The sequence below is a fragment of the Aythya fuligula genome, chromosome Z, assembly GCF_009819795.1.
Source record: "Aythya fuligula isolate bAytFul2 chromosome Z, bAytFul2.pri, whole genome shotgun sequence".
Taxonomy (NCBI): Eukaryota; Metazoa; Chordata; class Aves; order Anseriformes; family Anatidae; genus Aythya; species Aythya fuligula.
In genome coordinates, this window is record NC_045593.1 from 67000411 (window position 1) to 67144589 (window position 144179).

At 36.8% G+C, this 144179-nt stretch overlaps 1 protein-coding gene across 1 annotated transcript; it reads left to right on the top strand.

The window, feature by feature from the left end:
- Nucleotides 1–1962: 1962 nt before the first annotated feature.
- On the top strand, nucleotides 1963–90331 carry DTWD2 (DTW domain containing 2). Its single transcript, XM_032206321.1, has 7 exons — nucleotides 1963–1977; nucleotides 2422–2498; nucleotides 32111–32201; nucleotides 37304–37398; nucleotides 60239–60428; nucleotides 86955–87083; nucleotides 89816–90331. Exons 1-7 carry the CDS (start codon nucleotides 1963–1965, stop codon nucleotides 89984–89986), a joined length of 768 nt encoding a protein of 255 aa, XP_032062212.1. The 3' UTR covers nucleotides 89987–90331.
- Nucleotides 90332–144179: the final 53848 nt, after the last annotated feature.

The window sequence follows — 144179 nt, forward strand, 5'->3', positions numbered from 1 at the left end:
GCACCCTACACTTGTTGCTGGAGCCTGTTCAGGCAGTTCATCCTGCTTAGCTGCTGGCTTCTGGAGCAATTCTGTGAATGTATAGTTATGTATGGGGGTGGTTGGGAAAGAAAAAGAAGCCTGAATTCAACACCTGTGAGCCACCATGAAAGCATATTCTACGTGAGGCTGTAGCTTTTGCAAAAGCAGGTCATAAGCTCAGCAGAGTTTCACACGCCTTGTGTTGGTACTTGAAACCATGAGTTGAGACCGGGAGTAGGAACGTGGTGCCTTGCACCGAACTGGCTAAAGCTGCTGGGGAATACCTGCCATTTGAGTGTGCTGCCCTCAAAAAGTGGCTTCTTCACATCTCCTGGAAACAAATATATGTTAAATTGAACTTATCCAGGGGACTTTTCTGGGTACTCTACTGGTAACAGCAAGAAGTGTAACTTGTTCTTACTTGGTATGAGCAAATCCTGGAATAAATGTGAACTGATTTATATAAGAATACACAAGGGATTGGACATGTAGAGGAATGGTACTTTCCATAAAATGTAATGGACTTTTCATAATCCGGTGAGTCTATAGTCACCAAACATGTGATCACTCACAGTCCCAAAAAAGGGAACAATGCAGTACATGAAGGAGTATTAAGTGCAGATAAGAAGCTCCCAGTCATGGTGTCAATTGGGAGTCAGTGAATTTGTAGATTGCAAACATAGATCCAAAGAGATGCTCAGGTCTCCAGTAGGATGGGGAAGGTGTTAATTTGGATTTATGTATGCACAGCAAATACTCAAGGTACACATTAAATTTGTAGTGTAGTTTCATACTAGCCTGCAAAAGAATGATTATCAGGAAGTCATAAAAAATATTGAGACATTTCTCTTAAACTTGTTTTAGACTCTTTGGCCTAGAACTTGTGCTTCTGTGCTTCTTGTTTTGTTTTGTTTTTAATAACTATTTGGTGTCAGATTCGTAGTTTGCTGGCCTGTAATTACAGAAGTTACTGGTCTGTTAAGTTCTGGTAAAATGTGTATATAGCAAACACTAACTCTGTCACCCACAAAAACTAGGGTTGGACTGGTTTTAAATTCCTGTTGCTTTTGTTTGTAGTCCAGAACAGCAGTGTTCTGAAAACAGGAACCCTATAAGTTCAGACATATGTTTTAGGCATGGGCAGTTTATCCCAGCTTGGTCTTGTACCAACATTTTACTTTGTTTTAAACTGCCCACTTTGTTCTTCAGATGGATATATACAAGAAAAGCTATATTTGTCTGTTTAGCCCGTGGCTTCTCTCTGCTACATTTGCCCATTCCCTCATCAATGAAGTCACCCCATGTACCTTTATTATTACATTTCTTTTACGCATCTGTCAGAATATTAATTTTATTCTGTGTGTGTATCAGACTAGAAGGGTTTACATTGGTTTGTTTTTAAGTTTATGACCGAAGCTGATTATCCTCACAAGACTTGCTATTTCTGGACTCCCATGGGAAGCTGTGAAGATGTGTCCAGGCTCCTGTCAGTAGCACTGCACGGGGACTCCTTTTGGCAATTGGAAGTGTGAAGATGACCCTGGGCTAACTCAACAATCCTGTCCACTACGATGGCCCTACTTCCAATAATTAGCCAAAATAAATTCTTCGCAGTTTATACCAACGTGTCTTGTGACAATGCCATCTTTCAGTTAAGGGAAAACTGAACCTTTTTTACATCTGTTGTCCTCCAAGCCCATATTAGGTAGCATATAATATTTGTAATAAATAACTTTATAATTTTAAATTCGCAAAGCAGTTTATTGCACTCAAATTTTACAGCCAACTGCAGAAAACCAATTCTTTTGACTAAAACGCATTCTAGTAGTAAGAAAATTAATTTATTTGTATTTTATGCAACTACAAAATAAATAAATACACAAATAAATGGAAAACATCTTGTGTGTGTTACCTAGTACTATCAAGTCTAAACTATACCAAATGGCTCTGAAGAACGTAAATATGTGAAAGTGATGTTTAACATGCACAACATGGGGACAACTCGAAGTCGATACTTTCAGGGGAGGACCTTCTGCATGCAGACTCGCTAATTACTGCGCTCCAGCTGCTTTCTGGGGTCAACTACAACAGCTTTGGCGACAAATTTTATTTCCTTTACATTTGGGGCCGGCAGCCCCAACCCTTGGCTCGGCTGCACTGGCTGAGGGCACGCGGAGCTAATCCCACCTCACGCTGCCCGCCATTAGGTTTGGGCGGCGAGGGAGAGGCGGGGCAAATGGCGGGCGGCGCCGCGGCGCCTCTCCCCGACCGCCAGCGCCCCCGGGCGGCGGCAGCGGGCAGCGGCCCCCCTCTACCCCTGGCATGGAGCGAGGCGGCGGCAGCAGCGCCGCCGGCCCGTCCCCGTCCCCGTCGCGGTCCCCGTCCCCGTCCCCGTCCGAGGACCGCGAGTGCTGCGCGGGGCTGTGGGAGCTGCCGGTGGAGCGCTGCGAGAGGCGGCCGGAGTGCGGCCGCTGCAGGTGAGGCGCGGCGCGGCGCGTAGCCGGCGGCAGCGGGAGGGCGGCCGGAGATGGCGGCGGCCGCTGCGGGCCGGCCCCCGCCCCGCCCCGCCCCGCTGCCCGGAGGCTGCGCCTGGCGGCGGGGCTGGGTGCCCCGCGGGGCTGCTCCCCAGGCAGCTGCTGGGAAATGGCGTCCCTGCTGCTGGCAGGGAGGGCAGCGGGGTTTGTAGTGGATTTAGGGGCGCTGGGTGAGAGCTGCTGTTGTGCTTTCATGGAATCGTTAGGGTTGGAAAAGGCGTCCGAGATTATCTGGTCCAAGCATCCCCCAAACAGCACTATCACTCCCTAAACCATGTCCCCAAGCACCATGTCCAACCTCTCCTTGGCCACCCCCAGGGACGGCGACTACATCCTTCTGGTGGAGGGAGTGGGCAGTACCTCAGTGGCTGCTGAGGCAAAAAGTTTGTGCAAAAAACACCAAATAAAATATTATTTAATACCTCTATTTATTTGATGCGTTGCTGTTGATTGGCAAAACAAATGGGCATCTGATTTTACGAAGTGTAGGTGTTGTCACTGTAAAATAAAGCTCTTCGAAACTTCAGGAGATCACTTCTGGTGAGGTTCCTGTAAACAGGTCTTGTAAATGTTCCTTAAATGAAGGCTGATGAGGCTTACTAGCAGATCTGCCACGTAAACATTCTGATGCTGTATCCAAATTCGACTACATTGCAAAGGTATGCATAGTGTCAGTCATACCATGTGTAAATATAAAGTTAGATATTGAAAAAAAACAAACAAACATGGGTAATGGTTGATGGCCAAGGTGAAAACTGGACAGATACATGACTTCCCTTTTGCTATTCTCATTGTCTTCAAGTAGTTTTAGCTCAGGGGGCTTCTTGAGCCAGATTTGGCTTTGTGATTAATATGTCCCAGTTAATAGTTTCCGTGCCGCGGTTTTCTCTGAACCCATGTAAAATTATTGTTTCCGCAACATCTTGCTGGCAAAAAGACACCTCAGGCCTACAAAACCCAAATTGGAAGAATTACCCTTTTTAGTTTATTTTGATTCTGGTTTCTACCTTCTTCTTTTGCACGCAGCTTTCAAGGTGTAAGTGAGCTGGAGATTTGCACCTTGGGTAATGTGTTTCTGTTTATTTTGGTGAGGACTCTTCCTCATGCTGTGACTGCATAGTTTCTTGGTAACCTTTGGGTAAGGGATTTTGTTATATGCCTTTTGGAAGCTCAAGGTTGGTTTTTAAGAAGTAGAACACCCTCTTCTACATGTGTGTTGACCGTTTCTGAGGTCCTCAGTAGTCTTGAAAAAGCAGCATTTCCTTTTGCAAAAGACACGCTAGTTCTTCCCATGTAAATCACAGAATTTTGTGAGTGTTCCCTAACTGTATTTTTAATTATAGTTTCTGCTTGTGTGAAATTTTACCTGTGGTAGGTTTTTAAGTTGTCTCACATTTGCTACCTCTAGTCCTGAGGGGCCAAGGAACTGTGAAATGAGAGTTAACCTACTGTCATTCAGCCATTTAACCTTGAGTTCTTCTGTGATGCCTGTGGGGTGCTGCTGATTGTTGTTTATTTTGTCAGTGTGTTTCACAAGCTCTGCTGTGTTTTCTTCAGTGCTGGACAGGCTCTCTGATGAGTCACATACAAAAATGGTTTTCAGAATAGGAGTCTTTTTTTTTTTTTCATAGTAAAAAATGATTGAAAGTATTTACTCAGCCTGTCATCACCATGTAGTGTTAAAACACTGGCTTTCTAAAGAGCACTAAATGAGATCTACTTGTTGCAAAGAACACTAAAAGAAGTGCAAGGACAGAAAGAAGGGAGGATAAAGAGACCACGTGCTTTTTAAGAAACAAGGAGAGTGATGAGTGTAAAATTAAAACAAAAAAAAAGTTTTGATGGGTATTGTGATGACAGACTGCATTGTGCAATCAGTCTCTTTGTGTTTTCTCTCCATCATCTACCCCAGGAACAGTTTAACTAAAACATGGTTTTCATTGAGCATAGCATTCTGAGGCACAGCTTGGAGTAAAAGTGAACACTTAGGCAACTTAGGCTATGTCATGGGAAGACATATTGTGAAATGTTATTTTTACCCTGAATATTACCATGAACGATAGTTGGGGGCAAGTATCTCTAAATGAATTCCTAAATTTTCTGAAAAAGTAGATTTAAAATAGATTTTTCCTGTAAAGCACCTTAGTGGATGTGATTTAAGAGTGTTTGTACTCCATACTTGTAGTGGTGATAGTCTGAATTAAGCACAAATGCGTAGAATAATGGGTTTTCTTAAGCATGATTTGGTGATCCCTCATGGAGACTGACTTTTTGATGTGGCAAGACAATTGACTTACAGCTTCCTCGCAAGTACTCAGTCAGTAAAGATGTGAAAAGGAGATGTAGGAGGAATAAGGTAGGTAAGTTTTCAATTTAGATAAAATGAATTACTTGTAAATGTTGAAGGAGTGGAGTGTTCGTAAGTATTATGCTTTAGAGAGCTTTTTTTTGGTAGCAGAGAAAGTGGTGGCATTAGTGATAGCTTATGATGGTGAGTTTAAAAGAAATATTGTAAAGAAATTTTACATTTTGAAAGTATTTTTTTTTTTTGCGGTGTGTGTTTATGTGCAAGTGTGTGGAATGGCTTGTTTACAAAAAAAAAGAGATTGTGAGAAATGATCTTACTCTTCAATGGTGTTAGAGATGGCAAACTGCTGGTGCAAAAGAAGTATGTGCAGTGTACTTCAAGCTGGACTATTCTTAAGGCTACAACTTGATAAATATTCTGTTTGCCTGCCAAAACCAAAAGGTGAGTGGTGATTAACTTTGAGTCACTGATGGCTATCTGGTCAGTTTTTAAGGCTTCCTTGGCAGACTTAGAGGTTGACTTTACCTCCAGGAGTTGAATCCCTGCTCCCATATATTTTACTTTGAAAATAAGCTCAGAATAGCATCCAAGTTTCTGCTAGTATGTAACAAAATAAAGCAAGCCCCACAATAGAGTCCATACACAATTTGGTGTGATGTGACGTGGTGTGACAGTCTTGGAGCCACATAACAATTTGAAAGCGTGGGTCAAAGCTTGTTCTTTTTCTGGATGCCTGTTGTGCTTTTAGGCAAAAAAAACATTTGGTTGTGCAAGAGTGATAAATGTAACTGTGAGAATTATTTACGATCTATGTTTGGGCATTGCTTGGTCTCAGTTTGTGGGCAATCTGAAATCTCTACTGGAAACTCCTGTATGTTTGCAAGACTTTTTTGTTGTAAAATTAGGGTAACAGCTGGTGGTGTTTTCTTAGGTTCTACTATGATACATGCTGTGATACAGTATTTGTATTTCAAGTTTAAAAAAAAAAAAAAAGAGAGAGAGAGAAGAACTTTAATCCTTTAATGCTATTGCTCCCTGTGCCTATATCTAAAATATTACATATACTTAAAATTGGTGTTCCATGTGGTCATGTGTTAATCTGTTAAGGTCAGTAGACGGATAATGACATGTCTGGATAATGAACAGTCTGACTTCATACTTTGAGAAAAATATAACGTTCTTACATAAGTATCCAATACTTACTAATAATTGTATTGAGTCCTACAAATACTGAGTGAGAAAAAGTAATGTGTTCGTTCTTCAACACAAGTAAATATATGCAGCTGCTTTACAGCACATCGGTAAGGTATTTAAGTGTAAACATGAATTTTAATGTTTAATTAACAATATCAGAGAAAGCGAAATAAGCATGCATTAATTCTTTTAGTGATGCCTTGTGCATAAATTGCTTCTTAGCCTTTGATTTCTTTGATGTTCTTAAAGTATGAGCTGTAGGCATTTATTTTCACTGCTCTAAGCATATTGCAATTTTTTACTTCCTGAAAATACTGGTTGCTTATCACTGTTTAAATAAACTGCTTATGTAACTAAACCTATATATTTTCCTATGGTTCTTGACTTGTAAGACGTGACTGACTGTTTTGCAATGTAAGATATTTTTCAAAAGCTTCATGCATTTCCTGTTATATTTGCTTTGAGAAAAGGAAATATGCGTGGTGACAGGCATAACTTGAATGGATTTTACTATGCTAGGTTCTTAAGAAGTGCATTGAGGGTATTTTATATTTTATTTTATTTTATTTTATTTTATTTTATTTTATTTTATTTTATTTTATTTTATTTTATTTTATTTTATTTTATTTTATTTTATTTTATTTTATTTTATTTTATTTTATTTTATTTTATTTTATATTACAACTATTAGTATTAGCACTTTCAAAAACTCCTAAATCCGGACAGTATGTATTTATGCTGTGATTATACATATCCTTTTTGCCCCACTTTTTTGCCAGGTTCTTTTAGGGTCCTGAACTCTGCCATCTCATGGTCACTGCAGCCAAGGCTGCCTCTAGCTTTCACACCCCTGAGCAGTTCTGCCTTGTTTGTATCTACAAGGCACAGCAGCTTCCCCTGTGGGCTTCTCAATCACATGAGCTGGGAAGTTGTCATCCAGGCACTCAGGTCAGTATTGCTTGAGCCTGGCTGTAGTCCTCCGGCAGATACCAGGAAATGCCCAGGAGGACCAAGACCTGTGAATGTAAGGCTTTGTCTAGTTGTCTGAAGAAGGCTTCATCTCTTTCCTGATCAGGAGATCCAAAGCACTACAACAATGCGATAAATATTGTTAATAAATTAATTATAAAATGCAGTTATTTATAAAAATATAAATAACATTTACTTATAAAATTATTTATACAGAAAGTTTTTGATAACGAGTTTTAAATAATAAAATTTAATTCTGAGATGAAGTGAAAAACCTGTAGAGATAGCCCTTCTAAAACATGAAACTGACCTCCTAGCTTTCCTGATTCACAGTCAGAGGTTACGTTACGATGATGCCACGTACCAGAGTTTACGTGGCAGTGTCTCAGAAATGTCTGCAGTGTCAGCATTTGATGGGGAAGGTATTTTGGTAGATTGTATTCTGCATTTGGTGATATATCTTAACACAGCATGTGTGAGGAGTGATCATGTTGAATTTAAATCTCAAGTCTGCATTTGGACATGTGTGTGGAAGATTTGCTCACTTTTCCAGTGGGGAGGAGGGCAGCGCCCAGCAGGAAGACACGGTGGCGAAGTTTCCTTAAAACAGCTGTCCTTAGCTGCAGCTGCTAATAGCAAACAGGCTGAATTGTTTCGTCTGTTGCATTATAACTGAAGGAATCCACAAGTATTAAATCCTCATGGAGTTTTGCCTCTACAGCTTAACTTCATTTCTTGTAACTTTTTCTGTGATTCTGTGCTCTTCACCCAGAGGGTGGTCAGGCACTGGGACAGGCTCCCCAGGGCAGTGGTCACAGCACAGAGAGTGACAGAGTTCAAGAAGTGTTTGGACAACGCTCTCAGACACATGGGCTGATTTTTGTGTGGTCCTCTGTGGAGCCAGGAGTTGGACTCGATGATTCCCGTGTGTCCTTTCCAGTTTGGGATGTTCTGTGATTACTTTGCAGAAAACACAGTGCATTTGCAATTCGGTTGTACATTTGTGTTGATCCAATATCTGCATGTGTGATTTTTTTAAACTGTAGCCCAAAATGTGGGCACAGCATTCATTCCCTGAAGTGGTGAATTGCTAATGCCTTTGTGAACTAGTTTCAACACAGATAAGCATGATTAAATAGTTAGAGAAAATATAATCTTGCCACTCACAAGTTGTGTTTCTTCAAAAAATAGCTAGAAGTGTTGGCAAAGATTTCTCACCTCACTATTGTGAAAGTAAAATATTTATTTTTTTATTCTTATAATTTAGTTATTCTTGTGTACGTAAATCGCTTTAAATATATATGTAATTTAATACAGAGAGGTAGAGATGTGCATGTGTTCCAGTTTCCATAAGCTTAAGCAACTGAGAAGAGATCTCGGTGTAAATTGTGCCTGACCCTGGTCTGGCTCTTTGTTGACCCTGTAGCTATCACGAGTGGCATGGGGAAGCGCTCTGTTGCCATGACAGCTTTCTTTTTGATACCTGATTTATGTATTTGTAGCCAGACCTGAGCCAGCCCCCAGACCTTGGGCTGATTGTGCTGTACTGGCCAGCTGAGAATCAACAAGTTATTGTTGTCTCTTGCTTAAACATTTGCGCATTTAAGCAAAAACATTCCTTAAAGGTTTTATAGCCTAATGCAGGGTAGTTAAACAATAAACACTTATTTTTACAAATGCAAAAAAAAAAAAAAAAAAAAGTATTGTGAAAACTTTTTATTTTTTGGCCTTGCAGTGATTTCAACTTTAAGTGATTATGTAGGTTTTCCTGTCATTGGAGCAATAGAGGTATTTAGGCAGTAAATAATATGTCAGCTTTTCTGAAGAGGTTAAGAAATTTTAGTGGAGTTGTAGGTGTGGAAAGGAAGCATGCACAAGCCTGAAAGTCCCTACCAGTTAAGAATTACCTTTATCTTTCTTACATTAATATGTCTCAAGTTTTTATTTTTTATTTTTTTAGTAGAAAACTCTCAAATAAAGGAGTTTTAAACCATGCTAGGAGGGACTCCTGGAATTACTTACTGAGAAATAAAGTACATGTAGAATTTACCAACTACAGGTAAAGTTGAAGCTGGACTGAAATTGATGCATACACCAAGATACATGTAATTTGTATCACATTTTAGGAAGAGATGCTATAGGTAAGCGAGAAGAATGACCAAGCGTTAGTACAGTTCCCAAGTTCAGTGCCCGTGATTTCTTTTAACCTTGCCACACTTTTATTAAAATGACTGTAGTGTGCATATTAAAATCTGTGGCTTGTATTGGTTTGAAATATAAAATATCAAACTAAGCATTGTTCAGTGGGTTTCAGTTTATTTCTATTCTGCAATTAGTAGTTAATGTATCTATAATAATATATCATGTTGTTGTTTCCTTGTCCTGAATTAACAGTAATGACTGGTGCCAGTGCTGTTGATGAATTGAAAATTTTACTGACTTGAATGCTACTTCTTTCTGCTTGGCTAAACTTCGAAGGCATTTATTCATTTCCTATTATATTCTGAACAGACTAATGAGTACTGACCTTTTTAGGCCACTTATTTTGTGCTTGGCCAACTTAGTAGGCATACATTTTGATCTGCTGGAATTAAAAAAAAAAAAAAAAAAAAAGCCAGTGTCAGGCTGGCCACATCCTTTTGACTATGGATAACTAAGTGCTAGTAGAAGCACAACCAGAGACAAGAACTGCAGCAGAGAATAATCTTGTTAATTAAAGCAACTGTAGTGCCTTTGATCTGCTGCTTTTCTGTAATTACATCAAGAGTAACTTTGCCTTGGGGATGGTAGTTTATTGTAAGAGAAGCCAAAGATGTTTCAACAGTGATCAAACCTCCTCAATTTAATCATATGGGATACTAAAAATACAAATGGTTCCTTTACAAGAATTGCTATTGATTTTTATAAACATAACACAAAGCAAAAAACTAAAAACCAGTATGTATTTTTTTCCTGTTATGAAAGTAAATATGATGGTTACGAAAGTAGATGAGAGCTGAAGACTCTTATCTCTATACCCAAAGGCTTGGTTTAGGGGCAGCCAATTCTTTCATTTTTCTTGCATTTTATGAGGGAGAATTTGGCAGAATTCTGTATACCCAGAATATCTTTTTTTTTTTTTTTTTTTTTTTCCCTGCCTTCCCTGAGAATGAATTTTCAAGATCTTCTGACTTCTTCCACCTGTAGTTTTTTCTCATGCCTTTCGTTTATGTATTTCTCTTGTCTTGTGTTTCAGTTACAGAAAGTGGTTGTTGCTGTCATCTCTCCTCCCAGCAGCTGTATTTCATTCCATCATCTGGTCCCTGTTTCAGATTTACCCATTTAATGTTCATGTTTGTTACTTCTTCATTTTTTGAAGTCAAATACTGTCTGCACTGGATTTGGTTTTCCCATGGCTCTTTTATAGCTTTAACTGGATCATAGTTTTGTTCCATGAGCTCTGCTGAAATGTTTTTTGTCAAATTCTTTAGTATTTTTCGCTTGGAACAAATAATCAACCTTTGGATTCCTGGATGTCAGCCTGGTGCTCAACTGTGTTGTTACTGAAAGTACAGATTTCCTTTGCCTTTTAAAACATTGTCCTCAACTACATGTATTTTTACCTCTGTCTTCCTAGGTACCATTTCCAAGTTACACCAATTAGGCCTATAATTTCTGTTAAGTTTCTATAAATTATTTTCCTCAGTTCATAAAGCTATTAAGCTTCTAAGTCAATAATGAGGACCTTCAAATTGTCTGTAACAGGTGGTTTGGGTTCACTTGTCTTCTCACAAGTGTCCAGCTGCATCAGCTTAGTCACATAGAGGAGGATGTGTCCTTGCTGCACTTCGTTTTTGTATTGCTTGGCCCGATGTAAAGGAAACAGATAAAGTGTGTCCTGGGAGTTTCTTACTATGGCTCTTCTAGCACATCATTAGTAATTTATGCTGTAAATGTGAATGGTGTTTCTTCTTACCTAATAAGTAGTCAAATACTGTCCTGGATCTTTACTTCTCTCTACACATTTTTCTTAATTGCGACCATATTAGTGATTGACAACACACACAGATATACATATATTATTTTTCAAGCAGAAAATCAACTGGCATCCAAAAGACTAGACATTTTACATAAAATTCAGTGTGCATGTTCCTTAGGTTTTGGAAGGAGCATCTTAAAAGGCATATCTTTTGTACATTTTTTTTTCAGTGTCTAGCAATACACCCTTAGAATGTCAGTTACAAAATAATTTAATTTTCTTGTGGTGTTGTTGAAATTGGCATTCTTTCCAATACTTCTTTCTAGTTTCCGACCTTCAATACTTCTATTTATTTCAAAAGTTCAGTTTAATGAAGTTGAAAATAGGGGAATCATGTGAACAAGCGATAGAATAAATGGACCAAATTGGAATGAATGTGAAATGTTCAGGAATGATGTATTCAGATGTTCACATCAGAAAGTGGAAAGAAAATACTCCTTAACTTATATAAAACACCTATAGTTTGTGGGTTTGTTCAGGAAGCCAAACAATCTGGAGAAATCCAGTGCTGGAAAAACTGCCATGATTTTCCATGTGAAGAATAAAAACAAGTTACTTTAGATACTAGATGTCTGTTTACGTTTCTTCTATATTCTAAAAAGAAAAAAAAAAAAGCATTTAAAATTGTAAGAGGAATACAGGATATTTGTTTCAGATGGTAGCCTTTCCAGCAATACTTTGAATGCATGCTAAAATGGCAATTGCTAAAGCTAGAGGCCTGGATAACCTTTTTTATCCAAGATATTTCAAGAGATGTCAGTTTCAAAATTTTCTTTTGGTATCTAATTTTTTTTTTTGAAGTCTTGAGTAATGGGGTGAAGAGTGGAGGAAAGCTAATGCTGTGATTACGTGTATTTAATTTCAACTTCACAGTGGTTACCAGCTTGACATAATTCTTCCAGACTTTAATGTTAAAAATCCTACAGAACTTGACATAGAACCATATTTATTAAGAAAACGCTTATTAGCAGGGGATTTTTAATTTTCTTTTTTATAAAGCTTGTAATACCTCCTTACCTTCTTAGATATGATTACGTATTGAGTCAGTAAAGGTACTGATATAATTCCTGTGAAGAAAGAAATATCAGTGCTGAAAAAATGATAGAGCGAACATTAACATTGAAAATTAGGTAGTCTCAGTGTAACTACAGTCAAGAAACCTAAACCCGCTACTTCTTCAGTTAATCACCAGACAAACTTAGTTTTGGTCTTTGTGAGTATTTCTTCCTTGGGTGACAGGGAAAAGACAATGATTAATGACTGTTTTCTGATCTTAGAAGACGGATGGATAGTAAGAATTGTCCTTGAGTAATCCATCTATGGGAACAAGAGCAGAACTCAGGTATCTAGCAGCAGAACCACATGGTGGAAGCTGCAGTTTTTGAGAGGCAAGTGGATGTTCCCTGGGTAATGGCAATCTGCAGCTTAACAGATGGGAACAGAGTTCCAATACTTTTCATAAGAAGAACTTGATTTTATAGGAGAGTTTTCAAAGAGCAGCCCAGACATAAGGTCAGGCTGTTGAGAGGACTGTGACTAGCAGTGACTAGTTTTGTTAACACTTGTTTATATTCTTGACTGGTAGAAAATAGTAAATCAAGAGGGTGGTGTTTTAGAAAGAAAGGTTCTCAGAAAAGCAATTTTGGCATTTCTTTTGATTTATTACTTTTATGGGACAACAGTGGTGGTCCTCTTCAGTTTCATAATATATGGAACTTGTTTTTTTTTTTTTTTTTTGGTAGTTCTGAAGTCAGTATTACACTTAAGTAGTTGGGGATTAGTCCCTTTAATGTTTCCTTTTGTATCTAGTGAGACTTCATTTAGAAACTTGGTAACTGCTTTCTCTTTATTAAGTGTGTTTATCAGACTGAGCTCTTAGTCTGTAATATCATTAGGATTTAAATGTGTTTTGCACTTTGTAATATAAGTACTTCTTAATTGTACTCTCTAATAGGGAATTTCTTCATTAAAATACCAAAGAGATGAGCAATTAAATCCAGATGTGGTGTTTCTCTTGGAGACCTACACCTATCTCCAAGTTCTCTTGAACTTGGAATTTGACCGTTTAAGTTCTTCTGAAAGCCCTCATGTGGGTAGAAACAGACATTTAGTTGAATGATGCAGTATGCAATGCATTAAGTTGCTTTTAAGTGCCTCCTTGAAGGCTATCTCCAAGTTGATTAAAAAAAAAAAAAAAGGCCATCAAGTACAACAAACTTTCTTCTGCATATTTGCATCTGCGTGCACTGTGGAACTTAAGCAGAGGTGCCATACCATTGCTGAATGGTATGTATGCATTTTAAACTCAAGCTGTTTCAAGGGATTTAGAAATCTAAGTATCTTAGAGCTTCAGTCTCTAAAACTACTTTGTTAATGTCTTTGACATTTATAACAGTACAGTGGTTATAGTCCCTCAAACCCTATTTAGTTATTCTTTAATGCCATTCTGTTATGAGCCACTGCTTTGGTTTGGTATTTATTAAATGTTTGCAAACGTAGGTTGTGTAGCAATTTTGAGGGTGGGCAGGGGGGAAAAATGAACACCGGCAGTAGCGGAGGGCTAGTGAAATGTACCACAAAATCAAGTGGGGGAAGGAGAGAAGGAAAAACAGCAAACCCACATTCATAGCAGATTGGTTAACAGAGCTAATAGTATCTAACCTGGATGACAGGTTTTGCGGCAGTGATGGTTATAGTTGAGTGAAAAATTTCGGAAACTCATTTGACGTCTCTTGACAGTATCCCGGTAGCCAAACTGAGAAGATACAGATGAGGTGAATGTGTCTACAAATTAAGGAAAGAGTTGGCTGACTGTGGAGATCCAGTGATCAACAATTAACAGCTGACATGACAGCTGTTTAGGAGAGGCTTTCTTGGGGATTGATGCTGTATCAGAGGCTGCTGGTCATGTTCCTGTTAACCTGGTTGACGGGGTGGAAGGCGTGAACAGCAAGGCTGCAGGTGACATGGGCTTGGGAGGAGCAGCTGCTGTACAGCAGGAGGGTAGAGCTGCCGTTCAGGGAGATGTTGAAAAATTGTCATTAGGAACCTCACAAAATTCAGCAAATTCAGCATCATACACTCAGGGCTGACCAAGACCTGGCAGCACTGGAAGCCTGCACAGGGGGTGGTTTGGGAGCCACTTTGCAGCAAGGAACCAGGGCACGTATGTGGTCAGCAGGTTGAGTGGGAGCCGCAGCAGTGTGGCCCAGCAGCAGAAATGATCCAGCTCATGCCAGGCTGTTTAACTAGGCTGTAGCAAAAAAAAAAAAAAAAAAAAAAAAAAAAAAAAAAAAAAAAAAAACCAACCAACAAAACACAACATAAAAAACTCGGAGTGAGAGTGGTGTAGTACTGGGGCAGGTCGCTTGTTAAGGCTGTGAAGCCTCAGTTTATGGAAGTGCCCAGGTCAGTTTGCTCGGGGCTTTTGAAATTATTCCTGCTTTGATTGGGAAGCTGGCCTAGATGACCTCCAGAGGTCCCTTCCGATCTGAACTATTTTATGAGTCTGTTTATAGCTTTGCACTCTGTGCTCTGCCTGAGCTCTTACCTGTGGCCTCTCAGAACAGGCAGTGCTAATTTTCTCAGCACAAAATCTCACTGTTGCGGTGCATGCCATTCCCATCAGTCTTCTAATGACGTATTTAGGTGCTGTCTATCCTCGTTTTTGTTGACTTTTATGAGAATGCTTGCTAAATACAGAATGTTAGTTACACAAGTTGTATTTTCAAGTTGCACAAGAAAGGTTCATTTCTGCATTGGACTTTCTTATTTGAAAGGAGGTATTATTGTAAGGAGCTTTTCCTCAGGAATGCTGTTAGCAGGGTGCCCTGAGTTCTCATTAGGTACAAGTTAATGTGGTTCCATTTGTTAATGGGTTTGTTGGGGGACTGCTATATACAGCATTTAAAAGCATGTGTGCTTAATTGGTTGTATACCTTAAAAGCAACATCTTAAAGTATTGCCAAAATCTTTAGAGTAACTTAATTAACTTGATGTCTAGATATATACTTAAAAATGTTGTATAATAAGTAAAAAGCAACATTTTAATGACATCTAATAACTGTTGAATAACAGGTTTATTATTTTAAAATACATTATTTATTGTATTACACCATTAAATCAGCTTCTATTTGATAAGATTTATGTGGAAGATTGCTAAATCAAAATCAAAATGAAAGTATGTGCAACAGAAGTGCCTGCTATTTAGAAAAAGGACACTAGAGTGTAGTATAGCATTTATGTACTTGTAGAGCTACGAGGTATCAGAAAGTCGGCCAAACAGGACATTAATCTGCTTGCATACTGCCTTTTTCATACGGTTTATAATTTATAGTCAGAGAACTTGAATATAGCTCTAAACAAAACTCCATTCTTCTACCACCTATGACAGAAGTGAATAGTTCACTAGAATTAATTGAAAGTTGTTTAATATTTAACCATTTCCTAGCATTGTTTATTCATCATATAAAGCTCTGTTAACTGTTTTTTTATGTGGTTGGTTGGTTTGTTTTGCTTTCAGTTGAAGATAAACTGCAGTGAATGGTGGATTTTCATTTTAATGTGAATGTGTTCTGCTTTTTAGAAGGCATCCACTTTTATGTTCATGCTAAATACGGATTGGAATACGCTTTCTGTTGTGGATTCATCAGTTTTACCAAAAGAGAGTATAGCAATAAATTACTTTCGTTTCATTGCTTTTTTGTTTGTGAAAGGAAAAAAAAAATAATTCATAGCTCTAAGAGATTGGTTAGGGCATTGTGGCACGGATTGGGAGAAACAAAAACTTAGCTCTCCTTTTAACTTACTTCTGAAAGATGTGTGGGTTCTGAGCCTGCTTTCATTTAAAATGAATGGTAGAATTCACTTCTGAGTTCACTTGGTTCAAGACTGAGCTTCTAATTTAACTTCACTTTCTCATCTGCTGTGTTTCAAGCTAAGATTTGGACATGGTTTGCTATTAGCAGACAGTATACATGGCAATAGACTCTGTCCTTAAAGTAATGTATTAAGTAAGGTAATGTTGCATAGGTAGGCCTAAATTTCAAATGTTAAGAGCTATTACTTATGTGGAGATAAAGTTACTTAGAAAAGTCAGTTGTATTAATTATGTGGTCTGCATTTTTTTTTTTGGTACAAGAGAATGTTGTGAATGTAACCTAGAAAAACTAACTTCAAAACAAAACTGAAAAATCTACATAAAAGTTTTGGAAACTTAGTGCTAGAAGTATTTATTCTTGTGTAGATTCTTACAAGGTTTTCCTTACTGGCAAGCTGCAATTATCCTTTTTAAATAAAAAAAAAATAAATCCAAGCTGGTTATAATTTTCACTTCTGCTTTTAGACCAGCTTTACACAGCTTCAGGTGCATTTTGGACCACTGGAGGCAGCCGAAATTTCCTGTCACGGGCTTATTAGGGCAGTGTCGTCATCCTTCCCTTTCTCCAGCTGCCCTCTTCCACACAGGGTGCAGGAGAGCCTGTGCTCCCTTGCTCCAAGATGCCAAACTGGGAGGGAGAGAGGGAGAAGGGCTGGTCGGCTCCAAAGTGTGAAGGCCTCGTGCTGCGGTGAGGCGCTTTGGGCAGGTACGTGGGGGGCTGGCAAGGCCTGAGGCTGAAGAGTGACCCGGCCCGCTCATCCTGGCTGGTCAGAGGGGTTCATCTGCTGTACAGCTGCTCAAGAGCCACGTGTAATACATTTTTGGTCCCCTTCTGGATTAGCACGACAGCTTGGTGCCAGCAGAGTCAGCTGTGTGTGCTGTGTCTGGTGGCTTCCCTCACTAGGGAGGAACTTTTCCCTTCTGCTCTGCAGGCGGAGGGGGAGGCAGACGCAGACCTCCCTTGGTCTGCACTAAGGTTTTTCTAATACATCAGTTTGTAAGTTCCTGTGTGTGGAGCTGCAGGTGTTAGCAATGCACTGGACTGGATTGTCTTCCAAATCTATATAAAAACATAACAAAATTTAAGAGTAATTGTGTCAGCTGCAATTTAAATTTACATAGCTATTATTTGTTGCTAACTTAAAACAGGAACTGAAATACATCTAAAAATAAGCTTGCTTGCGAATGTATTAATGCTCACTAACATGCCATTCCTTGGTGTTAAACAGCATTTATTATTGGATGAAATTCTTTGTTTCGAAGCCTGCTGAAAGTGGAGTGGCAGAGGGTGTTGCAGGTGCATCAGTGGGCGTCAGGATCCATGGGTGCCTGGTATTGGGTGGCAGGTCCACCCGAGTCAGGTTTGGGCTTGGTAGCATTTGGTGGAGAAGCCACACAGCAGGTGCTTTCAGTGTTACGAACAATTTAGTTTCTCTGTGCTGTTTTATAGCTTAATGGCTTCTTGACCTGCTCCAGCCCACGTCTTTAAGATCACTTTCAGCTTTTTATTTTCAGTACTAGTGAAGAAAGTAAGATAATGGAGATATTTCCAGCCAGGTTAAGGCAGACCTGCCCAGTATATCATGTTGTTGCAGGTAAGCAGAAAAGGCAGCAACACCACTTCCAGTGAAATGGCTGCTCATGACTTTTCTTCTTTTCCATGTGTGCACATGGAGTAGAAGAGGAGTAGATCAGATTCTTTATCTGTCAACAGACATAAATTAAAGAAGGTTTGAGATGGAAACTTCAAGAAACTCTGAGAGCATTTTTATAAACATTTTGCGTTCTTACATTGGAAATAGTTTGCTGCAGCATTTAGCATTTTCAGATGTAGGCATTTCTTAACCAACTTTTAAATAAGCTACACGTTAATTTAAATAAGCCATGGCTGGACCCAGCTTTATCACTTCAGGCCAATAGCACAATTTCTCATTTTTTAATTATTGTTTCAAAGGCTGAAATAGTAACAAGCATTTGTGGAAAGAAAACTCTTCAGCTGGAAACAAACATTCAAACACGTACTTCTGTAGTCTCGCAAAAAAAAAATCCTTGGCTAATGATATCCACAAACCTCATTTAACTTAGGAAGCATTAATTTAGGAACTCGATATGCTCTTTAAAATATACTTCTGTTTTTACTTTATGCTGTTAACTAGTTTGTTCTCTGCATATGTACAAATGGGTGAAGTAAGATCCTGATTTTATACTGTCAGATTTTTTTTCCCCCTTGGCTTAGTGAGATCCTCTGTTTCCAGGGAAATTCTGGGCTTTTTTTGGTTACGGAATTTTGCTCGTCAGTGGCAGCCTCTAAACTTAGGAGGCAAATTTGGAATTATATGGCTGGCAGTGTAAACCTTCAGTTTAACTTCCTAATCTTAATGTCTCAACTGCTCTGTTTAAATGCCCTTAGTGCCTCACCTCATTCAATAAATTTAAGGCTCTGCTAACTGTCTGGCATCAAGCTTGTCAGGATGCCAGCTATTTTGCCAGACTGTAGAGCCAAGATGCATGAAAATGTCAGCGATTTCAGGCTCATTAGGTTTTGGCTTTTCTGGCCTCTCTGTAATGAGTCCAGTGCTGCATAAGCTAAATGCTATTTTTTTATTTACTCCTATTAGTTATTGTGGAAACCACAGCCAACTTTAATATATACAGTTGAAATAGTTGCAAGGGTGTTCTATTGATTTGTTAATCTCAGTTATTTGTAAGGAAAGCTGCCTGCCAAGGTCTGCTTCCATATAATAGGTTAAGGAAATATCCATGGTGGGTGTTTTGTTCTTTGCTTCTTAGTATCTTTTTTCTGTTATAGCACTGGAAGATATTTGTTGTTTTTAATATGTTCAGTTTAGCCTTATAAAGCTGTCATGAAAATCATAGGCTAAAAAACCTTGAACTTAGTTGTTTGTCCTGTATTTATGATACAGTTGGTCAGGCAAAAAAGCTATTTGCCTTGGAAAATGGTCATGTTAGCAGACTGCAGAGCTTAAAGTCTTTCATACAGGTGGTGTGGACCTTGTCCATGTTTCTATTATATGAAATATATTTATTGTTGTCTATATAGCTTTAGCATGAGAATATGTGAAAGATCACTTGATGTTTAGCATTCATACAAATGCTGTACTAATGAATTTAATAAATTTGTTGGATAACCCATTCTATTATAATGCCAAAGCCTGGAGTGAGGGTCCAAATTAATTTAAAATGCTTCTAATGTAATTGCTTGTCACTGTGTTATAAATTTATTCATAAAACCCACTTCACCCTTAAGAGTCAATTCTGTAGGATCAAGTGTCTTTTCAATTTTAAAAATAAATAAAGTCTGTTTCACAGTTTACTTAGTGTTCAAGACTAATATGAAAACTATGATAATGCTAAACAGAAGGGAAGCCTGGAATGATGCATAAACTACCAAATACCTGAAAGGTTATTTCTTTACTAATTTCACATATTTATACAAATCCTTTTTTTTTTTTTTTTTTTTTTTTTTTTTCCTGGAGAAAAATACTCACACACACACAGATACATTTACTTATTTGCCTATTGTTTCAAGAAACACAGTAGCTGGTGTTGTTTTCCAAAAGACCAGAATGTTGTCCTTAAGCAGAACTCCGAGCTTGTCATGACATAAGTGACTGCTTATATCCCTCATCTCCAGAGAGTTGCCTTTACTTGTCCAATTCTGGTCTTAAATCTAGGAAGAATGACACCTTGTAATCTTTGTAAGTAATGCTTTTCAAATGTTTTGCTTTAGTTGTTCAAATCCAGCCTAGCTGAGCTTTGACTGGAAATCATTACACACTGATGGGTGTTTGGTGCTAAAAAGGAAATGAATTGGTGATATAAATCCCTTTTCCAATGGTTGGGTGCCAATAGCAGAAAACATCAAGATCAAATTCAGCACTAACAGAACAGCTTCTCTAAAACATGCTTTGAAGATAGTTTGGATGATTTTGCTTTTCTTAGATATATTTTGTTGCTTCTTCTTCAGTGGGAGCTAAGGACATAGCTCCTAAAATGTATTGGGTTGCTCTGAAAGTAAATAGTAAAATAGGACTGTGCTCCTGTGTAAAAGTATAGTCTGTGCTCCTGTCCTGAACACTTACTTTACTGAATGTTATTTTCTTTGCTGGTGTGTAGGAGCTGGACGTGGTCTATTGCCTCACTTTTTTTTTTTTTTTTTTTTTTTTTTTGCTATCTGTGGCTCAACAGCTTGTTAATGTTGTTATTCAGTAACAGTACAATACATAGTCATGCTGATGAAGACTGAAAGACCTGAGAGCTGCTTGTGCGTGGCCTTACAACTATTTTCTTTTAAATATGTATCTGTGCCAGCAAATCATACTGACAATGAATGGGTCAGACCCAAGCTTCATGTGGTGGAGAGTTGAACGGTGGAGAAAAACAGGTGCCTGGGGATGAGGATAAATACAGGGCAACTGTAGAGTGATGTTTCCGGGCTGATAGGAATAGTGGTTCTGGGATTTTCTGAGCCAAAAAGCGTATCTTCATGCTTAAATAGCTCTTCATGATGGATACCTTTTTTCCTGTCGTGAATCATTTGTTTCCATGATTGTGTGATAAGATGTATAATGGAACTATTCATGAAACAGATGCAAGTAGGTGTTTCCTTTTGAACTTAGTATGTGTTGGTATTGTTTCATGCTTCTCTCAACTGCTTTATTCTTTGTTTAGGTTTTCTGAAGTCCTCTGCCCTGGGCAAAAGTCAAGGAGCATTTCAAATTTGTAAGATGCGAACAGTTTTCAAATTGATTGAGAAACTTCAGTTGAATATAATGGAAAACACATTCTGTGTTTTTGTAGGGAGATTTGTAGCCCATGTTGTTGAGACTGAAAAACAGAGAAGGAAGGTGGATGTGTCTTCTCACCACAGTGCTTAGGAATAGGAGAACTGCTGACAACTGGTTCCAGGGGAAACCCAATGCTTGGAAATAGTGCTGTGATCTTTTTGCTGCTCACAAGTAGCATGTGTGTTGTCTCTGTTGCTGTACCTCTTTTCTTGTCTTTAAATTATCTCTGACCATATCCCATTTCTTCCTCTGGGAGAGAAATCCCCTGCCTGCAGTAGTTTCAGTGATGGAGTACTGAATGGTACTGAAGGTTGGCGTAAAGGCAATTTTTGTGTAAATTATTGTATTGCTTTTTAGGTGCCTCTGTAGTGTATCATGCCTCTTCATTCCTTGTCAAAGCTTGGTGTATTTTTAGTGTTTTGTGGCAAGAACAGATACTATATTGTGTCGACTTGTAAGAAGTATCAGAAAACTCATCTGGAAACTAATTTATCAAATACAATGGCAGTGCATATTTAATAGGTTACTCACATGCTTAAGTTGTATTGGAATTACCCCTTACGATTCATGGTACTATCCTGAAACATAGAATGGTTTGGGCTGGAAGGGATCTTTAAAAATACCCAGTTCCAACCCCACCAGACCAGGTTATTCAAAGTCCCATCCAGCCTGGCCTTGAGCACTTCCAAGGGTGGGGCATCCACAGCTTCTTTCAGCAACCTGGTCTAGTGCCTCACCACCCTCAGAGTGAAGAACTTCTTCCTCATATCTAATCTAAACCTACCCTCTTTCAGTTTAAAGCCATTACACATTGTCCTGTCACCACAACTCCTTGTAAAAAAATCCCTCCCAAGCTTTTCCGCAGGCCCCTTTTAGATACTGGAAGGCTGCTATAATGTCTTGACAGAGCATTCTCTTCTCCAGGCTGGACAACCCCAACTCTTTCAGCGTGTCTTCATAGGAGAGGTGCTCCAGCCCTCTGATCGTCTTTGTGGCCCTCCTCTGTGTCAGGTCCTGTTATGTTGGGGTCTCAGAGCTGAATGCAGTGCTCCGTGTGGGGTCTCATTAGAGCAGAGTGGAGAATCACTTCCCTCAACCTGCTGGTCATGCCTCTTTGATGTAGCCCAAGACGCGGTTGGCTTTCTGGGCTGCAAGCACATGTTGTTGACTCATGTTGAGCTTCTCATCAAACAACACCCTGAAGCCTTTCTCCTCAGGGCTGCTCTCAATCCATTCTCCCCCTAGCCTGTATTTGTACCTGGGATTGTCCTGGCCCAGGTGCAGGACCTTGCACTTGGCCTTGTTGAACCTCATGAGGTTGAGCTATTAAACACAACTCTTTGAGTGCAACTGTCTAGACAATTCTTATCCTCTGAGTGGTCCATCCATCAAGTCCATGTCTCTCCAGTTTGGACACAAGGATGTCATGTGGGAATCTCTTCTGATACAGCAAGCTAAGCTTATTCTGGTATGTTTTAATGAATCTAAAATGTAGTGCTGTAGCGTCATTTCCTGGAACTAGATGGAACAGTTTTCAAACACACAATAGAAATATCGGAGGTCCAGATAGATCCAGTCTGATCATGCATCACTTCTAGGAGGACACCTCTCTGTTTCTGCCAGGTACTCTGGAACAATGGAAGCTGCCATTAATAGGCATTTTCATGCAGCCATTGTAACACAGAACACCTCTACCTCATTAGCAGAGGTCATATGTCCTATATATCTGAAAATGATCTCTCACAAAATGTAAAGACATCAAATGACTTATCAGCTCCCTCCTGCTGTAGCGATAGAGCTTTTTTGTGTTATAAGAACTTGTTATAAGAACAAGTATTCCAAATTTCTGATTGGATGAGTTAATTTATTACTGGCTCAGATTGTTTGTAATGCAGTTGCTGTACGTTGGCTGGTAATATAGAAATACATGTTTTTTTCCTGTTGTGCATGATCTTTTCTTTGGGTAGAATACCTTTTCTATATGCATTTTTGTACAGCAGGTTAGCAGAATAATTAGTCTTGTACTCTTTAAATATTTCCAGAACTTATGAAGAGGTTGAGAAGCTGAGGTGGAGAAGTAGTATTTGCATGTCTTTTCCAGTAATGCAAATTGGTTAATCAGCAAATATGATAATCAGCTTTGAAAGCTGTATTTTATTAATACAGACATTAATATATTGATAACAATACATTTATAATAATAATAAAGTTAAATATATTTGATATAATAAATTAATAGCCCTTTAAGTTATATATTCAAAATTAAAAATATAAATAATTTTTGCTGTGATTTGCAGTAGATGCTTGTCCATATAAGTGAATAATTTTTTTCAGGAAACTGGGATATGTTCTATTAAATTAACTGAATAAATCAATACACCTTTTAAAGCAAAACAAACAAGCAAAAGACCCAACAACTAAAAACCATACACCTGTTTTATTTCCTTTAACTTTTCATGGGAAACAAAAACTCAGCAGTTTGCTTTTTTTTTTTTTTTTTCTTTTTTCCTTCAGGAAGCTGGTGTTATATGAATTCACCAAGTAGAACAGGAAGTGCTTTGTTGATTGATGCCAATACTTTCTCCACCACTGTTTCTGATTCTGTGTTTTTTCTTTATGTGGCTGTTGACTTTTATAATGTTTTTAAGAATTATAATTGTTTGTATGTCTGCGAGTTGTGAGTCTTTTGACAGCGGTTGGAGGAACGTAGTGAAGACAGAAAAATCTCCGAAGCATGACTTTTCTCAGGAAACACTGTTAAACTAAGGCTTGGAAGTTTTTCTTGGGTAAAGAATGTGCAAAATAAGCACAGAGAAACCTAAACGGTGCTGATGGGAGCAGTGTTTCCATGAGAGCTCTAGCACTTCTCAGAAAGATGGCTTTCTAAGACTCATTCTGAAGAGCAAGTGAAGAGCTTTGTGGGCATGGAGTTAGAAAGATGAAGCTAAAAAACCTGTAAGCTTTGATCACATTTTACTTCTGATACATTTTTACTTCTTGATTTTTGTCTGTGGGAGTCAGTCTTCAGTAGGCTAGTTTGAACAGTCACGAGGATGGAGTTGCATTAAAGGGTAAGGAAGTTTGGTAGGACCTAAACCCCCTTTTGTGTTCCAGCTTCAGAGGGACTGGGGGGTGGCTGGACTTATATTCTGAGTTTTGCCCAATTTGGTGCTGTATGTCTGGTCACATTAATCACAATCACAGATGTGCAAATAGTGCAATACACTTTCAGTCTAGTAAAACAGTTCCGTAGTACCATCCAGGTACCCATCCCTGCAGTGATAGCACAGAGCTTGGCTGTGGTGTCCTCACTCTGCTCCACCCTCCATGCTCTATCTCTTACAGTCAGCAAACCAAGCTCCCCAAGCTCCCCTCATGTCACCAATACCTAAGGTTGCAGGCGATATTGCCAAAGGGACTATCGTGGAACAGATTCCTTGCATATCTGCCACATCTCGCTCTGGAAGTTTCCTCAGTGTTGAACCTTCTCTTAAGATGTGGACGAACGTTTAGCCTCAATAAGTCACCTCCAGCAATTATTCCACAGATAGTAATAGGCAATTTAAAAGTGGAATAATGGAAGCAGGGTAGTCAAAATAACAAAACATGATGGACATGAATTTCATAATTTAATCTAAGGTATGGTAGAGATTATCTTTGATTATTTTTGTGCTCCAGAGTAACTAAGCATGAGACTGAAGGACTACTAGTATCGCCTTCACTTAAGAAATATTTACACGTTAGTATTACAGAGACATCTTGTAGTGGCTTGAAGTCATGCCACATTACCTGCTACAGACTACTTCTACTGAGAAAATAAGGGCAGCTAATAGTAACTGAAACAGTGGCATTAGATGTATTGGCACATCCTGTTCAATTATAAAGCAAAGGAATACAGAGAACTCCTTCATTTATCTTTTTCAGCATTAAAGTTCACAGTTTCCCTCTTGTACCATAGTTTAAAAGCATATGTGAGCTTCAATTAACAGAGCAGATCAATAGAGCTTGTATATGTGGAACACCAGCTATGGAGTTTCTAGTTTAAATAAGATTCATATCTATTAGGATCAGGGGATGGGCAAGTTTTCTGAAATCTCAGGTATACAATGAAGACTTTGGTCTAAACTTCACGCTAGCTGTCTTTAACGTACAGTTCAGCTGGTGACCATGGCAGTTTGGCTGCTTGTGCAGGATCCATGCTTTTTATCAGCAAAGATTCTGGGAATACCAGATGCTCCTGCACTTGCCCTGGATTTCACACGTGGGTGATGGGTCTCGGCTATGTAGAGGACAAACTAATCAATTATTTCACCTCCACTCAGTGCGCGTGCGAGAGAGGTTCTCATTTAATCAGGGTGGCTTTTTATCCTCCATTAATATTGGCAATTGCATCAGATCACACACTGTATATATGGAGAGTGAAAGCAGAAATACAATGTACCCTGCAACTTCTCTTTAAGATAACATTAGGTCCTGTCTCTTACAGAAGGCTATCCAGATGGAGTTGTTACATTTTGCCCAGGGAAATGCAGAACTGTGAACAAATACATTTTAGAGATAAAACGCAAAAAGTAAAAAGTTGCAGGTACGTAATCCCAAGCCACTGCAGTTGGCGTTGCATATTTTGCTTTAAATTGTGCAGAAGGATTAAGAATAGAAGAACGGTCAGAAATTGAGTTTGTCAGAGGTCCATTATGCCTAGAATGATGCCTCCAACCATGAGCAGATACAGTCTTGAGTATGTACCTCACAGCTAAGGAAGAACAGGGTAAGCATATGTTGCCACTTTTCTCCTTTCTTAAACTGCCTTTAGCTCAGGGGACTTTGAGTTGGATGCAGCTATGTACATTCATTACTGATGTTTGCATATTTCATGGATTTTCATTACAGGAATGCTTCCAGTTTCCCCTCAACCTATGTAAAGTTCCTGTATCCGCAGCATCAGTCAACATGGAGATTGGAGGCTCTTGGCACAAGGAATAACCTCCCCATGTTTGTTTTTAACCTGGCTTCTTCAGACTTCTTTAATGCTCAGAGTACAAGATGGGGCTAAACCAGAGGTTCATGTAGTGGCGTAATAATGTTTCACCTTGCTGTGCAGCTAAACATCATCACAACCATTCTTTCACTCTGCCTCCTCAAATGGAGAGAAAATACTATGGAAGAGAGCTCAAGGTTTGAGATAGGGAGATCACTCTCCAATTATTATCATGGGCAAAACAGATTCAGAGCAGGGAGATTTACAAAATTTATTGCCTATTACTAACAGATTAGGCAGAGAAAACTAAAACTAAGAACACCTTCCCTCCCCCATCTGCCCTCTTCTGTCTTCTACCCCCAACCCTGAGTGGCGCTGGGGAATGGACAATGGGGTTGCAGGCAGTCTATAAAACTTTGCCTCCACCACTCCTTCTCGGTCACTCTGCCCCTGCCCCCCCATGGGGTCCCTCCCAGGGATGCCGTCCTTCCCCAACTGAGCCTGTGTGGGCTTCCTGCAGGCAGCAGCTCTTCAGGCACTGCTCCCACATGGCTCCATCCCACGGGGTCCATCCATCCATCCATCCATCCCCCAGGAGCAAACTGCTCCAACATGGGTCCCCCACGGGTGGGCGGCAGCTCCCCCCAGACCCCCTGCTCCTGCGTGGGCTCCTCTCCACGGGCTGCAGCTCTGGCCCAGGGCCTGCTCCTGCGGGGGCTCTCCATGGGCCGCAGCCTCCTCCAGGCCACATTCACCTGCTCCACCGGGGGCTCCTCCACCCATGGGGGGGCTGCAGCGTGGAGATCTGCTCCATGTGGGACCCATGGGCTGCAGGGGGACAGCCTGCTCCACCAGGGGCCTCTCCCTGCACAGCCCGCAGGGGAACTGCTGCTGCCTGCCTGCAGCACCTCCTGCCCTCCTGCTGCACTGCCCGTGGGGGCTGCAGGGCTGGCTCTCAGCCCTCTCTCCCAGCTGCTGTTGCCCAGCAGTTCTTTCCCTTCCTTAACTTTGCTCTCCCAGAGGCCCAAGCAATGTCACTCATTGGCTGGACTCCAGCAAGCAGCAGGTCCCTTTTGGAGCAGCTGGAGCTGGCTCTGATCTGACATGGGGCAGCTGGGCTCCACTCGCAAAGGACTGTGCAGCCTTGCAGCCCCCTGCTACCAAAACCTTGCCACATTAAACCAATGCATCCGTTTAATTCTTTCAGTCTTTCCTAGTAACACTTAAAATCTGATAGGCATTTCTGAGAACTAATAGGCTGCCATTTTTACAGAACTGTTTCTTATATTTACATAACTATTTCTTATATTGTAACTGTTTATTACTCCTGAATGTCATGCTATTTTAATGGGCACCTCAGACCCTGGGTTTTCTATTGTTTTCTTCTAAGTGCATCATTTTGTTTTTATCTATGTTTAACTTAATCCACTTACTCTTTTAAAATCCTTCTGTAACTGTTGTGGTTAAGGTGGAGGATGCAAAATATAGTCTTAAAACCATTTTTAGTATGTCTGTCCTGTAGCATAAAACTAGCAAAAATATTGTTTGTTCTCAAATTTTATACAATTTATGGGCTTATGACGCTAAACTTACAACATAACATAGTAAAACTCTTGAATATTTTTTCAATGTATATGTGTAATGGACTTGTGTTAGTATAAAACATGTATTAAAACATTAGTACAGAACAAACATATGGTAACTGTGTGGCTTCCCTCCAGACTTTTCAGGTGGATCTTGACCTTGGAACCCTTGGTGTTTTGACCTAAACAGTAGAGAAATCTAATTAGCTTGAAGCAGCTATTTCTGTTTGGCCAGGCATGTTTCTTTGAAAATAGAGTCTGGGGCCTGACCTTGGCAATATGCGTTGTAAGATGAAAATGCTGCCACAATTGTTAGTAGTTCTAGTTCAAAAACATCAGCTTCCTTTTCATTCTAATATTGCAAGCATTGTTCCTGTAACATGTGTTTGGCACACTTAACCTCTTTATATGTTTCCTTAGAAAACCTACTAGTGCTGAGCATAAACATGTAACATAATTTTTCTTTGCTTATGGTGGGCTAAATCCTTGCTTTACCTTTAGTTTTCTGAATGTAGATGTAAGAGTGCACTTAATTGCCTTCCTGGAATGGTGTCTGTGTTCAGAAATACAGCGGACATGTTGTAGGAAGGTAATGGACCTGATGCGAGTACGGACATTTGTATTTTGTATGAAAACTGTAAAGGGACTCTTGGAAAGAGTTTCAGAATTAGTTTGCTATTTTCCAGGCTGCCACCTATTCACTTTTAGACTATCTTTTCCCACAAACTAGTAATCACACTAAACCTGACACTGCAGCAATGCACAGTCCACTGTCTTGAATCAGTTCTGCTGGAAAAAAAACAAACAAAACAAAAAACAACTAAATGTTATTCTGAATATGAACATTACAGTTTAGTTGTGAAGAATGAAAGGAAAGCTATGAGTTCTGTGCATGGCTGTCCGTTCAGTATGTGGCTATATATGAAGCACTTCTACAAGACAGCGTTATTTTTCAGTCCCACCAATGTGACTGGTTGCTTTGTCATGAGTTTTTGAACTAGAAATGCTGTATTGAAAAATGGGTAGAAACCTGTTGAGTAGCTTTGAGCAATAGTGAAATTGCATACAGGTGAATAATACTATAAAAATCGTCCCCCTTCAAATCCTACTCCCAACCCCCAGGCTTTTCCATAATATTTTGAATACTGCTGTTCTTGCCTGGAGTCTGGTGTAGATTGCTTTCATTTCCAGAAATGGATGAAAACTTAGGGTCATTAAATAAGTTCCCTGGTGCTGCCCCTACTCTTCTTTTACAGCAACATATGTAGGGCAAGTCTGTACCAAAAACTTTAAACAAAAGAAAATACAAAAAGCCTTTTCTTTCTAGGTGACTTTTCTCAGAGCAAAAGCAGCCTTTGTGGCTGTGGAACAGGACGTCTCTTGTTTGGAAGTGTTTCCTATCTGACTGCTCTAGTCACATAATGTAGGTTTCATGTAGGGATAAAGTTTTTTTGTCTCAGCACAATAACCATTAGGTATCAAAGTGAAAGTACAAAAATAAGTCCTTGTGCCCCCAGGATGGGGTTGTAAAAGTACCTATTCAACATAATTAGGTACCTAATTGGGTTATTAAAGTTAAGTAATGTATATACATATGTAAGTAATTAAATTATATTGGAAAGTATTCTATTTGTAATAATGTGTGCTCTGCTCTCTACAAATCAAATTATAGGTAGAATTGATTCTGTGACAATTTAAAAATACTTGCTTTTTGGGTAATTTCCTTTACTTTTTATGTAACATTAACAAAGCCTAAAAAGCTACCTATGAAAAATATAAGCCAGTGTGGAAAATACAAAAAACATATACAAAAGTGAGACTTAAAAATAAGTAAATTGTATCTGGCCAACTTTGTTATAGTAAACACCCTGAGGTCAGAAATCATCAGAAACTGTTTCCGTCTGCTTATAAAAGCTAGTGAACAATGCAGCTCTTTGAATCGAAGTCACCAGTTGACTGTTTTGGAATAGCTTTATGTAGTAGATTTTCATGCCTTAATCTCTCCTTAGTAGAAAATGCAATCATGGGGAGAACTTTAACAATTTCTCTTGTTAATGAAACCAGCCATGTAATAATGGGGAGAAACTAAGGAATCAGAGTGCAAAACTTGAGTTCCCAGTAAATTTGTTGATCAAAAATAGGATGAGCTTCTATTTAACACTTTGGGCTCAGGCAAGAAACAGCCAGTGGGAGTATTTGATGGTTCCAGGTTGTGAGGAAACTGTTTTCAGAAATTTTTGTTTAAATCAGTTACATGTGAAGAGAAAAAAAATGGAAAAAAAAAAAGACCGTGTTACGGCACTGGAAAAAAAAAAAAAAAGTGTTACAGCTTTGGAGAACTGATAAGAGATTCATCAGACCTGGAAGTGAGGCTGGTTTTGGTAGGTTCACAGTGAAGGGCCCCGTTACACCCCCCTGAATATCGAAGTTAATGAATGCTTAATTTTAGGCTCAAGGCCTGTAAATAATGGAACAGAATATACTGTATTTATGGAGGAGTAGCAACAGAAAAATGTCAGCACTAAAAGGCGTTGAAGAAAGAAAAAAGGCACTGAAGCATTATTTCTGGAGTGCATGAGAATAATTTCCATTTTGTCAATTTTTTGGCCATGAGATTTTTAGTCTAAATGTTTTAAAATACTTGTTCCAGTTCTTGTTTTGAACAGTACCAATTCCTTCCCCTGCCCCCAGACTGGATTTAGATTGTTGTTAGCTAACCTTTAACTGTGTACCCCGTGGAGAAGGGAAATAATCTCTGTGTCGCAGTAGTTAGGGCTAGAAGTAGGGGGCTTAAATTAACACAACCTGCAAGCTGTTAAAGAGCAATTTATCCACTGTTATTGCCTTTTTATAGTGCTGCCATTTGCTGGTAAGAACTAATGTTTTGTTTTAAGATTGACTAGGGAACAGTTATGCTGGTTTAGATCACCAAAACATTTAGTGAGCTTGACTGGGTGCATGCTCTCATAAACAAGCATTACAGTGTCTGACAGTGGGGCTGGACACAAACTTGGTCAGGGCCTAACCTGAGAACTTCAGTAAATCACATCTGCGGCAGTGTTTGATTACTATGTCTCATGAATGATCAACATACAAGCTTACTTTATTTTATTAATCATGGAGAGCTTTGTTAGCAGACGCTGTATGATTTTAGGTGGTAAATACTGGTTCACCATTGCTTCAGAGTTCAGGAAATCCATCATTTTTTAAGTAACTAAATAATATACACTAGTAGCTGTTGTGCATCTCTGTGTGTGCATAACAACTTCAATTACTCCTTGTCCATCTTTAAGCTTAATTCTTTGCTCCTGTTTATTCTTGGCCACCCAGCATATTAGTTTAATGCCAAGTAATATTTAGGTTAATTTATGTGTTCTTATGGTTCCACTAGTAATTTTAACAGCTGCAGTGCAACAACAACAAAAAAATCAAATATTTTTTGTTTTCTTTTTTTTTTTTTCAGGCTTTAATTATCCTGATAAGTTTTCTTTTTTCTTGTCTACTATATGTTTCTGCATAGATGGAATTATAAAAAATGAAACTGGTTATAAATATAGTATGTTTGGGGTTTCCTGTGTATATACTTTTAAAATACTCTATTAGAAATAGTCTATCAATTATAATTATTATATATTATATTCTAGTATTGTTGAAACACTAAGTTGGTATGAAATGCAGTAACAGATTTGTAAAACTGGGGTATGGTTGCTCCTCTTGAAGACGATGAAAAGGTTTTTATAGTGCTTTAGTCCTAACCAAATCACAGGAGGGGTTTGAACACTTCTTGAAACTATCTGAATGAAAACCTTGCCTTCTTTTACATGTATTTTTAGAAGCAGTAGAAATCTCAAACAGAAGTTTATCACAGAATCCCAGAATTTCTAGGTTGGAAGAGACCTCAAGATCATCGAGTCCAACCTCTGACCTAACACTAACAAGTCCTCCACTAAACCATATTGCTAAGTTCAACATCTAAACATCTTTTAAAGACTTCCAGGGATGGTGACTCCACCACTTCCCTGGGCAGCCCGTTCCAATGCCTAACAACCCTTTCGGTAAAGAAGTTCTTCCTAAGATCCAACCTAAAACACCCCTGGTGCAACTTTAGCCCATTCCCCCTTGTCCTGTCACCAGGCACGTGGGAGAACAGACCAACCCCCACCTTGCTACAGCCTCCTTTGAGGTACCTGTAGAGAGCGATAAGGTCGCCCCTGAGCCTCCTTTTCTCCAGGCTGAACAATTCCAGCTCCTCACAGGACTTGTTCTCCAGACCCCTCACCAGCTTCATCACCCTTCTCTGGACTCGCTTGAGCACCTCAATGTCCTTCTTGTAGCAAGGGGCCCAAAACGGAACACAGTACTTTCGTATGCAAGCCAGGATGCTGTTGGCCTTCTTGGCCACCTGAGCACACTGCTGGCTCATATTCAGCCGACTATCCACCATCACTCCCAGGTCCTTCTCTGCCTGGCAGCTCTCCAACCATTCCTCTCCCAGCCTGTAGCTCTGCTTGGGGTTATTGCGCCCCAGGTGCAGGACCCGGCACTTGGCCTTGTTGAACTTCATGCAGTTGACCTCAGCCCATCGGTGCAGCCTATCCAGATCCTCCAGCAGAGCCTTCCTACCCTAATATAATATATTAGGGTAGGGTATACCTACCCTAATTGTAGTGTATGACAGTGTATTTTAGTACACTGTCATAAGGAGGAGTTCTTAGTGTGCCTTCTTGGATACGGTATATATTTGTACAATATATTAATGCCATCTGACATAAATTGCTGATTAATTTTGCTGTTCTCCTGCTCCCTTTTGTCTTGTAGCCGTCCTCAGAAGGTGTGTTTGTGTCCATTCCTGCCCATACATCCGCTAAAAGTCTCCACCTGCTTGTATATAATTCAGCATCCAGCAGAGGTGAGTAAGGCTCTTGTAATTTTTAAGAGTTCATCTAGAATCTTAATGAAGCAAATGGCATACAAGAGAAAACAACCATGTTTTTAACATGATATAATGATTTTGCCTTTTAAACCAGATAATTGAAATGTCACTTCATCTGAATTATTGTGTCTTCTGAAATCACAACTGACTTCTGCAGTTTTCTTACACACAAGACATCTTTTCTAATTTGAATAGGCATACTAGAATTGGACCTTGCCTTGGCTTGGCACAAACTGTTCCAAGAGTGAGTATTGATACAGTGGCAATGGGGCACTTGTAATCAAGAGGAAGGAATATGCTTTATTTATATCTGTTCTCTTTCATTGCTGTTAGTCTTCTGTTATAAAAATATGAGTTATGCAATGCATCTTAGTGGTGACCTTAAGTATTTAGCCAATGGAAAACTGTGGGTTAGCTTCAAAACATCAGGTGTGTGTGTGTGTGTGATTTAGAAGAGTGCATGAGAGAACCACCAAAGCAGCAACTTTCTTTGAAGTTTGAATTGTTTTTTGCTTAAGGTACTTCTGCTTTTCAAAGATGCTAGGTGGTGGTGTAGTGTGTCCTATACTGGACATGGTACAGGGCATTCTATGTTTTTGCCTGTTCTGTGTCTTCAAATATTGAATGGACCCTTAATTTTTGGTTTAACTAATAGGGAAATTTATGTTGGTGTTTTCTTGTCTGTTAACAATGGAGTATGATGGTGGATCACAAGTATTTTAGAAGCTGAACTGCAGTTACAAGGATCTGGATAGGCAGTGTGTTTACAAATTAGACTGTGTCATTCAGAACCTGTATTCTTCTGATCCAGCTGTTTACTTACAGTAGCTCAATCTGCAGGCAGAGTCTTTGCCTGAAGCAACTTCAGCAGAATATAAATGACCAAATTAGAGAAAAGTGTCTAGAGAAACAAAACAGAAGTCATGATGTGTTTGGTCCCTAAACAGGAAAGCTGTGATTTTTAATTGGCTACTTACAGTAAAAATACTGTTTTGTGTTACTTCTTTTCTCAAAAGTTCTTAATTTTACATTAAGTCACTTGATGGAAAAAAAGTTTCAAAATGTGCCAGAGAACTTTGAACTGGCATTTGATTTGTGCTGAATTTCTTGTTCATGGTGGAAGGTATTTGAAAAAGTTTGCACATTCTCTTTAGATTCCATGCACCATTTCTGTGTCTTTCTGAACAGCAGTCTACACTTTTTATTTATCAGCTATCACAACAGTTGTCCACTAAAATGGGATGCAACTTTTGTTATATGGTATATGTAACTATTGGTATATGTTAATGGTGACAACTGATCCAGGCAATGTGATCCAAGTTATGATAATTCATATGATAAACTAGTAGTGGAGGACCACTTTAAGTGAAGACAATCTATCTTAGAGGAAAAAAATAACTCTCTGACTATACAAGGGAACTTGGCTTATTGGAGATGAATACAAAGAAAGACTGAGAAGCTAAGAACGTGGTATATAAAGACCTTTGGAAATGTTTTAGATTATTACAGGTGATTCTTTTGATCTCAGAACGGCAGAGGCATGATTGCCAAAGGATAGGTTTGCTTTGCTGTAGCTGTCTACTCAAAATGCAAAAAGTCTTGAAGGCAGATAAGCCTTACGGATTTAGTATCAGTAGCTTATCCTTGAGTTTGCCTTATCATTACAGTTACTTTTGAAATGGACTGTGGGGTATATCTCATTAAACTAACCAGACAGGCAATGTATTTCTCCTACTGCACATCAGTGCTGACTTGACTTTCATTCTCCACGTGCTTCATTATTTATTGGCTTTGGAAGTCTGCAGTGCAGCAAAGTAAACCACCAGCTGTGACCAAATGACTATTTAGACTTGTATTCAGGCAAGATGGTAATAGAGGAAGGTGGAAGCAGCATTTCCTGTGCTCTTTGATTATGTGTGATTATTTGTGACTGTGACTCCAGTCCTTGCAATTCAGAGGGCATTCTGCCAGATACACACGTGAGGTGCTTCAAAAGAGAGAGGAACCTCTCCATGCACAGTAGTAAGGATTCTCTAAGATCCCAGATTAGGAATCCTGTCATCCAACTTCCACCTTTGCATAGGTCCGTTAATTTTTGAAGGAATTTTAAGAGAATATAGTATTTCATGTCGAGGGGTAAATACTTGTTTTCTGAATAGTGTTAGTGTACCATTGTTTATAACGAGAGTACTTTAAAAACAAAGTAGATACAAACCCACTATCCTAACTAGCAGGAGTAGTGGAAATGTGAAGAACTTATTTGCATAGCATAATTTCTACTTCTCTTCCTTCTTTGCACATATTTATTTAAATAAATAAATAAAACCATTTTCTTATCTTTCTTCTCTCATGCCTACACTTATGGATCTGATGGTCAGTGGCATAGTCACGTGTACAAACTCGTGCGCACATTTTTCTTACCTTTGTCTTTTATTGTCCTTGGAGTGACCTCCAGCAGAGCCTAGGCCATTTTGTACTTTTCCAAACCTGGGTGTAACTCAGGACAGAAGCCTTAAATCACAGCAGAGAGTATATGTGTAGATTGATTTGTTTCTCTGCCTTCCTTCTTTGCAGAAGCATAAGAATTTTCATTGTTAAGAAAACTTTCATTATAAAGAAAACTTGTGTGTATTTAATGAACTTATGTACTGATCTCATGCTAGTAATTAGCTTTTACTTGCTCATTTTAATATTTGTTTTGTAGAGTAGTCTTTATTGAACAGCAAAAATCAAATATAATTTGCTATTTGTCTTAGCAATTCTTGGAAAAAAAGGGAGGAATTATATCTGTGAGCTTTAATAAATATTTGTATTTGTTAGAACAGTCTGTTCACTGTAGAAGGACAATGCTATGTTAACAAAATATACCATGGATTCCCATAAAAGTAAAAGAAAAAGAAACAAACAATAAAAAACAACCTGAAAGCCAATCAACTCCTCCAATCCTATTTCTACTTCTGTACTTCAATAGTCTAATAATGAATAAGCAAAGAATTGCAAATCACTATTGGGACACTAAGAAGAACAAAGTTGAGAGTAACTGTCCACTTTCAAACCAGAAAATGGAAACTAACTGACCTATATATAAACTATTTAAATGCAGACATTTTTAAGAAGAAAATTCTAAACAAATGAAACCTATTCTAATGGTAGTTTTGCTTAACCATTTTTAAGCTTCTGTTCACAAACAATTCTTTTCAGCTTTGAATTTTATATTTTATCTTTTTGTAAACATAGATTGTTTTTTAGATTGGAAAGCTCCAACTTTTTCTCTGCTAGTAAGAAAATGTGTTTCTTTGATAGAAAGGTAATTCTGAAATAATGGTATGACACTGGTTGGAATGGTTGAATGACTTTTCCTTGACTGATGATAGCTCCTTTTGTTTTGGTTATCAGAGACAAATAATTGATTTTCTTCCAGTTCCTTTATTGCCATTTTTTACATTCTTATGAAGAGAGTCTTCTGACTAGTGAATTGGAGTGTTATTTGATTATGATGAAATAAGGACAAATAATCCTGTACTACAATGATGACTTGTTTAGCTTTGCAGAGATAGATGGAATGAATGGTAGATTGAAGGATATTTCTGCCTCCCTTTGCTAGCTCTTCATTCACCAGGTACTTTGATCTTCATCTATCCCTAGGATACATCATTCTGCTGCTGCAGTGCATAATGGTGGTGTGTGTAGCAGGACTACTTCAGATCCATGATGTTTTATTTATACTTTAGTGAATCAGTAGGTATGGAACAGAAGAAGCAAAATTAATAAAGGTTTTAGGCAACAGTGATAAAGATACTCACAGAACTAATTTAACAGCAGTCTGGTAGGCAATGAGAACTGTAGGCAGCAGCACATTGATACTTGAGGAAGGTAACAGCCACCTGGAGAGAACTGAGAGAGCTAATCAAGGCCTTACTTGTTCACAAATACTGAATTGTTGATATATGACTTATAAGTAAAAAGATGCCTCCCCCCCGGAGGTTTTACGTTAATTAATCTTGTGGTTTAGGGACTGATCTTTGGTTTTCATTGGCAGAATCCTAAGACATTGAAACTGAGAATACTGTAAGAACTAATTTTTTATTGGGTTTCAGACTCTCATAATCATAGCTCAACCTGTAGCGTCTTGACTCCTGCTAAATTCAACTAATGTCCATCCTTTGTTCCTCATGTGATTAAAAAGACTGAAACCACTTTCATCTCAGGGTTTTCAGTGTTGGCTTTTTCTTTTCATCAAATGCGAGATAAACCCACACTCCCTCTATTTTGCCTGGAAACCAAAACTGACATTTTCTCTGTACTCTTTAACATTTACTCATGAGATCCTAAATATTCAAAGTCAATTTACAGTACTGTCTGGATAGATATTAGTATGTTCCCAGCTGTGTTACGTAAAGTACAGAAACAAATACTTTCTTCTTCCTCTATTTTCTGAAGCAGGTGTCCCCTAGTCCAACACAGCCCTCTTGCATGCTCTTTGAGATCTGCAGAGCCCCTGACCCCCTTACAGTCACGGTAGTCTTCTCCGCATGTGCTGCAAAGATGTAGGCAGATGCTTGGTCTGCACAGCCTGAGTGGCACAAGGTAGAGCACTTCTGGCAGCATTGGCACTGTTCTGCTGGTTACTGTGAAGTGACCATGGGGTGGAGATACTTGTATTGCACATTGTTTTGACACACCCAGTGCTCCTATTTTTAGCACCCACTTGTGAAAATCAAGCCCTCCCGTTATTTTCCAATATGGAGACATTCTATTATGTTAATGCTAACATTTTTTGCCCTACTTATTACTATTCAGTGAATTGTTGTTAATTTTAATACCGATAACCCAGCTGAAACTTTTGCTAACGATGATGAGTTAGGACAATGTTGAGTTTAATGTTATCAAAACAATATGGTTTGAATGTATCTGAATTGGATATTTTTTGTGTAGGTCCTTTTCTATTAGCTGGTAAGATTGTTCTGTGTCTGTAGTCAAAATAACTTGAAAGTAAATTGAAACATTAATAATTCACAGAAGCCCTCCTTGATTTTTTATCAAAAGTAACTTTTTCTTTTTTTTTTTTTTTTTTTCAGGAAAGTCGAGTGTTAAGGACAGTACCTTTGCTAGCAGCTTGTCTTCCTCCAGACAAATGTAAAATTTTGATTGGTCGACGTTTTAGTGAAGACAGGTGAGCAGGATTGATTATGCACATATCTGAGTGTCTGTAAATTGTGGAGGTATTTCTTTCAGTATCTTTATTAATAGCAAGCACAGTTCTTCATAGTTCTTAATTTTCATTTCTAGTGTGCACATTCCTTTCTGATATAAGCTTCTGATTTCCAGCAAAGATTTATTTGGTATGACAGCTGAAATGTTTGATATGTCTTCCTTTAGTTTGTAGCTTCTACTCTCTCAATTTTTAGCAAGATGCTATAGCACAATGTTTTCTCTCTCATAATGGTCTGGTTTCTTTCCTTATTTTCAATTTTCCACTTTATTTGCTACAATATCACCAGTATTTCAAGTAGGAAGATGGTCCATTCTGTCTTTGCATTGGTAGTAAATGACAAGGCATCAAGTTTTTCAGGTCACTTTTTGCAGCTGTGGTGCTCTTCGAAAGTTCCAGACTATTCCACTCTTAGGATAGCTTTTTACAATTCTTTTCTGACCCGGTACTTAGTTTGTCTTGCTGTTCTCTATGATTCTTTCCATATTTACTTTGTTTGACAAACCACTTGATGTTACTGAAATGCAAGTTTGTATTTAAGTGTGGGAGATTGTACTTGCAAAGGGAGTCCAGAGGTGAAAAATTCTTAGAGAATGTATTTTCTTCAAATCCTCTTCTTTTTCCTCTGATAATTAATTATAAGAAAACACAGCTTTCAGATCTCTTTTTTTAGCACTTTGAGACTTTGGACAATATTGGTCTCCTAGGTAATGTCTTTCATCTTCATTAGTCTGAGAAACCAGTTCTTGGAACAAATGCTAATGAAATTTTACTACATACATTTTCAATAAAAGCAAACAAAAATCATGAATACTGATGAAGCAAATTAATTCTAAAATTGAGTTTAATCTTTGGAGAAAACTTTTCGTAGAGTTCACTGAACACAAATGTCAGAAAGTGATTCAGAATACTGCACCCACACCTTTGCATTGTCTGTATGATAGCTACAGCACATTAGAAATACATCGCTTTTCTATTAGTCTTCTATAATAATCACTGTAATAATTATCTAAGAAGTTCCAGGCCACAGGGAAATTGTACTTTCTTCCCACTAAACCTGAAAATGAAGTAACTTTTTATACTGATGTTTGTAGGGTGGAACACCATCAATGAAGTCTATTTGTAGTAAATCTTCTTAGATTTTTTTTTTTTTTTTTTAAAAGTGATGACTACAGGTCATACAAGATTGAATATCGAAGTATTTATCTAACCTAAAGGATTCTCTTTAGGTCAAAATCAGTTGTGGAACATCTCAAACCCCAGTTTAAATAGATTCAGAATTATGTTGTCTCTATGAGAAGAGTCTTTTCTGCCACAAAATATGTTGGAGATAGTGGAGGAAATTAAAGTCTTCCTGAGGTTAATTTGAATTTTGGGGATATGACTTTGGCTAGATAATATAGTATCCATGATATGCCTGCTTTGTACCGTGGGTATGAGACTGCAGAATTTTGGAATGCTCAGTCATTATCACAGAATCATAGCATTGTTTGGGTTGGAAGGGACCTTCGAGACCATCCAGTTCCAAACCCCTGCCACAGGGTTTGGAAACCTCCTACCAGGTTGCTCAAAGCCTCGTCCAACCTGGCCTTAACTCCAGGGATGGGGCATCCACAGCTTCTCTGGGCAAAGTCATTGACATCATTTACACAGTTCTGGGAGGTGGAGGGATAAGAAGAATGCATTTTTCATACGTTGCAACATGTTATTTCTACATTTTTTTTAAATCTATTTTTTATATTCTTTTTTCTTAGTTATAAATGCAGCTTGTCTGTGTTTTATTCCATATTCCTTATTTTAACTAGCACTAGGTACTTGAAAACCTGTCTAGAGGATCATATCAATGTTATTTTGGACTACAAGCATTCTATCAGGCCATAAACTGGGTAGGTGTGTTTAGATAGCTCACGGTAATGGAATGACTTAAGCTCTTTCTCTGGTGTGGTATATTCTAGTAGTAGGCATCTGAAGACATGGGTAGAACTATTGCAATGTTTACAGTGAATGGGGAGGGCTGTACTGGTCCCTGCCTGCTCTTAGAGTGAAAATCACTGCTAATGGGACTCTTAAAGGCCCATAAAATATGAGCCAAACCACTGCAATTTATCATATATTAAACTAAACTTTTTTTTTTTTTTTTAAACCTGCTTTTCTCAAAAACCACACCATCTGTAAGTAATTCGTTAGCTGCTATACAAGTTAGTTAACCAACCTTGCCCCATGTGGGTGGATGCTTCTTTGTTACTTTGAAGAAAACAAATCATTAAAGAGCGCTTGCTGACATTTTATAAGGATTGTTGTTTTGAAGAATATTAAAGCCTTACCTTTTGTTCTTTTGAAGTTCTGTGTTTTTATTTACGTCCTTTGTAGCTTCCACCAGAAATACATAGGTTGGAAGGAAATAGAAATAATGTAAGTAAATCCTGATCTTGCTCTGATCTTGCATGTAAACAGTGCCTACATGTAGAGGGATAATATGGTGCACACGTTCTTTTTTCTGCATTCAGGTAGAAGCCCTACTATGCAGTAGATCAAGGAGAGTGATATATGTGGTGGTTACCTATACATTTGTAAATTCTCAGAATAAAATGATAGTGGGCATATTTGTATTATCACATTATCTAGCAGTTCTTGACAACAGCTAACAGTAATTGTCATTATGGTTCTGAGTAAAGGTTCAGCCTTACGTGCCAGCTGTTACTTTGAAGTGTCCATCACCACAGCTCTAGCAGTGGCACACCCAAACAGCAAACTGATCATTGCTAATCTAGTGGTCTGAAGAGATCTGCTTTCAGGTAGGGATGAACATACCAGATGAGCTAGGTAGCTGTTTCAGTCTTAGTGCCCCTCTCCTAAAGGGGATGACAAGCTTGTTGACCAAATGTAGCTTATTTTTCCTGTTGTGTCCAAGCTGTACAAAATTACTTGTTTCCTATGGTTTGTAATCAGCATCTAAAACTAATAAGGAGCACAGAGGGATTTTATAAGAAACTACATAGATTTGGGTACTGTAGCGTAACTGGGATGATTTGAAAGCTTAAAATATAGGTTCCTGAAGCTTATGATGATAAGTTTGAAAATTAAGATTTCTTTTTGATTCTTACTTTGTGTGTGATTTTTTTAAAAGCATATCTCTTTAGTATTTCATCTACTCAGCTCTCCCTTCTTGGGCTAGCTTTTGTTGTGCTTGATAACCAATACACAAACTATTCAGATTACATGTACCTTGTCTTTGATTGACCTATGTTGCAGACAAGTTAAAGAACCAGCTTTTGCTGAGTCTTTACGGAAGTAAACAGCTTATTAAAGTTTTTTTTTTATCTTTAATATATAATTGACACAGCAGTGGGAAAGATGAAAAGTGATCACTCAAGTTATTTTTAATTGCTATTTTATTCCCCCAGTCTTGTCCATCTTTCCTGCAATCTGGCATTTAAATTCTGATAAAAGTACGTAATGTTTCCATGCTGAATTGACTCATCAGATGGCATTACTGAATTGAAAGAGCAGTTCTGCTGATTTTTCCTTTTGTTTGTTTCCAAGTACTTGAAGACTTAAACTTTTGAACTTTTTGGTGTTGATCATGTTACTGACAGAAACTGGGGTTAATTTTTTATATAATAAAATGATTAAAAATGAACAGTTTACCACTTAGTGAACAGTATTATTGTAAAAATAGTACTTTTGTGAATTATTAGTATTTTTTGCTCGCTTCTGCTTTTTGTAGATTTGCAGTGAACTCAGTATTGTAGTACCGTAGCAGGCAGAAGTGTGAGAGAATGGGTTAGCGTCACTGTCATATAGGAGATTTCATTTTACATAAAACTGTAAAATACTTACTTGCGCATCTGACATCTGGCTGGTACTGATTCTGAACCTGTTAAATACAGGCACCTTGCAAAACTCTTTGACTAGAAAAATGACATAAACAAGCAGAGAGCTCAATTAACTTGTATTGACATTTTCAAAACTCAGAGCAAGCTTTCTTCCTTGCATAAGGTCAGACTGACTCCAGGAAAACTAGTTTTCACTTACAACTTCATGAAGTGCCAAAGTAACCTGCGGTAAGACACTTCCAAGATGATAGTAAGGATTAACCAGGCCTGCCAAAAAAGGCGTGGAGGTCTCTGTTTAATTTCTGTATTGCCAGTGGTTCATTGGTTTCATTGGTTTAGTGGTTACTGTATGTTGCTGGTTGTTTCATGTCTTTTTTTTTTTTTTTTTTTTTTTAAGTAGTATTTCACTTACTGACTTTGCTGACACTTACGACATTCATGTTGCTCCTTTTCTGCCTGTCAGCTTTCAAATATGCACTAGTTATATACATAATTTCCTTTCCCTTTTCCTCTGCCTTTCTTGTTATGTTCACATTACAAATTAAAAATGATCTTTTTCCTCTTCCTCTTCCTCTTCCTCTTCCTCTTCCTCTTCCTTGTCTCCTAACAGCACAAATCCAGGTAACATTTCCTATCTTCTCCTCTCTTGTATCATTGCATCTGATTATTTTTCAAAACCCATACTATTTTCACAAGCTACTACCTGTCTAAGCCATACATGTTTGACTATGATTTCTAGTCTTCCTTACTTGATGGTATCTGTAGCATTACATAGTGTAACTTCTGGTTCACTGTTCTTTATCAAAAACAATTTTTATTTTATTGGTATCTCTGTTTCAGTGCTTCTGCTTAATAAAGGTATATGTAATTCTTCAAACTTTATGTTCTCTTAGATTTCTGCACACTCCAGACTCCCTCTGAGTATTGTTAAACAGTTTCCTCTTTTCTGCTGTTAATCAGTTCTCAGATGGTTTCCACTTTATCAGTGATCACTGTGGAGATTTTCAGTACCAAAGTTGATTTCTGTTCTCCATTGGTACAACATACCCTCCAGTCCATGATAGAATTTATTTTCTTTGTTCACCTTAGTTTCTCCTTCACTTCTGCTTTCTTTTCTAAATAATTCTAAATTTTCATTTTATTCAACATGGTGTATTTTGAAACCAACACTGTCATCATCTTTATTTCCTGAAATATCTTTGTCTACTTCTTTTGCCGTCTTTCCTCAGTACTGATGATTTTTGTAGGATAAAGCTGACAGTGTGGTAGTGTTCTGTTTTTTTTTTAATCTTGGTTTGTTGTCTTTCCTCCATTATGCTGTGCACTGGCAAAATATATTTGTCTCATGCCTTCCTTTCTTCTAGCTATTGTATTTGATATAGTGGCATTGTATCTTCTGATTTCTCTTGGCCTGGTCTTATTTCCTCTCTTACCATTTTTTTCTAAACTTAATTTTGATCTTGGAATATCTTCTACATTTTTCTCTTCTTCCGCTGTTTAATTTCTGTCTTTGTGTTATCACTTTTGCTTCGAAATGCTGTTCTCTGGTTCAGTTTTGTGTATGGGTGTCACAGAGGGTTGTTTCTTTTCTCTGCATATGATTTTTTCTGATCGTCTACAAACACGTGGTCATATCTTGCCCAAATACTGAACACTTGCAGATCTGTTCTCTTTTAGAACAGAATGAGAGGTCATAATTTTCTGATATGTTCTGATATGAATGCTAGGCTGGACATTAAAATTCTTGTCTTGACTTTTGTGTGTTGTAAATATTAAAGCATGCTTTTCTTGGTCTTGACAAACATAATAGTCCTTTCCCAAGAAGATCTATCCAAAATCTTACTGAGCAACTGTTTTCTCAGCTTATTGAACTCCTCTGTCCTGACCATTTTACAAGTCAGAATGCTATCTCTCGTTGTCAGATTGAAAATAAGCTCATAGCTTTCAAAGCTTTTCTTTGTTTAGTGTGCTGTCATCCTATTCGCTCTTGAAATGTGTATTCACACCTCCTGTTACACAAAGATGTTTGCTTCTTTTTGATTAATGGTCAGAGCTGTTCCATGTTTAGGCTTATTTGATTGTCCTGGAAACAAATGTAGAAGTAATTAGCTTCTGTTTTATCTGTCCTAAATACTCAACTTGCCATAAATTTTATTATGTTCATGTAGAATCATGTCAGGCTAAAGTAGCTCATATTCATGCTCTCCATTATTATTATAGGTTTCTTATTCCCTTACTTAATCTGTTTTACATCTGGTTTGTTAATTCCTTGATAGGGACTAGCTCGATTTTGTTTCGTTTTTACAATTCCTCAGTGAACTGAGGTCTGGTCTCAAAAGGTAAGAGTCTGCAGTGCTTGAATAATGGAAATTAATGCATTAGAATTTGCATATAAAACAACTTGCATATGCAGTTGTTATGCATGTGTTATGCATGTGTTATGGTAATGTACTAGGTAGCATTTTTAGTATATTGTATGTCTGAGGTTTTCCAAGTGCTTTTAGCATGGAATTACATATGCAGCAATAAGTGTAGCTTGAATCAAATCTGGTCATAATCATGTTAGCGTGGGAACACTGAATATCTTTTTCTTCCTCCCTCTACTTCACTAAGTTTGTGCTTCTACACAAGAACTATTTAATACTGCGTTATATGTAAAAAGTAACGCTTGGAAAACATTTTGCAGGACTGCTCATTAAAGAGCCTGTAAGAGAGGGTCTTAAATGTTTTTTCAGGGTCCTGAAGTTCTGACCTGAGCACTGCTAGCAGTAAGTTTAGGTGTATGCAAACATCTTTTGGTGGATCTTTTTTTCCTGGTGGTATGTTTGCCTTGAGAGTACTCCAGGAAAGAAAGATTGCTGGACTCCAAGTGGAATAGTAAAGTTGCATGGTAACAATGATTAAGGAAATAAATGAGAAAACAAGACGCCCATTTGTTCAAGGTGCTAGAGCACTCTAGAAAGGAAGATCAAATCCCAAAATCTGTTCAGTGAAATGTGTTCAACAGTAAGTTTGCTTTACAGGTTCTAAATTTAAATCTCTGAAAATGCAATATACTATTGGTAATATATATGATACAGTAAGCAAGGGCATTGAAAATACTAAAAAATGCAGGGGCAAGACAGGGGGGTAGCTAGGACAACTGTCTCTGTTAGTCTAGGTCAGTTCTTCCTGAGTACAGAGTTAGTGTAGTTTATGTAGCTGGATGAACAGCATTCAACGTATGACTTATGAAACTCTAACTACAAAAGCATTTACATTTGAAGAATATCTAGTAAGACAGTCTTAATAAAGATGATACTTTGAAAAAAGACAATGGAGGAAAAAAAAGTGTTTTGATGTCTTTTCCTGGGATCATTCATAGGATATTATCTAACGATTGCCGTACATTTTGTGACTGAGTAGTAGATTTGCTACACACTATGAAAATATAAGGGTGAAAAAAATGTAGAGACTCATATTCATGAATAAAACATCACTACTGTGATTCATGCTCTTTTTAGGCTACTAATAAACTTTTTGTAGACGATTGTTCTTGAATAATAATACTGTTTGTTCCGCTCAACAGGAAATTCTGACATATTTAATGGCAATAACAACTGTATCTAACAAACCTAACATGTCAACAATTTGAATTACTTTAATTTGGTATTATAGCTATATAAACAGCCATGTCTCTACTGCTTGTGAATTTCAGTTTAATACTTTGTTGCAGCTTGGGAGGAGTGGTTTTGACTTTCCAGTAAAAAGAAAAAAATAAGTCTTATGTTCAAACTTCTCTTTAGTTTATTAGTTTACTAAATAGAATTAGTTTACTAATTCTGTCCACTTTGATTAAATAACATCCTCTAATGAATAATAACTATCAGGAAAACTGATTAAATAACTCTGCATCCGCCACCCTATCAGTGACAACAGTTGTGAAGCAATTACATGTTTATTTGCGTTGCTGTGTGAAATCAAGCTACAGAAATCTCCAGTACATTGTGTACAGTATAGGTGCTAGCTCTGCTACAGTAAAGTAATTTTGACCAGAAATGAACGCACCACTTGGGGAAAAAACAAAACAAAACAAAAACAAAAAGGAAAAAAAAACCCTTCAACTCATATTGAAGTTACTGAATGCAAATTTTTTTTTCTGTTAATTTTGTAAAGCTTTTTGTGCTAATTAGATACTGTAGATAGGGCACTTTTCTTGTGCTTGTTGATGAATAAAACTGTTCCTACTGTATCAAATATCAGCTAACCAAGTCCATTTACCAAATGGTTTTAAAAAACATTTACCAAATAATTTCAAATAATTTAAAGCTATTTACAAGACATGATTTTTTATTTTTTCAAGCAGGCTTTCTTGTTAGGCCTTTCTCATGTGCTTCAGTGTGACTGTGTTTACTAAGCTAAATTTCCAGTTGTTGTTTCTGTATCTCAACCAGCAAGGTGTAGATTCAGCCAGAGATTTGAAATAAATGCTAACTCAAAATGTGCTTATTTAGTTCTGAAACTATTTAACCAAATTTCAGATTCCCCCATGTAATTTAGGTAACATTTTCTCCAGCTACTGTTGCTTTGAATTCACAGCCTTCAGCTTGGCTGTTAATCCATTGCAATTCCTCTCTGTTGCTCTTTCCCTTTCACATTCTTCCTCTGCCCCTCCACGGGCTGCAGCATGGAGATCTGGAGATCCGCTCCATGTGGGACCCATGGGCTGCAGGGGAACTGCTGCTGCCTGCCTGCAGCACCTCCTGCCCTCCTGCTGCACTCGCCTGGGGGGCTGCAGGGCTGGCTCTCCCACTTTTCTTTCCAATGACCTCTCACTACATTTCTGGTGCTTGTTCTTAAACACATGTTCCCTGAGGTACTCTATGTGGTGCTGGGCCCTGCCATGCCCAGCAGTGGGGCCACTGGATCTGGCTGTCTGGCATGGGGAGCCCGCCGCCTGGCCTCCCCTCATGGATCAGCCCCATGCCAGTGCTAGGCACCTGAACCCAACACAGCATTATGAACTTCTGCTAATGTTTCTGTTCTGTCGTAATATTCTGAGATTATTTCTGATATTAGTTGAAGAAAAAAGATTTGATGTTAAGGGTTTAATGTTGCTTTATGCAGGGAAAGAACTGAGCAATTGATCATAGTGACTAATGTTCATGTTTCTTGAGCTTTGTGGGAATAACGTGATGGTCTCATTAGTCTGCACAGGATGATTCCTCTGAGCCCATCCCAGCAACAGCTTTGTGAATTAGTACCAAAATTTACTTTTTTTTTTTTTTTTCTTCCCTTTTTAACTTTGAATAAAAAGTGGAATTTATCTAGCATTAGTAATTTTTGTTGTTTCGTTTGGAAAAATCATTTGAAATCATTTGTTACAATTTGTTGCAAAACTTTGAACCTTTTTAGAGAAACAATTATGGCTGTAATTTGTTTGAAGGGATGTGACATTTCTAGATATTCTAATCATAGCTGGTGTGCTTTACTTCCTGGACTTCAATTCCTAACTTGCTTGGATATTTTTGCGGTATTTAGAAGTTATGTTCTTTTTTTTTTTTTTTTTTTTTTTTTTTTTTTTGTACAATTGTCTGCTTTCTTTTCCTGTCATACCTTGGACTTGAATTAAGGTATGATATGACCTTTCCCTGTCATTCAAGGACTATAGCTTTAAAAATGTCTTTTTTTTTTTTTTTTTTTCCCCTCTTCCTTCCCTTCTTCTTTCCCCCTGAGTTTATAGAGTAGTGTTTAGAGAATTTTTCCTCTACAAGAAAGAGTGGAAGATTATTTTTGTCTCTGATGCCTTCTATTTCAATTTGGTCCTTCTTCTCAAAACAAGCACTTTGAAGAAGTACTGGCTTTTAGGGTATTCGTGGATGACATACTAAAAAGTGTAGCAAATGAGTTACAAATAGTGCAATAGAGATATTGAAAAAAAAATGTTTAATAGAAATTTTACAGCCTCGGAGGGAGGGTCTTATTACATAAATTAAGGTTTTCAGATGTTTAGAAATGCTAATGGGTGGCTAGGTTGTGTTACATAAAAGACATCTTGAGACAGCAGAAAACCCACTACAAAAATCTGTTAGCATTACTGCAGTTTCTCTGGCCACCTTTCTGACTGATTCCCACAAGCTGTTTGAGAGAGGATTAGACCTCTTAGTCTGAATGTTTGTTGTAAAACAGAGAATTGTTTTGGCCTTTGATTGCAGCTTCTAGATAATGCTATGTACTGCTCTGTGTGATTAAAAACTAGGTTTCTTCACAGTTAATTGATTAAAGAAACTGGGTGTAACTTAACCAACTGATGTGCATTACTGCTGCTTTTCTATGAAAAGAATATTCATTTTCATATATTCGTTCCCTTAATTTTTAAGATGAAGCAGCCATAAAATGTTTAGGTTATATGAGCAGTACATAGGAAGAGGTTACTAAATGCAGAGGAAAGGGAAAAAAAGTCTCTTTTTTTTTTTGTTTGTTTGTTTTTTGTTTGTTTTGTGATGAACTCATTTTGCTTAAAAGGTCATTAAGTATTTGAGGGAATTAGAAGTTCACAAAGGGAAAACTTGCCAAGATAATGACTCTGCTTTCCATTTCTTGACAGGACCTTACCTTTAGAATCATAGAATCATAGCACTTGGAAGGAACCTTCAAGACCAACCAGTTCCAACCCCCCTGTCATGGGCAGGGACACCTTCCACTAGACCAGGTTGCTCAAACCCCATCCAACCTGGCCTTGAACACCACCAGGGGTGGGGCATCCACAGCTTCTCTGAGCAACCTGTCCCAGTGACTCACCATCTCTGAGAGAAGAATTTCCTCCTAACATCTAATCTAAATTTTCCCTCTTTAGTTTAAACCTTTGTCCTATAACTATCTGCCTGAACAAAAAGTTGCTCTCCATCTTTTTAGAAGCCCCCTTTAAGTAGTAAAAAGCTGCAATAAGGTCACCTCAGAGCCTTCTCTTCTTCAGGCTGAACAACCCCACCTCTCTCAGCCTTTCTTCAGAGGAGAGGTGCTTCAGCACTCTGATCATCTTCAAGGCCCTCCTCTGGACCCACTCGAACAGACCTACATCCTTGTGCTGGGGTCCCCACACCTGGATGCAGTACTCCAGGTGGGGCCTCACAAGGCCAGAGTAAATGGGGTTAATCCCTTCCCTTCCGTCAGCCTGATGGCCACTCCTGTGATGGTGCAGCTCAAGATTCAGCTGGTCTTCCGTTCATTTCTAAAAATAATCTGCCTGTGTTACTAAATATGAATGTTGGCATGAAAACTAGATAGGATGCTGTATCAATGTACATTCATGGGTGCTGATGGGTTTGTGGGATAGAGGCCAAAATATTCAGCTCTCAGATGGTAATAATATATAAGGAATTACAGAAATGAGAAGTATTCTTTGTAGAAAACTTCAGCCTTCTTTTTTGTCTGGTGAATGGAGGATATAGAGAAATAATATATATTTTTTCTGATTCAGTTCCTGTCTTGTATGTTGGTATGATTTTCTTTTCAATGTTTTTCGTTTACAGCTTAAATAGATGTACTTCAAGTAGCTGAATAAATATCGAGCATACTTTATAAAATAACATCTTATGTGCATGTGTTGATTTTCTGTTCTATTGTGACTGTGTATGTTGAGAATACATGTAGTAAATACCATGATGGTAGAGATGATCCAAATACTAAGATAAGTGCATATTAATTAAATATAATAACAAATTTCTTAACTTAAAATTTCAAATCGTAAAAATGCCCTTCTACTGTTAGATACTCTTCTAAGTAACCACTAGTTAGGACTGTGATAGAATACGTGGATGTTTATTTTGTTATAAGTCTCTAAATCAAGCTGTAGGAAACAGTACTTCTCTGTGAACTGCAGTTATAACGAACAATATTTTCTGAAATAGTTGCCTGCAAGCTGCCACACTACCATATTTTTTCCTCCTCATCCATTCCAATGCAATCTCTTGGATTTATGCATTTTTCCCGAATTTCATTTCCACCTAGAATGATTCTTGTGATTTATGCACAATGAATTTATTTATTTATTTTTTTCAAATAGATATTTTTGGATTCATAGTGACATTCCTGGAGTTCCATTTTGACCAGTCATTGCTCTCAGTTGTGGTGGATGATTGCTAGCTCTTGTTAATGGGGACATCATGAAAGGACTAAATGTAGCCTTTTCCTTTATATATATATATAAAGAAAAGAAAAGAAAGACAACAGCTAGTGTTTTGATTATAATAGAATTCATAATTGTGTTATTATCTTCATGCATATTAATTCTGCATAATGGAACAAGAACTGAGAACTATTCAGAATTATGTGCAGTTATAAATAAAAAAAGATGTTTCAAGCTGGAAGTGGTAAATAATATTAGGTAGAAAATAAGGTATTTATATGTTGAGATTGGTTAGAAAGCATTTTTCTATGAGTCTGCAAGTAATCAAATAGTACAGACAGGAAGTAATTGTCTATTTATAATATTTTTGTTTGAATTTAAGGACAACACATGAGAAAGGAGAAGTAAGTGGAAACAGGAATAATAAAAGACATAGTAAAAAGAACCACTGTTCTTTTTATTTAGTTGATTAAATGTTTCAGGCCAGCTCCACTTGCAATAGTAGTATGAAACTTAAGTTGTATGGTCCCTGTACAGACAAGCTGTTTTATTTATACTTATACTGTAAAAGCTAATGTTATTTGAAATCATTGGTAGTGGCATTTATTTCTCTGGGGTATTTATCAGAGTTTTTACTAAGAAAGTATTTTATGTACAGGTTCTCATAGATTAAAAAGAATCATTTAATGAGCTGTATTTATGTCCTTTTTCCTTAGTAAATTGTAAAATATATAGCTGTAAAATTACAGATTTCCAAACCTTAAAAACGCATTTTGTGATTTGATCTCATAATCAAAGTTAATTTACATAATTGCTTTGTTTAAAAAGGGGAAAAATCCAGACTACATTTGAGACTAAATGCCACTTACCTACAAAAAAAGTAGTGTATCTTTTATGAAAACATCAGTTTTCTCTTTCTCTGCATCTCTTATTCAATCCTGATCCTGGGAGATGGCTTCTGAGTGTAGAGGTTATATATATATATACATATATATATGTATATATATGTATATATATATATACATATATATATGTATATATATATATATGCCTTTATTCATTTAACTACCTTATGTGAGTCATAGAGATCAGTATTTGTACAGTCTTCAAAGTGCAAGAGTGTGAAAAGGGGTCAAGTCACCTGTTTATGACCAAAGTGAAACAGCAACAATGATGAGAAAAACTGAGAAGTTTCTATTAACCTTATGGTTTTCCACAGGTAATAAGTTAGTATCCATTCTATAATGTTACTACCATTTGTGACTAAATGGCAATGTTGGATTTTTTTTTTTTTTTTTGAATGCTTGCGTTTGGCACTTGCAATGTTTAATAGATCCAATAGATCCCTGTTGAATTAAAACTACTTACAGAGTTTCAAAGAAATTGAATATAGAAGTGTAATAAAAATGTTTATGATACTACAACTGGATTATAATGAGATAAGATAGTGCTTAAATACACATCTCAAGAGCATGCATCCCAGAAATAATGAAATGCTACTTATCTTAACTATCATCATGAGAACTTATAAATCTGCTATTACAAAGTGGTGGGATACAATTCAGCCACAAATGAAAGATCAGAATATTTCTGTTTAGCAGAGGTTGTTGTCAGAGTAAATGGATTATATGTTCTTGCAATGCTTGCTGCATGCTAAAACGAAGGCTGAACAGTGATTTGCATGAGATGCAACTATTGCAAGTCAGAGTTCACGACCATAGTTGCACCTTTTCAATCACACCATCTTTTTGAACTTTGCATTAGCAGTCCATCATGGAAACATGGGTAACAGATAAGAAATTTTATATTGATGTATTTATAGAAAGAGAATATTACGATCTTAAATTTGGTCTAATTTTTAGTTATTCAACTAATATGTTAACTGGAGTGCCAGTTGAATACTGGCACTGTAGATAACACAAATTTGTTTTACCTGTTAATTCCAGCATTTTTTAAGTTCCACAAACTCTAATGAAAACTCAAAAACTAGTAATATATGCAAATTCAGAAAGTACAGTGCCAGCAGCAAATGTTCGTAGGAAAATCATGAGGTGTTAAACTCAGGTGTTGGAACACAGGAAGTATCATCACACGTTTGCAAGATAATCCTTCAGCATAGTTCCGTTACTTAAAATCACTATGTTTAAGAATATGTAAAAGGAAAGACCAACACCGGAACTTGACATTCGTTATATATGGCTGCACAGTTGGAGAAGCACATCTGGAAAGATCCTGAGGATGTCACTGTTACTCCCTTATGGAAGTGAAATCCATGGTATATAGATGTTGTATTAATATAGTTGAGTACTGGAGAGTCTGCAGAAATCTCATTGGGTTTATTTTAATATGTGAACTTAACGTTGAACGTTTTTACCACTGGAAAGACTGTGAGTTGTTTTTTTTTTTTTTTTCTTTTTTCTCCCATTTAGTTTCAAACCTTATTGCTGCAGTTACAGTTATTATTTCTTTTGTTGTCCTCTGTAGACATGCATAATAGGTTATTTCCTTCCCCTTGTGATTTTGGAGACTATTAGCTAGGTTTTCCTTTGGCCTTCTTTTCTCTAAAGTTTCCAACCTCTGCTTATTCAGATTATCTATAAAGACATTGATCCCTCTTGCTGTTTTCATTTCTAGACCTTCTCCAGCTAGTTGACATTCTCTTTTTTTTTTCTTCTTTCCTACTTATTTATTTATTTATTCACCCACAAGAAAAGATACTGTGCTTTAACTGTAGTAGATTAGTTTTTGATGTGGCCAATATTCTTATGTAAGAGCTGACTTGTTTATTGGTGCCTGTTGTGTTACTCACATGATTCCATTGAAAAGGGCAACTATGGAATTTGTTTAGTCAGGTTCACCTTTTGTTGATTTTATTTATTGTTCTTTTTCCTCTTAGTTGCACATTGATGTAATTTCTTCATTTTTTCCTCTCTCTTTCTAAATTTGCTTATTTTTTAACTGGCTTTCATGTTACTTAGACTTATGCTATGCTTTTATAACCATCTTTAGTATCTCAGTAAGTATTCTCTGTCACTTTTTCATGTTTACTTATACTTCTTATACTACTTATAGTTTTGACATTAGCAGAGTTCATGATTTAGCTAGTGTTTTCATTGTTTTTTTCCATCCTCCAAACCCTCTCAGGGCAACCTGTGCCAGTGCTCTGTCACCCTCACAGTAAAGAAGTCTTTTCTCATATTCAGCTGGAACTTCTGTGTTTCAGTTTGTGCCCCTTGCCTCTTGTCCTGTTGCTGGGCACCACTGAAAACAGTCCTCTTTACAGCTTCCATGAAGATATTTGTATGCATTGGTAAGATCCACTCTGTTTTCTCTTCTCCAAGCTAAACAGGCCCAGCTCTCTCAGCCTATATGACAGGTGCTCCAGTCTCCTAAGCATTCCTCCACTGGACTCGGTCCAGTAGCTCCATGTCCCCCTTGCACTGTGGAGCCCAGAATTGAACACAATTCTCCAAGTGTGGCCTCACCAGGGCTGAGAAGAGATCATGTCCCTCAACCTGCTGGCAACACTCTTCCAAATGCACCCCAGGATGCTGTTAGCCTTCTTGGCCAGACGGGCACATTGCTGACTTGTGGTTAGCCTGCTGTCCATGGGGACTCCCAAGTCTCTCTGTAGAGCTGCTCTCCAGCAGGTCAGTCACCAGCCTGTACTGGTCCTTGGGGTTATTCCCTCAGGTGCAGGACCCTGCACTTACCCTTGTTGAACTTCATGAGGTTCTCTGCCCAGTGCTCCAGCCTGTCGAGGTCCCTCTGAATGGCAGCACGGCCCTCTTTGGTATCAGCCACTCCTCCTGGCTTGCTGTCATCATTAAATTTGCTGTGGGTGCACTCTGTCCCTTCATCTGGGTCACTGATGAACAAGTTGAACAAGACTGGACCCCTGGGGGACACCGTACCTACAGGCCCCCATCTACACTGCTTTGCTGACTCCAAACCTGTGAGCTTGCAGTTCACCTAGTTCTCAATCCACCTCACTGTCCAGTCATCTATCCCAAGCTTCCTCAGCCTATCTGTGTTGTTATGGGAAACAGCGTCAAAAACCTTGCTGTAGTCAAGTTAGACAACATCCACTGCTGTCCCCTTATCTACCCAGCCACTCATCCCATCACAGAAAGCTATTGGATTGGTTAATTATGATTTCCCCTTGGTAAATCCATGCTGACTACTCCCGATCAACTTCTTAGTCTTTATGTGCTTGGAGAAGGCCTCCAGGATGAGCTGTTCCATCACCTTTCTAGGGCTGGAGGTGAGGCTGTAGTTTCTTGGATTCTCCTTTCCTTTTTTGAAGACTGGAGAATGTTCTACTTTTGTTTTGTTTTTATTTTGTTTTTCTTTATTTGGAAAGCATGTTGAGAAGCCTCTGCTAACTTATAGCAACATACAAATTATTAGGAAAAAAAAAAAATCCAGGCTTTTCTGATCCTTCATATGCCTTCATTTTATTCTTTTCCTATGTAGTCATTACTTAGACACTACACAGAGAAAAGATCTTTCCCTGCCTTGTAGACTTCAGAGAATGTACCACCTCTTTTTACTGGAGTAGACTTCTCCAGCAAGCTCTATTTCTATTAACGTCCAACACATGTGAATTTAATGTCCCTTTAGGGACTAAGGTCCCTATCAAGTGTCACTTCTCTTACATAACACACATTTTTATAGTTATATCACTTAATTTTCACCCTACATTAATTTACAAATGTGGATTATGTACAGGCAACCAAGCCATGTTTGTTATCAGGTCCTTTTAGGTAATGTCAACTAAAAACTGTTACAAAATTGCTACAGTTATTTAAATTTCCAAAAGGAAAAATGAATCTCTTCTCCCACATTTTTTTTTCCTCCCCCCATAATAATAAGAATTAACAACTCAGGTAAGAATTTGCCATAGCTGGGTTAGAACATTACAGATCTGTACATATGTCGTGGTTTTTACAGGAATGAATGAGTTGTGTATATTTGTAACTTCATCAGAGATTCACTAGAACTTTATTCTTTTGAGATTTTTATTTAAGGATGTGAGGTTCATGGCTTCAAAGTCTTAATCATAATAAATCTACACGAAGCTTTTGGTAACTGCTGTTAAGATGTTAAGAGTGCATGAAATACATGTGATTTAAAATAGACGAAGGATTAACTTAGTTGATAGTTTTCATGGCTATTAAATAAACACACAACAATTTTGTACATTAAATTCTTTACCCTCTCCACTTCTTTAAGGAGAAAAGTTGTTTGCAAAATAGCATACAAAGAGAACTGATTCTAAAGCCCATTAAGTTTGGCAATACACTAAAGTACAGTTTCTATATTAAGAAATGCATTTCTCATTTTCACTTGGCTAGGAGTTCATACCATTCTTTTGAAGCCTCTTTAAAAGTGCTGGGGAAGAACAGACTGTTCTTCTTTTTTTTTTTTTTTTTTTTTTTTTTCATATATAACAACATTCTCTTTCTTTTTTTCCCTCAGTGACACAGAGTTGTAAATTCTTTAAAACTTCTGATCTGTAGGGAGAGAAGTACTTCTTGTTTAGAAGTTCAACTTCTCATTCACCTCTTGAGATTTGGTAGCCAGACTCAAAGAGTCTGCCATCAGCACGTCAACTTTCCTGATTGAACTGGAAGGTAAAATTAAAGTCCCCATTAATTCTCTGAAGTTAGTTGTGCTTTACACTAAGACTTCTACAGAAGCACTACAGAAAGGTCTAGGACAAATGATGTGGAATAAGATGTAACTTGCTCTCCAGCACTGACCAGCAGCCACACTGTACTCACCCTCTTCTTCCCCTCCCATTCCCTTTGCCATGTCCAGCATCGTCATTGTCTTTGACATGTCTACTGGTATTAGGCCACAGTCATGTTCAAGTGTTTGCAGATGAGCTTTCAAAGACAGCATGGAATGTCGATGTCTTGAACACTGGTTAGAAGGGATATGATTACAGGAGGAACTTCTTCTTTCACTGAATTGTTCCTGGATCCAAGTTATAATAAGTTAGTAGGCAAATTTGTCTGAGGAGATATTACTTAAAGAAGACTTTGCTGTGAAGCATGCAGTCCCACTGCCTTGTCTGCAGCAGCTGCTGCCCCCAGCACAAACATCCCTATTCTTCATCTGTACTGCCAAAGCTGTGTGTCTCAGTGACAGGCATGTTAGTCACAAGTGCTGTGAAAGCTGTGGAGTACTGCATAGCAAAAGATGAGAAGCAAGGCAAGAAGACCTCATTTCTGACTGGGCAGCTGCTGTATGATACAGTCATCTGTTTGTTCAGGAGCTTGGAATGGCTTATCCTGGTGTGACTGCCTGTGCTCATGCTTATCCTAACTTGTCCATGTGCTCCTAATGTGCGTCTGTTTCTTTCGTGTTTAATTTCCCCACAATTACAAGTCTAGCTGAACCACAGAACTGTGTTCATGAACTTAAATAAAATCAGCTAGATTAATAAAAAAACAACCAACCAACCACCACCAAAAAACACAACACACAGAAACCTAAGAAAATCTCACCTCCAAGGTTAAAAAGCCTAGAGAAAAAGAGTAGCTACAAGCCCGCTAAGCCTGTAGTAAGTTTTACTCAATTCCTCGTATCTTTTACCTGCTTCACACACTTGGAATCAGGGATGTTGCTAATCAGGGTAGCTAAGATGTTGCTTAGCTACCTCCTGGTACAGTGTGTGGCCTGAGCTTTCTATCTAGTTATTCTAAGGCAGTGTGGACAGTGCATGTAAGCAAGTGACCTATTGCTGAGCTTGTGACTCTGCCCTTGTTTATAGGGAAAAATAAGGTGGGGATGAAAAGCAAAAAGAAATTTTCTTTTGTAGCATGGTGCTAGGCTACTTCAGTTGGGGCCCTAAGAAATTTCAAAACTGGCAGATATTCTTTAATATTCCCTGAGTTGTCATGAATACTAAAATCAATCTCAATGAAGTTATCTCCTATGTTTTTAACAAGCCATACTATTTGTCTAAAATGGGTCTTGTGCTTCAACAATGGTGTTCAAACACAATACTAACGGTGTTCAAAAAAAAAAAAAGAGTATGAAGATTTTTAATGTGTTTTTATAGTAGGATTATATGCACTTACTTTTAGAAGTAATGCTCTGGGAAGATCTAATTGAAATCTAATTCTTACTCTTTTACTTCATGCTTTTGTAAATTTAAGCATGCAAGATAAAGCTTCTATAGAAAAAAAGATGTACTGTGAATGTGGATCAGGTTTTCAAAAGAACTCAGTAGGCAAAAGCTCTTTTTCAGCATTACAGTAAAATGACTAATTTTTCACAATCGTTTCCTGTGAGTTTCTTTTAAAAACATCTGTCTCTAGTAGAGAAAATCATGCCTTATACAAGTACTCATAAGTAGTTTGTGATCAAGCACACTGTATCACAGTGTTTACCCAAAATAAGCATATCAGAAGCATATTCTTGCTCAGTGGCTGTGAAAAGTGGTAAGTGGTATGTACTTGCCTTTCAAATGCTACACCTATTCAATGAGTTAACAGCTTCATTCTTATTTATAAGTTACAAATTCAATATTTTGCTGAGACTTATACTGATCTCTTATATGGATTTCTTATACTAATCTATTTAAATGCATTTGAAAGATGCAGATATTTTCAGGGGCAAATTCTTAGTTGTTATGGTGTCTGAGCAGAAAAAGTCTAATTGTACTATGTATCATCAACAAACCAACAGGAAACAAAGCCTTAAAACCCAAGCAATACAAAACCTGCAGTGGAATTAATGTAACATAGGTATATAGAGATACATACAAAAATATATATATTGTTTGAACTTGCAAGTTTGTATAACAAGCCATGTGCTTTTCTAAGCTAAGCATTAGGCATTTATGTTTAGGTCATTATTTCTATGTTTATTTTGTATTTTATGACTGGAAGAGATGTGATTTAATAAAGCTACTGACATAGACTGCTGTAGTTCTGTAACTGTTTGTGTGAGCCATAACCTGCAAGGGGTTGTGCAGCATATATTTCTGAGAACCTGTAACTGAAAAGAATAGCTCTCTCTCTGCATGTGCTCAGTGTCACTCCAGGATTAAGTCGGTGGATAATAAGCTCTTTGAAGATACCAGTTATTTCCAGTTTCTAAAGCACTGTAGATTCTTACGGCAGTGTGTATAGGCAGCCTTCAAATTCTAGGATAAATATGTGGGACTTGCATTTTGAACCATTCCCTCCTTTGCTTTTGCATGTAAACTGTTGTAAAATGAAATAACTGGAATTTTTGGAATGCATCAAAAGCTGTTGCTTCCATCTGAATTGTATTGCAAAGACACAGACTTTAAAATAACATTCGTAATTCCTAATGCATTCTTTTTTGTGAACTTTTAACCGGGTGTTCATTTTTGCTCCTTGAAATCATCTTGGATTTCTGTTTTTGGCAGTGTTTTGAAATACTTTATGTACATAATTTATTCTTTTAACACATTTTCATCCTTTCTGTTTCTTACATTAGTATGAAACTGTATGTACATATGGTCTTTAAATTATTTGTTGGGAAAAAAATAAAGATAGAAATAAGTGATTCAAAATATGCAACTTCTTGTACTGGGTCTGGCTGGGATGTTAACTTTCCCTGCAGCAGACCATACAAACACATAAAGCTCCCCATAAAACACATAGTAGATAAATTTAGCCATGAATTGAATTAAAAGTAATTTTGTGCATTTGTACAAAGCACAGTCATTTTGGCAGTTGTGTAGTCCTTGAAAAAGCAAAACATGACTTGCAGTGCTGTAGAATCATTATGCTTTTGAATTAGTTTAAAGAATTCATTATTTTCTCCTACCTTCAGAACTGAATACACATTTCAAAGACAGTGTTTTCTTACTATTATTTTTATTATTTTATTATTATTATGATCTAGGGGTTGTTAACTGTTTGAAATCTCTGTCAACCCTCAGTTAGGATACTTAGCTCTTCTGAGGATTTAGGTTCAAACATCTGAAATTAGTTACCAATTCTGTAGATTTAAACCTTGAATGCAAGGAAGTTTATAGTGAGATACCCCTTGCCTATGGTTTTGCATAGCATTATTTTTTGTTAAGCTAAGGTGATACCAAGTTACCGTAATGTAACTTATGTTTAAAAATACAGTGGGCAGGTAAATTTCCATGTAGTTCTATTTGTCACAGACTCATCTTACAGATTTCTTTTCTCTGTTTACACTTTTTACTGTTTATTTTGGAGGGAGAGATTGTTATTCTTTTTTTAGTAAATAATGTTGACAGTAATTAAACAGGTAGTGTTGAATCAAATCAATTTGGACTGTTTGTTTGGAAACTGAAAGTGGTCAAATATTGGAGTACAAGATCTTGACATATTGGTACACTGGATTCAATTCCTCTTTCATTTTTGATGCCTCCCATATGGCCTTATATGAGTCTTAAGCTTGGAGTCTCAGTCTGAGGCACTACAAATGTGCCTGAACCTAATACTGGTGAAACTGTGTTTTCACATATGTCTCTGGAGAGAGATGATGGAGTGCACAGGTTTGAAGTACATATATGTCAGCTCAAAAAACATACTAAGCATAGCTTTCATCCCTAACATTTTCACTGTTCCCTTTTCCTTTTTCCTGTCTTGTATTGTCATTTCATTTTTTAATTTTGTCTGTCTGTCTTTCTGTCTAATAAGGAAGGTAAGAAAGGAGATTCTTGCTTGAATTTTAGAGACATGATGCAGGAATCCAACTTGCAGGACTTAAAAGCTGTAAGGTCACAGTGTCAGCTGGAGTTTGTCTGTGTGAGCTTACATCTCTAAATCCTGCCTGTTTTGGAATATGTTCTTGCTCTTAGTGGTTCTTGATAGGTAGTATGGATAACCCACTCTGTGTGCTGTCTATACCTAACCTCATTCTAATTTTAGTTGTTAATAATTCTTACTTTCTCTGTTCTGGCTTCCCTTGCCATGTCAGAGGACAGATAGTCACATGCTATTTCAGTTTTTAGTATTTTCGTGCTATTGCTGTGTTCCTCCTACCTCATCAGTCGTTCTTTATAATCTCTGAAGTGCTATGCAGATTAATTTCTTACTCTTTTTCACATGCTTTAGTCAACTCTTGTTTTGCATTTCTTGGAATTGAGGCAACTGTGAAAACAACACTGTGACACTGCTGAAATTGATTTAAGACAAGTAATACAGGGTTTGTTACAAGACCAGCTTTTTCTCATGTTCTCCCTTGCCACCTTACTCTACTATGCATTTTTAAGGCTTTTGGTAATACTTGAATGACAATCCTCTCATAGGTTTTATCAACTAACTTAGTGAATCTTGCAAAAACTTCAGGAATTTCTGTGTAAATTAACAGAATTCTTAATAGACAATAGCTATACCTCTAATTCCAGTGCCACATTTACAGGCCAACAAAAAGGAAGAAAAGCATGTGTAGGTTTTGGGGCCATAACTGTAGAAGTAGTAATAAAAAATAAAATTGAGGAGATTGTGGTACTTCTATACTTAGCACTTAAACAAATTTTACTAGAATAAGTATGATAAATTTTAGTAAACAATACAAAACATCTTTTGTTAGAGGATTACGTTAGAAGATGTTCTTAGACTTAATGATCAACGTATTGGAAAATGTTCCTTAGAGATTGTTTCATTGAGCTTTTTGCTGATTACTTTTTTGGTTGTTATTTTCCTTCTTGATAGGAGCTGAGGGACCAACACCTTCTCTTGACGTGTTGGATAGAGAGATTGATATGGATCTTTCTTGGAAAATTAAATAAAATTTGGAGAAAATGAATTGAATTTAGTATTGTAATCTGGAAGTATCTATTTGTCACGGATACCTTTAATAATTACTGTCATTCTGTGTGTGTGCATTGAAGGTACCCGGAGTTAGCAACTGTGTGCAGAAATCCCAGTACTCTTATTTTGTATCCTGGCGCTGAAGCAACCAATTTGGAAGAAGTCACTTTGGGGTCTTCCAGTCCACCAATTATGATAATCATTGATGGAACTTGGAGTCAAGCTAAAGATATATTTTACAAAAATTCACTCTTCCGGCTTCCAAAACAGGTAAGTTGTAATATGTAAATTAAAAACATGTATAGTAGATGCTTACTTTCTGATCAGATAGAAGGAAGTGCTAAGTGAAATAATGGAATTTTTTATTCCTTTTCAAATGGAACCAGCTGACAAGGAAAGGAAAACTTGAACAACAACAATAACGAAGTATGAGTTTATGAGCAAATTCTTTATAAATATTGCTCTTTCATTTTGTCATTTGATTTTTTTTTAATTAATGCATCTAACTTCAGTGTATCACGTGTTGTTTGCAAAATTGAAAACCAGCTTGTGTCAAAAATTTTTAACTGAGGTGTTAGACAATGTTCAGTGAAACATATAATTGTATGCTACATTGCACAATAGAGAAGGTGGAAGTAGAAATTTGTAGTCACTTAAGAAGAAACAGTCTTTTTCACACATTTAGTCTTGACTATATTTAAACCTTTCTGACTTGCGGTAGATGTTCCTTAAAATTTAAGCAGAACAAATAATGGCCATGTGGGCTTGTTTGTTTGTTTGTATTTTAGGAAAATCAGCACCCACTCTGCTGTCCTTTACTTGAACTGTCAATAAGACTTAAGCTGAAGTTATACAATTATTGCAGCTCTCTTTGCCCTTATGAAAATACCTTAGATTACAATATAATGTTAATAACATTAATGGGTGTAGGTTTCTTTCACTGCATGGTATAGCATCACTATTCAGGGAATTTTTTAGAGGAGAACTGAGTGAATCTTTGGCACAGGAATCTTGAATTTAAACGTAAAACTTAAATCTTATGTAACTGAGTCGCTGTCACTGAGGAAGTTTTTGGCTATTTGAGTTTGGTTGAACTCAATTATATTTATATTGTATAAACACATCAGGCATATGCCCTACAATGGTATCTCTGGTTAAATGTCTAAATTTAGAAATAAATCTTAGAATTTTGCAAGTAGATTTTCTATACAAAGGTCTCATTTTGCATATTTGTAGTTTTGTGTCTGCGTCGTGTGTCATTCATAATCAAGTACTTCTAAATCTGGAATTTTGAAAATTTTATTGGTTTGATTCTTTGTAAGTTTCTGAAAGGAAATGTAACTATTTTTTAAATGTTTTGTCATATGCTTGTCAATGGAGCATACTAAAACTGTTCAAACCTTCTACTGTGGCTAGAACTTGTCTGCAATATTGTTGGTTTAAATTTGTTTGAAAGTCAGACTGATGTCTGAAGTTCAATGCTGCCATTGCCTTAGGATTCCTATTGTGTTGGTTCTTACAGCAAGGTCCTTGATTTTGTTCCTCACCAATTACCTTACATTTGTAGTGATACAGAAATGGTGTGGTACAGCATGTTTCCTGGAGGGCTAAATGGCCTCTGGCACTCTGTAAAAAAATAGATGCACAGCACCTTGAACTGTCAAATGCAGTGGGAATAGCCCATGTGTAAGACTTGTGTAGGTCTATGTGTAGGTCTAAGTTTATAGCTTCCTTGCAATTTCTTGTTTATTATGCTTTTTTGAAACTTCAGTGGACTGCAAGCTTTTCATGTGAATTCTCAAATGTGTGGGTGTTCTGAAGTATTTGTTTCCATCAGCTAGCTCCATTTGGCTATCCAAAATCACATGGAGGAGTGTTTTTTCTACAGATTAAAAGAAAAGACAGCATTTTCTCTTGGGTTATTGTGATATGGTATCTGTGAGATATTTATCCCCATATATTGCTGTAATATTGTGGTTTGGAGGGAAGTTTTTCAATGGTTATTAGAATACTGTGACATACTGTTTAACAGTGTGACCAGCAGGGCTAGGGAGGTGATCGTCCCCCTGTACTCAGCTCTGGTGAGGCCGCACCTCGAATACTGTGTTCAGTTTTGGGCCCCTCGCTACAAGAAGGACATCGAGGTGCTTGAGCGGGTCCAGAGAAGGGCAACGAAGCTGGTGAGGGGCCTGGAGAACAAGTCCTACGAGGAGCGGCTGAGGGAGCTGGGCTTGTTCAGCCTGGAGAAGAGGAGGCTCAGGGGTGACCTTATCGCTCTCTATGCGTACCTCAAGGGAGGCTGTAGCGAGGTGGGGGTTGGCCTGTTCTCCCACGTGCCTGGTGACAGGACGAGGGGGAATGGGCTTAAGTTGAGCCAGGGGAGTTTTAGGTTAGATGTTAGGAAGAACTTCTTCACTGAAAGGGTTGTGAGGCACTGGAACACGCTGTCCAGGGAAGTGGTGGAGTCACCATCCCTGGAAGTCTTCAAAAGACGTTTAGATGTAGAGCTTAGGGATATGGTTTAGTGGGGACTGCTAGCGTTAGGTCAGAGATTGGACTCGATGATCTTGAGGTCTCTTCCAACCTAGAAAATTCTGTGATTCTGTGATTCTGTGATACTGCTTGCTTGGTCATATAAATGTAGCTTTTATTTTTATTTCTTAAATATTTCCATGAGACTGGGATTATTTGTCCAGATGTAATTGGTGACAAAATTTCTTTTTCATTCAGGGGTGTTATTGAAATTATATTATGGAAAAAAAGGTAAATACTGGCATTTTTAATAATGGAAAAAAAATTCCTTCATTGTTGGATCACCCTTTTGTCAGTGAAAAGCTGGCTGTTACTTCTGGGGACAAACCAGAGGCAATATGCAAATTTATAAAAATCCAAGCCCTCGTTGACTATGATGTTAGAATAATTTAAATGGAATACTGTTAAGTCAACATGCTGCTAATTCAAAAAAAAAGCTACGACTGTAACTGCTTAAGTTGTAAATAATTTGCTTTAGGGGATGAAATCTGTTTGATATCAAATCTGGGAATTGCTTTTAAGCTCTTAGCAATCAAGTTATATTGTTGTAAATGAAATGGAAGAGTAGATTCTAGGTTTTAGTCCAATTGTTTTGGCTTTCAGAGGAAGATGAAATTTACAGCTAGGAACTTATGGGATTCATTTCAATGTATTTCAGTTTAACTGCAGTTTTATGAACAGATTTTATGGAACTTATTTCACTGCAATTCATTTCAAGTTCTGCAGAACATTTGTCTTACACTGGCATACTTGATCACTGATACATGACTTGCCTTTAAGTAAGAAAGTGGTAACATACATAATCTCTTTAGTTGGACCCTACCAAATTTGCCAAAAAGTCAAACATTCCTAAATCTGTAAAATGGCTATTCAAAATTCAGAGTGTATTCCTGAGTTAAGAAAAGCTGAAGAAAATGCCGTCTTAGCCTATTCACTTGGACAAGGGAGATAAATTCTATTCCTTTTAAAACTTGCAAAAACAGTTTTAGCTTTATTAGTCGAAACCTAACTATTCCTGTGCTTTTGCAACTTCTCTGTTTTATTATTATTTTTTTTCAGCTGGGAGAAATTAATAACTGCAAATATAAGATCTGAATTTTTCAGCTGGATTCCAGCTTAGTATTCCACACACACACAAAATCTTTTCTATTAATTTGTATTCTGATTTGTGTCCTTACTTGAAAATTAATTTGGTTGAGTAGCTTAGGTGTTTTAAGTATCTGTGGCTTCCACTCTTTTACATCCTTACTGCTGGTAGAACTTCTCTCAGTTGCTATATTTGAGGCACGTAATCTCTGCAGAAGCTGGAACAAATAGAAGTGTACTATGTGTTTTCTAAAGTTACTTTTTTCCCCCAATCCTTTTTAAAGCTGACTTGAGTTCTTCTGTTTTGTGTCACTCAACTTTGTTTGAAGGCCTGAAATTCATGCCACTTTCTTATATCAATCTGAAACCGATACTCCTTTTCTTTTTTCTTTTCTTTTCTTTTTTCTTTTCTTTTCTTTTCTTTTCTTTTCTTTTCTTTTCTTTTCTTTTCTTTTCTTTTCTTTTCTTTTCTTTTCTTTTCTTTTCTTTTCTTTTCTTTTCTTTTCTTTTCTTTTCTTTTCTTTTCTTTTCTTTTCTTTTTTCTTTTCTCTTCTCTTCTCTTCTCTTCTCTTCTCTTCTCTTCTCTTCTCTTCTCTTCTCTTCTCTTCTCTTCTCTTCTCTTCTCTTCTCTTCTCTTCTCTTCTCTTCTCTTCTCTTCTCTTCTCTTCTCTTCTCTTCTCTTCTCTTCTCTTCTCTTCTCTTCTCTTCTCTTCTCTTCTCTTCTCTTTTCTATTTCTGCTAGCTGTTGAAATGTTTTCCACAGATTTGTGAAAGAGCAGTTAATTTGAGTGACATTCAAGATAATTGCTCATTTATGCCACTTCACTACTAGCTTTGTCTGTCCCAAGACATTTGGCAGATCTGATCAGTAGGAACATTATGGTAAGAGAGGACTGTGTGTAGATTCTCCATTTTGTCATCTCTGTCCTCCTCCTGGTATCTTATTTCTCTTTCATTATGTTGGTGAGAGTAGCTTTTGATTTTTTTCCTACTGGGTTGAGATTACTGCTATTTCTTAGTATTTCTAAGTACCCTTCTCTGAGATCCATGACTGGAGGAGATGGCTAATTGTTTTTAAGATTTTGCTCTTAAATGTTTTAAACTTTACTATTCCAGAATATTGCTGCTGTAGAACCTGTTTCTTATTCTGTATTGGTATCTTTTTTTTTTTTTTTTTTTTTTTTAATCTAATGAAGTGTTAACATGTAAGGTAAATCTAGTTTCTAAATGACTTCAAGAAATAAAAATATCTGAATATGAAAGAAATTGATGATATTTTTTTTTTCAGAAAAGAAGCTAATGTTTTGCAGATTGTTATCCTGCACCTAATTTTATTTATTTATTTATTTATTTATTTATGCAGTGAAGTTCAGCTTATTTCACTTTATTCCTTCTTAGCATTTAAACTTGCATGTTATCGTTCAGGAACAAGTCATAAAGTGACCAGCTAGCGAAGCATCATTTGATAGAAACAGCTAACTCTTCTGAATAATCAAGAAAATTAAGGGACATAAGGTGGAGTCACATGAAAGGTATTGGAAACAAAGTATTTTCCAAATACTTTTCTTAAACAGCTTCATGCTGGAAATTTTTTTCCCATGTGTTAAGGTTCCATTTTGCCTGAGAACCATACCTTTATTGAAATGAATATAAAGAATATAGTCAGTCATGTATAAGCCAGGAGAATTCATAGAGCACTACAAAATTGGAAAGGTTATAGCCAATCTAGTTTTTCGTAATAGTTGAAAAAGTTTTTTAAGCACAAAATTGGAATCTTCAACACAGCAAAAATTGATAAATTCATAATGCAAACAAAGTGACATAAAAAGGATCTGTGTTAATGTATAAAGCTGAAGTATTTGTTCTAAACTGCCAACATACTATTGAGTATATAAAATGTAGAAGGTCAATAAAAGTTCAGGATAAATTCTGCTCTTAATTAACCTTATTTATTGCAGTTTAATTTGTTTGATCATCCTGATGTAACTAAAATATCATGCAGGTGCTTGTCAGGAACACCGGGTAAGAAACATAGCTATGAAGAAAATCAGCCTTCTGACATTTTAGTCATGCAAATTCTGTTTTGCCTATTTCTTATTGCAGCAAGTGTCCGAAGGGACAAAGGAAGTTATTAATCAGGTTCATATATTGTCATTATATATATATGTTATCATCATTGTTGAAAATAAATTTCTTAAAATGCTTAAATTCTTTTATTTTATTATTTTTATTGCATTATATTATCTGTAGTATTTAAATCCCATCCCAGTGGTTTACCTTTTTTTTTTTTTTTTTTTTTTTTTTTTCCAAATTGAAGAAAAGAAGGGTGAAATTTTAAGTGTCATAAATAAGTGTTATTTATTGACTTGAATTCTGCTTGTGGGACCACTTCTTCACGCTGTCCCTTTGTTCTTTCACACTGGGCCTCTTGTAGAAGTCTGCTGGACCAGAAGGATTTTAATGCTAGATGACAATAGGTAGATAATAGTCAAATTTTGAAGATGGTGCACCCTTCAAGATTGAAGAAGCTCCAGTGTTTAATGCCATTTAAAAATGGTTGGCAATTCAGAAGTCTTAAAATCAAAAATCCCTCTCCGTTGTAATTGAGAGGGATGTTCTGCCGATGGTGCATATTTCCTCGAGCTAGTTTTGAACCTATCAGTTTAAACTAGGCTGTTTTATGCATCAGTAGCAATTTTACGGCACCAGTGTGGTGTGACACAGCATGTGCTGTATAAGTGTGATTACAATCCTGGTAAACACTTATTAGCTTAAGCCCATGCTGTTAAGTGCTAGCTGACTTGAACTTATCTATGTAAATGCTCATATGGTCTAACTGAAAGTCAAAGAAGTATGGGCTAAATACATCTGCAATTTGGCAATCTGGCTGTGTAAATTTTTTAGACCTCATAAAAAATATAACCCTGTAACTGTTAAAATGTTTGTTTTATTGAAAGAATGGACAGAAATTATTGATCACTAAAATACCAGTGATTCTTTTAAAATTCTGAAATCTTGCTTAATGCAAAATGAAACTGAAAAAAATATTTGAGGTAAGACATATAGAAAATGATTTAATAAAAATAAAGTAAGATATTGGATTGGAATATGGAATTAGTATTCATGTTCATAAGCTTTCTCCTTTCATTCTGTGATTTTTGAGTAGTGTTTTTTTTCCCAAAACTTTAATTTCATAAGAATTAATTATGTTTAATAAGTGATAGTATTAAAAGATCCAGTTAAAACAGTACATTACTGTACTTTAGATTCACTTTACTTTAGGTTCACTATAAATTTAAAATTTATCTTGCGTCCTGCAGGAAATTAAAAAATGATTGCTGTTTACAAATGAATCTGCTAGTACTGTAGGAGTTTATTACACCTGAAAGACTAGGTATAGATTACATATACATGTGAATTTGAGGAATCTTCACTTGCACATAACAATTTTTGGTCTTTCTGAAACTGTGTTTTGAACAAAAATTAATATAGGTGGGAGCAAAGGTAAATGTGGCAATGTTAATCTGGATCCCTATCCACATGAAGATGAACAAAAGCATGTAATCACAAGGTAACCCTGAAAGCTCAGTTGCAGTCCATTGCAGTGTGTAGCTGTATACAGTGTTTAAGACTGCAAAAATGAGCTGTCTTGTTATCGTTAGGGCAAATCACAGACTTCTTTCTGAGACAGTTTTGAGGCTTTTTTTGAATGATGAAGTACCGATACAAATGTTGATACTCAGTTCCTAGGGAAAAATATGGGAAAAGAGCAGAAATATTTTAACAGTTCATAGCAGATTTTCAGCATTGCTTGGACCACAGCCTTTAACAACTGCATTTGCAGCCTGTCTGAATTAGCATTTTGAACTTTAAAGAAAAGAGTAGTCTGCTGTCCCTACCCTTCTTTTTTACTGGAATTCCATAGCAACTGCTGTTTTAAAGTGTTTAAATTCCTAGTGAAAATGAAGTACAAAGTGACTCTTGAAGTTTTAAGAATTAATAAATATATTAAGATATTTTTGATACTGATGGATTGTTTGGTTGTTACTAAATGTAACAGGGCTAAAATCAATATTTAGTCTGAAATATTTTATATGCTAGTTGATACTTGCTGTTATTCAGATCACATTCAGCTGCAAGAGTTTTAGTGACGTTGTTAGAATTCTTTATTGAAAGTACATCTCCCTGCAGGAAAAAAAAAAAAATGTTTTCCCATGTTGAATTGTGGCCTAATTGGCTTAGGTCTCTTTTGTCAAGTTTAAAGTTTGTATTTAATGGTTTGAGTGTTATTTTGTCTTTGCTTGTGCAGTTCTGATAGTACAGTATTAAGTCAGAACTTCTGCTGTAATGACAAGTAGCCATCTATCAGACGTGTAGTACTGAAGGTACCAGTTTAACATGGAGCACTGTGAAGTATATATACTTAAGCACTGTTTCTATAAGTGTGTGTTATCTACTATTTTGTGCTTAGAGGTACTTGTGCAAACCAGCATAACCTCTGAATAGTTAAAATTAGCCGTCAGGTGGTAAAAGAATATACTAACACTGTCTGTAAGCAAACACCAGCAGTATTGACTGCTTAAATTTTATTCACCCTGTGACTATGTTCTGTGTTTTGTCTGTCTAATTGAACTAGACGCTGAGGCCAACACTGCAGGATTTGCTGTCTTTTGCCAATTTTTGTAGTTTAGTTTTTGTCTTAATTAGAGAAATAGGGCTGGGCCTCTGTAATTGCTAACTCTTGTTCTGAGCACATGGGTTCCTCCTATATTCAAACTGTGATAGTTTGCCTTAAATTCAATTACACGAATATACACACTGGCTTTTAATAGCCTCTATTTTGATGAACTTTGTGAAAGATCAAGACAAAAACTAGAATTGGGTGAAGAGAAAGAGACTGTCATGCATGTGCATTATAATTCATGTTTAAATATTCTGTGAGTGATTCTCTGTGTGACCGTGTGTTTTTTGTTTCATGTTTTGAAACTCTGGGTTTATAATGCTATTTTGCAAGATCAAAATGAGTAGAATGTCATTAGATGTGGAACTTTGGAAGTTTTTTGTTCTAGAGAATTGGGTAGATATTATCTACCCTATGGTAGATATTAACACTCTAGATAGACTAGGGCGGCTACTCTAGTCCTTACGGTCACTTCAACTTGCCAGACATGAACTGGGAGTACCACACAGCTGATACAAGCAGGTGCTGGAGATTCTTAAAATACCTTGATAATAACTTCCTGGTACAGGTGCTAAGGGATCCAACTAGGAAAGGTGCCCTCCTAGATCTGTTGCTTGTTAAAAGAGAGGGTCTCATGGGTGTTGTGGCAATTGGTGGCCGTCTTGGCCATAGTGACCATGAAGTAGTTGAGTTTAAAATCTTTGTTAATAGGAGGAAAACTGCCACCAAAACTTCAGCCTATTATTATATTATATAATTTATACATAATAATATATATAATACAATACAATACAATATAATATATATAATATTAATATATATATATATTGAATGATTTTAAAGTTACTATAGGATTTTTTAATAACTTTTATGTTTTTTTTTGACAATGTTTTTTCTTTTTGAAAAGAAGATTTGGAAAAGTTCAGCTCTTCCAGAAAATCCCAGAGGAAATATATTTATGGCTATAACATACTTTATCATTATTATTTTAATTTATGACTTACTGTCTGATATTTTTTTAATAAAAAATAATGAGCTTGGAAAAACTTTACAGCAGGAACTTATAAGACACATTGCTTAAGGTGACTTTTATAGTTTATAATATGATTACAGTAATTGTGTCTTGTACTCTATGAGCTGGCACCCTTTAGAGAAGCACATTATCCCGGGATGTTTTGCATAACCACAACTGAGGAAGAGACCACAAGCATTAGAATATGCACTACAGGCTTTCTTGCAACAGCTGTTGTGCTTTGCAAAGGTAGTACAGAAAAAGTATTGCATTAACTTGGACCAGAGGATGCAATTATTTCAGAGGGAAGAACAAGCTGGTTTGCACAGCAGGCATGCTTGGCACAGTTAGGCTGCTAGTATATTGTATGAAGCAATCACAGAGCACTGTGGGTGAAGCTGCTTCCATTTATGAGGAGATAAGCATAGCATAGTGGGAACAGATGGCTAAAAACCACATTTGACCTTCTACTACTTCATCACCAAAAAAAGGCTGAAAAAAAATAACCTAGGGACAAGCACAAATATAAAAATATGGGCAAGCTATCCCTAGTAATTACCATTTTATTTGATGTAGGTGATAAGTGAATCAGTTTTATTTATGTTTCAGTGTGTCTAGGACACTGTAAATCTAAGCATCTGCTAGCAACTACCTAAATGGATTAATTCTGTCATCTTGTTTTTCTTTTTTTTAAAGAGCCAATTCTATAGAGTAATTATGTTTATACTTGTAGAAAGAAATGAATATTCACTTCTTAAAAATGTTGAACTTTGAAAGTGCTGCACAGTTGAGTTTGAGAATTGGGGTAGGGGAGGAATTCATATACTGGTGTTAGGGTTTCAAATAATAATTTACACTGGATGTACAATAATGTATGAAAACGATAGGTCGTTTCATTTAATTTTTAAGCTGACATCTATCTAGCCAATTGTCCAGAGAAATGTTATTTCAGACAGTCAGGAAAGGGGTATAAGATGCATTTCACTTTTAATTATTTTGCGTTTTCTGCTTGTGTGTTTACGCATAAGATTTATGCGTAATCATCTGTGATTCCTTGACATTTTGTAGTCATGCAGTACTTTTTTTTAACACCTCAGAAGAGCACAGTACATTTTTATGAAGTTTGAGTTTTCCACTTGTAATGTTGCCATTTGCATAGGTTGTGTGACTTTTTGCTTCTGGCCTTATTCACCTGGTGTGCCTGCTTGTGCTTGAGTAGGCGTGGTTTGAGGCTAGTGGTAACTTCACATTCCCTTTCCGTCTATGATTCTTTGTTGTACTCCTCTGCTAGTTAATGGGCATAATAATGCCAGTAGCATAATGCCAACAAATCATCCTGTCTATTTGTGCATTTATCACAGGATTGCTGTTACTGAAATGTTCAACACCTCATTTTCTATCAGCCTTTAGCAGGTTTTGACACATCTTTGTTTTTCTTATACTTCATTTTTCTTGTAAAAATTGGTATCGTCAGCTTATATCTGGTGTCTTGCAGCAAATTTTTAACTCTTAAGGTACACTGTTCAGTTTCAGCTTGCAGTGTATGCTCTAATGAGCTTGATAGGTGGTTAAGATTTGTGAGCATATGTTTATACAACAGCACGAATTCTCATGTGAGTTGATATTTTGATACTTCAGATGAGATTATGCCTGTGATCTCTTGCTGTCCCTCTCTCTCTGTCACCACCCTTCATCCCTAACAGACTTACTTTTTTCTGTGAGGTAGCTTTCAGATCAGGGAATCATTGGTAAATCAGGCACGTTGTAACTGGTAATTTAACAATTGTAAGTTATTTGTTTATTTCTCCTCTTGGAAAAGAAGTGAGTTTGAAGCTTATGGCAGAAGCACCCAGAAATGATGATAATGTGTAAATGTGTTATTATTAAGAGGTTTTGACAAATACTACCTACAGTAATTTTTGTGCATATTTGTAGATTTTCAACACTAGTTTTTGATCATCTAGAGTCATTGAGAGCATCTATTTGTAGTAATTCTTAGAGAAGAACAACATAAAATAGAAGTTATTTCAGCTGGCACAAAGTAGACTATCTGTGGCTGTTTTTTAATGTGGGCCCTATCGTTAAAGATTTAATTATATTGATCTAAACACCTAGCAGTATTTGGCACATGCCTAAAATATCTTTATCAGAAAAGATGCTAATCTTCTGTATTGTATGCATCATGCTGTATGTACAAGGATGTGCAGCTAAGAGACTGTCATTCTGACTGATGCTTTAAACTTCCAGGGCACATATGATGCAAAGGAAGTTCTCAAAATGAGGATAGTTTATTCCAGAAAAATCTTTTGGTCACAAAATTTATGTTCAGCTCTAGAACGATCAATATTCTGAGCTGTTAAAATTTGTTCAAGTTGACAGCTTATAGTCTTTACTTTTTTTCCTTGAGGTATTTTCCAGATAGAAATACTTACTTCTCTTCTGCAAATTCACTAATTTATTTGGAGCTTCCATCTTGCTTCTTTCTGTTTCATTGTTCTTAAATATATTTGATACAACAGGAAGCAGCCAGTGCCTTGCTCTTGTGTCTTTTGTCTGTACAGCAATATCTGATTTTTTCTTAATTGGGCTTTCTTTTTGTTCTACCTTTCCAGTGGTCTTATGTGTTACTTGGTATGAGAAAGTTATGCAAATCTTCTTTTTGGCCTCACTACATAAACGCTCACAAGATCAAAACTTTTTACAGAAAAGTAGTATGTTGTATTGTTTTGGAATTTGTCATGGAAGTTGCTGGTATTGATAAAAGGCACTTCGCAGCCATTCCGGAAGAGTGAATTTGCAGGATTAGTTACGAATCAAGGGGACACCTATGATTTATTTTTAAAAGTAAAATTAAGATGATCAGATGATCGTCTCTGTGGCTCTCCTCTGGACTCATTCTGATATTTCCATGTCTATTTCATTCTACTATTACAAAAAGTCAGAGACTCAGAGAAGTGTTCCCATGCTCGTTCTCCAGTCCCCTCACTACACAATCCACTTGACCCCTTCAGCGAGGAGCTGGGCAGTGCATGGTGGCTCCTGCACTGTTAGCACTCTCCTGTCTTCATCCAGCTTCAGTGTGGTCTTTTTTTTTCTGTCTCCACTTTCCTCCTGCGCTGTTCCTTTTTTTTTTTTTTTTTTTTTTTTTCCCCTCTCTGTTTGCTACCCTTTGTTAAACAATTGTGCTACAAGATCCTTTGCTTTGTTCAAAGATGCTGCATGCTTGGCTGATGGGTACAATGGTAGGTCCCCTGCAGATCTGGCTGGAACAGCCATGTGTGACACAGCTCCTTAAGCATCATCAAAGCTTAAACAGATGTGCTATCAATTCTGTACAGGCTGTGGGAATTGACATGGTAGCAATGTGCACATGCATTCTGCGAAGCTCCACCCCTCACTCCTGTGCAACTCCCCAAACCAAAAGCATCACACTGATTTTAGCAACAGTATACATTCTATACATCTATCCATTGCTCCACATATCCCTCTATCAGCTGACCCCAAACACTTCTTTTCCTACAGAGTACAGTGTTTACAAGTGTCAAAAGCCCCAGGGCTCTGCTTCCTGGTGCTGTCAGTGGTATTCCACCAGCTCTGGTTTCCCAGCATCTCCATAGCCAGTACAGAGGCCTCTCTCTGGGACAATAGTTGCAGACCTCCCTCATTACTGTAATTTCGCTCTGAGAGAAGGACTGTTGAGTGATCATGCCCCAGCAGACTGATGTAACTGGACTAGTCTGTATGGGCTCTGTTAATTTACTATTAGGCTACTTAGTTTTCATATCCCAGATGTCGGAGTGCCCTGTTCCTGCTCTCTGACAGCTCCCACCTTTCACAGCCCAGGCAGCTCTGAGCACAGGTTCCCACAGAGCTCCAGCACTGCTAGCTGCTGATTCCAGTTTGCACTGAGAACTCACCAGCTGCCCCTGTTACACCAGCAAAGCCTGCTGGTTGGACTCCTCAGCTCTGCTCAGTGGTCCTGGTCTGCCTCTAGTTCTGGTCCAGGCCACCATGGCACAGCCTTGAAGCAGGACCTGTCTATTGTGGAACTGTCTGCAACCAGCTGTATCTGGCACAGGAAACCTTCCACCAAGGTCTGCCCTCCAGCTACAAAAACCCTGACAATTAATGTCCAATTGACATTGACAAATGAGTAGGTTCTAGGTCTGAATCTCTGTAATGTGACTCACCTTGTAGGGACTCCCAAACGGGCTCAGAAATGCACAGGGAGCATGCCTCTTTTCCGTAAGAGAAATGGGAAGGTGTCTTCCTGGCTTCACGACACCGCTCCAGGCATCCAGGGCAGTAATGGCTGTGAGAAGACAAGTGTAATAGGTGACAAGCTGTGGAGCATGAGGTTTTCACTTTGAAATAGGTTGTTCTAAGTCATCAGTGCTGGGTGCACAAAGTAGACAGTGGGTTTCTTTCAAAGAGGGCCAAGTTTTTAGATCCACTTCTCCGCTAGGAGGGAAGATGAGTTTAGGGAGCCCCTGTTGCTGAAGATGCTGTTTTGCTGAAGTGCTTTCAGCTCATTTAAACAACAACAAAGCAAGGTTTTTATGATGTGTTTCAACGAGTGATGGGCTGTTAGTTCAAGCATCCTAGCCAAATTCTTCCAATGTAATTAAAAGTTCTCTAAAACTCAGTTTCCCTCATTTTTCCAACTGAATTAAGTGTTCATTGTTGCACAACTTTATGGTCTTGAAATGAACTGTATAATGAACTAGAAAAAACGGTGACCTACTGGTAGGTGAGGTAAATGCTACCATATGCTTTCTTTTTTAATTATTGTTTTTTTTTTCCTGCCAGTTACTCATATTTATATGAGGTTTTAGGAATCCTGTGATAAAAGGTACTTTGCAAATGTGTAGTCTTACAACTCTTAAAACTTTCAAGAAGTTCCACATTTACATGTAAATGATAGTTTGAAGTGAAGACCTTCAGGGCAGTTTGTTAAGGAACTTGTTTGGGGCAGTAAGCCAAAAACTTTCAAGGTATCATACAAATATTCATATTTGGCACTGCCTGTATAAAAGTATAATTCCTGCTGAATTTATTTAATCCCTTCTGCTTGGCCTTTGTGTAAAATTCTTACTTCATGCACAGGATAGGCACAGTCCACTAAATGTGCTTGTTTCCAAACAATGTGGTCAGCTTGTTGAGAATGCTTATTGATAATCTAAACTACCGTAGTACTCAAAAAAAAAAAAAAAAATAAAGAAAAAAATCTTCAAAATACTTCATCTTCTTTAAGAGAAAGGAAAGTTTTACCAAAGGTGTTACTAATGACAGAAAGTTGTGATCTTTGACCTCATCTTTGACCTCATAAACTGGTTAATTAAAGGCATTGCTGCCACTTTACAGTCAGCATTCTAAAGAGGCCCTAAAAGTTTGAAGCATCAAGGCTATATGTTATCTTGAAATGCAGTTAATGAAAGAGAATCTTAACAATGTATTGGGCTGGAGAAACTCTTTCTTTTTCCTAGCTTCTGAGAAACATGCACCAAAATGTGTTTTACAATTTGGAAAACAGTGTGATGAAGTATTTATGAAGAACTTGTGCATTTCTGTTTCTTCCACATATTCGCTGACCATCTTATAATGTACTTGGACAGTTATGAACACAGACTGCTACTTAAGTTTCCAGAATTTTGATCTTTCACCAAAGCCAGACACATAAACATCTGCTGTAAGAATTTATTGGCATTTTACCCTGTTACTCACATCAAAACTTCATCCATGTGTGAACAGCACTTACTAGACGAACTTCACCGTTTCTGTACTGCCTCTGCTGAGTGAGCATGGGCTCACAAATACTTCAGAGAGCCTCATAGTATGTCTTATCGAACAGCTTGCTTGAAGTGCTCTCATTGTAGGGAATCTTCTGAAGAACGTTCTCTTCTGTAAGTCAGAGAAACGATGCTCAGATGATTGGCAGAACCTCACTCACTGTGTGCTGCGTCAGCAGTAAGAAAGGGTGGCACTGCACTAATAGTGGGAAAGCAAGGTGAGGGATCTTTGTTCAAACAAGCTGATATAAAACAGTTACTAATTTCAAACAAACAAAAAGAAAATTAAAAAAAAATATTCTAGGTATCCGTCTCCTTTTCAGCTCTGGTGTTGAGATTGTTGCCACTGGACTTGCTTGCTTGGAGAAGCCTATAGGAAAGAAAGGAAGAGATAAATGCTATACAGGAAATGATGAAGAGCTATCTTGTTTAATGTAAAGTGTATGGCAGGTAGAATAAAAAGCAAAAGTGTCAACAGGTGTAAGACATAGAAATGTAGCTGACAGAGACTTTGGACAGCACTTCAAGTTGCAGCAATGCTCTAATTATCAATGCAAAATTGGCAGCATACGCAGTTGAGCAGAAGCTGAACTTCATTCTGCTACTTTCCAGTAATGATGGGTAGAGCCTTGAAAGAGTTCACAGATGAACTGTAATGGCTTGAGATGTGTGAGTAGTTGTATTGATGCACTCTTAAAATACAGTGTTGTTAGTAGTCTGGTCTGTTGTTATGTTTAGATAATAAAGCTTTATTTGGGGATCTCCTGTTTTCAAGCCTAGAGAATTAAATAAGGGATAGCAGTCTGTTACTGAAAGAATGTCCAAAGAGCAGGAGAATTTCTGTGCCAGGGCTAGCAGCTGTTCTGAAATGTAATCTGCCATGTAGATAAACCCGTCCCAGAGGTGGTTATCAACTACCTCCTAATACAGTTAGTGCTCACAGACATGGGTGCAATACAGATTAAGATGTATAGGCAATTGTCTGAACGCCTTGAGAGAGGATTACATGTAATGTAAAAATTCAAGCGTAAGACAATCCATTCACATACATACAGAAAACATACAGAATTAGAGTGAACAAAAGACAACAAGAATCACTATCATTATCTGTCTACACCTTAGTTCATTCCTTTTCCGATGTTCACTTTCTAGATTATTTTTATAAAGTGACCTATTCAGTTTGCTCAGGACATACAGAGAAGAAAACAAAAGAGCTCTTTCATTCTCAACAGCTATGGGACTTGGCAAGTGGATATATGAGAACCAATTGAAAAACAATGCCAGGTAGAAAGAGATACTTAAATACTTAAGTTTGCCATAGAACCTAAGTAAGTGGCCTATGCCCAGTTCAATTATGAAAGGAACAGGGTTAAGGTGGTAAATAAGGGGTGCAGGCAGGCAGGAGGCTGATCAGAACCCAAGGCAATGGAGGCCAGTCAACAACAGATCCATGAGTTGCTGACTCCTTGGTGGTTTGGTTTTGGTTTTAGTTGGGTTTGGTTCTTTTACCTGTAGATATGCTTCTATAGGGGTGGAGAGGTGTACTATGTGTGTGGAGTCTGTGTATTTGTAGCTCTAATTCTCTGTATTTCTGTATATCCATTTTTACAGAGGGTTATGCATTCAGTCGTGCATCCTACTACTAATGGGAGAAAATACCTTGTTTCCACTGACTTGTTCTATAAACATTTTTGCTTTAGATCTATAAGATTTTACTGATAATCTCATAGAAGACAGTCACTTGTATCTGCAAACTTGGATAATACATTTTTGTTTCTGATTTATGCTGGTGTTTTTGAAATGTTTTAATTTTTGAAGTTGCAAGAAAACTTTGTTTTCATTAAATAAGCAGATTGCGTCTTCCTACTGAACGATGACTTCAACAATAAAAAAAAAAGTTAAAATGTGTTATATGTTCTGAAATGTTTGAGTGTGTTTAGGTTTTAGCTGCTATCTCATTTCAACTGAAACACTCAAGAAATATTTTTGGACTCTGAAGAACAATGTGTTTTATGCTAGGACTGTCTGACACTGCCGTTTGAGAGACTGACATCAGTGGGTGAGAACTGAGAATTACTTTGGGTCAAGACTTTATTCATTCAAGTAGAGATACGATGCTGAGCAATCACCAGGAGTCTGTCCTTCTGACATTTAGGTTAATTTGAATTACATTTGTCCACTTTGACATTTTTCTGTTCATAAGTATATATTTATTGCCTCAATACAGTGACATTTCCTTTGTGACTGAAAGGTCTCAGTTAATTTGTCAGATGTCTGTAGGCTATGCTATTTTCTTCCTTGAATTGTGGGCAGAAACTTTGCTTTTAAACTATTTCTTTGCACTTTCTTTCATAATTATTGTTAAACTCTTTGCTTCTATTTCATATCTATATAATTGAATACTACTGCTGCTAGAAAAATTCAGAAACAGTTGCCAGTTTTGTACTATAGTGCACGTACTGAAGTTCTTGTGGTATATGAACACTTTGTAAAAAGTAAGCTAGAAATAGTTTTCATTTTGATTTAGCTTGCTTTCAAAAAGAAAACTATATGATTAATTGAGAGATTCTTTTTCTTTTAATCTTTCTTTACTTGTTCCCTCCTATCCCCACCAAAGTTCTCAGGAGCTTCTTCCACTGCTTTTTCTTCCTTAAAAGGAAGGTCTTACTACTATTTAACACATTATAAGTAAAAAGAAACCAGAGAAAGCAAAAGTAATTAGTAAGTTCCAAAGAACAAAGCTGTTGTGTTGATGCTACTTTATGACACTGAGGTATTTAATTTCCCTTTTCAATTTTCTGATATTTGCAGGTAATTAAAGTTAAATGGCTGTGACAATACACGTAATTAAATTTGCTTTCTACATTTCACGACCCCATTCTCTAGATCTGTACTCTGCTCATTGACTGAATTTACTTGCAGTACTTTCCTGTTATATTAATTATTGAAAGAATAGTGCTGCATAAAATATTGATCTGTTGCCTGACATTCGTTTTTGAAATGTAAGCAAAGCAAGGGAGATTTTACCCAAAATAATTTCTGAATCTTTCCTTTCCCTGAATACAAAACCACAACGAATGGAAATGAACTAAGAATGCATAGGCATTTTATGAAGTGCCAAGCATGCCCCGTAAAACTCACATTTAAATATAATTACTTTTACATAACATAATGTCACTATTAAATTATATAATTCCTTACGTATAGGTAAAAACATGCAGTTTCAGAAGCTGAGACCTAGGCCAGATGGTACTTCAATTATCTGTAGACAGAATTTTGTCTAAATATCACTAGGTCAGTCCTATCCTCTGTTTTGTCTTAGTTGCAAGACTTTTCCTTTCATTACAATTTCACTATGTTAGCTGTTAACTTTATGTTAGCCATTTGGGTTAACCTAATGATATATTCTCTTACAAAAATTTGATCCTTTAGATTAGAACTTCAGCCTGTCTGCACTAGGACTTTATTTCAGTTACGTATGTTAAGTGAAGACCATACTATTTTGCCTTCTTTAAGAATAATAAGGGCTTCTTTATGATTTTTTTAATGTTTGTAAAATATTCATGCTTGTAAATATTCATACAAGAATTACAGTGAAAATAGTGAAGGGAACCCTGATTTTTTTTTATCCCCATATGTAAGAAAGAATGGCATAATTAGCTTGCTTTTTTCTCCTTGTCTCTCCCATAGCTTCTTAAAAAATCACACACATACACAAATGAAGAGGGAAAATACTCCTTCTCTTCTCATTTTCAGAGCAGCGCTTTTCACATGTGTCTCCAGATTCTCCATCTGTCTTCTAAGTGCTTTACAATGTTGGCTACAACTGGAGAACTTGGAGCTCAGAAAAAAAAACATACGTGACTTGCCTAAATTGTCACTATGGTTTAGTGAGCATTTTGTGACATCTAGACCGATGTCTTGTCTTTCTGAGCAGGATTCATGCGTACAGACGGAGGCTAACACTTACCTGTCACTGTTAGTAGCCTGTGGTTCTGACATCTTAGAAAGTGCTTTTCTAGATAACTTCCACACATTAAAATTTTTAATTAATTTGGAAGTTCCTGTTCGTTATGTAGTTAGTTAGATACTTTGTGCAGAACAGTGATTAAAGAGAATACCTTCTTTTTTACATACCTACAACTTACACGTCATTTGTAGAAAGTAGGCCAGAATATCTTGTCTGCTTCTTTGAAAAAGGAATCCCTCAGGTAAGCACAGGTTTATTCTCCCCCCTTTTTTTTTTTTTTTTTGTGCGTGTGTGTGTGTGGACAGTTAGTTCTTACTGAACATTATCTATGCATGAAACAAATGATGACAACCATTTTGGGAAATGGTTTGAAACATTAAGGTTCTGTGATTTTACCCTTTCAATATTGTATTCAATGGTAAGGCCTCAAAATATGCAGATGGGCATAAGCAGCTCTTGAAACAGCTTTAAAAAACGTTGTTTATTTTGCAACTTCTAAACTACTAAAATTTGCAGGTGTCTTGACTACCTTACTTGAGAATCTAAAGAGGAGGCAATTTTATTTGATTTTTCCAGTATGTGACAAGTAAAAGAATCTGTTGGATTCTCTTAGCTCCTCTGAGAATTTGCTCAAAATTTGAGTTGTTATGAAAACTGTAATGACAGGTAAAGAACACTTCAGAAATGATTGGATAGGCCAGAAGGACCTGTTGAAAACAGTTTTATAAAGCAGATGAGATGTTAAGGAGGCCACTAACAGGTCTTATGTGTTTTTATGTAGCTCTTTGATTTTGTAGTGAATTAAAGAGAGGGTGAGGAATTTGTTGGTAGTTGATGGACTTTCTCAAAACAATCTGCATATGTGGTACTAAATATTTTGGATTCCCTTTTTTATTCAATAAAATTATGTTTTAAAAATTGAATTTTACCTTAACTTCATACAGAATAATATGTAAAGACAACCAATATGAATATATGGATTAAATTACAGGTATATTTTAAAAAGTGAGGTATCTATTTTGGTTGCTATTTTTTAACCTTTAAAGGTATTTAGCAGGTATTTTAAGTATTTAGAAGGTATTTTAACTATTTAATGAATAGAACTTTCTTGTTCAAGTATCAAATACTACAGTCTTTACACAAACTTTACTACAAAGTAGAAACCGTGCTAAGTGGGAAACTTGTCTTTTGTAGATAAATTATGCCATCTGCAAGGGTTTATTTTTGTTTGCTTGTTTACAACTTTTTTTTTTTTATTCTGTCCAACCCAATTCCTGGAGGTCTTAAAAAAAATATGTAGATGCAGAACTTAGTAGCATGGCTTAGTGGTGGACTTGTCAGTACTAGCTTAGAGATTGGACTAGATGATCTTAGAGGTCTTTTCCAGACTGAATGAATGCGTGTTCTATGATTCTATGATTTAGCATATTTTTTAAAAATGTGGAATATGTGATGTTATCTTTTAAGGTCATAAGAGCTTTGGATTTATTCAGATTTCTTTTTAAAATCAGTCTTTTATTTGTGGATTCATTGCTTCCTTGCCCATGTCTTGGAAAGACCTGCTCAGGAAAGACTTCCTATTGAACAAATTTGCCTCTAAAAACCTTCAATTTTGCAGGGATGGTGTGGAGAAAGACAATGTGCACACTTGTGCTTTCTGCTGTTGTTGTTGTTTTTTTTTTTTTTTTTTTTTGCCACATTTCTTTTTTTTTTTTTTTTTTTTTTTTCCCAAAATTTTCTGTGGTTATGTAGTGTAAGAATCCCTGTCTCTGAAGAGCATGTTCCTTTTGCAGTTTAATTTCCTTTCTGCCAGTCAAGTATATCTAAAAGTGAAAGCAAGGCACATAGTAAAGAAACAGTCTGTACAATCTTAATTATCTCCATCAAAAAGACATTTAAAGAGAAAGGTCAGAATATTGCAAAACACTGAAAAACATTTTTTTGAGAATGTACTTATAAGATTCTCAAATATTTTTATTAATATCAAATTACAGCACATTTATTTTCTTTCAGACTTCTGTATCCAGTAACAGGAAAGAGATATAATGAAATCCAGAGCTGCTGGTTTTAAAAGAGGTGTCATCGGACATAGTCAATGAACAAAGAGACTTGTAGGATTATATTCAGATGATGAGCATTAGGTCACTCAATGAGTAGCTCTAGCGATTTTTTTTGGACTCTTTTTAGCGATTTTTTAGCGATTTTTTTTGGATTCTTTTGTGTACAGTGCCCCACTGAACTAACATTTTGGTTCTTAAATTGTTTGTGTTGCAGAAGCAAAGTAAAGGCATTCTTGAAAGTGCATAGAAATATAATGCATTTTCATATTTTAGCCACATATTTAATGACCTTGGAAAGAAATTCAGGTACCTCTTATAAGGGTGTAAAAAGGTTTCTGTTTTTAACCTGTGAAAAACTGAATGAGAATTGCAATTCTGTGTTTGGGTTCTTGAACACAGGAAGAAAGGATCATGGGTTGACAGAAAGTTTTGCAGCCACATTGTGCTGTTCAGCAGAAGCAGTTCTGCTTTTCTAGGAAAGAAAGGATATTACGTGTTTACTTCACAGCAGCAGTGAGATATCCCAAGGCTTGTTGTAGTGATAAAACTCTTGAGTGTAACCTGAAGTTATAAATTGCCCGAGAGGAAAGTTACCCAAGGAGAGTGGTTTTGGGGAGTCATTGGATATTGTTCAGGAAAATGTGGAAAATATCATTTCATAGAAATGGAACAAATTGCTTTTCTAAAGTTTACCTGAAAGTCACAATGCAGTTTACATGGAATATACACAGGAATGTCATGGATATGTCTAAATATTCAATGAAAAGACATGCGGAGTGGGTAGAGGTTTTTGTGACATCCATTTACTTTTTCAGGCTATCCATTTGTGACAGTTTCATGGCAGTTATTCCCTGCAGTACTTGGAAACAGTGCTCTTAAGATGTCACTTTAAATTAAAGCCAAGATTTTTAACAAAATTACTTATTTATATTCCTGATCTAAATTTCAGTGGTATGCTGAGGCTAACTTTGCTCAAGATATCTTCTCTGTCACGAATGTAACTTTATTTAACTGTTTGAGTTTTCTGTGCTTTAATATGTACAATATTTTGCATTGGCTTGCAGGTAAAAGGTACTAGTACCAACTAGATACTGAGTGAAAGATGATCTTCCTCATGTCTGACTCCCTTTTCTGTTACAAGTTGTCTGTGAAGTAGCACACAGACAATACTTTTCCTCTTCAGTACCCTTAAATTTTTTTTCCTAGTTTCTAGAATGATGGGCAACATGTTGGGAAGTGTTTCTAGTCTCTCTTTTTCTGTGTCTTTTGAGTTCCTTCTAAAAGAGTTCTGTTGTTGCTGTTTTCCTTTTTTTTTCCCCACTTTCATTTTTTTTGTTGGAAGGTAATTATTAAAATAGCAACACGTATGAATAGTAATCAGTGTCTATGTAAAACGGGATGACTAATGGTACTTGCTTGCATTCTTCTTTTAGAGTTAAGCAAATTAATTCCCAAACAGAAATCCAGATTTTGGAATTTCTGTTCACACAAATAAGGGAGGAGGGACTTTAAAATAAGTGCCAGGATTTTCATTGAAGCCATGGTAGCATGTGTTCCTCTACTTGCTTTGACATGCCTATAGCCTAATTGCTGAAAATGACAGAGAAAACCAAAAACTGCTTAAAGTGTTCCCTGTGAGATGGGTGTACTAACTTTATAGCTTATCTTTGTTCTTTGGGATGTGCTATTTTCCAAACACATTTGTGCATTATGCTGTAGCCATTGGAGACTAAATCTAGTAACAATAATGATGAAGAAACTGGCATAGAAAAGGCGAAAAGATAAATTGGCATTAAGGAGAGAACTGAATTAAAACTTCCTGTGAGATCTGATGTCCTAATTTTTAAAATAAGAGCAGAAATCAATTGCCTGACTTAACTGACTTAATTTTTGAAAATTTCAAACAGCTGCCTTGACCACATCAAGGCAACATTTTTGCTTTTATCAGTTCTCAACAGCTAAACTGGATCAGTGTTTTTTTTTTTTTTTTTTTTTTTGCCTGGGACATCTCCAAAGAGGGAAGAAAAACAGCCCTCAGAAATTCTGAAGGACCGCTATTTCTACGACAGAGTTCAAATACTCTGTAAATGCTCAAAGGCTCTAGCATTTGCTAAGAGTATGTTGGCAGAGAAGCCTGTGTTTATTAAATTAGTGTAACAGTGTGTAAGAACTGCTGACATGTGGGTTTCTGGAAAGCCTGGGTCTTAAGTTACACGTATAAAACTCTACTGTATGTGTTGTTTTATGCTTCTGATGGCTTGAAAATTAAGTCCCCAAACTCTCTTGCACTTACAAAAAGCATAGATACCCTAATTTCAATGTTTTGGCTAAACTCCAGTGTGTAATTGCATTCAGCTTATCTAAATTCCCCTCTCTAGTTTGAATTGATTGAGTTAGTCTCCATTTTCTGTCTTATGCTATTTATTTTGGTAAGTGGCATTAAATGGGCTGCTGTTTCTTCAACCTGATGTTGGTGTGTTAATAACTGAAAATATTCAAAGTATACATATAGTTTGCAAATTACTTTGACTAGCTAAAAAATAATAATTATTGTACCAATATATCTTCAACATAGTATAGGGAAATGGTTATAAAATACCATGATTCTTTTTTTGAAATGGTGTAATAGTGTTTATTTATACTCATTGTGAGATTTTGACGTGTAATGATGGAGTCAGATAATCCAGTTTTGTTTTCATTAACTGTGAAGATACATTTCTTTAACTTAGAAGTAATCTTGCTGATTTGAGATACGTAGGTAACAGCCAAAGGATTGATCTGTCTGGATAGTGGAGAATTTTTGATGAGATGGTTACAATGCCCTACCTGAAGTGGCATTGGATACTGTTAACTGAACTCGGAGGGAAGTTTTATTCCCTTGGGGAATACTATTAATTGAACTCCAAGGAAATTTTAGACTTTTTGGCTGAAAGTGGTAACATCATCCTCCTCCCCAAACACATTCAAGAAGAGAAAATGTTTTATGTATTTAGGCATTTTTTTTTTAAAGAAAATATTCTTCCCATATGAAATATGTATTGATTCATTCATTCTGATGCCTGGCTTTGTCTTACCAATCAGTTTATTCTCAAAACTGGTAAAGAATAAACCTTCTTTGTGTGTTTTATTCATTCAGTGTGTGTACCTACTTTGAGATAGACAGTCATTCATTCAGTTAATGCATCCAATTTGAGATGAATAATAAAGCTGAAATATAGCCTATTTCAGATGACGTTTCTATGACTAAGGATCTCTTAGTTAGATACCGTGCTTCTTTGGAGTTAAGAGAAGGTAAAATGCATGTTTGTTGAAAGAAGCTGAAGAAATTAACTTTAGGAGGGAGTTGTCCTGGACATACGTTCTTCCTTCAGTCTCCACCACTGTGCTGTCTGTCTGTGGTATTTTCATCTCACCACCGTGAATTTGTCATTTTTCAGGAAAATGGATTAGGACCAATGGTTTCCATCCTCTCATTCTTACCCCCAAAAAGAACAAAGAATCTGGTTGCTGTTGCTATTAGAAGTACAAATTTGCCTTTTGTACTACCAGATAGAACTTTTCCCAGACAACTCCTACAAAGAAAAAAAAAGAAGCCTTAAGGCATTGTTGACCATGCCTAAGGAGGGGAAAGCCAGTGCTTCTTTAGTTAGTTGATGAGGTGGTTTCTCTCAGTCTCTGTAGAAATACTCTGTGAAGCTTTTGGTTGTCTGGTGTTGTGGAAAATAAGGGTAGGCATTTGGTCTGCTGCTCAGGCTACATCCTGGAGCAGCAGTGTGTTGTTTGGATTTGCCCTGTTTTTTAATACCAATCTAGGGAGTTCTGAGAAGGGACTAAAAGCTTTCTACAGTTCTGCATGTAATTGCAATAAACTTGATTTCTCATGATCCTTACATGGTCCGAGAAGGGGAATGTAAACACAAATCAAACCTTGAGGGACAAATGAAGATATTAATTTGCCAAATTTTCATTTACTTTTGCTTTTCATTTTTCACACTGAGGTCCAAATTCTACATTTTCTACATGTTCTCTTCTAAATGTTTATCCCTGTTTGATTTTTCAATACTACAACAAATTGGAGGAAGTAGTTGATAAATGTATCTCTGAAAATGGTCTCTCCAAGCTATCTAAACAGTGCTTGCTAGAAACTTTTAAAAGTCTGAAACATCCACATTTTTGTCCTTCAAACAAATTCAGTAAAAAGACCAGAATTTAAAAAATCAAAACCAAAACTTTCCTTTGATAAACACGTTAGGACCTTTTGTCTCTGAGATACATTTTCCTCCTTTCCTATATTTCAGTATATTAAGCTTTTATATCTAACTTGTTTGGCCTTTCTGGAATGGCTTTTTTTTTTTTTTTTTTTTTTTTTTTTTTTTTACCCACCCATTAAATTGAGGTCAGTTAGAATTTGATCTAATTCATTCAAGGTTGTTCAGCAGCTCAGAGGTTCCCTTTTATATACGAGGGTCTTGAACTTTTAAGAATGGGTAATTGCATGTGAAAGAGATGATGGAAAATGACTAAAATAAAAACAAAAATGGGAAAAGTGAAGAGGGTAAAGCCTGAATAAAGTGAGAAATGCTGAAAAAACTTTGGCAAGCAGGATGGAGGCAAATATCACAGTATAGTGATAATCACTCATTTTCCAGAGAAGACAGAAATATAAAGATAGGTTTTAGGATGAAATTCAAAAAGGAAATGAATTGACTTGCATGTTTATAATAATTCCATAGGGTTTGTTGCATCATACTATATAAATTTTTAAAATAAACTGACGTTTTATTACAAATAAATCATGCTGATAAAACATTAACTTGTATGGTATTTTAAACTTATTTCTTTATATTTTCATATAGAGAACAGTATCTGAATTTTCTCACAAAGTCTAATTATGTAAATTCTGTGATGTTTAAACAGCTGTGTAGAAAGGCAATAAAAGCTTTTGTGCTGATAAAATAGACAATGTATTGGTTGAATTACATTTCATCTTCTGAAAAACCTTTAACTTATAAGGTGGTTATTACTTGAGGCAGAGCAAATAAATCAATTTCAAACATGATTTAGGTAAGCAAAGAGTTCTAATAAGTTACCTTAAATTATATGATTAAATTTAGTTTCTAAAAGTCTTTCATTCAGAACATGACAACTTTTATCCAGTGGAAATATCAATGACTATTCAGAGTTATTATATACTATGATGTGTGTGTATAGGTTACTGTCTAGGCTCATGTATATTTAGATTGTGCAATAAAACAAGCATGTGTGAATAGTTAAGTTTTATTTTTGTTACAGGATGTCTACGCGAACTGAAATTGGTTGTGAAAATTTCTTTGTTTTGAGGGTTTTTTCTGGTGAAAAGCACACAAGAATAACATTTTATACTGTACAACCTCTATTTCACTGAATGTTTCTCTAACAATTGTATTTTCTTTAGACGTTTGTACAGTAACAAATATGCAGTTCTTGTCTCTGATGGTGACTTATAGGTTATACAGCATTATACATAGCAGTAGCACATCATTGCTAACTGGGAGACAAAGCATCAGAAAAGGTTAGAAGGCAATTAGCCACAGAGGAGAAGGGTCTTTGTTTTGCTTAATATTGGGAAGAATTATCTTGTTTGCTATATCAATGAGATTATTTTAGTAGAGTTTGCTATTTTTCAGGTGCAGTTAAAAACCAACATTTCAAGTCAATATGTAATTCGTACACAGCCAACAAACACCTGTCTCTCTACACTTGAATGTGCAGCTGTTGCTCTTACTATTATGGAAAAAAATAAGAGTATACAGGAGGTACGTAACTAATTTTAAATACTTGAGTTTTTAAATGGTGGCATTGGACCACCTTTTGTCTTTTCTGGAAAAATTCAGGGATAAAATTCTTGCCTTGATGATGTTAAAAGTACCAACTAGTGTCAGATCATCTCCTGAATGTATTTGGTGCTGGAATATACATCTTGGATGAATGCAGAATTTGTCTTACAGACCACTTTTGCCTTTGGTAGTGCTCCATGTTGTATATGGAGTAGTATGTTATTGAAAATAACTCATATCCTCAATTCCTCTTTCCCCCCCCCCCTCCTTTTTCTTTTCTTACTTTGTCTAGTGCTTTCCCTGGCACTTCAACTTTTACAAATTTTCACTGTGCTGTCATGAGGTTACTTTGTATCAAAATTCCCTTTTGAGCAGTGCAGTCTTCAGTTTTCTTTTTCTCAAGATTTAAGTTCCATTTTTCTTGTACTTGTTACTCAGTCTCCTTTTTTTCCCTCTTGTTTTTCTCCTTTTTGGTTGCTCTTTCTCTTTGTTACATTATCTCATCCTATACTAATTTCTTGCACACTTCTTCCTGTAATTTGAAATTTATTGAGAAGGGTGACTCAGATTCTCTTCATCCATACATTACATATCTTTAAAAGTTGATTTATAAGGCACCACATATATGCTGTTCTGACAAAGCTTAGGATTTAGTCCTAAACCGAAGTACTATTGTGTATATTGTAGATGCATGTGATGCATAGAGGCACTGTTGTAGTTATCTTTTCCTGTGTTTTTTCTAAGTTTCTAATTTGGGGGTGGTGGGGGTGGGGTGTGAGGTGGAGGTATTTCTTGGAAAATTATTGGATTTTATGTTTTTCCAATATTCTATTTAAAAGTTGGAAACTATTGAGAATTTAAAAAGTAACTTTGGATAGAATTTGTTGAAAACAATTTGGTTTGAGACAGATAATTAAGTATTTTACTGCATGGAGAATAGTAAGATTTCCTCTGCAAAAGCTAGACTGCAGAGATGATTTGAATATCCTCTCACAGCTAGCTTGGAGATAAAGTGCTTTTGTAAGCCTGTCCCACTGACCTCCAGCACCGTGGAATGCAACACCCTGGCTTATGTCTTCCTGCCAGTCAGCTCACAACTCTTAGGTGTCATTCAAGGAATTTGGGATTTAACAGTGCTTGAGTTTAAGTTTATCCCAGGTCAAAGAATACTAATTAGACATTATCCTTTTCCTTGCAAGTTGTGATCCCTCTAGTCTGTGATGAAAGAGATTATGTCCTTTCATAATCTTTTGTTGTTGATATTAATCATTTAATTAATAATTAAGCATTTAATAAGCCTTTTGAAATAGACCTAAGAGTAAATCCCAAACATAGACCCAGATACTGCAATCTGATTATGTGCCCAAAATGTAGTATAGAAGGATCCATGAAAAGAGATTTAAAGCTCATTCGTGTTTTCACTACATTCCAGTGTCCACCCTGAGGTGTTTGTATCCTTCTTCATCAGATAATGAATATTGTGATACCTGACTTCTGTTTAGTGAAAATGGCTCACAGGTCAAAAATTGTTTGCACAGTTGACATGGCGTAGAATATAACATCATCGTGTCAACCTCTGTGACACTAAAGAGTCAACTCAACTTTCAATCAGTTGCTTTTAGAATCAAGCTAGGACAAAATGCATGGCTACGGAAGTTAAGCCCAAGGAAAAATGTGAAATACTTAAATTAAAGTAGGTTTTGCATATTTCTTTTTTCCTTTAGTTTGCTGGGACAATGTTGACATATTTCTCCTTCATTAGGATTCCTGTATTTTACAGGCCAAGGGTGGACATTTCCTTAGTGTCTACAATTCATGGTCTTGTATTCTTGCTTTATCTCAGCCACGCAGAATTTGGCCCAACCGACTTTTCACAGACAAGATTAGCAGTTTCTCAAAGGTGCTTCTACAAGTTTGCCAGTAGCCAAGCGCTTCATAAACATTAGTGAACTTTTTTTTATAACCTCTTTGACTTAAGTGAGTGCTATAACATATAAAATGGCAAATTGAAGTCCAGAGCAATGGAAGTTAAAGATGAGCACCTAATTTGGTGCCAAAAGTAAGTCACTTGATTTTTTATGTGCTCAAAATAGTCACATTTTACATGAAACTCAGCTCCTGCTGACTGCACTTACACTTATGATTGCTTTATACATCTGCCCATATGGCCCCATGATACTGAGCCAGGCGACCAGAAAATGAAGAACCCGCAGTTAGTAACCACTTGAGTTAAATAAGTGGCTTCATTAGTCCTACATGGACTGGCACTGGGCAGAAGCAGTCCAGGATAGCAGTCCAGATACCTTGATGACCCTCCCCTCTTTCTAAAACCCCACTTCAAGTTACTCTGTTGTTATCCAATCACAAACAGTTTAGGTACTGTTACTTATTTTATTACCGTATGTTGGCTGAGTCACCCTAATGATTGTAGTCTAACATCAGACTAAAACCATAGCTTAGAGTAATGTAGCTGGTACTGAAGATGGCATTGAGTGTGTCTGAGGAAGAAGTAAGGAATGACAGTATGTGGATTTGACATGTCTCTTATTCAGCTGTGTCCTCTGTGGCTCCAAAGGTTCTATCTATGTCGTATTTTATAAGCATTTTAAAGTAGTTCTGGAATACAAAACCTCTGATAAATGATGTCTCCAAGGTGGCTTACTAAAAGTCTTTTTTTGTCTCATTTACCCCACCCTTCCATCTTTCTGCAGACTATACTCCGTCCACTTCAAGCTTTATGCTCTTTCCAGCTTCAGCATGGTGCCCAAATCCATCACAGCAAGGAACATCTTCTCAAGAATGGCTTGTATGACAAGCCAATGCCAAAGAATAAGCGCAAACTCAGAAGAATGGAGCTTTTGGTGAATAATGTAAAAATATAGGTAAACTGTACCTACAGTACAGTGGGATTTATTTGCAGCTAGCAAATGAACATTAGTCTGGATTTAGTCCAGACAAATTCCCATACAGTAATAAAATAATTTCTAGGCCCTTCATAGTTGAGAGTTTATCTACCAGTATGACAAACAGCAGTGGACAAACTTTTTAATTTTGCAGTAGGCCAGATGCCTTTGTTTAGATGATAGATCATTCTCATTTCCTATAGGAAAGGAGAAAATTCTGAGCATAATTTAGAGTTATATTATCTCTTGGGTGAATAGTATGATCCTCAATAATACTGAATAAATTTACTTTGAAGAAGCTTTTATGAGTATGAAAATAAGAAGAATGTCAATGTAATCTAATGCTAAGGTTTCACTGTTTAGAAGTATATTGAATTTCTGCTATTTTAATTTCAATATCTAATTACAATAGGTTTTCAAACAGTAATTCCTTATGTTATTTAGTTCTCCTGAGCATAAGGCATGGTGTTTGTATAGTTCTTTTGACTTTGAGATTTTTATTTCTTCCATTATTAGAATTCCTTTTTGTAATTGTTTGTAACATTTTACAATGCAGTCAGGTTCAGTTTGTATCTTAGTCTTAGCTGTTCAAATTAAGCTCATATATATATATGTATATATATATATATATATATATACACATATTTACCTGAACACTTCTGATTTAAAAATAGAAATAAAAAAAGATGTGGAGAAATCATTTTGGAATTGTAATTCATGTACTTTTTTTTTTTTTTTTTTTTTTTTAGCAAAACCAATTTTTCTTCAGAAAGGAATGAAAGGGTACTTTTTTTTTTTTTTTTTTTTTTTTTTTTAGCAAAACCAATTTTTCTTCAGAAAGGAATGAAAGGGTACTTTTTTTTTTTTTTTTTTTTTTTTTTAGCAAAACCAATTATTCTTCAGAAAGGAATGAAAGGGACATTTTATGCATAAGACAGGCAATATATATCATACCCATACCCTTACATACAATTGTTATGATAGTTAGATTAAATAAACCCAGAGTAGACAGCATATTCAGAAGTATGATGCAGTGACAAATGTTTATTTTTAGATACAGCCTACTAACATGTTTGCAGATCCATTGGATTTTTTTATGTGTGTTCTTTAGTTCGTCTCTTTTAACTGTGATACAAAATGTATTTCTTTCTAATGTGAATTGCTACAGACAGAAGGATTGGGTATTTTTTACAGGCTTTGTGAATTAATGTTTTATGATCTAGAGAAAAAAAAAAAAAAGATGAAATAAAGGTTTTGATGTTCCTTTCGTATTGTTTATATATTCCTCCGTCATGAAACTGATGAAAATGCTTAATGTTTTTCTTCACTGTCCATTCCACTCAAGATAGCAGCATGGATCAAATTGGTACTAATTAGTCTTTGACCAGATAAAGACATTTTGTCTTTAAGTTATGAACAGCAAATAAGGAAACTATTGAATTGGTGTGTAAACACTGCTCATTAGTTTATTAACTGAAACCATTTCTGCAATTAACAAGAGAGGTCAAAATTAGGTCAGAGATTAGCTAAGAAGTTCTGGTTAACCCTAAACTAATAGTGACCTTTTGTTTAGGAATGGATTAACAATTTGATTTGTCTGGCTAAGCTAGTTTATATATATATATAGTTTATATAATCTTGTCCTTTTCTGGTCAAGATAAATGCTGTATTTGTCACTAATATCAGTAAACCTGAATTAGTTTTGACAAATCTGAAGCAGAACAGTCTCAAGTGACTAATGGTAGTTTAGATGCACTCTCCATTGGAATGGAGAAAGGGTATGTTTATTCTGGTAGCAAAGCACAGTGCAGAAATCTCCAGCCTAGCCTGGAGTCTGAACTTTCTGTCTTGTGCAACTTGTGTGTGCAGTCTTTTGTGTGACCCTGCCTCTAGTTCTGGGGTTGGCATTGCTCATACTGGTCTGTGCATCTGTTTCCCTCATGATCTGGGATCCAAGCATTACTAAAAGAAATGGCAGTATCATTTAGGATTTATTTTTAATGTCACTTTTACATATATGGATGATGTTCACATTTAACACTGCATATTAATTTGGTTTACCTTGTTTTAGAGTCATTTAGAACAATAATGTATTTTTTGATAAATATTTTGAAGATTATTATTGTAAACAAAACTATAAATGTGTCTTTCAGCAGAATGTGAGCTTATATTATGCAGAACAGAAAGGCATTTTTTTACTGCCTGGGATTCACAGACATCTGTAAAATGCCTTGGAATTACAGGATCAGAGAAATAGTTGTCCTAATTGAGTTATAATCCTGCATTAAATACTCTTGTGTATACAATCTGTGGATTCAGAGTTTTCATGTTTTTCAGCGAAGGACAAATTCCACACAGCTTAGTTTTTACTTTTGTTGATTCCTCTTATTCTTCTAATTTTGCTCCTGTGGTTAACAGGATTTGTAGGACATAATGCTGGATACATGGAAGGCTTTAATTGCTAATTTCCCATGCTGTACTACTGTACTAGGTCAATCACTATGCAGCAGTTGCTGAAGAAATGAAAAACAATTCACTGAAAACCTCCAGGCATTTTATTTTTTAAGATTTTTGCATATCCCATTGCATCTCTGTTAGAGTGATAATTCAGGTGCAGCCCAGCAATCATATGAAGTTCAATTTCAGATTTGTTTGAAGCTGTTAAACACAAAATACAATACCTTTTTATTCACTTTTTTTTTTTTACTTTTTTTTTTTTTTTTTTTTGATAGAACTTGCCTGGCTTTAAAAATATATGCTGAATAAAAATTTAAGGGTAAGAGTTTAGAAAGTTTTATTTCAAGTGTTCTGGTTTCAGAATTTACCTCTAAATACACTGCCTCGAAGAAATGGGTACTCCACAGTCCAAACTCTTGAGGGAAGTTGTGCTTGATGAAGCAGCGCTCTTTGCAGGCAATTTCATTAGAATGAGTTTAATTTGCAGTTTTATTTTTTGCTGTAATGGTCAATCTGTTTCATTTTTTCGTACCAAAAGATTAATGAGTCAAAACCACCAGTCTAACAAGATATTGATTAGGAAGAAAAGAATGCATTTGCTTCTAATGTTTGTTTCTTTGTCCTTGTCCACTTTATGTTTCCAAATATTACTTACCAAAATGAAATCTGCCTTATATGTTCCACTACATCATGCTTTGGAGAACCTTTGTCATGGATAGCAGGCTTTTAAATGTGTATAAGTTTTGCAAAAGTGGGCACTGTTAAATCTGTGTGTTTTCATAATCCACAAGACGAAGTTTGTTGGGAAAAAAAACAAAGTGAGAAATCTTTCAAATTAAGAACATAAGAAAACCTTTAGAAAGCTTTCAAATTAACAGGTTCAAATTTCTTAATCTCAGATTAAGAGATGCTCAGGACAAACATAATTTTTCTGGGCTATGATGTTATATTATTAAGAAATTACCTGTTGATTAATATTCCTTTAAATAAATGCAAAACTTTTCAACTAACTTAAAAATTGGCAAAAAATATTTTAAGGCCAGGGGTTTCCTTCTCAACTGTTGTATTAGAGTAAAAAACTGCTTATGTTGCATTATTTTCTACAACTTTACTGCTGATTTTGAAATTCAATTAAAAGCTGAACTTTTAAAAAGAGTAGCAGTTCACGCTTTTCTCTTGAGGTTTCTGTTTATTATGCCAATATATGGGAATATACATAAATTATATACTTGTTTTTGCTTTGAAGCTATGGAAGATCTAATTTGCTGTGTTCTTGTGCTGCTGTGTCTCTACATAATTGAATGTTTGTATATACTGATAACACAAGGATGTATATCAAATCCTTTGTTGTACCATTTTAGCACCTTTCATTTAGTTAATGAATAGACATGGCTTTTTCTGTGCTATTTGAAGAAAAGGGTTTCTTTGTTATCCATTAAAAACTGCATCAAGATTAAATTTCTGTGGCAGTATCTTTCAAGCATTTCAGTTTCAGTTCTCTCTTCTCTTTTTCTGCAGTAGTGGCTGACTCCTATTTGCTACCCCACAAACACACACGCCTTTCCATAACCTCATAATGATGCATCTCCAGCTCAGTGGCCTACCAGCAGTAATGACCTGAACACGCTGTATCACCTATGCCCTTTCCTTCCCCGGATTCTTGTATTCAAGTGAAAAAAAAAGGAAAGCTGATTCTGTCCTTCTCTTCTCCCTACTACAAAATGTGTGTTTTAGGAAGTTCCATGCACCTGCAGCTACCAGATTTGTTCCTTGTGTTCCTTGTCACAATCCCTCCAAACACCTAGCACTTCATGTCTTGAATGTTGCTTCTTATGTAGTGGGGGACAGATGGCAGGGAAGTGAAGAGGGGAGAAAGCAGGGAAAAGACTGTGTTTTAAGATACTGGTTAGGGGGCGTAAATAAAAGTTGCTTCTGTTGTCAGGTGTAGCTGGTATAAAGCTTGATACATGTCACTGTCGCTTGGTGTTCACTTAATACCAGGATATTTCTAACAGTTTGGCTTGTTTGCAGAGTGTATTTCATGGTGGCTTCTTTGTTTAATGCGTAAGATGCATTAAAGACTTTGGACTCCTTTATATTTTATAAAAGAGGCCAATTATATTTTCTACCTGAGAAGGTACTTTTATCACTAAGCAACAGAAAAAAATGCTGTACTTATGTGGCTGCAATGCTTGCAGCACAATTAGTTACAGTTGAGGCTGATGTATGTACCCCTCTTGGTCTGGGTGGATTGTATTTGCCTGCATATTGCACATCTTCTGTCATGGATGTAAGAGGCAGCAGATGCTCAGTTGGAAGTGGCTTTGAACTGTTCTCTCTGCCCATGTAAGTAATAATTAAAAACCTCAGTAGATGTAATAGACCATATGCTATGCTGTGGCCTACTGTGTCTGTAAGGACAGGTAACAAGTTTTAAGCTCTTATATCTGAACTGAAACCAGGAACTTATCTGGCATATGAATACTTCAATCAAGGAGTGTTATTTGGGCTTGAATGCTTGAATATTGAAATTGATAGCCTCAATAAGGATGTACATCAAAGAGTATATACCAGTGACTTAAAGCACATTGAGACAAATCTTATCCTTTGTGTGTTAGTGGAACAGAGCAATTACAATATTTGGCAAATCATTCTATTTACATATGTAAATATAGATCATATATTTATTATATGAATATAAAAGTAGTTATAAATTATCATCAGCTTTTAAATAGCTTATCAAAATAAAATTAACTTTCTATTAAAAAAGTTAGTGGTTCTGGCTTCTTGTCTTTTTGCTGTACATGTTTGCATTAGTATTTGGAAATATAACATATGGTTAGACAAAAGTAATTGTATATTTTTTCTTAATACATATATAATTTAAGCGTATTTATAGTGAAATGGGTTATGTACTCGTGATTTAGCATTTGCAGAATTGAGGTCTGTATTTGAACCTTTTCAGTAAGTATTAACAATAGGCAATGAGAAAAAGTGATACTATATTATATTAATTTATCAGTTAAGGTACTTTATTATACTACAAGTAAACTTATAAGGGAATTTAATTTTACACAGTCAAAGTCCTTATTTTTTCAGTTCTGGAATTATGTAGGATGTTTAAAGTCAATGCTAGATGTGCTAGTGTATTCTAAAAGTAGAGTTAGTGTTGGGAGGAGTAGTGGCTTTAGATGAAAAGATCACCTATACAATTTTCCTTTGAAAGGTTGTGAGGATTTATTTCCTTTTTCAGTAGGCAAGTCTATGGTATACACTTTTAAAATTTCGATTTAAGTGTAATAAAACTGTACAGAACTTATTGTTCATTCTGTTTCATTATGGATTATATTAATAATGGATTTGTTAATGAAAGGTGATAGGAGTCAGGTATTGGCCAAAAGGTTGAACACTGACCCTTTGTTACCCTTTCTTTATCCAAAGCAATTTTCTGTCTGAGTTTTTAAGCATACATTTTTTATTTTTTTTTTTTTGGTAGATGAAATGTGTGTTGAAGTTGACTTTGAAACAGTTGTTAGCTTCTTGTACTGTTTTGCTTTATTCACCTGCCTCCCCCCACAACAGACAGTAGTTCTTTCCTTGGGGGTTCATACTGCTGCTCTGCCTGTGATCAGCAAAAGTTTCATATTCTTTTGCAGGGCATGCTGAATGTACACTTATTCCTGCAACACTAAATCATCCTGGCCTCTCTCTTCAGACAGCAGTCATGTTTTGTTTTTGACCCCATCATCGCTTTGGAGTCACAGATGATATTACGCAAGGCTGTTCCATTTTGTTGGGGGCATTACATGTTTTTGATAGGAGTAAAGAGAACAAAGTATGAATGTGAATATCCATTGCAGTTATTGTTTAACAGAGGTTTATTTGAAATGGAGAAAATAAAAAGTCAATATTTGTCAAATGATAAAGGACAAAATATGGAAGTGAGCTTTTAAGGACCTAAAGGACCAGATTTTATACCTTGCCTAGGAGCAAGGTGTAATAATAATAATAACAGGAGAACCTTCTTTATGCGCCCTTCAGAAGGAAAGTCACTGCCCCTCTATTCAAAGTAATTGAAGAGCAATTCCTTCTCTGTGTATAGACATGCATTGTTTCAAAGAGGGAGACAAAATGGCATGACTGTTACTTACCTTAAAATGGTTGTAACTGTCTGTGTTACTTCTGAAAGAGCAAAACTCTAGATGGAATGCAGCCTCTTCTTTGGGATGTTCTCATTTAAGTTTATAAGGGCTTTGAAGCAGGAGGAAGTTAGGTGTAATTAAAAGCTGATCAAGAGAAGCATTCTTTTACCTGACAGCATTGCGTACCCCAGACATAAACTGGTCTGAATTACTGTTGTTATTTTCACAGTGTGTATACAAGAAAGTGATACCTAATTCAAAGTGTTGCTAAAGTTTGGGAAGAGAGAATTGATTGTTACTGGTTTTGTTTGTTTAATTTTTTCAAAGGTAGCTATAAACAAATTTAGGAACAGGGGATTAGTTTTTGAAGGAATTGGTTGGATGTGGAGAGAGGTATGAATGACAGAAACAGAGAATTTAGACCCTGTGATTTACATCTGCTCTGACTCCCCGTCACTTTCAAGTCAGAAAAACTGTAATGTGAATGCTATAACCTTTCAGAGAGCTAGGTCAGTCTTTGTGTTCATATTCCACTGAAATTCTCAAACAAGGTCCTGTGCTGTCCTTTGCAGAGATATGAACTTAACCTTTGTAAAGCTTTCAGTGAAATTCTGGAGATTTGGATTGAGTTAACTGTAAGTTTTAAATCTGACATCTGACTTTGATTTTTTTTCCTTGTAAAACACTGAGTGCATTCTTCTGCCTCAAAACCACTGAAGATGGAAACCTATTTGTATTATTATAGTTCTTTGTACACGTCTCAAACTTCTGAGATGAAACATCAGCTTCCTGTAATAATTGTATGAATTGTGTCCATTTCATGGCAATGGCTGATTTCTTCCCATTTATAAGTTCATCTAAAGTTACTGTCATACTAATTCCTTTATTTTGAGAAAGGTACTAGTTCCTAGAAGTAGGTGTTTGGCAGGTAGTTATTTATCTACTTATACCAAAATGGTATTCATATCAACCTATTTGTATTTACTCACAAATTTTTAGGAACTTTGTCTAGTGCACAACAGATGTCCCAGCTTTTAATCCAAGATGCTGTTTCTGATGTGTGGCAGGTAATAGGCATCCATAAATAAATACTTCATACAATCTTTTTTTTTTTTTTTTTTTTTTTTTTTGTGGGAAAAAAAAAGGCAGCACTTTTGCTTTACATTGGAACCTAATGAAGGGGAAAAAATAAAAAATGACAAGAGCGTTCTGCTGAGTGATTCTTCCAGTTAAGTTAATGATTTCTACAGGGGAATGCCTCATGAATAATTCAGATGAGACAGAAGCAAGTGCCTCACTGGCCTATGACTCAATGAAGAAATCATGTTGGAACCAAAGCATCCTATGTAAAATGTATGATAGTGTTAATGCTGATGTTTAAGTATTAATAAGTTTTGTCCTGCAGAGTAGCCAGGGGTAGGATTGAATCCAAGACAGCATTTGTGTATATCTCTTCTGAAGCTGTCACAACTGCTTCGTTTTAATATAGAGCTAAGTGGATGGTCATTGTTGCCTGAAGTAGGCACCAGTTCTCAGGCAAGTTGAATTGGCTTTCAAAAGAGCATATGCTGTCAAAATTATACACGTAGGTGTGTAGGAGTAGAGCAGGCACCCCATTTCATATCTCTCAGCTTCCTGAAGAAGTGAACTTATTTATTTATTTATTTATTTTTTAAAGTTAAATATTGTAAGCAGGGACAGAAGAAAACTTTCAGAGAAATTCAATGTCTTTTAAATATGAACTGTGGTAGCTCACACAGGAAATGTATAGCAAATGTGAAATGCTGAGTTTTAATTTCATAATTATTAATCAAATATATATTTGTTGTGCAAATATGTCACAGTTTTGAATGCAGCCCATAGTTAAGTTTTACAGAAGGTAATGAGTGTTATCTGAGGAACTTTGAGGAACTTACAAAGGCTGCATAATTTAATCATTTTTATTTCAGTGCCAAGAACTGATAACATACTTGCTCTCTGCTTGAAAGGAGTTTTATGAAAGTAATTGGGTCAGTTTTGCCTTTCTTATTTGTCTGTTTCATTAGTGCTGGCTAGTAAGGCTAGATTTCTTCTTCTGCAGTGATTGTGCCTGACTGCTTCTTTAGCATTTGCCTTACTCTCCTCGTGAATTTTTATACAGGAATATGGACTTCACTGCAGCGTGTAAAATTTGTTTTAACATCTCAGAGCTGAAAACATGTTCTAGTGTGCAATGGCATTCAAAAGCTCAATATAATACCTGGATAGCTTATGCAGAGACAAGACTTTGAATCTTTTATGTAGCTGCAAAGAGAAATGGAAAGTGGCTACATCTTCCTTACAGAGTGGCTCTGACATAGCTTTCTGCCAACTATACTACAATGCAAAAGAAATGTGACACAAATCTAGAATATGACTATAATCCAACAGAGAGAACACACTCCACAAGAATTAAATATCTAATTAGTAAGGTTGAGGAGATTATAAGCTTAGGGACATATATATATGTATTATAATATATATATATATATACACACACACACACGCACATACCGTATTTTTAATCTTAAAGGTTTAAACTTAAAATATATTCTACTACAATCTAAGGTGACTGGTTGAAATAGTACTGTACACTATTTTGCCATTACTTTGAGTCGTAACAGCTTGCTGTTTTTGAACAAGCAGAACATTTCTGCTTGGCAAATTTTTAACTTTGGTAACAGTAGCAATATTTTCTATAGCTCTTGCATGCTATCCTTATCTTTAGCAGTGTGCCTTACCACTGTATAGTAGGATGTAATAGATTTTAATTAAATCAACTCAGTTTGACAAAAAATATTTTAATGATGCTCCGTAATGCCAGAGGTTTTATATTTAATGTCACTTAGAGAACATTGACACAGGGAACTCTTATGACATGTTTATATTTCAGAGGTCCTTGGATCAAAAGTCTGTTGTAATAAAAAATGACACAGTACTTGTGATGTGATACATAGGTCATCAGTTCTTAAGGCTGCATGGAACAGTATGGCTTGATTTCAGGAAAGTAGATGTCTTGGTGTAGAAAATAGATGAACCCTCTGAAATTTAATGTAAGTTTTATCAGGAGTATCAAGAATTTGGATTCACAGTAGCTTTTAATTCTTTTAAAGAAATTAAATCTCAAACTATATTGTTGAGCATGATTTTTGGTTAATGGTGCAAACAAAAAGATTTCAGATAATGTTGTGGAGTAATACTATTTCTTAATGGGTGAGATGTGGTAACTGGCCACATTTATCTTTCATATAAGCTGCAATGTAAAGTGGTGAACTTTAAACATCATTATGAGGGTAGCATATGTTTTGCAAGTCCATAAGCTGTCCAGTTAGCTGCAAATATTCAGTGGAGTGATGTAGGTCATATTAGTCTTTAAGCTTGTCCCTGCCAAAGTACTTGAGGAAGAAAAAACAAAACAAAACATCAAAGCTAATTTCAGCGTAGATAATGCAAACTTCACCTATGCATTTTTCTGTTCTCTTAAGAGACTTTTGTGTGTCTGTGAAACAGAGAAGTCAGGTTTGCAGTCTTGCTAGGGGTTTCTCAGTCAGGCCACAATTTATTCATAGCAAAATCCTAGTTCTCATAAATTGCAAACATAGTTTACGTTTTACAAAAGCATGAGATACTGCAGATACCTCTTCAAGAATGCTTGTGTTTCCTGAGCCTTTCAAATCCCTCTGTTGTCTTTTCCTTGATTTTCAACACCTCCTTTATGCTAGGAATTGTATCCCAGGCTCCTTGGTTTCTCTTTTGACATGCCCTCTTCCCAAATTAGGGCATAAACTGACCCACCTCTTACAAAAGCCACATTTAAATATCAGTGCCTTGGCTTTTGCCTGACAAGTTGCTAAAAAACAGATTACCCAGTTTTCCCAACTAATAAATTATCAGATCCTTTCTCTTACATGTCTAGTTTTTGATTGGACAGAATTGAGAATACTTCTCAGAGTCTCTGGAGTTTAACAGCATATAAATTAGTTCTTTCGTTTGCCCTACTGTGCTAACCACTTTCTATTAACATTGCTTTCAAAGATCACTAGCAACATTTTCCATTTTCTTTGCTCCAGAGGCTTTGTATGTGAATGTGAGATTACAACACTTTATGGTTCATAAGGCCGGATCTTATACTAAAATGGCAACATACAATTTTCTGCTGCCATGGCATCTGTTTTCTGTAAGTTGTTGTGTTTTAAATTTGCTCCTCAGGAAGATCTCTCTAATTTTCCCATTTGGGACCTTGTTGGCCTTCATGTGTGAGCTGACATTTTATCAGATTGTAACTTTCTATAGGGCACTTATTGTGTAATAAATTATGAGAGCCAGCTCAAGATTTGTTAATTAAATTATAGGAGATGTTCATGGATGGCTTTTTAAGGTCATGTTGGTGCTCTTTCGTCTTCTCACTTGAACCCTGTCCTTCAGTCATCCATATGCATGTGGCTACTTCTTCTCTGTCTGAGGAAGGTCTACAGAAGAACAGTCCTTCCTTTTTTCCCATGCAGACACAACCGGTGTGTTCCAAAGGGGCCCAAGTGCACACTGGTGGAGATGCTGCTGGTATACACAGTGCCCAGTGAATTTAGACGTAGAGATGTGTACCAGAGTATCTGAGAGGTAGTTATTGTGTCTGTTCCTTGAGGTAACTGAGAGCCTCAGTCCTTCACAGGTCCTCTCTGGACTCTGCTTGCTCCACAAGTAGCACATATCCAGCACAGCACAAAATGTCCGATCCTGCCAATGTTCACAACAGCACCCAGTTACATCAAGGCACAGGTCTGCAAAAACAATTGGTCCTCCTCCTCTACTTGCTTTGCCCCTGTATCTTTCTCATGCTTCTTTGGGCAATGAAACAGACTTTGATGGCCAAAGGAAAGATATGTTCAGACACTCTCTTGAAAGTAATTTTGTTTAACAAAACTTTATTACATTGCAAGTGACTATCACATCACAAAACCAATATTATTTCTCCCTTGGGAAAAAGATTAAGCACTGTTAATGTTTAGTAATGAAAAGAGCTGCAGTTTTTTTTTAACCTTCTCAAATTTTGCCTTAGTGTTTGTTAACATTTCTGTCTAGTGACAAAATACCATCTTACATTAAAAAGAAATTTGTGGCTCTCATTTCTCAGAAATCCCCAGGGAATCCCGTAGTTTTGAGCACTGATCCTGCTAAAAGTCATTTATACCAGTCATTTATTTTAATTAGTGGCTGTGGGTAATGGAGACATAGGCTTCTGATATTTACTCAGTTTTTGCTGATATTATTGCGTAAGCAACTTTTCCATGGAATGGAAATGTTTATGTAAAATTTGACTATACAAGGCAGTAGTAGTGAAGTGTTGTCAGACCAGTGCCTGTTGTGAAATCCCTTTAACCAATATGAGGGTTCAAGAGAAGCTGTAATGTTTGTTAAAGATTTTGAAATTATGTCTGTTAAACTGGAACTGAATGGGCATATAAAATGTAGTAAATATGGCCAATGGGAGACTCAAAGTCCACTTACTCTCCCTTGTTTTGTATCTGCTATGAAAATGTTTATGTATGTTTATGGCTTTAACAGAATCATGTCAGTGATTCCGTTTTGGATAGATAGCCTTATGTGGCAACATGAAGTATTGTTTTAATACTTTTTGTAAACATTGGATGCTCACTTCGAAACATATGTGAGCACTGGAGCTGTTGAAACTTGAGTTCCACCGTGTGCATTTGAAGTGTTCTGTTTTTAAGAATGTTGAAAACAAATTTTGATTTTCAACTAAGTATCCCCTTGGTGAAAGAAGTGAGTAATAGCAAATAAATTGATTTGCCTCTTAGGGAATGAATCTCGTGTAGTGATAGAACACATAGTTTAGTGCGGAAATAGCAGTATGACACTGGGGAACAGAGATAGTTGAGAAGCAGTATCAGTTCAAGGGAAACATGTTAGCAAGGCATTCTTAACTGCGCAGCTGGGAGAGAAGGAAAATAGCTAGGAAATTTCCCAGCCTAAAGAGAGAGACTGTTGAAAAATATGGCTAGAGGTTTAGCGGAGCAGAGAAAGTACTAATATGACAATGGGAAATTGAATTGATTTGGTAGGTGCTTTTTCAAATTGTATGTTTTATTTGTATATATAAAAATGTATAAATAGACATGCAAAATATTGTGTGATTAAAGAGAGAAGAGAGAGCGTGTGTATACTTTGTCACCAAATAGCGCATAAATGAAAGCTATTTTGTTTTGCATTTCCAAGAATGTGCTTTTCAAGCTGTTTTTCTTTAGTTTCTGATTTCAGAAGAATCCCTTTGCTGGGGTTGTGCTCTGTGGTGCATTGTTATGGGAACTTTACTTATAATTTATTTGCAAGCAAAATTAATTAATGGTAACCCTAGACAATATGTTTCTCCAAAGGAGAAATTATATAGTATTATTCTGAATATATTGTGCATAGAAAGTAGTTTTTGGAGTTTGTCTTATTTTTTATTCTCTTACATGCACTGTCTTTTCATGCTGCAGATCATATAATAGTGGAGTCTTACAGCTACATTCCAATTTCTAATATCATAGTTTGAGGGGAAGACTGGCATAAATCCTGGAGTAGGTAAACTTTGTGGGCCTTCCATAACCAGATACTTTTTTACTCAGATACATGGTCATAAAATAATAATATGTCTCCTGATTTGGGCTGAGATTTTGTTAGGTACCGAGTCTTGCAATGAGATTTGGGCATCCTTGTATTTCTTTGAAAATTCAGGTACCAATACTAGCAGAAGCTGTTTTCCAATACTTTATTACAGTTAAAGCTCAGCAATAGCATCTAAGCTCAAGTACACAGACAAACACTTTGCCTAAAGGAAGTGCTGTAAAGTAGCAGCTCCCTTAAACTACAACAGTAATTGTGGCTGCTGATCACTAGGTGTCAAGCTGGAAGCATTTCCTTTGTGGGCCATTTTAAGTTCAGCTCAAATATTTGGGAAACATAGGACAAACAATGAACCTGAAAAATTTGAAGTTGTATGTAACTTAGAAAGAGTTTGAATATTTACCCAGATAACCCATAGAGGCAAGGAGAAAAAGACAGATCTAAAGGCTATTTGAGTTTTTAGTTTTTTTTTATTCTGTGCAATGAATCAGGAAAACTATTATCCGTTGTTACTTCAAGAAGATGAATTTGATGATTTGCATCATCTTTCTGACAGAAAGAACATACCTTATCTGAGAAAAGTGTTATTTTGTTTTTGTTTATAATTCAATCCTTGTTCTTCACACACGAACTGTTTTGCTACAACTTTACTAGCACCCAGTAGAGTTCATACATAGCTTGTAAACAATTTTTTTTTTTTCTTTTTAAACACCTTCAAAGCAAAGACTTTGTCATGGTTGGATGGACCAGTACATTGCGGAAGCAGCCATTAGACCTGAAGACAGACTAATTAGATGTCTGCCTTTTGCTACATGATATTAAGACTTAAATTCTAGCACACCTAAAGTTCATGCCATTCCAAGCATCAGTCAATTAGACAAAGGAAAAACAGTTCAATTTATTAGACTCCATGACTCAGGCGGTTGATTATACTGAGAAAACACAGAACTTGGTGCTTTAGCAAAGGGTTTGCTTTTGTAATTGACTAACTGCTGCCTCCTGCTCTATTGACCTTCACTAATTTGTAGTATTGTCTGTCATTCCTTATCTGCAGCTGAATGGGGAGGTTCATATGTAAACATCAACATCATTAAGGTCAGGGGGGACTACATCTGTCTCTGTAGTCTGTTCATTTTAATTGTGTGTACAGTCAGATTGCAGGCTTTCTGCCATTTCGTTCCGCAGATCTATCTGAAAATCTGCAGTCTTTGTCATGCTGTCACTGTTTTAATAATAATGTGATAGATAATGAAAATAGCTATGGATCATTCAAAAGCATTGAGAATTTCTTCTGGTACAGTCCTCATGCTGCCACATAGTCCAGTGTCCCACAGACCTGGGGGGTGGGCAGCTCAGCTGTGGATGCTTTTTGTGTACAGCTTTTCTGTGGCAGCTTTTTGGGTACACTGCAGGCTATGCCACTATGGCCTCTCAAACATCAAGAGGTATGTCCTGTTGTTCTAATTGCTGTGGGCCTCTTTCCCCTCAGCTGGGAGGCTGAAACAGAGAAAACTCCCCCAAACTTTCACTTTGAAAAGTGGCATAAATACTCCGAAGTTGCATTCCCAATGTCTATATGAAGTGAAAAAATGTGCTTGTGTTTACAAGAGCCTGCCAAGATTACAGCTTTTTAAGGAGAAGGCTATTTCCTGCTGTTATCAATGCAATATTTACGTTTGCAATTTTTGAAGACATTAGCTGTTGTGTTAGATAAAAATATTGTGACAAAAAGAGCTGTAGGATTAATGCTGTTTGCAAGTTTCTATATCATGTTAATTTCTGCTTCAGAATGATTGTATATAAAAAAAATTGCTCTTTTCCATCTCTAAACACTTTCACTGTTTCAGTTCTGTTTGTGATAATTCCCATAGCTTAATATATTTTAGCATTTTTTTTGTATTAGCCATATTGTGTCCTTATTTTAATTTCATCTTATTGTTCAACACAGCAAGCTTTGTATTACAGCAAATCATTCTTATTCCCTTGATGTTTCTTTCCTTCAGATATTTGCGTCTTCCATGCTTTATTTTCCCCTTTATTTACCCTGGCTAAGCTGATACACATGGTAGTCTTTTAAGAGTTTTTCCCAAAATTCTTCCTCTAGTCTGTTATGCTGTTATTTCTGTTAGTCTGAAGCTTTTCAGTAAGTTGTCTAGATATATACCCAGTAGACTTGCTGTTAACATTTTGCTAACAAATGACTGCTCCTTCTCTGCCCCCTAATGAGATGCAGGACCCAAACATATATATATATATATATATATTCACTTCCTTGCTATGTATCCTATTAAACTGTCCCACTTAATAATCAGCTACATTTCAGTATCAGGATTTTGAATTGTTATGCATGAGCTGGTTCTAGTTTGATGTTTTTCAGGTTGATTTGCAATGTGTTTTTTTGTTCTTATTCCAGAGCTTCCGTGTTTTCCAAACAGTAAATTTATGCATTCCTAACCTCTACTGATGTGGTATCAATCAGGAATAAAATTGACACATTTGCTTCCTGCTAAAGACTGTGGATGAGAATGCTAAATAAATGTGCTTCTTATGCTCTCATTTGATCACAGAGTACAAAAGCAGAGAGGGAGTAGATACTTCAGGGTCTGATTTCAAAGTAGTCTTGAATATATGGAAAGATGGTGGCTGCATTAATGGGCAATCAGCAGTTTCACTTTGGCAGAAGTTGATGAAAGTGTTTTTAATGGCAGTGACCTACCTGATCCTCCCTCCAGCTTTGCCTACTTCAAAATGATCTTCAGAAACCAGTGCTAACCCATATGGAATGCTGAGAAGCGCTGAAACTCATTCTGTGCATCGTGATGACTAATTGAAAGAAACAGCTTGATGAATTTTCTAGTCCAGTAAGTCTGGCTTTTGCAGAGAAACTGCATTTCTGAATCGTGGCAAGCAGAGACCAAAAAGTTATTGCCTCCAGCAGTAGGTCTTTGATCTGGCTCTGACTGATGCTGTGTAGCTGTGAATTCCTCAAGGTGATGCAGCATCACTTCTGAACCATATTACTTACAGATCTGGATGATGAAGCATAAAAATAACCTGTATACATATTTAACCCTGCAGCTGTGTTACACTGTACTTCCTGGAGCTCAAGGTCATGTTTACTCCTTTCATTGCTTTCTTGAGAAGAGCAGGGCTGTTTATGTATTTGAGAGCCTTAATGGTGGTATCTGTTCTTCAGTGTGACCAAGAATCACTACTGCTTACTAGGAAAATGTATATGAAAGAAAATAAACTAATTGATGCCCTTTGGCAACTGCAGTAAAATACTATCCTCTTCCATCAGATTTGCATATTACAAGGGTGCTAAAAGAAAGCAAGCATCCCACAATTCACTGCAAGCTGAGAAGGGGATAAGACCAGCTAGGAAGTGTTGTAAATTTCTTGTACAGCTAGTGGGAAGAAGGAAAATCCTCAAAAAATTTGTTTTATAACATAGTTACATAGAAATTATATGTACATTCTTGGATGTTATTTTTCTACACGAGCCAGTTGACATCTGTTTCTCTGCCTTAGTAACATTACAGTAATGATGAGCAGATGAGGAGTGAAAGGAAGTGAAGGCAAGGGCAGCCCCCAAATGAAAAAGCTTTCTGTTCCACCAAGTCTTTTATGCCCAGATAGGGAAAGCTTTTCTCCTTTAAACAATGCTTCATCTTAGTGACAAGTGAATGACTGAAACACAAAGTGAAGTGGAGAGCAAGGGGTAATTGGGTTAATTCAATTTGACCTATATTTCCAAGATTTGATCAAAGACTGGCTAAATAATTTGATGGGAGTTGTTTGGTTGTTTTGTTTTGTTTTTAAAAAGATTAATTACAGGTTGTAGGAAAATTGTCACAACATTCTAAACTTGACAAATATTGTGTGAGATCTGGGTACAACACTGATACCAACCAAGAATAGTTTCAAACTCCTCAGGAAATTAGTAGCTTATGTACAAACCTATGCAGTGGATGACAGAAGCTATGTGAGTCTAACTACTGTCTTAGCAAATTACTTTGAAATTACTGGTGAGCAGAATTGCCTTTATTAGATCATGGTGAAAAGGTGAGAGTGTCTGGGAAAAGAGATCATCTGGATGCCAGGGAAGGCAGCCAGGGAGTTCTGGAGAGACTGGCATTAAGACTGGGAGGAGGGAGCAGTCCAACTGGGAGGAAATTTCAGGCAGGTGTGAATGATACTTAGTGTGAGAAACCTTGGCAGATGTAATCTTGGCATGCATAAGTGACCACACTCTTCTCCTTTGAACTGACTTGTTCAAAGGAGAGAAACAGAGCTCTACAAGGAGAGAAATTGCTATCCTGCATTATGACAAAGAAAGTAAGTGGGAAATTGTGTTAGCAGATTCATGGAGACCAGTCTGAAATTTAGTGGTAAAAGGGCAGAAACTGGCTGATTTGTAGAACCTGATAATTAGACAGCTAGTTCACATTAAAGGGGAATCACAAAACAGTGAAACCTCCTGAGCCTGCTTTTCTCATTTTGCTGTTCCGTGTATGTTGATTTCCCTATCACTTCTCATTGTCTAATTATATTAAGAATTCCAGGAGAGAATGTTAATATTTTCATAATTTTTATGCTTTTAGGCCAGAGATCCCCAGCCTGCTTTACATGGAGATAATCACATATGCAGCACACTGGATGAGTCAATGCCATACTTTGGAAAAGAAAAAGTATACTGTAAAAGTACAGGGAGATTATAAGAGGTAAATTTCAAATGTACAAGCAGTTTTTGCTGTAGTGCTGTGTGTGTGTTTTGCTTGACTGAAAGTAAATGGGATGCACAATGTGATGTACAATGGGGTAGTGCTGCTGTTTTATAAACCCAGGTATTGTCTACTGCTCTTCTTCTCTGTCCTTCTCACCCATGAACAGAGGTTTTAATAAGGCCTCCACACTTCTGGGAGTGTGATACTTGTTTCATAGTGCCAGAACACCCCCAAGGTGCTGAAGATCTCTACTATGGAGGTAAAGCCAACAGGGACCGTTGAACATCACTGGGATCAAGTGCATCTGTGATGAGAGAAACTGGATGTTCTTGGTGGTTGAGGTTATGGGGGTAATTGTGCCTGTTTCTTTCCACTTTCCATAGGGTTGTTTTTAACTAAGAACGACTCCTTGTTTATGTCAAATACCCACTTATGACCCCAGGCCTTGTCCAACAAGGTCAAATGGGGTTAACTGCTGATGAGAACAGAGATACATTGCCACGTTCTCACAGTTTCTGTTGACTTACAGCACAAGGGCGCCCTGAGATAGAAACACACACACACATACATGTCTTGGTTCTCTGAATACAGTCCTGCAATTCTTAGATTTAGCCTGAGTTACCAGCATGAAACACTGGTATTTGCTAACAACACTTCCTTTGTAGTTCCACTTGAACATTGCAGCATATAGGTAGATGGAGGAACTTTAAAAACTCCTGCTTACAGAGGACTAAAAGTCTCTTTTCTACCTACTTGAGGATGCTAGCCCATTCGAACAAGATGCAGAATTTCAAAGACAGTTGCTCCTGTGCTGTAAGGCAGTGGTCAACCACGGACATTCACTTCAATCTTATTAGTGCTCATACATTATACATGATTAAGCTATTTTAGCTTGCTTTGTATCTGATGTCATGATGGTAGTCAAATGCTGAATCTCACATGAATTATATATATATATATATATATATATATATATATATATATATATTTGTCCCTCAGCACAAACCTATATTTGGACTTTGTTACTTAAAGACCAGGCACAGTCACCAGTCCTCAAGGTTTTCTCATTTAATCTTCTTTTTTTGTTCTGATGAAGGCTAGACTTGACAGGACTTGGCAGGTCTGTGCAGACCAGATATCCCATTGATCAGTATTGCCATTTTGTTGGGTAGATGGGACCAAATAGGTTAGGCTGGGGGGTAGGATGAGGTACTTTCCCCATCCTCCCCTGGACAAGTCACATCCATGTTGCATCTAGGTTCCAGTCTTTTCTGGTCTCTTACATGCAGACTTAGGACTGAGGCTGAAAATACAGCATTGCTTATCACTCTTGGATATTGGTGAAATATACAGTTAGTAAAGCGCCTGTTTGGATTAGGATAAGAAAACACTTAAAGGAAAAATTATTTTGTCAATACTTAAAAGATTTGGGAAGGCAGATGGGAAACTAGGCTGGTGCAGTGCAGGAGGGCTGAATATCCAGCAGGTGGCACCTGAAGTATTGCATTGCAGCGAAAGCAGACACGAACCTAGAAGTACCTGGGCTTCTGCCTCTGTTCAAAGAAGGCTGAACTTTGTTAACAAGTTGTTGAAAAGAAAAGTCTTAATGGATGAGTGTTTTTATCCCACCATCTCAAACACCCATTCCAACCTTTGAGTTAATCCTGGGTTTTACTGTGCTTTTAATTCTCAGAATTAATTCTAAGCTTGGAAATTTTTTCTTATTTTCCATTTCATGCCTGTACCTTTCCTTTTTTGATTGACTTGAAGATCACTAGATAAATTCTGAGCTTTGTGAGGGTGCACTTGTGATTTCTTTGGTACACTTTGTTTTGTGTTCTTTCCAGGGGCTAATGTCAAAATTTGTTCTACTTTGAATGTCATAGGCAAATGGAATATTTTTCATTATGGCAGTGATTTTGATATTACCAGTTGGGTCTAAGTGGAGTCAACAGAGCTTCCATCTAACTAATAATCTAGTCTATATGTAAATAAATAGACCTGAAGTGACTGTTTAGTCTGCAAAATAACATGAATAAGGAGAAAGCAGAGCTTCACCAGAAGGCCCTGTTACCTGACTGAGCAGAAGCTTTCTAGTAGAGGGCATTGTCGACTGCGCCCTTAATGTTACGGAGAAGAAGGCTGTTTCAGCTACTTGTATTTTATGGTTAGAAAATTACAAGCTACTGTTGGCTTGAATTCTTCTTTATGAAAAGAAATTACATAGACAGCCTGAATCATACGTATTTAAAACATTTTCACCCTTAATGAACTGGAACAGCTAGCTGGAGATTTGTAGCTTTTCAGTAAGTGTTTGGAGCAGCCAAGCCTTCAACTGTACAACCTCCAAAATGGCAGGTGTTGATTTTTCTCCCTCAGGCAGCAAGTGAAATATTAGCTATTAAATTCAAACTGACAAAAAATACCAGGTTCTACTGTTTTAAGAAGAATCTGTAATTCTTCACCAGTCTTAAAGATAAGAGAAGAGGACTTCTGTCCTGTAAGACCCTAAGCACCTGAACCTTTAAGTGTCGCCCCTAAACAGATGGCTAAGGATGTGTTTAAATGCTTTCCAGGTAGGAGCATGATCTCTTCCAAGAATACCTGCATAACGAGGACAAATGCTGCCTGGCTGTACATGATTATACCTCCATCGGAATGGCTGCAACAACAGCAGTGTAAACTTGAAGAGCTGTAGTGCTCAATCAGATATTTCTTGACAGCAAAGTCTTGATGGTGACAACAGTATTGTTTTAGTTCTTGAAAGGAAGAGAAGGATAAGTAGAAAATACATTATTCACTCTATACCCAGTTTCCCAGTTAATTATGAGCAAACTATTCTTGACCTCAATTATTTGCAATTGCTGTCAGAGAAACCTGTACAAATTAACTGTGAATGATCTATGGTACAGAACAGATGGTTCAACAGACAAACTTTTATTAAAGTTTCAAAGCTCTGTATAAATTAATTTTAAAGACCAGTATTTACATATGGTTTCTGTTTGTCTTTCAAATCCTGGATCTCAGTTAGACTAACATATTTAGGTCATACTTTGGCAGTGTATATGGGCTTTAAGTAGGACTCCAGAGGCCAGCTCAGGAGAGACAGCACAGATGCAAGTTATATATGCTTCCCAAGGCTCTAGGTAAGTAGCTAGATGCTTTGGATGGCATCTGGCAGGTAGATGCCAGAAGTACGTGGAGTATACTCCTAGGTGCTGTGTGAACTCAAAGCCTACGCTACAAGGGTGAATTTGCTGGGAAGCTGAGGGACTCCGCCCTCTGTCCTTGTTAACACTGCCCAGGAGTGGACACATTTGTCTCCGTGTTACGGAGACAGAAAAAACGTATAAACCTCCAGCCCTGGCTTAAACCTTTCTTTAGACTAAAAGAAAGCTCTGGGTGTTTTCCAGGAAATGAAGGAGCTCTGACGGGAAAAAAAAAAAAAAAGAAAAAAAAAAAAAAAGAAATACCTGTTCCCTCACTGAATGTTTTTTCACCCTGGTTTCTCTTGCACACTTAAAAATTCCCATTTTCTTCCCAGAATATTTTTTAAAGTATTTTCCTAGCTGGCAAATATTAGTAGCAGAATAAATGTTTTTATATGAAAAGTCTGTTGAAGATGTACACAAGACAGCAACAGTGTAATATTTCAGGAAATTCATGAAACTTACATTCATTACATGTAAATCTATCTTTGAACTGTCCTCCTCATCACTGAGCCCATCCTGTGTTTTTGAACTGTCCTCCTCATCACTGAGCCCATCCATTCCCCTGGCTAAAGGCAAAACAAACAAAAAAGCCATCTCCAAAGCCACTCTCCCCCTAGCTGCTGAGGCTTTCCTGACGTCCAGGAATATTCAGTGCAGATCTGTCAGCTATGCTTTGCACAGAAGCAGATTTCTTTCCTGTCAAGGCCTTTAGACTGGTTAACAGACAAACTGGGACTGATCTTCACATATTCTGTGGTCTATTCTTTTCTGGTGTAGGCCCGAAAGCACTGGAAGTTCAGGTCCCAAAGAGATTGATACAAGTCTCTTTTGGTGCTGTCACAGCACCAGCGGCCAGGAATGACTGTCCACAGATACAAACAGGTATGACAGGAAATATTGTAGCCAGATTCTCAGATTTTATGTCATTTGCATTTGAAAGTTTATAACAGCAGCAAGTATTCCTGATAAACTTTCCTGCCATCCTAAAGCTGCTGTTTATCAGGAGCTTTCTTTCTGCTCAGCCACTGGTTATCTTTTTAAATGATCTGTGCCACTGAGTGGAAAAATGGCAACGAAAAAGATTAATAAAAAAGCTTAGTTTCCTGGGTTGCTAAATGTTGAAATTTAGTTTACTTTATTGATGAGCCAAACCTAATTTTATCTTTTAAAATTTCCTACAAAACATTACCCATTTCCCTATGAGTTCTGCCAAAACAAATATTCCCACTATGTTATCTTGTGAGGTAAGCTGCTGTTCCATATACTTTGTTTCTAGATACACTTTTATTATAAAAAGACAGTCTGTATCCAGGATGAGTTTCCAATATTCATGCCTTGCTGCAGAAAACAACAAATGCTCTGAGAACATTTTTTGCACTGATTTCTGGTATTAACCCTTACACCAAATGTAGCAACTGGTACGTCTCAGTAGAAGACTTCACAAAGGAAGGTACTGAGAGTATTAGCTAGACTAATACTTATGCTAGCTCTGTGCCAGCAAGCAATTTTGCCTTTCTGCAAAGAAGAACTGTAAGAGTGTTAAGATTAGTGAGTAAATTTTCCCCACATGACTTATTAGTTGTGGCCTTTCATAGTATCCCTTTAGCAACTATTACATGGCATGACCTTTTCAGCATATTTATCTGTCTCAGCCTTGTGGATGATGCAGTCAGAAACGTAACTTGCCGGGGAGAATGACTAATTCCAGAAGACTGCTCCAAAATCAGTTTTTTGGCAGGGGTGCTTTGAAAATCTAGTGTCCTGGTATGTGCAGCTGAAGCTCTGATATCCAAGTGTAGCATGGAATTCTAATTCCACAGCAAGGGAAAAAAAAAAAAAAAAAAAAAAAAAAAGCAAAGTCTTGCTCCTGAATCAAAAGTACTGCAACAGTAATGAGGAAACTTGTCTCATTGAATAACAACATAGACTTGCTGTTTCAAATGCTAAAATAGGTACTTATGGTACAATATGTTTTTCTCCAATGAAATAGCTTTTGATTTTGTGAAAAGTTCTTTCTGCCTTTTTTTGGTATGTTTGGTATTTTTTGGTATGTTTAAGTATGATCATTCTGTGTCTCCTTTTGTAGAGATCTATATTTCAAAGGCAGAACATTTGATATTTGAGCAGTATATTATGTGTGAGGGATATGCTGACTTATTAATTTGGTTTCTTGGTTCTCCACTGTGGCATTTCTTGCATGTGTCTATGAAGTTTCAAATATTGGCTGTGGCCAGAGTATATCTTCTTTCCATTGAAACCAATGACAAAACTGCTGTTAATTTCAAAGATGCACTCTCAAGACCTGAATGATCTAATGTACTAATTCAGCTCTTCTACTCTTTACTCTTGAAAGATCACATACAGTGTCTCATTTGCAAAATACCAACAATAAAATCTGTCTTCCTGCATTAATCCACATACAAATAAATTAATAATATATCTATGTTGGCCCATATGTTTCTTTCCTGGCACTGTTTGGCAGATTTTACTCTCCCTCCCAAAGCTCTTATATCTCCCGTTGGCAGGTACGCATAAACAAAGAAAGTAAAATTGTATCCTATAAAGCCAGATGGGTCTGAGACAGGGGAACGGTGCAGTCCACTGTTTATGATACTGGAAGAAGGAAAGACATGATGCTTAAATAGCTCAATATAACCTGTAATTTCTGCATGGTGTCAGTGACTTAAGTGTTGCTATTTGAACATATTTTAAGCAGTTATTTCTGATGTATTATAAAGATGGTTGCTTAGTCTACATTTTTTCTCCCTCATCTTCTGTTTTATGGCTACCCTACAGGACTTGTTTTTCCACTGTGACTCAGTTACTGACATTAACACCTGTTTTAGAGCCTGGAGCTTTTCCAGAGCAGGAATTTATTTTATAGTGGCTGCTACATCACACGGCTGTGAAATCTCAGATGTGAAGAGTGGAGAAATTCTCATTGTGTGCTTTCCTAAAGCTTTAATTTTGCAATTTGTTTATGTAAATAATACTCCTTTTTGCTTGCTGGCTTTATATCTCTGAACTTGTCTCAGAGGTCTGTTAAAGCTCTTGCTGAATGTCGAGATAGTGCCTCTGCTTGGGCCTGTCCCTGCTTCCTGCTGGGGCTTGCTACTTTGGGAAATAAGGCACTCTAAGATATGAAATGGGGTTCAGTTAGGCACATTTTGATTACAGAATCCAATAACATTTTCAATTTTCTCCTATCTCTAGCATCTGCTCATTGCTGACTCTGATGTGATTTGTACTCACAGAAAGGAATTCCCAATTATTGAGTCCTTTCTACATCATGCTCTCTATGTAAATTATTTTAATAATGAGCAAGCTTACATGTTATTTTTGGTCTATATATTCCGTCAAGAATGTGGAAAGGAGCAGACTTCCAATGTGTTTGTATTTTGCTGTCAAAAAATACCCAAGACTCCCCAGTCCAGGCTTACATGAGGAGATCAAGTAGAAAGAAAACATGGAGACCTGACAAATTTCTGGCTTCATGAGGTGAGGCCCATAGAGAGGGAGTTGTGTGTTAGTGAAAATGCATGAAATGATCAAGTACAGCATAGGATATGTTTAAAGAATGACCTCTTGTAAACTTCTATAGACAATTCCTCTAGTTGTCTAGAATGGCTCCCTAAGGTATCGTTGAAAAGTCTCGCCAGAAGTAACAGGTTTGAGCAGCAGACATCTCATTCAAAACACTTTGCAGCTCATAAACAGAGCTACCTTCATAAGAGGCAAATCACTTCCATGGATCCCTGCTGTAGCTTGTGACGTTTTTTAGATCGTGGTAGTGCTGTGACACCCGATAGACTATGGTTGCTAAGCCAAGCACACAGAACAGTTTATCCTACAGCAATCATTTTTGCTTTTAGCATCACATGAAGAGGCAGTGATAGGCACACATCTGAAGGTTACGAGTCTGCTTCAAGCTCGGATCCACAAATTGCAACCTTCTGAAAGCCTGTGCTTTATTTTATCTTACAACAGAGTTATTTCCTGTCCCTTTTCCCCAAGTTTCATTATGCTGCAATGATTTCTTTCATTATGCTTCAGTGCTGTTAAGTGCTGACTTGGAATGGAGTCTGAGTCATCACCATGGTCCAGCAAAGAGAAGTGGGGAAGCTAGGAAGGACCAGAGGAAAAATTAGAGGAGGTTGGAGGTACTACAGTACCTCCTTCAGAAGTACTACAGAGATGAGTTTGGGAAAGACTGCATACTGAGCTGCAAGAGAGGAAAACATGTAAGGCAGGTCTATCTTTAAACTTCCAACATGATGGTAAGACCAGATTCAAACACCGCTATTAAACAAACAAAAAACCCATACTCCTATTTTTAATGTATTTTATTTTTTACTTGCCAGCATGCTTCCTATTATTATTATTATTATTATTATTATTATTATTATTATTATTATTATTATTATTATTATTTAGTTCTGTTCAGAACTATGTGAAAGTATCCTAAAGAACTGAGGTTTGAGATATTAATCCCGGAAATATTGATTCATAGTTAAAGCTTTAAGCATTAAGGAAGTCCACAAAGGTAAGCAGGTTTGTAAAAAAGTCACCAGGACGAAGAATGTTAGAATACAGTGTCCTATTCTTTAGACCATTTTACAAAGGAAAAAAAAAAAAAAAAAAAAGAGAGAGAAATGAATCTCTTGGTTAAATTTCAGAATTTATGTTGAATTTATGTGTTTTCAAACAATGCGTGGCAAGTTTTTTTTGTTTCTTTGTTAGTTTTACTTATATTCCATAAAGTTTCAATTCCTGTACAATAAAGAACATCATTTTTTAAGGAATGTGAAAAGTAACATTATAGTTGCCCAGTAACCAGAAAAATCATAGTCCATGTTAGACGGGAACACATTTCTGAGAGCAGCTGTCAGAGTGGTCAGATGTAGATTTGCAGCTAGCAACTCTCATCAAATGAGAAAGAGGAAGGAAAATGTATATAAATGATTGCAATATATTCAGTTGAAAATAAATGGCATAATTGTGGAGAGAGTTCCAGCTGAAAAATCTCATGCTTCCTCTAGTATACATACCCTGAAGTTTTTTAAAAAAAGTATGCACCTTGGACTTCTGTAGAGGTTGATGAAGCTGAAACTTAAGTGGAAGAAACTGAAGCTTAAGTGGAAGTAATCGTATTAGTCAGTCATAACCTAATATGTCTAGAATCTTATGTCCACTGGAAGTAATAACATTTACTAAAATATTGTCTTTTTCTGGTGTTAAACAATTTAATATTAAGAAACATATATTATAGTCTATGCTGTTGAAGACAGTATGAATTGTAGAAAGAAGAAATATCAGCTGTCTGAGATAGTTGGTAATATTGCTGCTGGATGCTCTTGTTGGGCAAAGAAGATTACATCCCCATCTTTTCGTTAAAAACATGGAGAATTCACAGCATAAGGACTTCAGTGATGTTATGCATGTATTTTAAGGAGAGAAAGAAAATGAATAACTTTTTGTGTTGATTTTGCAGCGTGTTCCAGTGGAGCTCTACTCTGTCTTCAGGAAAGGCAAATAGAGAAATAGAGCTCAATTTAATTGAGCAGTTGAGTGACTTTCTAGTTGAAAAAGTTTTTTTTTTTTTTTTTTTTTTTTTTTTTCCCCAGCATCAGTCTCTATTATTAACTAAGATGACATCCAATCCAAACTGTTTCCAGCTACCTGGGATTCTCATTACGTAGCAGGAGTGCTGATACCTCTACTACGTACCCCTTGCTGCTTGCAAGTAATATCTGTACTTGTCAGCGGGGACAGATCTGTAGCACAAAATTCTGAATTTCATGTCTCACCATTGTTCTTCAGTAACTGCACTGTGGTAATGCTGGGGACGTCACTGGTGACCTATGGCAGATCACTATTCAATCTATGTAAGGCTGTACTAGTATGTGCTACAGAATGCCTGCAGACTCCTGCATACGAGCTGTGACTGAGCGTGGAAAGCAAAACAGTGTAAACCTGAATGCTGCTCTCTCATGCAGAGGCTAGGGACAGTTAGGGCATAGAATAAATAATTGACAGAATGATTTACTGATCTTGCTACAAGCTCTGTCCAGTGGATAGCTTTGGTTTTTAGAGATACTACCTGAGATTAGTTTGAAAAACTTCAGAGAGGCTTGTTTTTGAGTGGTAATATTTAAAATAGTGTATTAAAGGAGTTTATCAGCAAGTTTTGTTTATTTCTTTTTCTGATATCTCCCAAAGGGAATTACTATGAATGCAGCTCAGTTGCATTCTTGCTTTGCTTTGCTCATTTTTCCTGCCAGCCTGCTGAAGTTCTTCAGTAGGCTATGTAGAAGTTATGTTGTGTATACTGCTTCTACGCACATGTCTTTTCAGGTTTCTCTTTTACCCCACATTTATTCTTTATTGTCTTGTTAGGCTTGCTAACCTTTTTCATTCATACAGCAACCTGGATAGAAAGAATGATTTCTGGCTTGGAGTCCCATAGAAAACAATTTCTGATCTTTTCAACTTGAATGTGAGGAATAGGAACAGCAGTATATGAAACCTGTTATGGCTAGATCTTGACAGATAGTATTATCTTTCAGAAAGAAATGAGTATGCTTGCTGCCAGAATGCACTGCTGTCTCTGCCCCAAATTCTATTTCTATTTCTGTTCTCCTTTGCAGAAGTGAACAATAATAAAACATTCTTTTGCTTTTTTCAATTTCTTTTTTCCTTTTTTTTTTTTTTTTTTTTTTTTTTTTGAATTGTTTTCTAGCCTAACTCCAAAGAACAGCCTGCCAGCAGAAATGAGGTCTTTGTAGAATGGCAACTGCTGATTCTCCATGAGGGAGTCTTATCTGGATAGATATCTTGGCAGTGCTGCATTAACCCTGCCAGGTGAGAAGTGGGCTGTTTGCAATCACACTTCACTTGGCTGGCCCAAGATTTTTATTTTTATTTTTTATTTTTGTAATGCCTTTAATTTTCCAGGTTAAGCTTGATCTAGAATTGAATGTTATTAAATTTTTAGCTTAGCTGAATCTTATTGCCCAAAGCAATAAGACCAAAGTGTAACAACTGACTGGATTATGGCCACAGAGGAGAGAAGCAGAGATGGGAGCAAAGTACCTGGGGACACTTGCTGCTGCCAGACTGGAAAAAAGTGGGAACAGTACTTAACACACACTAGCTCCTTGTTGTGTTGGTGCCCATTGCAACCAGTCTACCACAGCTGTCTACTTTACCTGTGCAAGATAGCTGGCTCTATCCTTAGTATTCCAAGTTGCAATTACCATTTACTCTTTTATTTCTTTAACTGGAATTAAAATGTTTGGAGAGATAAAAGGTATTTTTCTACAGGATTAAGCATGCACACATTTCTCCCTTGTACTATTTGATAAGGATCAGAGCAATAGCGTGCCAAATTCCATGCAGCTTCTGCTCAGTTAAGCAAAGTCCACATCCTTGCACAAATGCTTTAGTTTTCTTGTGTTATGTGGGTTGCAGAAACCATAAAAATGCTGAAAGCTATTGCACAAGAGGAAAAACTTGCAGACAATAGGTGGGAAAAAGAGAATCTGATTCTTTACAAAAGCTGACATGTAGAGACAATTTTGAAGTGGAAGCTGTTCCACCTTTTATCCGTGTGTGGGTGGATAGGATAAATTGTCTCTGAAGTTTTTCTCATAAGTATACTTATAGAATTTTAGGATCAGATAAGACCATAAGTGCTAAAGATTTTTTTCCTTCCACTATCAAAATAGTCATTTCATTAGAATGGCACTGTAAGAAAGAATGCATTAATTTGTTATCAAATACTTTCACTTCTGGTTTGTGTTGCACTGCTGCTCTACAGTGTTTCTTCCCAAATTTGGGTGAGCTTTTAATTTGTCCCTGATTGTGTCCCTATTTGATGTGATGGGTGGGTGCTCTGAGTTTATAGAGAAATAAAATGGTTTTAAAGAAAAAAAGGAAAAACTATAATGTCAACTTTTTTAGAGAGTTTAAATGAGCCTTGGGGCTCTATTTCATTTTGTTTGCAAAGGTAATGTTCTCTAGAAAACTGTGCTGTACACTTCTGAAGGGTCTGATCTCACAACCTGAAGGGTCTTAAGATTTGTTTGGTCTTCAAGACTTTTGCTTGTGTTCTGCCTCAGAGTTTCTGGCAGCTGAAGGGAGAGAAGGTAAATCTTTAAAGCTTTCTGAGGAAGGCTATTCTTTTCAGGAGATAAATTTGTAATTGTGCCTAATGAAAGGATTTTAAAAGTTTATTTTGTCATGGGATTACAGCGTGGTTCTGTGTTTCCAGACATTTATACTCTGGTGTTTTCCTTATCTCTTCCCATTTTTTTTTTCTTGACGTGTCATGTCAAGCTATTGAAAGGCCATTCCGTTAAAGTCTTTTGATTCTTTTTTTTTTTTTTTTTTTTTTTTTTTTTTTTATTTGGCTTATTTGGAAAACTTCAAATAGAGTGGCCTCTCTAAGAGGGAGAGGGAAAAGGGGAGTATTTATTCTCTTTGATCATAGGCCAACACTTGCTTTGGAAATAGTATTGTTTTGTATAAATAAAAGAGAAGGACTTCAAGAACTTCTGCCTACAGAGATGGGTGAGGACAGAGGAGTGATTTTTAGTGAGACAAAGATTTCTGAGGAGTAATTATTGGCAACATGCCCATAAAGCTGAAACTGATGCTTGGCTTTCATGTCTGGTGTTACACTTCTATTGCTATCTAGTTAGTATAGACCAGGTTCATCTAATAAAAAGGTGGTATTGTTTTGTTCCCATCAAATCAAAAATTCTGGCCAGACATGTTCTGTTTGAGCAGAAGAACAAATTACAATTTATTGGGCAGATAAAAGCTTTGTCTTAAGAGAAAATATTTGCATCTTTAGCAAAAATAGAAGATGCTTATTTATTTATTTATCTATCTATCTATTTATTTATTTATTTATTTATTTTCCTGTTGTAAAGTGCCTGTACAGCAAACAGAAACAATTCTAAGACAGATGAGTTTGCACACGGCAGGAAAATAACCCATGGGGCTTTTAATGATAGTCCATGGTTTGGGGAATGCCAAGAACTAGGATATTGCACAGTGCAAAAGTTCACAGCCATAACTGTTTTGCACCTAGTTGTCTTTTCAAGAATCACAGAATCACAGAATTTCTAGGTTGGAAGAGACCTCAGGATCATCGAGTCCAACCTCTGACCTAACACTAACAGTCCCCGCTAAACCATATCCCTAAGCTCTACATCTAAACGTCTTTTAAAGACCTTCAGGGATGGTGACTCCACCACTTCCCTGGGCAGCCTGTTCCAATGTCTAACAAGAAGTTGCGTAAGTATTCACTTCTATTTTCTACCTCACTATTTTGTAATATAAGATTATTCCTGAGGACTGCAACAGTTGGGAGTGCCTATTAGAAACATGTAACAGTAATATTGTGATAATTTTGGATCACTGCAGATGTTAGTAAATTAACGTACAGATATCAGATGGCATTTTCAGATGGCAGAAATCAAGATGGCATTTTCCTCAGCAACCCAGTTTGGGATTTACTCGAGTAAAAATAATAATAAAGTTAAACATTTCAGGGCAAAATTTTATTTTGAATACTACTAGCCTATCTTTTTCAAAGTGAAAGAAGCTTCTCTGGATGTATATCAATGTCATTGATGCCTCAGTTTGCATCAGTCTTCTGTTTTGTCAAGATTTGCTACTTCATGTTAGAGAAATGAATGAAGATGGATATTTCATTCTAACGAAAAAACTTAAGCGTCCTTTCATTCCAATCACAAAATTCCCACAAACATAACACTTTGCGAGTGAGAATAGAACTTCAAATACCTGATAATCAGCCATTGCATGTTTGAGAGCCAAGGCACCCAGCACTCCCAGACTTTGGGAGTGACAGACCATCATGTAACATAATGTTCATACATACAAAGTAGACAGGAAATTAAACAACACAACAAAAGATGGAATTGGATGTAGCAGAGATCTAAAAAAATCATGAATGATAAAATCAAAAAATTTTTTTTTTCTTTTTCTCCCTATAATCTTGCATCTAATGATGCAAGGTCACTAGTTAAAAGAAATCAGTTTCACAATAATTTAAATAAATAAGATAAATAAGCTAGTCTTTTTTTTTTTTTTTTTTTCCCCACTTAATTTAAAAAAACAAACAAACATTTTTTTCCCCAATTCAGAAGATAAAGCAGAGTGAATACCTGGTACAACACCTGGATTAAAAATGTGGCCTTTTACTTGAGAGAATATAAAAGTTTTCTTGAAATAATTTAAAGAGGTTATTTGCCTAAGTGTTCTCTAAACTATCTTTTATATCCCTGAAGATAATTATGAACCAGAAGAATGATATGCTTCTTTTTTTCCCTTACTGCACCCATGAGACAAAATGCTACAGTGAAGCATGGCCATAGGCAGCTGTAGTATACCAGTGTTTGTGACTAAAGCTTACACTTATTTACTTCAAGAATATACAGTTTCCTGAGGCCTTAAATCTGAAAACAGATTTTTTTTTTTTCTTTTTTGGAAAAAGGTAACCATGACACTTCATACCTAAGATATAAAGCTAGCAAAGAGCTACTCATTCTTTATAAAACTTTATGCAAATTGATCAAATTAGATTTATTAAAAATTATGAAGGAGAACTAGGAAGTTTTAATGAATAACTATACTGTGCATTATCTATGCACAAGGCAGACATAATGATGCATTATAAATGCTGAGAAAATTTAATCAGTGTAGAAAAAATATAATGAAATGCTTGTTTAAACACTACAAAACTAATGTTATAGTAATTACTTCCCATTGAGCAAGACATGATGCACATTATCTAGGCTGTGTTTGATTAGTGATCCTGTCTATGACATCTTGCCTTTTCTTAATTTTACTTCAATATCATTTAAAAAATAAAATCTTCAGTTCAAGCCCCAGTTAGAAAAACACAAGTGAGCATGACATGAAATCTATTTCTTATTCCTTTTCCTTTCTAACTCAGCCTGTATAGAAGTCTCCTGTGATTTAATATGTCTGTAAGTGGGGAGGCTGAACACTTCCACTTACAGAAAACATAGTACTGTGGATTCTGAGTTTTTCCTACCCCCAATGCAAAGTGATAACAGCAACATTACTTGTAATGATGCTCATATATTTCAAAATGTCCTTGTAGAAGGTGGATTGGAATACATTGAAGTTTTGCTCTGCATTTCTTGTGAGAATTCTTTTAAATGAATAAGACATGGATTTCACCACAGATCTTTCTCAGTTCTTCAGAGCCTACAGGGATATTTTTTACTAATAGCTGCATGTCAGTCCCTTAAATGAAGTGTATGGAAATTTCTATTCATAGCTCCCCGTACAACTATAAAGCTTAGGTATGGTTTTACAAGAAATTCTTATTCACTCTACTGATTATTTTTTGGGACTTTTGTATTTTAAAGTCATAGAGATACTGAATTGTGGCTGATGTTCTCTTAGCTACGTTAGGTCACAAATTATAGGTTTTTGTTTGTTTGTTTGTTTTGTAACAGTCAGTCAACAAGACTCATTTTAGATTTTGAGTCTCATTCAGCTCTCACTGAACATAGTGAGTGAGGGCTTTTCACTGGTTTTATGACAGTTGAATTAAAAACTTTTATGCAGAAGGCGTTGGAACCTCCATCTTGCATTACTCCATACCTGGAGGGAATTGTTTTGCAAATATAGAGTAACAACCATTTTATAGAGCAACAAGACCTAAAGAAGAAATAGTAGGCATTTAAAGAAAAGATGTAATATTCTCCCAGTAAATATCCTCCAATATACACAAACAGAATTGGACTAATTATAGCTATATTACAAACTTCTTTGCATTATATACATGTAATTACATATTAATTATAGTAATTATATATGTTATATTATAATATATATCATGTACTATATATTTATATACATTATGTGTTATATAAATATATATACAATATATAATATATTAATATATTAATTATATATGTATACTATATAAGTATATATAATTATTGCTATATTACAATTTGTGTTCACAAATAGAAGAGTAAATACATAAAAGACTGAATTTATTGCTTTTAGTTTGAAGCAAATAACCTATGCATGTTTCAGCATTCTACAGGATTTTTCTTTTATTGAACAAATATTTTTTTCATTGTTATAAACTGAACTTTAACTGTGATTTCAAATAATAATTTGTCTGTGAGCCCTAAGTTGATATTTTTAGGGTAAATTTTTTAATGAAGCTATCGGAGTGTCAGTAAGATAAAAGATATACAAAATGTTTTAAGTCTTACATGTGGTCTTTAAAAACATTAACAACTTGGTAACAATTTGACTTAGGATAGTTAGGTAACAATTTGACTTAGAACAGTTCTATTGGTCTAATTTCAGGATTCACAGACTGAAACAGTTTTCAACATTTTTTGGGGTAATATTCATTTCTCAGTTTCTTGGAGGTGACATTATGTACTTTACTGTCCCTGAGATACAAGAAGGTATAGGTATTGTGTTTTGCTTGTATTTTCCCCCGGAATAATTTCTTTTTTTTTTTTTTTAAGCTCTTGGGCTAATTTTCTAAACCTTTGATCCCATTAAAATCAATTAAAAATACATCATTTCAGAAGTCAGTGGCCCTCTCATCTTAGGCCTAGGTACCAGTTGGTACAGTTGCTACTGTTGGCATAAGCCTCAAAATGAAAAACAATTTTGGGCTAATTTGAGAAAAGAACAGGTGAAGCTCAAATAATTTTGAAGCAAGGAGAAAATGAACAAGTGGCAGCTGCTCCAAGAAACATTGGCTTGTGTCAGTGCAGCATATGGAGGGGCAAATCATAAGCACATGATTTCATCATCTCTGTGATGAAGGCTTTGCCTTCAAATCAATAGTACAAAAAATTGTTGTTATTTTGGTTAATAAGGAAAATTGGGTTATGGCTCCTCCAGGAGGATCCTGCAGAGTCACAAAAGAAGCCAAGACATAGCTTCCCTCCAGAAATGCTCAGTGTTGTGAAAAGGGTGTTAAATCAATAACCTCACTGCTAAACTGAACTGACAGTGAATCAAACTGATATTCACTTACATAGAAAATAAAAGACAAATTTGTATGCGGTTACCTAGATAGTGTCTTTGTTTTTACAAACAGAACATGCAGGCTTGTGCTGTGTTTAAAGCTCTTTTAATATATAAGTTTTTTTTTTTTTTTTTTTTTTTTTTTTTTTAACCCTGATGTTGCATGATTCCTGTAATCTTTATGAAAGTAAATAGTGTGTCATTGTGATGCATCCTACTTTGTACAGAGGCTGCACTTTGGGTGCGTGTCTGTAATTGCAGTCATGACATGAAGATACAGGGCAAAACTTACAGCCTGATTTATCTTTGTCAGAGGGGTAACAATGCTCAGCACTGAAATCCAGTCTATACGTGACTAAATAGAGCAATTTGTCAAGTATTTCATTGACACAAATTGAAATGAAACTAGTTCTCATACTCTAGAGGTCACTTTGCAACAGGAAGAATTCATTATCTAAGTATACACAGAGGAAAACTATTTCACAATTGAACTTGATTTGTGAGAGATGGATGTACACACATAAAACTAAAAACTCATAGGTCACTCGTGCAAAGTAAACTATAAAAACCTGCAGGCTCAAGTATTCCCAGCAAATAGCCCATTAGTTCCTCTGAAAAAAACAGGACCGCCATTGTGATATTGAAGTCTATTTCAGACTTTTTACATAAGAAAACACACAAATTAACAGCTTCAAGCTTATATGATGCAAATATTTAATTAATTTATTTATTTTTTTCATCATATATATATGTTTTTGTACATTAGGGTACTGGAGACATATATACATGCTGTCCCTTCCTAATAAAATGAACTTTAAATTTCAGGAATTTTATTTCACCGACTGCCTACAATCAAAATTTATTGTAATAATGCTTCTCTTGTAAGTGTGTTCACTTTCAATGCTGCTGCTTTAGAGGCCTGATTAAAATAATTCCTGATATAAATCTTGACTGTCCTGGAAAAAGAGGAAATCTGCTATAGAGGAACTTTTCTCATTTACTCAAAAATTGCTGGATATGGAAGAAGAGGTGAGAAAAGACAAAGGTAAAGAAGAATCAATGATAAAGTTATGAGTGAAATGCAGGCTTATAGCTGCAGTGAAGTTTATTTGATGTGTGGCATTGTTTTATTGTGGCCATAACCACATGCTAAAGTCATCAAAAGGATCAGTAGCTACACCAGCATGATCCCATTGATGAGGATCCTCCAAATGGGTGGTATATTGCAGAGCTCCAGTGGTACATAGGCTAGCATGCAGGCTATCTCCACTGTGACTTGTGTGGGCACTCTGGCTGAGAATGACAGCAGTTCACAGCCCCTATGCCCACGTAACAAAGATCCCTGGCTGTGGCAAAGAGGCCTGTTGCCTAGGCCTTTATTTCATGTGGTAGCATCCTTTCTTTCAGAAATGACAGTCAAGTTTTGACTCTTTCATGGGAGGGGTGGTGGGGGTAGAACAGATTAAGCAAGTAAAGCAAAAGCCAGCCTTTTCTTTGTTATGAGTGTTCAGAATATCTTTAATGTCCTACTAAGTAGTAGTTCCAGTATTGACTTTCTTTATGTTTGGTATTATATATGGTATCTCATAATTTATCTCAAAAATGTTTTCTAACCAATTCTTTCTTTGCAGAGAACTGGCTTAATTGTCAATTCCACTAGTAGAAGCATATATTTTGATAGAAGTTTTATACTGGGAAGTAAACTTTTTTTTTTTTTTTTTTTTTTTTTTTTTTTTTTTTTAATCCTCTTGTCCCATTCTGCAAATTTTTGTTAATATGTTCTGATTAGCTCTCCTACATGGTATGTACTGCTTTTTATTTATTTATTTTTATTTTTATTTTTTTATTCTGAAATAAAGATAAACCAGAGTTCTCAATTGCAAAGAGCAAGTTGTGATATAAACTACAAGAGAAAATGTAAAATATTGAAATGCAGATTCCAGTGCTATGTATTATCCAAGATTAAAACAAGGTTATCCAAGGTTAAAACAAACAAACAAACAAACATTGACACAGATATTTAAAAGAGCATATATACTGGTATAACTGTAAAGAGGGTAGATAGAGAGGCTGTATATTTCTGGCTAATGAAAAATGACAACCAGGACAACCAGAAGTTACTCAGTTTGGCTAGAAGTCTTTTATTTTTCTAGAAAATGCACCAGGAGTCAACCACTGAGAGGAAAAAAAAAAAAAAAGGACAAAGAAAACTTATCAATACTGAAATACTGAGATGCCTGATAATCTGTTTGCTTTTGACTAGTTGTAATTCATGGAAAAATATGAATAGCATAGTAAACAGAAATAAAAATACAGTAAATATAAACAACAAAGAAGAGGAAGTTGTAGACCCAGATGGTGTGAAAGTTTGTTTAACACACATTGGTAATATCTGATTGGAACTGTTTATCACTACTGAAACATTACCAACCAGTCAAGTCTGTTGGTAAAATTCTGCTTAGGACATTTGAAGTAGTTTAGAAATATGGTTAGGGAAATGTGGCATTATCATAAAACTGCTTTCAAGTAATCAATTAATAGTAAAAATATAAAGTGGAACCATAAGAATTATGGTTGAATATGTAGTCTAAATTCTGAAATGTTGGAGACATTCAGCACTGAATACTCATTACATAGTAAAGAATAATAGTTTTAAACTACAAAAAATAGATTTAGATTGGATATTAGGAATAAATTGTTTACTCTGAGTATGGTGGGGCATTGGAACAGGTTGCCCAAAGAAGCTGTGGATGCCCCATCCCTGGAAGTGTTCAAGGTCAGGCTGAGTGGGGCTCTGAGCAACCTGGTCTAGCAAAAGGTGTCCCTGACATCTTGATGTCACTTGCATTGGAATGAAATAATCTTTAATGACCCTTCCAAACCAAACCATTATATGCATTATTAAATCAGAACAGACAGTAAGAAATGTTACTCTTCAAGCAGTGTTATGAAGTTTGGAAGAAACAGTTTATGGGAAATGAAAAACCTGCAACAGTGTAGTTGAGAAAGCGGATGTTTACTAAGATGTCCTGATTCAGAGGATAAATTAAGATATAAATGAAAACAATAACAGCAATGTTTAAATAAAAGAGGAATGGGGAAGTATGAAATACTATAAATCTTAAAGGTTTGGAATGTGTGGAACAGAAGAGAATCTAGAATTATTGTGCTAAGAAGGAAAACAAACAAACAAACAACCCCCCCCCCCCCCAAAAAAAAAAAACAGCAAAAGATTTAAAATTTCATGTAAGTAGGAGACAAAGAATGGCAAAGCCCATTTATAAATGGAGGTGATAAATTGATAGTGAAAGGAAGAGAGAAGTATTCGTAACCATTTCTGTTGTGTACTTGAAAATAAATTGGATGATGTGTCAGTATCACCTGAAGATGTCATACTGCCTTCTCATCCAATAAGGGGAATAATAAACAATATTTAAAGATAAACACATAAGACGGAAAGCATGGACAATTAATACACAGTCTAATACCACTGGGTAAGATGTCTTTTTTGCTAATATTAATATTTAATATATGTGGAAGATTATAATACTTCAGAGAGCTATTTGCAGTAGACAAGCATAAGATGGGAAACTTTTAAACTGAGTTCAGCTTTAGGCACTGTAATGGAAAGGCCTATTTAATCAATATAGGAATTGATTAAAGAAAAGAGAAATACAGCAAGTTCCACATTTTTCTATGGAAATCAGGTCCTATTCTGTGTGATTATAACTCTGCATGCTCAAGGTAACTACATAATAAATATTTGAATGGCGTTATCCAATGATATTCTAATGTCAAATGGACACTAAAGATATCAAAATCAAGTGTGTTAAAGAAATTCAAAGGCGGATAACTGACATCTCAGGGAAGATCACCTTTAAGAGTGATATTTCTAGTGTATTTGCTACAGCATGAACTAGACAGATAGAAGCATTGAGTAGCATTGACCATTTATTACCTGTTAATAAATAAAGTCATGGTTGTTAAAAAAAATAAAATAAAATAAAAATAATAATAATTATAAAGACTATAAGAAGTAAAAATTATATAATTTTTTTTTTAAGATTTATAAAGACTATAAGAATAAAGTAAGAAATAGATTTAATTACATTACTTTGTATTGTTTCAGCATTTTATCTTAATATAGATCATTGTATTGCAAAGGAAAAAAAAGGAATGAAAATTATTATATGAAAATATATATATATAAATATATATATATTATATATATATATTTATAATATATATATATAATATCTATATATAGACAATATAGTCTAAACAAAATATATTGTCTATATATAGATATTATATATATATTATAAATAAATATATATAATATATATATTTATATTTTATAATTTATATATAAAATATAATTTGTATATTAATATTTATATATATTATATAAATATATATAATATATAAATATATATAATATATAATAATAATATATATATATAATATTATATATATAATAATATATATATATATATATTATATATATAGACAATATATATTGTTTAAAGAACACACTGAACTAAATTTAGAAAAAAATTAAATACCACAGCTGACAAAAACTCTGATGAAGATCTCAAAAATAGCTGTAGATGCTTTTCTGGAATAAGTAAAAAGAGTAGTGAGTAGGAGAAAATGGGAAGTATACTTCTGGTGAGTTTGGTTTTACACTATTGTATTGTATACAATTCTGTAGTTTGTGTTTTGAAAAAAGGAATTAAAGAATAAGGAGCAGTGGAATGAATATCCACCCACATGGTGAGGCATTTGGGTAAAATATGTTGATGTGAGAGGCCTATACCTCAATACAACTAGATCATCAATAAAAGAAATTCCTTTAGAGAGAGTGACTGTTTTATCAAGGGGAGTGCAAAGTATTTAACCTCAGCTGAGAAAAGGACCAAAAGGAAGGACCAGTGGCTGGATACTAAAATCAGATAAATTCAGGTAGGAAGTGCGGTGAAATTTTCTCTTGTTTGAGGGATAGAGATAAGTCACTAGGGGGAAGCTATCAAGAGAAGTGCTGTTTTTATCCAGTACTTCCAGTCCTGTTGTTTTCAGGTTAGGACTGAGGGGCTGTTAAGAAAATTTACTTTAGTAAATTTACACAGTTTACATTTTAATACCTCTAATTATTAGAATTTATACAGGGTCAGCAAGATTAAATTTTGACCTCAGTGCCAGGGAAGCTCATGGAGCAGATTCTCTTGAGAGTCATCACGTGGCACTTACAGGGCAACCAGGTGACAGGCCCAGTCAGCATGAGTTTATGAAAGGCAGGTCCTGCTTGATGAACCTGATCTCCTTCTATGACAAAGTGACGCGCTGGGTGGATGAGGGAAAGGCTGTGGATGTGGTCTACCTTGACTTCAGCAAGGCTTTTGACACCGTTTCCCACAGCATTCTCCTCAAGAAACTGGCTGCTCTTGTCTTGGACTGGTGCACGCTTCGTTGGGTTAGAAACTGGCTGGATAGCCGGGCCCAAAGAGTTGTGGTGAATGGAGTCAAATCCAGGGCTCGGGGCTGGGGCCGGTCCTCTTTAATATCTTCATTGATGATCTGGATGAGGGCATCGAGTGCACCCTCAGTAAGTTTGCAGATGACACCAAGTTAGGTGCGTGTGTTGATCTGCTCGAGGCTCTGCAGGAGGATCTGGATAGGCTGCACCGATGGGCTGAGGTCAACTGTATGAAGTTCAACAAGGCCAAGTGCCGGGTCTGTAGGATAACCCGACCGAAAGCCCCGGGACAAACGGACACAACGACCAGCGTTCTGTGCCGTAAGCCAATTTATTACTGCGTGACATTATCTTATATAGTGTCAAAGGAACCCAGGACCCCTCCCACTGTGCTCGCAGGCACCCCAGACCCCTCCTTTCGTGCACACAGGCACAACCCAGAATAATCCCACACGGGTCCTGCACCTGGGGTGCAATAACCCCAAGCAGAGCTACAGGCTGGGAGAGGAATGGTTGGAAAGCTGCCTGGCGGAGAAGGACCTGGGAGTTTTGGTTGATAGTTGGCTGAATATGAGCCAGCAGTGTGCTCAAGTGGCCAAGAAGGTGAACGGCATCCTGGCTTGTATAAGAAGCAGTGTAGCCAGCAGGGCTAGGGAAGCGGTCGTCCCCCTGTACTCGGCTCTGGTGAGGCCACACCTCGAGTACTGTGTTCAGTTTTGGGCCCCTCGCTACAAGAAGGACATCAAGGTGCTTGAGCGGGTCCAGAGAAGGGCAACAAAGCTGGTGAGGGGTCTGGAGAAGAAGTCCTACGAGGAGCGGCTGAGGGAGCTGGGCTTGTTCAGCCTGGAGAAAAGGAGGCTCAGGGGCAACCTTATCGCTCTCTACAGATACCTTAAAGGAGGCTGTAGTGAGGTGGGGGTTGGCCTGTTCTCCCACGTGCCTGGTGACAGGACGAGGGGGAATGGGCTTAAGTTGCGCCAGGGGAGTTTTAGGTTGGATCCTAGGAAGAACTTCTTTACCGAAAGGGTTATTAGACACTGGAACAGGCTGCCCAGGGAAGTGGTGGAGTCACCATCCCTGGAAGTCTTTAAAAGACGTTTAGACGTAGAGCTTAGGGATATGGTTTAGTGGGGACTGCTAGCGTTAGGTCAGAGGTTGGACTCGATGATCTTGAGGTCTCTTCCAACCTAGAAATTCTGTGATTCTGTTATTCTGTAAATTTAATATTCTGCCATATAAAAGGGTTGAATTGTATGTCAAAAAGTTCCTTCTTAACTTTGTCTGCATCAATACATAAAACAGAAGGAATACCTTACGCTATAACTCTTGTCTTTTTCTGCAGATAAGAGCAGAGGGCATTTTCTCAATGGTTGGAAAATGAGGAGAACTGAGCATAATAGTTTCTTGGGGTTCTCACAAAATATAGTCCTCTCCTATTCCTACTTAAGTGTTTGGAATTTTTGTATTTGAAGTCAGTATCACACAGGTCAAAGTCAGCCTGAGGGACCTGCTATAAAATGTGTGTATTTGCCTCTAAGCATTGCTGTCAATTCCTTCTGCTTGATTACCATTTAATGTCTTGCACATAATAAGTGCTAAAGGTATTTTGAGTGATTTCTTCTTTCTTTTCTGCCTGCAGCAAAACATTATGAGCACAATAATATTCTATATCAGTGAATGACTCATCCTTCAGCCAGATTTAACTTAATCAACAATGTCTAAGTAGTGATGATGCTACACATAGATTTCAGCAAAAGCAGAGCTTTTAAAATTACCTTCCAGTTCCTTATTAGACAAGGAGTAAAGGAAATTGATTTCCTGTTTTGACTAAGCGGTCAAATGCTAAACAAGAGTTTGATGCAGATTTGCTGTTATTATATTGTTATCTTGAAGTGTAAGATAAAAGAGTTGTAACTTTCCTGAGTTATCTCATTGATTACTCTGTTAGCTACAGCTTACTCAGTACTACCAAGTGTAGGCAAGAAAATGAAATAATGTTATTAATTTTAAATCATCAAAATTCAGGTTCAGAGTATTGATGTTAGGATCCTATATATCTTGGTGCCATAAACATAGTTAGTCAGCTAATGCTTTATAAACTTATTATCTTAATTCTTCATGTTAACAATAAACATAGTCCTTCTTCTTGCAATCCTATTGTTCCCCAAATAACTTTTCAAAGTTGCTTCAAGGATGAAGGTAATTGTTTTTGTGAGCTGTAGGAGGTATATGCTGAGAAATGCATAGCAAACTGTAGAAGACCTACTTTATCAGCATAACTGCAGATATTTTCATGTTGATTTTTATTTTTTTCTCACTTGTGTATCAAGATAGGACTAATTTAACTAATTTGGAAAATACATTGAGTGATGCTGGTGTCAAGTGGTACTGTTACACTTATTCTTGGCTTCCTGTATGTCAGCGATTAGTGTGGTATGTAATCTTCAGAGCCCCATAAATTTGTTTTTATATAATTAAAATGGTAGAAAACAAAACATGGCAATGAGATTTGAACTCCTGGAAGCAGATGACATAAGTAATGTGAGCAGAGCTTCACACTGACTAACATATTGCTGATTCTGCTTTTATTCTAAATTTCCTTTTATTCTAAATTTTGTAGAATCTCTTGAGGAAAGATTGGAATTATGTTTGTGAATGGTAGAAGAGTTAGGTTTACTGTGACTGAAGTACTAGAGAGAAAGCAGTTATACATCTTTCTGTTTCTAAATTCAATCCTATTTGCATAATCATGGATTCATCAGGAACAAGAAAAGCAGAAGTGGTTTCCAAAGAGCACTGAATACAGCAGCACTCAGAGAACAGATTTCTTTCTGTGTGGAAAGTGATTTGTATCTTAGCCTTTTAAATTTAGAGTGTTTTCAAGGCCTTTCTTTCCCATCACAGTCATAAATTGACTCCATCTGAGAATCTAGATGTTTATCTTGGATACAGTTGCTCTATACAAGTTGTGTGGGTACTACTGATCTCACCTCTGTTGTCTATCACTGTGCAGTATACTACTTGCCATAGAAATCACATCAGTGCTTTACTTAATAAATGACTAATTATCCTGGAATGCAGTTGGGAACTTGTTTGAAATCAGAAAGTAAAAGGTATACAGTCACAAAGGAAAAAAACATTGGGAGAAATCATTTAGTGGTTCTTTTGATGCAAATGACAATATTTCTCTGATAAACCTAAGGAGGCTGGAAACCAAAATATGATTCAGACTCTCAGGGATGCAAACACTTGCTTAATAAATTGGAGGCAAATTTTATCTGTTGTATCTTGGAAATAATATTTTTATACAGCTCTGCTTCCAGCATCCATTTTCAATCTGTGGAATGATTGATTTTTCATTGTTCCAGTCCCTCCAACATTGTTCATGTTGGCAGCAATATTTCCCAGTAGTAAGCACAACTTTAGGCATATCTGAAATAATGCATGTACCTCTGTGGAAAGTGGGAGAAGAGAACTCCCATCAGTACTGTAGGCTGAAAAGAAAAACTATTGGTTCACATAAAAGGCCTGTGTTACAAGTCCACATAAATTGACAGAGCATTCCTTTTTCAAATAAAGTGTCCCATCATAGCATGCCAATGAGGGCAAAATAAATAAAATGGCAGTATGTGCAAAAATATCATTTCTGGAAGAAAATTTTGTAGGAATGTTTCTTTGAAATGCATTTAAGTCAATGGTTGACAGGAACTTTGGGTATTACAGAGCAGTGGCTTGCCAGCATGCTCTACTGCTTGATGACATTTTGTATGCTTCCTCATTTGGATGCTATATTCTCTTGCAATAACTTAAAGCATAATCATACATTCAGGCCATGTCTTCTGTTTCAAGATGTTCAGATGGAAAACTCTCTGTTGAAAATGAGAACAATAAAGTTTTCAATTCTTGGAATGGCTAATATTAATATTTCACTTTCCTCTTTGTGTGTGAAGATAAGTTGTATTAAGGAATTACAGAGTGATTCCCTACATCGTTACTTCCAGTTCAAACCAAATTCTCTCTAAGAATGTTGAAAAAAAAATATTTTAAGACTGGTGTCTTTTTACTGCCAGCTCATGAGAGTGTATATGAAAGGGTCAGGAAAGTGAATGAAGTGGAAATTCTCAGTTCTGTAGTCTCCAGGGTAGGGAGATTATCTAGTTGCAGTGGCAATGCCTAGTGGCACCATGATGGGAGCAAGAGGAAGGCTGCCTACAGCAGGAGGGAGAAGGGAGTCATGGAGAACATTAGCTATTGCTACAGTTACTAATATGTACCTTTTAAAGTGGCAGAAATGGTGTTTTCCTCAGCTGTGATTTTTTGACATTTTGATAAATACCTGGGTTAGAATCAATCTGTCAGGGTGCATGGGGGTGAGCACTGCCATTTGACATCAAGAACAGAGTGCAGGGTGCAGACCTCAGACCACATCAGAAGTTGAAAAGCTGGAAAGCTTTGAGCTGCAGTTTGGGCCTTAATTAAGGAGAGACCCCTGGTTACAGTGTAAGTATCTAAAAAAGATCATTTCATACAGCAAAGTATGTCCTTTGCTGCAGAGGTTGGATAGGCCATACAGAGAACGAGGTAAGCTTGAGGAGAAAGAGCTTCTCATTGGAAGCAGTGCAGCAGAAATTTATCTATTTCAGCCTTTGCCATTGGGACCTAGGTTAGATTTTTCACAGATGATTGGCATCTGTTCTTTGTGGTTGTCAAGAACCTCTAAATTGCTGAAGAACCCCTGTGCCATGCTTTCAACAAGAAGCTTTATGGGACACTAAATACTTTATGAAATGAGGTTTTAGTTGTCTCATACTGAGCATCCAAATAAAATGGAACATTCTGACCTTGTTATTTCAGTAAATGGAGAAGTGCAGTATTGGTTACCTCACTGTACTGGGGTATCTCAAAAATGTGCTGGCTATTGCGGCACAAAAGTCTGTATAACAAAACAAAACAAAACAAAACAAAAAAACACCACCAATAAAAAGTGAAAATGTGTTGATCTGCATTTTCTTGTATAGCTCTTAAGTAGCAAGTCTGTGACTGTACTTGAGTATTTGGAAGGCCCACACATAATCCTGCAAAAGTAATCCTCTCTTTCCGAATTCTCATTTTATAAACAGATAGGTCAAGACTTTGCTGTAAAAGCTTTGGCTCTTAATAGACTATAAAATCAGCAATTCTCAGAGACTGCTGGCTCTTCTCATTACCTTGTTTAAATCAAGCATTCTTTTGCAACTACGATCTTTTCCTCCCTTCCTCCCTTCCTCCCTTCCTCCCTTCCTCCCTTCCTCCCTTCCTCCCTTCCTCCCTCCCTCCCTTCCTCCCTCCCTTCCTCCCTCCCTTCCTCCCTCCCTTCCTCCCTTCCTCCCTCCCTTCCTCCCTTCCTCCCTTCCTTCCTTCCTTCCTTTTGAAGGTGGTTGTAATGCAAACTAGTTCAAGTAAGAATATACAGTGCAGCTTAATTAATGTGTAAAGCTCACAGAGATAATCACTCCTTCTGACTGCTGTCTTACTAAGATTAGGGGCTGAAAAATCTTACTTCATAAAGGTTCTCAAGACAAAAATAAATCTGTGAGCTTTACATCTTTCGTTTTTCATTTTTATTTCCATTCACTTTTACTGATTGAGCACAAACTGTAGGAACCCTGAGTATGTGCATGCAAATGAAAAAATGAAGTACCTTTTTTATAAGCCTTAGAAGCCTCAGAGGGACTGTATTACTTTCACTCAGCAAAAACTACTTTAAAAAAAAAAGGATAAAACCATATTTGATAGCTGCTGAAAGAGAGAATAATCTAGATACAGACATTATGGCACAACATGCCATGCAGTTTCAATCTGCTACACTTTAGTAGCACATCAGTCACAATGAGCCCATTGTGAAAGCTTTTCTCCTCTTTGTATATTTTTTAGGAGACCCCTGGAGGTAGTAGGAAATATGAATATTTTTGTGTGAAGGCGGGTGAACAAACTGTCTTTGCTGTAATCTGAACAGTTGCTGATAGATAGTTCTTATAGGGATCCTAAAATGGAGTTTTCCCAGCTGCGCTTGATGAGACTCTTCATCTCATCTAAAGCTGATAGCTCCCAAAAGACTGCTCCAGATCTCATCAGTCCTGAAACACGAGATGGGTGGAGCAGACTGTAGCAAGTGCCCACTTCACAGAGACCCCATTCATGCATTGGGTATCAGCATTTGCCAGCAGATAGCAGTTGGAGTCAAGTCAGAGACAGACAGTGACAGATTTAGAATCTTGCTCCAGTTGTAAAGGCAGCCCAGTGCGCACGCACAGACTCGTAGTATGAAGAGAATGCCAAGGAGCTGCCAGTGCCTTCCTGCTATAAACAGCACCTGTGCTGCCAAATGGTGCTGCTGCTGCATGGCCAGTCCCTTCTACAATGCCTCCAATTTATGAAGACAATCTTCAGGCACAGTTCTGTTTTTTTTCTGGGGGTGAGGTGACAGTGGTGGTAGAAGTCAGGGTCACAATTGGTAGAAGTCAAGGTCACAATGAACAATGTGCCTGACCACATGATGCTGAGCACTCTGCTCGGTACCTAAAAGCCATTTGATTCAAGTAGTATGACTAGAAGCACACTTGTGCTCTGATCAGCCCCCAGGCATTTGTTTACCTAACCACCTAAAAGCTTGGTTAAAAGGTTTTTTCAGCCTTATCTGTCTGCTACTGTGAGTTGCTTTCAATCAAACATTACAAGTGATGCAGGATTGAAAAGCTGCACATACCCCTCAAATTCAAAGACCTACACATTTTAATATATCTCTTTTTCCAAGGTTAGGTCAAACCCATAGGCAAACAGATTGTTTTTTCCCCTGTTACCAAAACTCACTTTGTCTTAATATTCTTAAGAAACATTAATCTCCATGACTTGGTGTTTTGTTGGATGTTCAGAGCTATTCCGCATATCCTTAGAGGTAATGAATAAGACATGTCAATGGGAATTTTTTCCCTTCCCACACTGCTGTGGGAACAAATGCCCATCAGAAAAAAGCACAGAAAATTTGTCCTTATGCCAATTGAAGTTGTTTATGATAAAGCCTGTCCAATAAACTGTATGAGTTACCTTCCCAGGCCAAAGTGTAACTGTGAATTTCAAATTGGTCTTTGCATATGGATTTACTGTGCACCAGAATTCTATTGAGATTTCAAATCCAGATAAAGACCTCCAGTGGTGCATTAACAAACAGGCCCCCAGCCTCCAATCACTTACAAATAAACAACTGCTTCAATAAAGCTATATGAAATATCCTTATATATATAAGAAAAATATAAGAAATATATGTAATATACAATATATATATTTTGTTCTTTACAGTTTCATAGTAGCATTAAGGGAAAAGTAAATGGGAAATTAGGTTAAGAAATACCAAAGTGGTAGTTGCCTGGGGAAAGTAAATTCAACTCATCAATTTATAGGTGCACATTTATAAGTGACTCTTTGAGCACACTATTGAATGCTGTTGTATGCATAGATATATAGATATATTTCTTTCAGTATGTGCAAAGCAATTGATCTTATTTTGTTATTCTGTGATCAGAAAAATGACTGGTTATTGTAGGGCTAAAACTGGAGCTTAGAAATGGCACTGGAGTTTTCAGACTAAGCTGTTAAAGACAAAGTATTAAGATAGATGTATAGAGAGAGCTTTTTAATGGAAAAATATAGAGATATATAATAGATATAGATAGACAGAGAGATGTATAATAGAGAGAGCTTTTTAATGGAAAATACTGGGAAAACTCAACAGATGGGAATACCGTGAATTCTGTTACTAAAAATATTAAGGAAATTTCAAAGTTTTACATATTTTACCTTACCCCCCCCCCCCCGGTGTCTCTATTGTATGCTCATTTTATTCTCAATATAGAAAAAAAGATTAATATTGAAAAACAAAGGATCAGGGCATCACAGTTTAAAAGTCAGCGATTGGAACTGTTATTAAAATGGTCTGATTTAAATCTGAAATATTATAGTATTCCCCTGAAGTTTCAGCTGAAACCAGTAATAACTTCATTCACAGGACTGCTACTGCTTATAACCATAACTTCAAACACCTTCTCTAGCTCATGTGTTTCTCGTGCAAGCATATATTTGGAAAATCTGACTACTGACTTTATCATAGTGACAATTGCGAGACTGCATCAAAGTTTTTGCAGGAACTAGAGTCTTGCAGTTTGGCCTTTACTTTCAGTGCCACTTTATATCTCTGTTATTCAGTGCCTTTATATCCCAAGTGCCAGGTGTATTTGCTGAGCAGACCTCCTAGCCAAACTGGTGAAGATACCAAGGAGCTCACTTGTTTCTTCAGCTGCCAGGGCAGAGCCCCAGCCAAGCAGGTGAACAGGCATAGCCAGGTGGTCCCACTCACCCTGCACAAGCAGACGTTTAGTCAAGCCTTGCAAGTGGTTCTTCAGATGAATTTCTAAGCTGTTTTGAACTAGAAATTGTTACACAGAGTGGTGCAGTTTTTATAACAGCAGCAGCTGTATACCTTTTCTGAGCCCCTTTTCACTCTGTTGCAGACACAGGCTCAAGACAAGATCATATGTGTATTTTGCTCGTCTTCCAGTGTGGCTGAGATAAAAATACTTTGGGATTAAGCCCTAGATTTTTTTGAAGAAACAAAAAGTCCTGTTAAATATCAGATGTTGCCCTAACAGCTATTCTATAACTTTCTGAGTAGATTGGTAGGAAGCTTCTCAATAAGTCTTGCTCTGTCTTTTGAAGAATGTGAATTTAAACCTGGATTTCTGTTGTTTATGTGCTTTGAGGTGCTATTTAAACAAACTTGAGTACATCACCTTGGACAAATTTTATTAAAAAAAAAAAAAAAAAAGAGGGATTCAGGATCAATGATATTTTTTTTCCCAAGTAACTAAGTGATCAGTAACTTTTCTATGTCTTGTTTTATCTTCAACTTGACCTTTAAGGCATGTTTTTGCATTAATGAACTATGTTAGATCTGTTAATTTAAATTACCAAATGTTGGGAAAGAAAATTATTCTAGTAATTATTCTGAGATCACACCTGTACCATGTAGCTTTCTATAAGGCAGATATATGTGTTACATTGGTTTGAAAGCCACCAAACTTGTTTTGGCATTTGTGTATTACATGTTTTTTGAGCTACTGCTTCTGGGCTTAACATGAATGCAAGCAGTGGTGCTGATGAATCAGTGAATATGTTCCTAAGTCTTTTGTGTCATTTCTCCACTCCCCATTCCCCACTCCCCATTCCTCTTCTTTCCACAGGGACTGTGGCACCCCACTGTTCTATTTTCATCCCCAAAGCAGAAATAGCTGTGTAGAAATGTATAATGTCTTTCCCAGATCAGTCTCCCAGAAGGTATTGTGTGGGTAGGTGAAATATTTTTGAGATATTCTGAAGTTTCTGATGGTTGTGCTACTGCCAACTGCCTCTTCTCTAAAAATATTTTCACTGAATTTTTCAAGTCAAGGTTCATATCTTTGTGTCAAATAAGTCATGTGTGTTTCATTTACTTGCAGAAAGAAGAAGAAAAAAGATTTCTTAGATTTCTTTGTTATGAATCCTAGTAAAGTCTTGTTAAGCATATATTAAAAAAAAAATAAAGGGGAAAAAAAAAAGGTACTTTTTGAACAGTGGTAACTCGGTTTTCAGTCCAGAACATATCTGTGATGAATTGTCTCTAGATTGCCTCTCCAAGTAGACAGGGCCCTTGTTTATGGCATCTCCTGTTCAAACATCCAGTGTTTTCAAGATACTTCTGAAGGCAGTATCTTTCCAGAAACCTTGGAAACCCAGAAACCTTGTGGACTAGGATAGTTTTCCAGTTATAATCTCTCTGACTGAAAGCTGTCATCCAAGGTATTCTGGGCAAATGGAAGATAAAGGGAAACAATTATTACCTGTGTGACATATGTAGAAAAATATGGTGTCATGACCCACTGAGGAACCACAGATTTTCCCCTGCCCTGGCTCTGAATGCTCTGGACCTCTAAAGAAATTTTTACATTAACTCAATAAGAGTTCCTCTGATTTCACCATTAGTAAGATCATCACTGCAACAGAGTTGAATGTTTTCAAAAAATCAGTGAGTACCAGTTTATGAGGGGACATTTCACAGGTGCAGGTGTTCTTTGTCCCTTGTGTGGCATCTGAATGCCCTTTATTAACTAGACACATGTCTTAATGCATTATCAAACATATCTAAATAACATTTGCTCCCAAGGGGGTGTTACATTCAGTCAGCTTGTATATAATGAGCAAGATGGCCATTAGGTTAGGATTCTGCTCATTGCTCTGAGTTGATGAATACAAACTGCCTGTGTACCTTAGTAACACTGCAATTATCTGGGAATTGAATATTGTTTATATAAGAACCTGTTGTAAAACCTGGAGATGACAATCTATGGAGTGAATTTTAGCTAGCTGGGGAAACGATGGGGAAAAATAAAATGATGAAAAGGAAAAGGTACACTGGAGCAAAACCAATACCACCTTTTGGCGTGAATAGTTTTTTAGGGACTGCTCAGTTTCTACCCACCTTTATAACACTTTTGTAGTCATGAAAGACTATAAAGACTAGTCATGAAAGACTAGGCTAGATCCTAAATCAGGAAAACATCTTTAAGCAGAATATTTCATAAGAATAAGTCTGTATACAACTTACTCAAATGGACTGAAGAATATTCTTACACCTAAATAGATATCTAAGTGGTTCTTTTGATAGGAATCATCTTAAGCACATGGTGAAATGCTTTCACAAATTGTGTAGTCATTCCTTGGCCCAACCTATGCAGCAAAATCATTAAATTATCTAGGACATATGGTTGATCATGCTCATCCTTTTCAGTTAGCATGCAGTATTATATGCAAAGTGAGATGGAACTATATTTGGCAAGAAGAAAGAATTCCACTTTCTGCTTTTCAAATGTAATAAAAGAATACATAAAGTCTCAAGTTTCATAAACCAGAACAGCATATTCTATCTTGTTCATTTTGGTCTAAGGGTCACTTTCAGCTTGCAAAGGGACTTTGGAGTTGTGACCAATTTACAGAGGCTTTTTGTCATTCTTATATGAGAGGCTGTCAGTGACTTGTCCAGGCTGATGTAGGAAAACTGTTGGCATCTGTTACTTTCAAGGCCTAACAATAAGATTCATGGTGCTTACGTTAAGAAGTTGATTATTAAATCTTGGGTTTGCTTTCTTTTCTCTTGAGACAAAATCAAATATCAATTAAAATAGACATATATATGAGTGTGTTTTATTTGCAGAGAATAGATCCAATTCCTAATTCGTTAACTTTCTGTCCCTGTTTATTCTGTGAAACGATTACTGTGAAGAAACAATAGGATGAAAAAGGGGATAAAGTTTCATAGTTTGGCCTCAAGGCAGCTGTGAAGATTTGAGGTTATGTTGTGTCTTTGTATATATGTTAATGTGCGGGAACCCCAACTAATTCCAGGTTCTTTTTTTTTTTTTTCTTTTTTTTTTTTTTTTTTTTTTTTATGACTCCTGAAGAGGTTGCCTTCTAGTTTAATGAGTAGTCTTGTGGTCTCAGTCTGCAGCCACTGTAGATTTTCACTACTATTGAATGAGAAACTAACTCAGTGCAGTCTGGCAGGCATGGTGTGCTCTGAGCATGCTATAAGGAAAATCTGGGGAATACCAAATACTCAGAGTGCCTGCCTATGTTGCCTTGACTTGTGGGGACACTAGTCTCTCTGCTACTCATATATGCAACTTCCAGTTACTTTTTCAGACAGGTAACTTTTAAAAATGTGACATATAATTGAGGATCAAAGTGAATTTTGGAATGCATCCTGTCATCCTGCACAGAGAACAGAAGTATTTTATGAAACAAACAAACAAAAACAACAACAAAAAGCAACAGAAAAGAAAACAAACCTAAGGAGAACAGTCTTTTTACTTTTTATTTCTATTTCTCATCTCTATATAAGCAGTGTATGTGGTGAATTGTCTATATATATGTGTGTGTGTAAATGTGCATATATGATTTTTCTCCTGATATATGTATGCATGTGTGGGTCTCCACGTGAACTTTTGAGAAAGAATAGACCTGGGGAGGAAAGTATGCAAAAAACAAAAACCAAATGCCTCTGTTAAGACATTGTTTGCAGTTTTACATTTTGGCTGCTTGATATTTAGCTTTGCAGTCAACTTTTAGAAGATGCCTCAGTGTTTGATGTAGAAGAAGCCGTTAAAGGATACAATATAGAGTCAGCAGGAATTAGATTTAAATTGATCCATGTAGTCTAAAATATTAAGCGACAAAATATTCATGTTAAGAAGGGTGTTCTGATTTGAGGGGGACTTTCCCCCACCTCCAATCCAATTTTAATTCTGTGCAAACAAGAAATTTTAAATGCTAAGTAAACTTTCAAGGAAAAGGAAATAAAGAAACAATACAAAACAGCCTGGATGAATGCTTTCTTAACCTATTTTATCTCGTCTGAGCATAGTGCTCTCTATCCCTACAGCTGTAGGAAATTATGTGAGGAGAAACAGGAAGAGACAACAGATCAATAGCTGGCTTGTACCTTGGTGTCACTGGCAGGACTTTGTGGGTTTTGATCAGATGTTATTTTACATGACCTGATGGCAATGTATGGGGGACACCTGTTTCAAAGAGGGAAAAGGGTTTTTCACAAGGGTTAACAGGGTTCATTAAAAGAGCTTTAAACTAGATTTAAAGGGGGAAGGGGATAAAACCAGGTTCACTAGAGATAGGCTTATAAGCACAGCGATGTTGGTAGGATGGTGTGCTAGCAAAGTCCTTTGCTATGTGTCCTAGGAGAGGTAGGGGTTGGAGGTGAAGGCCCTGGAGTACAAGTCCTGTGAGGAGTTGCTGAGGGAACTGGCGTTGTTTAGTCTGGAGAAGAGGAGGCTCAAGAGACACCATATTACTCTCTACAACTACCTGAAAGGAAGTTGTGGGGAACTGGGAGTCAGCCTTTTCTCACGGATAACTAGTGATAGGACTAGAGGGAATGGCCTCAAGCTGCACCAGGGGACGTTTAGGTTGGAAGTTAGGAGACATTTCTTTTCAGAAAGAGTAGCCAGGCATTGGAACAGGTTGCCCAGGGAAGTGGTGGATTCACCGTCCCTGGGGGTGTTTAAGGAAATGTTGGATGTTGTATTTAGGGGCATGGTTTAGTGGGTGATATGGGTGGTAGGGTGATAGTTGGACCAGATGATCTTGGAGGTCTTTTCCAACCTTAATGATTCTATGATTCTGTAAGACCCATGTGACAGCAAAGACACAAGGGATATTAATAGGTTAGAAATAACAGAAGTGCCTGAGAATGGTCATGTAGAATTAGAGTTTATCTCCCCCAAAAGGTGAAGGAATCACTAGCTCAGCTGAAGTACATCTACACTATTGCATGCAGCATGGGCAACAAACAAGAGAAGATGGAAGCTATTGCACAGATGGAAAAATATGACATAGCTGGAATCACAGAAACATGATGGGATGACTCACATGACTTGAGTGCTGAAATAGATGGCTTCAGAAAGGCTTCTGAAAACCTTCAGAATACTTAGGCTAGGAAGGAAAGTCAGTGGGGTAGGCCTGAATTTTAAGCAGTGGTTTTTTGATTGTCCTGAGCATACTGATGGTAAAGATAGGATTATGTTTTTATGGGTAGGGGGAAGTTATCAGGGGGAAGGAAAAGAAGGCAGATGCCCTGGTGGGTATCTTTTATAGACCACCAAACGCGGATAAAGAGGCAGATGAAATATTCTATAACTGACTGGGAGAAGTCTCATGATTGGTAGCACTTTTTCTTCAAGGGGGGACTTCAACATATCAGATGTCTGCTGGAAACCCGATAAATCAGAGAGAAATCAGTTTAAGAGGTTTCTGGAGTATGTGGAAGATAACTTCCTGACACAGATGATGAGTGAGCCAATGAGGGAAGGCTCCCTGCTGGAGCTCTTGCTTGTGTACAGAGAAGGATTTTTGGGTGATGTGAAGGTTGGAGCCTGTCTTGGGCATAGCTGTCATGAATTAATAGAATTTTTGATTCTTCAAAAAGTAAGGAGGGGGATTACCAAAACTTCCACGCTGGACTTATTGTGCTTTACAATTACCTTAAAGGAGGTTGTAGCAAAGTGGGGATTGGTCTCTTCTCCCAAACACAAAATGATATGACAAGACAAAATTGTGGGAGTGCGGCCATGGGGGTCGACAAGCCCCCCGTGGGTGTTGGTGATGTCTGACTCTTAATGATGAGGCCATGAGGAATGTAAAGTGTTTAGAAGGAACAAAGAAGGGTGATTCAGGAGATGCCTTGCTGTCTCAGACTGCTTGCTCTCCAGCCGTTAAGACATGGAAGTTGCTGGGTATTTGCTGTTGCAGGGCAAAGTTGTTGACCAATGAATAGTTAGTGGAAAAATACTGCTGTAGAGCGAATAGTAT

Coding starts and splice junctions, on each gene's coding strand:
- DTWD2 (XM_032206321.1), top strand. Junction 37,399..60,238: donor CGACGTTTTAGTGAAGACAG/GTGAGCAGGATT, acceptor TGTGCATTGAAG/GTACCCGGAGTTAGCAACTG. Junction 87,084..89,815: donor AAAATAAGAGTATACAGGAG/GTACGTAACTAA, acceptor ATCTTTCTGCAG/ACTATACTCCGTCCACTTCA.